The 123,072-nt window shown below is 42.5% G+C and overlaps 2 protein-coding genes across 2 annotated transcripts; both read right to left on the bottom strand.

The window, feature by feature from the left end:
- Positions 1 to 21,492: 21,492 nt before the first annotated feature.
- LOC139648730 (F-actin-capping protein subunit alpha-2) lies at positions 21,493 to 52,456 on the bottom strand. The gene is made up of 10 exons (XM_071524945.1): positions 52,390 to 52,456; positions 36,440 to 36,503; positions 32,475 to 32,526; positions 31,858 to 31,921; positions 29,771 to 29,977; positions 26,708 to 26,787; positions 25,335 to 25,413; positions 24,679 to 24,750; positions 24,106 to 24,168; positions 21,493 to 22,678 (listed from the first exon to the last, which is right to left on the bottom strand). Exons 1-10 carry the CDS (start codon positions 52,426 to 52,428, stop codon positions 22,538 to 22,540), a joined length of 861 nt encoding a protein of 286 aa, XP_071381046.1. The 5' UTR covers positions 52,429 to 52,456; the 3' UTR covers positions 21,493 to 22,537.
- A 16,776-nt stretch (positions 52,457 to 69,232) lies between these two features.
- Positions 69,233 to 120,311, bottom strand: LOC139648731 (hepatocyte growth factor receptor-like). Its single transcript, XM_071524946.1, has 19 exons — positions 120,285 to 120,311; positions 119,628 to 119,756; positions 118,142 to 118,318; positions 114,661 to 114,830; positions 113,704 to 113,818; positions 112,425 to 112,561; positions 111,751 to 111,915; positions 110,651 to 110,750; positions 97,104 to 97,313; positions 90,613 to 90,762; positions 85,618 to 85,771; positions 84,485 to 84,619; positions 82,213 to 82,473; positions 79,350 to 79,430; positions 76,273 to 76,454; positions 75,890 to 75,999; positions 74,411 to 74,576; positions 73,111 to 73,247; positions 69,233 to 70,109 (listed from the first exon to the last, which is right to left on the bottom strand). The coding sequence occupies exons 1-19, from the start codon at positions 120,309 to 120,311 to the stop codon at positions 69,788 to 69,790; spliced, it is 2,928 nt and encodes a 975-aa protein (XP_071381047.1). The 3' UTR covers positions 69,233 to 69,787.
- Positions 120,312 to 123,072: the final 2,761 nt, after the last annotated feature.

Genomic DNA, 123,072 nt, shown 5'->3' on the forward strand with positions numbered 1-123,072 from the left:
CCTCTGAGTCTGTCGACATTTAAAACACTGACAAATGTATTTAAACTGTTTTACTAATTGCGATGCCCTTTTTGTGTTTTGTATTCCCTGTTACCTGATCTTGTTATCCATTAGATCCAAATTATACTGTATCCTGAAAATTGTTTTGAATCTACTCAACCCGGTCAAGGAACAGAACCAGCAGTACAGCTAGCTTTCATCTATAATTTCTCTTGTAGCGCTGGTGGTTGGAGGATAATTGTGGTTACAATGCTAAGACTGACCTTATTTGGACACTCTGTAAGGCAAAAGTGCTAATTATATATACTGCCTTTGTTGTAGTGGAGGGAGGGTTCTTGCTATGGTGACCCAACACTGCTGAATGAACTCATGGGGACATAGTGGTCTATTCCCTCTACTCTGATTAGTGCAGGTGAGTATAATTCCGTATTCACACTTCAAGCAACACAATCTACAAGTCTCCTGAAGTCCATTAATTTCCTATCGAGCTGAGCGACTAGAGAAACTCACCAGCCGTCAACAGCCAATCAGATTTCCGTGCTCCCTTGTTCCCTAATTATGTGATTTTGTTTCTGCCTGACAAGTGCAAAATGGATGAGATGTTGATTAAAGCCATTCAAAGTTTCCCAGTTCCCTCCACCTTTTATTTGAAAGACCAGAGGAGTAAACAAAAATGTTGCTTGAACGATTGCATCTATCGTTAAGCGCTGAAGGAGTTTCATTGACTTTTTTTCTGTTTACCTTCGTTTATTCTGTTTATTTACCCTTCTGGCGGTGTCGTGGGTCTAATTCAACCACATATTTGTGATGAGAGCATTCAGATAAACCCCAGTGACATACCTGCACTCACCAACCCTCCTTTCCTCTAACATCCAGGCCAGGTTTCTGCGTAGGCGCTCATCCTGACTAGCACAAGGGATCGTTACATCAGATCCTGTGAATTGGTTAACACCATGTTTCTTAGTCATTGCCTCACATTCATCGATCTTGAAATACTGCGCAGTTGTGACTGTCTAACATACCTGTACCAAACCAAACTGCAGACAAAATATAATAGGAAAACATATAGTGCCATGCCACTATATGAACAGCAGAATACAGAGGCAGCAGGGTGGCCTAGTGGTTAGAAAAGCCGTCCCATAATCAAAAAGGTCACAGGTTCGATCTCTGCAACAACCATGTGTCCATCGATAACCGTGTGTCCTGCCAAAGAGTCCCTGAGCCAGACACTGAACTCCTACCTGTTCACTCATTGTAAGCTTCTCTGGATAAGAGCGTCAGCTAAACGACTGAAATTTAAAATGTAAATGTACACTTAATGCAGTGCGAAAATCATAATCCAGATACAAAATAAACCAGCTGTTAATCAACAGACTATGACTCTGTTCCATCTGCCATCCTTGTGCCCTCCAAAATTTCTAACCAGCAGCTTTCATTAAGCAAAGAAATAACAGAAACATTAAAACAGAATCTAATGAGCTTCATTCCAAAATGAGATACCTATCCTCAGTTTGAAAAAAAAAAAGACGCCTGTTACAAAACAATTGATTAACTTAGGTTCTTGGTTGACAAAATGACTTTTGACAGACTGGATCTGGGGTTGAATTATGAACATCAAGTAAAGATTTTTTCCAAAATGAACGTAAAGTGATCTGGAAATGAACTTTACATCTACAAACCAGTGTCTAATGTGACCAATTCTTCACTTTGATTACTAATGAATGATACCTAGTAATATAACACAAACCCTATAAATGTAGTATATAAATAGTATAACCTCTATCAAAGTGCTTGATAATCGACAGCAAAACCTTTTTAAAGGCATACTGAGTAAAATTGTGCCGGTAGTGGCTTGTCAAGACAACTTTCAAGGTTGACCCTCCTCCCTAGCCCAACAAGACGCAAAGCGCACACCCCCTGAATACGGTTGCCAGAATGGTAAAAAAACGCAAGTACAACAAGGCAAAAAAGCCAAGCAGTCAAGGCTCGTTCCAAAACAACAGTGAATCTGTGGTTGGCTTTTGTCGAGTACTGAAGGAGAGGATGGGGATGAAGAGCGACGCAGAGTTGGCCTGTTTTCTTTTCCTACTACAACAAAACTATGCTAACAGCGGTAGCTAGCTGCCAGCTCACGACACACACTAGCTCGGTCCAGAACTTCAGTTACTCTGTATTAGAATTTGAGACGGTTACCGTAGCCAGCGTGGCTTTTAGAGATAAAACAATTCAGCAGTGGTTTTGGTTGCAAGCGGAACCACCTGCTGCCAAAAGGTTGATGCCCAGAAAAGCCCTGAACATTCAGAAATATGAAAAATCCAGGCAGAAAGCAGGCTCTCTGCAAACACACACACTGTCACAGACTACCAATGAGCCATAAGCAATGATTGAATAGGATAATTTTTGGATGAATGTATGCTATTTCAAGGGAGAAAATCCTGCTCAGTTTGCCTTTAAAGCTCAAGCAAGCCAGTGAGCTGGGAACACCGAGGACAAGCTACTGTCATACTGGCTTAGTGGAAGCAATAAGTTTGACCCTCAAATGACCTCAAATTTTGGCAAGACTTTAGCATCTCAGAACACAAGGACAAGGCAACCTCAGCCAGGCTTCGGTCAAATGTAAAATGCCATCTGTACCTTCAGAATACGAGACAGCGTCATCCACGTAGCTGTGCATTTCCTAAATGAAGATAATACTCGGGTGTTATGGAGACGGAGAGCTGTCATGCTCCGCTCCTCTGTGGAGCAGCCAAGACGCTAACGAACCAGAGCCTGCGCTGCCGGTGCGCACGCTCGCTCTGATCTGACATCAAAAAAATAAGTTACTTTTGGCTCCGACTGTGCGGCCATGACAGAATCAATTAGATCAGCGCAGACTGATATTCCTTGCGGCATCGAGCCGGTAGTGGAGCGGGGCATCATGGGATTGATCAAAGTGAAAGGTCCTCTTGAGAAGGAGGGGTGGGGGGGAGAAGGGGATTCGCCTGGAGACAGCGGCCCACCTACGGATCAACACCACAACTCCTGTGAGGGAGGTTGGGAGCTGCACAGTGCCCCCAGACACACACACACACACACACACACACACACACACACACACCAGCAGTGTGCTATGTTAGCCTCAGTTGCATCAGAGGCTGGAAACGCTACGCTCACCCCTCTCAAAGTCATCTGACTGAGCCGGAGAAAGAGAGAGAGAGGAGGCTGATGCTGCTGGAAAGGAGGCAACTCCAGTGAAAGCATCCATCTTCTGACATGCTCACACACACACACACACACACACACACACACGCCATGCAAAGACACGCTTTAACTGCATCGAGCGGTACGCCATTCCACTCAGAGGACCAATAATACACACAGCAACAGCGGATGATCTCACACACATATACACACACACACGCATGCAGTGAGGTTGAGAGTGAGAGAATGCAAGGTGGGGGGGGTAAGCACAGCACAACCAGCTAGCTTGTAGCATCGACCCTCCATGCTAAAATGGTAGATCCCAGCTTTCTCACTGTGCAATCTGCTACCAGCAACCATGGAGGCAAAACAGGAAGGACAGAGGAGGAAAGAGGAGGATGGAGGGATGCAGGAAGAGAGGAACCCCCCCCCCCCTGTCCCCCCACCCACCCTTTCCTCCTCCTCCTCTCCCCCAGACAAAACACTCACAGAATAAACATGAAAGCATACACAAATACACACACACGCACACACAGGAGGCCGGAGGATGGTGGTGGTACTTACATGAGGACTCTGTGCCGAACATGGCTGGGCCGGGAGCTGCGATGGAGAGAGAGGAGGAGGAGGAGGAGGAGGAGGAAAGGGAGGAGAGAGAGAGAGGGGGGGAGAGAGAGAGAGAGAGAGAGAGAGAGGGAGGGGGGGAGGTTGATGAGCAGGCAGCTACACAGCGGGGGTCATCAAAGCAACACAATGCAGCCAGCCGGCCGTTGCTGCCTCCCAGACGGCCAGATGCCCCGGCTCCGCTATCCGTCGCTGCTTAACAACCCTCCTCCACATACACACACACGCACACGCTCAGACGGTCCGGCCGCAAAAAAAAAAGGAGGCCTTGTGGAGAGTGAGGATTAAAAAAAAAAAAAAAAAAAAACACCCAACCAAACAGCAATCCTCCACAGCCAAGGCAAAGAAGTGTGGTCAAATCCAGAGATGGAGCTGTAGTGGTGGTGGTGGTGATGGTGGCGGCTAGCTAGCTACCGCTTTCTGCAGTCTATCTCCTCCTTCTCTTCCTCCCCTCTCCGTCTCTCTCGTTTCTCTTCCCGCTGTCGGCTTTACTGATGAAGAGAGAGAGAGAGAGAGAGAGAGAGAGAGAGAGAGAGAGAGGCTTTCCTGGGGAGAGGAGAGAAGAGGAGGGGGAAAAAAAAGACCCAAACTAAAAATCCGGTGAGGAGCTGCTGCTGCTGCTGCTGCAGCCGCTGTAAGACAATAGCTATGCAAACAGAGCGTGACGTCAGCAGAGAGAGAGAGAGAGAGAGAGATGGAGAGATAGAGAGAGGGAGAGAGGGAAAGAGAGAGAGAGAGCTGTAAAGAGACTGACTGACTGACTACTGCTGGATGGACAGAGGGAGGGAGGCAAAGAGGGAGACAAGGAGAAAAGGGAGAGAAACAGGGAAAGGGAGGGGAAGATGGAGAGAGAGAGAGGGAGGGCAAGAGAGAGGGGGAGTAGGGGGAGAGAGGGAGACAAGGAGAGAAAAGAGGTAAAGAGGGTGAGCGAGCGGGAGGGGGAGATGGAGGAGACTGAGATTGGAGAGAGGCAGAAAAAGGGGGGCGGGTGGAGGAAGGGAGAAAAAGAAGAGACAAGGAGGAAAAAGAGGGAGAGGAAGGGGGAGGAAGAAAGAGAGAGCCAAGGTGAAAAAAAGAGGGGAAGAGAGGAAGGAGAGAGAAAGAAAGAGGGGAGGAAGGGGGCAGATAAAGAGGAATGAGAGGAGGGAGGGAGGGAGAGAGGGAGGGAGGGGGGAGATTGAGAGAGAGGGAGGGAGAGCAGCTGAGGGGGGATCAGGAGAAAAGGAGTGGGAAACAGGCCAATCAAAATGGTTTGTCTATTATGGCCCTAAAAAAAACCTAGCCTACCATTACACAAGACACAAACACACACACACACACACACACAGGGGAAGGAGCAATGAGGAGGGGTAGGGGGCTGCGGTCTGTCAGCTCGACAAATTGAAACGAGTATGAAGCAGAGCATTGGAGACCGCTGTGTGTTTACCTGCTGCTAACACAACACTCACACACACACACACACACACACACACACACAGCAATCAGGGAGCCACCCATATGGACAAGTTTTCCTATGTAATCATAACATCAATCAAAGAATGTGGAATCAGTCTGATGTTAAACAAAATATTTAAATGCAATTTTCATGTATCTGTTTTTCAAGAGAAACAAAAAAAAATCATAAAAATGAAAACGAAAATACACAGTACAATTCATTCAGTCAATCGTCTGTTCCCCTTTTGGATAAGCATGCACAGGATATCTGTAGCTTCCAGAAAGCCAGATTTAAGACTTCTTAAGACTTCTTCTACCACCTATAATTTAATTTAAGACCAATTTAAAAATCAAAATAAATAAACAAACTTGCAAAAAATGACTGAACATAGCTGATGAAAGTACTGAAACTATAAATGAGCAGAATAAGAAAAAAGGGACCAACAAATTAAATGTTTAGGGACATGATGTCCAACTGTGATGAAGCAATTAATGAAACAAAAAATGTTTGCCATTTTGTATTAACATTGTTCTGTATTTATCCAAAAATGAACATGCATAGTGTTCAAACATAATACAACCAACTGGAAGTGCAAGTAATGCAATACAACATAAGAAAATTGGTGCCATTCACATCTTTTGGTGAAACTACATAATTCATGGCATTTGGCTTATATCATTTGCCTTACATTCAAACTCTGTGTCGACTTAATATCACCAAATGTAAAAAAAAATCTGCCAATACCAGTATCTAATGTCATACTCACATCAAAATGACACTCAAAAATAAACCTGCAGTGCATGGTGAAAAATAAGACCTCTAATTGCTGCATTTAAGACATTTTAATTCTTTTTAAGGCCTCACATTTAAAAGATGTAAGACTTTCTCAGACTATTTCCGGACCGGTGGATGTGCTGATGTGCTTGTGATGAACCCGCTGTAAGTGATGAGCCTCATTATTGATGCATACTGTAAAACTTTAATGCAGACTGGAGTATGTAGCAAACGTCACATGTAGTTAAGTGCACACACTACGCAGCAGTCGTGCACACCGGGCCGAGGCTACATTAAGTGCATGAACGGGTACAGTAGTGAGTCCCTACAACAGCATGCCAACCTAAATAGATGGGAGGTCAGCCGGACGTCCCGGTGGCCCCGCCGTGAATGGGGTGAAGCTAGCTAGCATGTGGATTAGCTAAGCCATTGAAAAGAGGAGCGTGTACCGACGGAGGCCTCTGTTCTTTTGTGTCTCACACATGGTCGCCCTCCTCCTCCTCCTGCTCCTCTCCCCACGTCTTTGTCCTTCAAGCAGAGGTAGAGGGACCCCCTCCCTCCTCCCCCTCCTCCTACACTGCAAAAAATATCCATCTTATCCAGTCATTTAATCCAGCTGTAACATCTTATTTTTCTTATACCAAGTAAATAAAATCTGCTAGTGGGTTGAGTTTATTTCACTCATTTCCAATGTAAATCAACTTGTTTCACAATTTTTCTTGAATCTTGGGTCCTATTCCAGGATATTGGCAGATTTCCAAAAGCCAAATTTAATATTTTTTAAGACCTTTCAGTGCTACCTAGAATTGAATTTGAGACCAATTTAAAATGCAAAATAATGAAACAAATGAAACTAAACATAGTTGATCAAGGTTGTGCAACTATAAACAGTAAGAATAAGAAAAAGGACAGCAGGAAATTAATTGTCATAGGGAAAAAGTCCAATGGAAAAAAAATGTTTTGCATACTGTACTACTAACCCTGTTCCGTATTAACCCGAGTGGGCAGGCAGCACAAAGAAACCTATAATGGTATAAAAAAAAGACCTCTAGCAACTGTATTTAATAATTTTAATAATTTTTAAAGGCTTAAATTTAGGAAATGTATTCTTATTAAAGACACAGAGACCCTGTTTTCTTGACACCAGTAGAGTGATCCGCCCAATTCTGCCTTTGTTTCAAAATACTGACACTGAAACAAGTGAAATTGAATTAGAGGCAAGTGGTATTATCTCACCCAGTTGGCAGAATTTTAAGATTTTAAGAGTGCATATGGCTTGTTAAAATGGATGTTTTTTGCAGTGCACCACCCCTCCCTCCGTCCCCCCTTGCTGAAGAAGTCTCCTGGGGTCATGTTAATTGCACGAGGGGGCTCTCTCTCAAACACTCCACTGAGAGGAAGAGGAGGAGGAGGAGGAGGAGGAGGAGGAGGAGGAGGAGGTGGTGGTGGAGGAGGAGGAGAAGGTGGTGGTGGTGGTGGTGGAGGAGGTGCACTGGGATCGGCTCAATACAATCCCATCTGTAATCACAGTCGGTCTAATCTGCTCTCATGTCAGCTTTTCACCATTTTTGCCCCTGATCGGCGTCGGTATAATCTGAATGGGGATCAGCAGCTCAGGAGGCAGTGTAATGGCTGCCTTGTGATAATCACCAGGACTGAGCAACGAGTAATCTCTGCCAACGGTTAGCACAACCCGGCTCAAACACCCAGCTGGGCTTTGTTAAGACTGGGCTTAAAACACTGAAAATTGTAATACATTTGGTACTACACATCTGTGTGATTTGGGTGTTATTGAGGATGAATTTCATTTTGTTTTTTATTGTACAAGGTATAATGACCTGAGGAATTCTTTGTCTGAAAAAATGCAAGAGAAAATTTCTCATTTATTCTGGTCTTGTGAAGGGCAATATGTTAAAATTACTTTTCAAAGAAGTAGTTTTCATTTTGGCTAAATGTCTAGAGAGTATTTTGTACCCTAAAGTATGTGTAAATATTGTTATCATATGGATACAGAACTTGGTTTGCTGACTGAATGGGTCGCCATGTTGGACATACAGTATGTATGCGATCTACTGTCGCGTAAGCCCATATGGGCTGGGCACCTAACTGGTGCATGACACTTGAATAAATCAAATCATCATCAAAAATTTTCAGCCAGCATAATAGCCCACACAGCCAACGCTTTGACAGAAGTCGTCTTCAGGGGTATGAAAACTAATTTTGAAATTGAACAAACTAACTGGAATAGTACTCTAGCATTACTGAGTGCGTTTCCTCATTGAGAGCATTTATTGCTACCGTCGGTTTGGGAATGCATCACCACAACACACTTTTGACAGTCCTTTCTTGACAAATGACTCATAATGGCCTGCGTCAATGTCACCAAGACAAACTTCCCTGTATGTTTATTGTACTTGGTGCATAATGTGATTGTGAGATATCGAATGAACTGCTAGAGGACAAAGAGAAAGCACCTTGGCAAAAAAGAAAATCCAGTCTAGACCTTCAGCTGTCTTTAAAAACTTCATACAACTGAACTGAAAGAAAAAGCATTCATCTGTCTCCAAGAAAGTGACAGAGAGAGTTTTTTTTGGCTACAGTGAACTTAAGCCTCTTTCTCTCCAGTCAAAGTGTCTTTGAGTCACACGTGGCCAATGGTTACGCTCCCTGGCACCGCACCCGCTCTCATTGCCACGACGATAATCAAGATACAAACCCATCGCCATAACAACGGTGAAGGCCAGGTGAAGGGGGGCAGGGGGGGTTTGCTAATTGAGTCAGACATTGAGCAATGGAACAATATACTGTCCTTAAACGAGAGCATTACTAAAAACAGCGCTCCTCACAGCCTCTCCTCAGTGAAATCACATTCATGAACCACTTATTCCTGAACAATGCACACCTCACCCCACCCCCGCCTCCATCACAGAACAAGTACCACCCCGAAAAAGCATCTCCTCCTGGTTGCTAGGCAACTGAAAATAAGCGTGAGAGGAGTGTGGCCATCATTCAGCGATGGAGAGAAAGAGGAGAAATGAAGGAGCGGGATAAAGGAGGAGGAGGGAGGGAGGAAGGAGATAGAGACTGTCCGTTAGAAAAGCCAAAGCTGACACACTACAGAAGACTTGATCTGAGTGGGAGGAGGGGCAGAGGACAGGAGGAACGAAGCTGAAAGAAGGCTGCTGGACCTTCATCAAGCAGCAGCACAAGTGTGTTGATAATGACAGATGAAGGTGCAAGGTACAAACCCAGAATTAAATTGAAATTGAATGAAACACCTGGAACACCAAGAACCTGGCAGTTCTTGGTGTTTAGGGCTGCAACTAACGATTATTTTCATTGTCGATTAATCTGTTGATTATTTTCTCGATTAATCGATTAGTTGTTTGGTCTATAAAATGTCAGAAAATGGTGAAAAATGTCAATCAGTGTTTCCCAAAGCCCAAGATGACGTCCTCAAATGTCTTGTTTTGTCCACAACCCAAAGATATTCAGTTTACTGTCATAGAGGAGTAAAGAAACCAGAAAATATTCACATTTAAGAAGCTGGAATCAAAGAATTTTGACTTATTTTTCTTAAAAAATTACTCAAACCGATTAATCGATTATCAAAATAGTTGGCGATTAATTTAATAGTTGACAACTAATCGATTAATCGATTAATCGTTGCAGCTCTATTGGTGTTCCAGGTGTTTCATTCAATTTGATATCTAGTTCATGTGCCATGCCATCATCGACTTAGCTTACCCCTCCCCCCGCACCCCCCCACCCCCCCAACGAAAGATGTGAATTTGGTAAATATCCGCACAGTGATGTGATTTAAGTAACACATTCTGAGTAAGAATCGGGGCAGAAAACCTTTTGTCCTCTAGCCACAGTGATTAGTACATCCCAAAATTCACCAGCCTCTTTCTTTCATTATTTTACCGGCTCAATAGATTTTTAGAATGGAACAGGACCTCCAAATCATGGCTGGTTACCTGCCAAAGTGGCTGCTAGATTAGACAAATATTTAGCTGGTGGTCCGATTTAACATTTAACGGGTGGTCATTTCCCAACATGGTGAGAATGAATTTATAGTACTCAAAGCCAGCTGGTGTGAAAAATGGATTGTGCCAAGCCTGTCCCCCCTCCTGCCATGTAGACAACAGCAGGGATTGGTGGTCCTTTGATAACCACACAATCATCCATCCCCCCCATTTCCCTTTCAGCCACAAGCAGAAGAACCAGACTCTCCCACAAAAGGAAGGTCGGCGAGGCTTTGATTACCTCCACTGGGTCACAATTCAAACGCAGCGGCACCATTCAGCTAACTGGGTCAGTGCCACTGTGACTGTCACTGCTGACACCAGCTGGTCAAAGGGGGGAACTGCGCTTCTCCAGCCTCTGACAGCTGCTTTTGACTGGACCAATGATGCATGAACAGCTGACAAAAACAAGAGAATTTTGTTCTACTGGCCTGATAGTGAACTATTTGAATGGTGTGTGTTGGGCCTCACCACAACATTATTCCCCACTACAGCAATAAATGGCTTCAAAGACACAAACCCACTGGAGTGTAAGCAGAGAGGAAAACAGACTTGATAAGAGACAGGAGCAGTGGGTTGTCGCTTCTTACTCAGCAGCTCCTTTGAATGGCAGTACTAATCTGAATAGGTCCAGACAAGCCAGAGTCAGTCAGGCTTGATGACGCTGAATCCTAATTTTGAATATTTACTTATCCAGGGTAGGTTTGCTGAACACATATGTCTTTTTCAGAAGCCCATTCACACCTGGGAGATGCCCAGTAAAACCAGTCATATACTGTTGTACTGCTGCCACTAAGCAGCTCCACTTGTGTAGCTGGGGTTTTGATACCTTGCTCATTCACTCCTTCACTTTCCCCACCCCGATTTCCCCAGTCAGTATGGGGAATTGAACCGGCCACCTTGCAGTCACAAGCCTGCTTCTCTAACCACCGGGCTGGTCACTCCATTAGAGACCATACTTTGGATGTAACTATCCTGGCACACTTCCCTCCCATTAATTTGTTAAGAGAAGATTAGTTTGAGGCAAGACATATCTGTGTTACTCAGTGTTCATTTTGATTACTGTGTCATATTTTAAAATGTTAACAGGGGCGGGTGATGGAGGGCATGTAATGTTATCTCAACAGCTGAATTTCCCCTTGTGATAAGTATCTATCTGCGTATTCATATTGAGACCACACTTCAGCCGGAAGACTCAAGCCCTGTGACGGCAAACATCCAGCCTGCTGAAGTGTCTTGGAGCAAGACACTGAATCTCTACAAACTCCAGCAGCACTCTTCTGTAGCTGAGCCTGACCTCTGACCTGCCTGTGGAGGCGGGCGAGAGAAAAGAGAATTTCAATAAAGTATCACATTATTATTATCCTAATTATTATTGTGCTGAAACATAACTAGACACGAGGATGTGTTGTAAATGTCATGTCCTTTTCTACAGTGTCAGAGTAAAGCCACTTCCCTACTCTCTTTCCTCTTCACAGTTTGCCTGGCTCAGAGCGCTGTTCCCATTCCAAGGCTGGTCAGGCCGGGTTAGACTGCATATAGCCTGTGGGAAAGTCAAGCTCTCTGGACTGGTAGAGGGGTTGAGTTCCATACAGATGGTTATGAAATCACACACACCAAAAAGACTTCCAATATCTGCTGGGTGTGACTATGGGCTTAAGTGTGACAGAGGATAGGCATGATCCCAGCAGGGGAGAATGAATGTAAACCAGCAGCTACAGCACAGGAAATTGGGCCTATACCGTCAATAAAATCCATAATACTGTAGGTCAATCCTTTGGCAAGAGGATACAATACAATTCAATTCAATTAGGACAGCCTGTTTATTTCTATATCATTGTGATTAAAGTCTAACTGATGAATGCTTCAGGTAGACTTTGTCTTTTGTATTAGGAAGATTGTTGTTCATTTTATCATACAGTTTGCATGGATTCAAATGCGTGCAAGCATTCAAATCTGGAGGATCTAAAGTGCATTCAAATATAGGCCAGTGGCCATATCATTCATCAAACTGTCTCTGTATGCAAAGTAGGAGCTCAGAGTGAAGAACACAGGCCAGGGTGGGGAAATTACCACCAGCCACCAGCCTAATGTTGGTCATTTTTGGCTGTGGCTGGTAGGCTTGTGTAATCAACGAGCCACTTTGGCAGCTAACCAACCATCATGTGGAGGCTGTTTTCCATTTTAAAAGTCGTATTTGTCCTGGAAAATAGGTGTATTTTGGAATCCATCGCTACTGAGGCCAGTGGATAAAGAAGTTCTGTCCTGAATAACACCAGCTGTGGTGGGCTACTCACACAGTTTGACAACGTGACAAGGTTAATTATGCTCTTCAGGATCAAAGCATGCTGCTTTCATTATTTAGCCAACCTAGCTGCAAAAATAGTACATTCCTTATACAGCTTAGAATAGCCTATCCTCAGCACCGTTGCACAAACACCCACAATACCTAATGAGCAGAGAGGGAAAATACCAACCAGCTGTGTGTTTCTGTGAATGTTAAGTTTAACGTGTACGCTGCCAGCCAATCTGGCAAATAACTAGTCATCCTCTGGAGGTCGTTTCTGTTCTAAAGCTCACATAGCTGGTTAACGGTGAAATATCTAGTCATCAGCCACTGTATCCGGTAGACAGGAAGGCTAGTTTCCTGCGCGGCTGATAAGGTCAAGTCTACTGTGACTGAGCAGGGTCGAACACTTGTAAATTGCAGCCATGGTTGATAAATTTGTCTACCAGATGTTCCAGTCTAAAGGTCTTGTTAGTTTCCTTTGTAAGTTAGTTTCCATTTGCCTAAACATTGAGCCTAACCCTTTCCTCTATACACCGAATGTACAAAATATTAGCGACACCTTCCTGATATTGAGTTGCAGCCACTTCATCTCAATTGTCTCTAAAGCTTAAAAATCCTTCTCTAACTCGTCTGCTTCTCTTTATAAACAGCTTCTCCTTTGTGACTGGTATAGATTTTAATAAGCGAAATCAATAAAGCATAATGGCTTTTACCTGGATTCACCTCATCAGTGTAGTACTTCATGAAAAGAGACTGAAAAGAGAGTGAGAAGTGAAAGTGTCACTGATATTTTGTATATTCAGTGTATGTCTGTAACAGCCATGACTTTTTCCCTCACTCGGCCAGAGCCGTCACTGGCATGGTGGGTCATGGTATCAGAGAGCCAGCTGCCAGAGGTTTGAAGTGTTTCCCCTGGATTACCTCTTAGGGTGATTCAAGGTGCAAAAGTCTCAAGAGTGATCCAGGCTTACTGATACCGAGCTTCTCCCTGGGTACAGCTGATTGAAAGCAGACAGGCAGCAGACGGTGTAAGTGGACTTTTCTCCAGGCAGGGCAGGGTAGCCTGCCCTGTCAAAGGTAGGGTAAACATTTCTGCCTGAGATCATGTTACCAAAGCGGTGCACAGGCTCTAAATAAAGGTCCCTGACCAGTCCGATCTGGCTCTGTGGTGCACGTGTGTGTCTGGTGTGTGGATGGATGTCACATCCACCAGCCAACTCAGAGGGTTCCTACACATTCATCAGTTTCAAAAATCCCACACTTTTTTCTGTACCTTAATTTCGTTCAACATGATGTATGCTGAAATTGGCAGTGTAATACAACAATCCACTTGCGACTTGTGCCTCAAGATTTGAGACTGACTTGGGGCTTGAGCAAAGTTGACCTGGTCACATCTCTGCTCTATATCTTAAGATATAAACTGAAAATGCCACAATTTGTTAAATGACAGTGGGTTTACAGTCATAAAATCAAGTGTACAGGCTTATTTGTACATTTTCCATTCTTTTCAAAGACTTGAAAATGATCAAGCTAATTTTCCAGACCTTTCCATGTTTTCCAGTCCTGTGGAGGATCCCTCTTCTTGAGGTTTCACACACACCGAGTTGCCCCAACTCAGGCAGACAATATTGTTTGAATCTTTGCAGTAAGAAAGACAGTTTGTAAGGGGGGGGGGGGAAATCATATCTTCAAAGAGATTTTATTTCTAGTTTATGAATTCATTCTCCGGGGAATATGAATTCTGGGAAGAATGCCCTGCAGAATCTGTCTGAACCCAGATACAAGTTATCATCGGCGGCCTTCAAGTCGCAGCCTGCAGGCATTCTCCACAAAAACAAGTTGCATCCAAAGCTATAAAGACACATCATCTGCCATTTCTACAATTCCAGCACTCCAACGGTCACTGAGGGCTTCTGGCAGTCGGTATGTTACCACAAAATAGTCCATAAATCCCCCTTTATGCTCTGACATTTTGAGTCTTACGGCTGTGCCTCAAAATATGATGCCAATTCCAGAGGCCGGGACCAATCATTTTTGGGTGCTGTGCCACAAAAGGCTTACCGTTGTGCTCAGCAATCTAAACATTCACGGATGGGGTCTGGCTTCTTTAAGCCGTACTCAGATCAACCTCCATCTTGCAGTTTCAGTGTGTTTTTTGAGTGGAATGACTGAAAACAGATGCAAATCCTGCTGTGTGAGAATTTGTTAGATGGATGAATATCAACTACACTGGCACCAGACAAACCCTGTACTGTAAGCATGCAGACTGCAGATACTGTTGAAGTCAATTTACTATATCTAGATTGGTAAATCAATTGTTTAATCTAATCCTCATTGTGATACCCATCAGGAAGATGTCTTAAAGGAAAATCCCACCCTAAAAACACTTTTAACACTGTTGGCAGCTATTGGTGATGTACCTTGCATTTCTGGGGCCATTTTAGTGTTCGGTGGTGTGTTTTGTTTGTTTCTTATTCCCATGGATAACTGGCCAAACACAGACGACCTGGCGTAACATCAAGCAGAACATTTTTCAGCTATCGGAAACATCAACAGTAAACACCAAGTTTTGTTGTCAGTGGCTCAGAATCAAACACCAAAGGCTTCTTTCTAGATCCCACCACCAAACGTTCAACATACAGGAAGAAATGTATCATTGAAGAGGCAGAGATACCAGTTTCACCACCGACCTCAATGGACCAGAATGCAATGCAACCACAAGACATGTTGTGTTTTGTGTAAGGGGGGGCGACTCTCACTTTTTCTCCACTGGAAAACCTTCCGCACTCTCACTCTTACTAGGCTATCACTATGACTGTCGCTCTCTCCACCTACATGAATAGGGCAGCTGAATGCAACAAGTCCCCCCCCCCATTCTCTGGGGGTTGTTGAAAGGCATTCTGGGAAACGTAGGAAATCGCAAAAGTAGACCAGGCACGTTGAGGGAAAGTGGGTTCACCGAAAAACACTTCATCACAACATCCTGGAATGCGTTTAACATCACAGACTGATGATATCTAACAGTGTAAGAGTATCCGAGGGGAATTTTTTCTTTAAGAGCAGTGGTGGGAAATTACCGCCCGCCATAAGACAAATGCTGGTAATTTTTGGCTCTTGCTGAATATGTTTCACTGCTCGACCAGTCATTTTGGCAGATAACCAACCATCCATATTGAGATTCTATTAAGTAAGCTTCCTGCCTTGTCTACATCTGTATGAGAGTTAATCAGTAGACACTAGACAGAAGGCCTAAGGCTAACTGTCACCTCTGAGCTCACCAGAAAGGTTGTCTTTCCCCTCGTCTGTGAGTCACAGTGAGGGACGACAGAAACTATGACGAGGGAAAAGCAGTGGAGAAAAAAAAAAGACCAAATTTATACTACAATTTCTGTTTTCTAAAAGCAGCGTGTCTACAATTAAGCCGATTACATCCAGTTTCAGGGGCTGAACTGTGAGGCTGGATGTTTCTTTTGTTAGCCTGTGGTCCAGTTAAAAGATAAATACACCCTAAAGCACTTTAACACTTAAAAAACAGCAATTGGCGGTGGTGATGTTGCATTACTGGGTCCATTTTGTTGTCGAGTGGTGTATTTTTCTTATTCCTGTGGATAAGTGGCTGAAATTAGATGGCATGACGTCATGTCGAGATATTTCCAGCGCAGCTATAATGGAGTCTGAAAATGTTTCAGCGATCTAAAACATCATCGGTAAACGTCAGGTTTTGGCGTCAGTCCCACAGAAGAGCAAAGGCTTCTTTCTAGATTCACCGTTTTGCGCCGATGGTCAGCAATCATACAGGGAGAAATCCATCGCAGAAGAGGAAGAATAGCAATTTCTCCACCAACAGTAGCCTCAAGACTCCGTAATGCAACTCATGTTGTGTTTTGAGTCAAGGGTGCAACTCTCACTTTTTCCCAACAGGAAACTCTCGCTCTCTTGCCGTTACTAACAATATTCCTATTGCTCTCTCCACCTACACGTAAAACCTACAGCTGGACACAGCAAGCCCAGACAAGTTCTCTGAGGGTTGTCAAAAGTAATTCTGGGAAAGGCAGGAAATCACTAATGGAAATAGAGGGAGACAGGCAGGTTGAGGTAAAGCGTACTGTACTGTAATTAACTGTTGGTCGTCTTGAGGGGGAATCCCACAGTTCATACATTAGTTTTTTGCATGGTAAAGTGGGAAAGGGGAACTAAGAGGAACCAAACGGTCATATACATAGATATTAATGAGGAAGAGGAAGTGTGACAAGATGCGAAGATTGAAACAGATTACTCTGTTTAAATCTGCAGCACAAGGTCAGTCAGAGTACAGAGCAGCAGCGCCGCTTCAGATTTTCCTCCAATATCACACTATGAAGTTGCCTGCAATCAGGTTTGCAGCAGAGAACCATCACCTGCAGGTCATTAGTCAAATCTGATAAGAGGAAGCCATGCTGAAACCATATGTGACCAAGGTCAAAAACTCCACAGTTCACTTGTGGCAGATGTGGCAGCATACAAATAAGGGCTGCGCAGTTAATAGTGAAGCCTATATTTGTCCATCATAGTTTCTGTTTATGCAATTCATAATTGTAGAATATTGGCACATCAGTAATATTAAAACATTTAATTTCACATGCGCTGAATACTTTGTCCAAAATTACCTTTTTGGCTCCCCTGTCAAGAAGTGGTAAACTAACAAGTGGAAACTAGCTTAGTGCTGTTCAATGCTTGCCACCTGTGAGCTTATAGCCAGGTTATGGTTTGTAAATTGAAACATCACATAGCTGATTAAATGAGCACTGTGAGCATTACAGTGTGCAAACTATTTCACTGACTTCATTTGTTTCTGATGTGCGTGTCTAGTACTGACGCATTCACACAGAGGCTCAATTCAGTTATTAAAGAAATAGCGTAACTGCAAACAGTTGACCATGCATCATGTCCATGTTGCTATTCCTGATTAAATATAGATGTATGGTAAGCTGTTGTAGACATGAAACACTTAGACAGCTGATTTTCATTTAAGTTTCATGTGTGACAGCAGAGTGAAGTTATTTTGTGATAGTATTGAAGTGTGACTAGACCGCAGAGTTTGACACCAAGGAATAATTCCTGATGACAGATCTACTGTCAGCACTACTGATTGACCACATCAAAGAACATGCTGGGAGCCAGCTAACCAGTTAGACTGGCTGGTTGGTTACGCACTAGGCCTGATTATTATTAATTATGAGGTAAATAGAAAATCCATGCATATCTGTGGCAGTGACATCTGGAGATTTGCTGATTTGTCTTTGTGCTGTTGGAGTTAAATTAATTATTTAACATTCAGTGACAATAGCATGGCAAGAGATAAGCTACAGTTAAAGGACAATTCCACTGTGACTGGAGTTTTTTACTCATTTGTATGTTTTCTATGCCTTCAGTGTTGATTACCACCGCCAAGGAGGTAGGCTAATGTTTTCACCTGCGTCTGTGTGTTTGTCCGTCCGTCCATCCGTCCATCCGTCCATCCGTCTGTCTGTTAGCAGGATATCTCAAACAGTTGGGCACGGATTTGCACAAAACTTGGTATGAAGGTTGGTTATGGGCCAAGGAAGAACCGATTAACTTTTCATGTCGATTGGCCAAAATGGGGCGTGGTGGTGGACATGGCATATCACCACAAGGTGCATAACTTCCTTGGAGTGTGTCAAACATGGAGTTCTGTGCTCTACTGAGTACTGAGAACTCTAGTTTCTAGTTTTTCTAGTTCTGACTGTTTCTACATACATGCGCCACAATTAAAGATGTTTTTAAATCAGTTTTGCCATACCTCTCAGGCTCATTCACTCCCATTCAATTGCAAACGGCATAGAAAACAATTCGGGAGATTCAGTCAGTAAAAAGTAATTCAGTCAGTAAAGGTAATCCATCAGTGTGAATGATAAGCTGACAATATCACTTTTACATTTTGAAAGAATGCGCGCATAGGGAACAGAGAAAAACCCAAGCAAAAGACTGCAATGAAAGTGTGTAAAACAGTAACTATGAAAGGTCATATATTTCCCTCCTCTTTTTCAAAAAAACAACACGTGGGAAGAGATGCAGGCAAACGTAAGTAAGTAGGAACAATAATCACAACAAAATATTTGATGTATGCCCTTATAGTTTCCCCTCAACTTGGACTCCAATATGAACCAAGAATCTTTGGGGAAATCAGCACATTAGGGGACCACTCTATATCTAGGATGCTCACCACATTAGGGGACCACTCTATATCTAGGATGCTCACCACCTAGTGGCAAGTCCAGCAGATCTTATAAGAAAAGAGGTTACTATGGACTACTACATACTTTCCATTTAGAAATCCCATGCTTTTCCTTCCAGACCTTAATCTTTTGCCTGGATCTGGTCAATATTCATAATGATGTTTGCTGATAAATAGTAGGCAATATGACTGATTAGCCCTAGGGAAATTATTCTTCAAAACAGCAGTATTTTAAATAACATTGGGTTTACAGCTATGTAATTTGTATGTTTACGGGAAAGGAAAGGGAAAGCCTAATATTTCCATAATTTTCCTGGTTTTGGTGCAATTCCCGATAACTTCTTAAGACCTGGAAATTATCAAAATCATTTTCCATAGTTTTCCAGACCTATGTGGGAAGCCTGCCAACTAAGAAGGCACAAACAACATACATGAACACCTTTCTCTGCAGGGTGAGAGTCAGCCGCACCAGTATGCCACAATGTGCCACATTAAACCTGACACACTTAAGTCCAATGACCATGCTTTGGGTATGACTGTTCCAACACACACACACACACACACACACACACACACACACACGCACACTCTCTCTCTCTCTCTCTCTCTCTCTCTCTCTCTCTATTAGGCTAAATCTCCTCCTCAACCAGTCTCTGTGTGCCTAAAGGCTCTCTTGCCCTCTCTAGTTCCAGCCAGCTGGCTTTCTGAAAGAACACATTCTTCCATCTGCTGCTCAGCACACAGTCACAGGAGACTCATCACTTGCTGCTATGAGCAAAGAGCCACAATGCCAACTATACCACTGAACTGACTACATCACATTGCACACCCAACACAGGCAAACACTTAGGTTCAAAAGACTAATAGCAGTGGTAAGCTGGAGATCTAGGGATTTGTGCCTTTACATTTCTTTAGAACAGCTAAGGCTACCTTTCAGGTCTTTAGAAGCATCCCTAACAGAGAGTCACTGAGATATCCCGCAGTTAACAGAAATGAAACTTGTCAAAAGATACCATGACGTAGAAATACCGATACACAACAGTAAACTCTAGAGTACCAGATAAGGGGTTTACATGGCAGTGAGTCTCTTCTGGGAAAGTTGCCCTGGACCTCTATAAACACAATACAATGCTCTGCTCTGGCTTGCAATGGGTTACGTTGCTTGGTAAGGCAAAGTAATTAAATGTCAGCTTGAAGAATGTTATTGATGCTCACGCATGCATGTAACATTAGCTAAGCACGTTTCCAAGCATGAGGATTTCCATTTAAACTTGGCTACGGGTTAGCCACTCAGCCTGTTAGCTAAGTGCTAACGTGAGCTGGCTAACGTTGCAAAAACATAAAAACTTTAAAAAAGTGTGAGCACGGTTAATGGCAACGTTCATGGAATCGTTAAAACGTTGTGTTGTATGAACTTACCTTAATTTGTGTCTGTGTGGAAGCCAGTTAAATCCTCATTTGTAGCTAGCATTTCTTCCACTAGCAGTCCAACATATGTCTATCTAGCACCACCGGACTGTAGACGTGTCTGCAAACTGGGCTGCTAACGTTAGCTCCCAGTTAGCCAGATCGCTAATCTGGACAGTTAGTCCCAACGGCCTCAAGATGCCGCTGTCATTCATTTACATTTACTCAAGTCCTAACGCGGACGTTGTGGCTAAAATCTTGGAGGAAATCTTCTAACATGATGTCCTCCTCCTTCAGTATATATAAAATATACAGTATATATATTTTAAAACATTACAAAGCCAGTTTCCTTGTCAAAATCTCCGTTGTGCGTCTATCTAACAACCAACATTCAGAAGTCCAACAGTCATCCTACTGTGCAGGTGTCGTTCTCCTGCCTCCAGCACGCGCAGACCAAATTTCAAAATAAGAGTATGCTGCATTCAAATTAGTAGTTGTACACCTCTATTTGTGCTGCTTAGCTGTACTTCTAATAGTAATAGAGTGACTTTTAACTTTACATGTAAAACATATTTTAAGAACAAGAAGTGCAAGTCTTGCCACAGGTACATTCTTCAGATTCATCCCGGGTTTTATATGGTATATAAGTAAATGCAAATGACCAACAGCGCAGTCAGTCACACCAATATTGGGCTTGCTACTAAAAAAAACCCCAAAAAAACAGACTATTGCTATTAATCTATTACTCATTTCAAACACAATGTTAGTACTTTACGTATTACTCCCTGGGAGCAGTACTTTGTTAGTAACTGGGTAAAGTAATAATTTTACCACCCAACTCTGAGCCATATTATAAAAGGTGTATGATGATAGCATGATGGTAGCTAACCTTCCAAGTTTTTACAAAGTATTTCATCAGTGTTGGGCTTGTTACTCAAGAAGTACTATCATTGTTACACTACTCCATATATTACTTTTCCTTTTTTTCACCTTGAAAAAATGGGATTGTTATCAGTCACTTTGATGTCCAGTGTCCTTGTCATCCTTTTACTCAATAAAATCAAAGTAATGGGAGTACTTCCACCCACAGAAAGTCATTTCACATCTATGTTAGATTAGTTTGTGCTAAGCTAATTGCTAATTATGATAAAAATGAAACAGGGGAAAGGGATGACATATAGTTTTTAGATAATCTCCAATCTGATATTTGGAAGGTCTGTTTGACTGGTAACTGAAATAATATTACTGAAACTTAAAAAGTAATTTCTGAGATGTAACACACATGCACTTGTGTTGTATATAAATATATTGAAACCTCATTAATTCTTGCCATTTTGCAATATTTTGGGGTTTATAAAGGTTTTGTCCATGAAATTATTCAGACTAGAGACACGTAATGTTCAGCACTAGAGTTCAAAAGCAAAGCCACATATTATACCTTGTGTTTAATGTTAATTCTTCTATCTCTTTATGTCACCATAGTATAGACAAGAGTGGTAGAAATTATGAGTGAGTCAGCAAATAGAAAATTTGTCATTTAATGCAACATAATTGTGACTGAATTACAATTAATCTCATGGAAATAAATCACCAAACTGACAGACAGGATGTTTCATACAGGTATATATTACAATGTGCCTTGTTATATAATACAGTCAGGTTCCGTTTTAATAAAAATAAGCACTGGAGGGGAGAGTGATACTTTTTTTTAAATTTTATTGTAAATTGGACATTATGCACATTACTTAGCGATTAATGACTTGTTAATTAAGCTTGTTATGTTGTCACAGAACTCCCTGCGCTGAGTGAGAGTTCAGACGATGTCAAGTCAAAAGGCAATTTAGCCAGGAGAGTTGCAAGCTTGAGATTTTACATACGGGGCAAACCGTGAGGGAAGTACCAAAACGAGGGAACAAGAACATTGAGTGGTTGACAACGGTGACTGCTTGTGCCAAAGATACCAGTCAATGAACACAAAGAACTTCTTTTTTTTTTTTTGTTGTTGTTGTTGACCGTATGGGACAGTAACCGTGTTGTGAAAGGAGTCTTCCGTTTTAGCCAAAATATCTGAGCTCTTTTGTTAAATGCGGACAGAATTCTCCCATAAAATGATTTGTTTCACCATCATCGCAAATTCAACAGTTTTTCAGCAGGTCAAACAAAAGGTGTGGTCTCACCGACACAATAAATATTGCACACGTGATATTGTATAAGGGTGTTTTTGCATACGAGTGTCCGCCCCCTCTCCTATGTCTTGTAATATTTCCTCAAGTTATACTTTCGCAGATACGATTATCATCACCACTTTATATTCAATATACAGAGGATTTAACAGTGTCTGTATAAAAAAAATAACATCAGTAAAAGTAGACATCTGAAGTGTAACGTGACATCTTGCTGTGAGACCAAACCTTTCTTTGTCCCCGTTTCTCTAATTTTTGTACAAAGACGATACAACTATCCAGTCATGCAATGTTGTTTGGGGGGAGGAGGGTTGGGGGGTTTGGGGTTTGGGGTTTGGGGGGGAGGGGGGGGGGGGGGGTTGTCTGTTTTGTTCTCCTTTGTTTTTAAGCGTTCTGCATCTCCTTGCCGATCTTGTAGCTCAGGATCTTGTTCCAATCGATCTTGGTGCGCGTCACGGGAAGCTGGCGGCGTAAGGCTTTGAAGGTAGTGTCCGACATGGTCTGGTAATTCTCGTTGATGGCGGTCTGGAAGGAAAGGAAGGAAAGGGACAGAAGGACAGAGAGAGAGAGATAGAAAGAGAGAAATTAGTTAAGCACCATAATCAGGACAAATGTATGGAGAAGTGTCTTCCATTTCCACATCTTCAAATGATTTCCAGGTCTTGAAAAGTTCGGGCATTGCACGAAAAGTATGAAAAAATTGCCATTGTTGCAAACTTGCACGTGCATGATGGTGAACTAAGACACTAAACAATTTCAAATTACTCTTTTCAGGCATTTTTGCTTGATTAATTATTTTATTAAATGACGCATAGAGGCGACAAGTATCCATTAGTTCTCATGAAAAGGGCATTCATCACAGAGATAAAAAAAAAATAGTAACACATTTTTATTCTGGAAATATATATATTTTCTTCATAAAATAATTTTTCAACCCAACCCACATGTCAACCCCTCATGTTGCCCGGCAACAATCGGCCTACATCATACTGAACACCAACCAAAATCTTCAAATCCAGTCAAAAAGTTTAGATCTGAGAAAAGTCTGGAACTTTGAATGGAACATGTGTAGGAACTCTGAGACAGGAACAGGGATACACATGAGAACACTGGTTTGTGTACATAAAATATCATATTTTTTGAGGAATGTTTTGATAGGTGAGTGTTTTCCTGGTTACATCATAACCCATTTCCTTTCCGTATTCCATGGCACTCTCTCAGAGCAGAGAGGTGGGCAAACATGCAGCCAAGGAAACTGAGCTGAACATGGGTCAAAATGATATGAAGGAGATGGAGCATGAGAAGATCAATTCATGCATTTTTTTTTTTATTGCAAGACAGAAGACAGAACATTGACAGGAAAAACAAAACAATAAATACAGGACAGGACAATTAATAAAAGTCTAGCCAGAAAACAAGAGAGCAAAGTGACATTAGTTGTCGGGTATTGCGTTGATCTGATGTGTGTGTGTGTGTGTGTGTGTGTGTGTGTGTGTGTGTGTGTGTGTGTGTGTGTGTGTGTGTGTGTGTGTGCGCACGCCTGCCTGTGTCCCACATTGTCAGACTAGAAAAAGGTCTATAAGATGGATGGGAGATAGAGTAATAATAATAATAATAATAATAAAAAAAAAAAAATCAATTCATGCATTTAAAGTAAATTGGTGCAAAAGTAGTATGGCTCTTACAAGATTATTTCAGATATCTTAATTTGCATGAATTGGCTTTAGGCTGAAGGAGTTACCACGGCTTTGCCTTTTGGGTTCTGCATACACAGCTGTCTCAAATACAGTTTTCTACAGTTTAATCTATAGGAGTCGAGGAATTGATTCCAGCAAGTCAAGAGTCAGAATCGACTCATCAGGGAGCGGCTGAGAAAGAGCATGTGTGCTGAATGATGCCCTTCCCCGGATAAATAAAGGTTAAGAAATGATCCAGTTGAGATGGTTGCATACCTGGTAGTCATTCTCTGCAGCCTCCATGATCTTGATGAACTCCTTTGCAGTTGAAGCCTCGTTCTGAAAGGAGGCAGAGAGGTAGAGGATAGAGAGCGAGATGGGTCATTTAGTTTCTTACACTATAGACAGGGTGGTACTGAACACTAAAGTTTTGATGAGGCACACATAACACAGTGTCCACACAGCTATCTCTGGTAGTGCCAGCTCATTTGTGGAAGGAAATAAAAAAACAGGATTGTGGAAGGTTGAATGTCAGATGTATGATGACTGGCACAAAAAGAATCATCATGAATAAATATTACAAATGGAGAGCATCTATTTTTAACCAGAGAGATGTTATATATCAGATATCTGAGGGGGCATGTTCGATTGGAGATGATGCCAGTATACGGACACATTTCTAAAGTATTTCCAAAGCATTTCTAAAGACTGCCAGGAGGCAATGGAGTGGAATTTGCTGAATGAAATACTGTAGTTTAACATGTAATTGCTTCATCAATCTGTGCATGCGTGTACAGAACATGCTGTGTAACACAACTTCAGTTACATCGATGGTCATGATGTACTCACAGAAATTGACATGGACTCCTGGACCTCTTTGTGGCTCACCAGCTGAACGTTGCCGTCTTCATAGTAATGGACCTGGAAATGTTTAGGTTTAGGTTTAGTTCATCTGCACATCCAACTGACAAAAACTGAAAAAAACTGAAGAAAAGCAGAAATACAAGCTGTGTGGGTGACACAAATAAACCCTCCTGGGGGTTATTTATGCTTGTTTGTTATAAAAACACCCCAAAAGAAAAAGAGGAAAGAGCATATCAGGATGACAAACAAACCCAGGTGAATTGGGAACCAGAAACCAAAAGACAGTATGACTCAACACAGGAGAACTGTGCGACAACAACAAGATGCAGAAATATCAAGTACGGGAAATAAAATAACAAAATAGTCCTGATGTCGGGAAAGTGAAGTGTGCTAAAACTGAAAATAACAAACCTTCAGACTAGGTGTGTGTTCAAAATGTGGAACAGTTAAAAAACAAAAACAACACAGTAAAAGACGAGACACTTAGTGTGTGCGCAGTCTGCATACGCTCACACACACACAAACAAACGTGTCTGCCTCTTCACTGCACTGAGAACTCCTCTTTACACACTGACTGGATGATTTAAACATCTTAAACAGGTACCACACACACACACACACACACACACACACACACACACCTGGATTTTCATGATGCCTGCCACTTGAGTGGTGGAGGGGGAGATGGTAAATTTCCATTCTGACCTCCAGCGTCCATTCCTGTTAGAGAGGCAGAGGCAGTCACTCATTAGTTGTCTTCCCACCATGACTGAGGATAATGTCAGACCAAAAGCAGGACAGCCGCTGGCATGAAACTCATTGGGGGCTCAGTGTTGTTTACTGGGAGATGTGAGGTCCTTCAAACTAGACTGAGTTGAACAGTGTGCCTCGCTAAAAAGCCCCAGGTCTGCTTCAGGAAATTCAGTTTTTCAAAGATCCGAAGGGAGCCAATAAGCACTTTAGGGTTCCTCACTTGAAACAAGAGGCACTCGAGCTGCCTAATGTCCTGCCATTATCATCATGATATAGTTAAGATAATCATATATGCTAATTAGGTCATTAATTATGCTAATTAATGATTACTTAGCAAATATTTCTATGTCTTCACATAACACATGGGTGCCATTAATATGAACTCAGAATCTTAAAGAACTACACCAACATTTTGGGACATTGGTTTGTTGGTCAACTTACCTTTTACATGTTATGATAGGAGTTTAAAGCAATAAGGAGTTACAGTAGTTTCAAGAAAATGTGTTTTTCCTCATTAATATGCTCCAAATCTAATCAGGTCATCCAAACAGTTAAATAAAAGTGTCATAAAGACAATTCCAGCTGTTTAGTGTTGCTTTTTATGTGCATGCTGAATAGCTTGGATAAAAAAAATGGGACGGCCAGGGCCACGATCTGGCCCTGACCGCCACAATCTGGCCCTGACCGTAAAGTAATTGAAATAGCCCTGCTCTCAAGGTTCCTCATTTACTTTTTGGATTGTAGCTGAAAACAGTGGCAGTCACATACAGGAGCCATGGGATCATTAACAAGCCATAAGCTCAGTAAAACCCACCAGCAAAGAGGATTGGCGCAGTCCTTATCCAATTAAATTAACCCGATCAGGGACGGCTCAACAACGCTTATGAGGCCTAACAATCTAAGGCTCTCAGAGTAAAGTGACAATGAAAGTAACGCCTTTGAAGAGTCTTGTACACATCAGACAACATTTGAGGCTTTTTAAATTATGCAAGTGTTTCAAAATCTTCAAAATGCATTTTGATTTAGGCACCATCTCTGAAAGCCCCGATAGACCTTTATAAAAAAAATTATGGCTTGTCATCTTTATTCCATTCAAAAATCGGGGTGTCTCATCTGGAATCAAACAGTGAGCTGCTTTGTAAATTTTTCACCTCTCAGCAAAGGCAAAGCATCAGTTGTCTCCACTCCCAGCGGTGTAAAATGGAAAAAGAGAGAGAATTAAGTATCACATGCAATATAAATAACTCCATCTCAAACATACCAGAAGTTTTTTGGTTGAAACTGATGGCACTCGATGCACACGATGATGGTTTGATGTCCGTCGATGGTTTTCCCGTAAATCTGAGGGGGGAGAAGCAAAACAGTGTCAAAGCCAACATCACAAAATTATCCCCAGACCTGTCAAACGTTATGTATGAGCAAATGTGCACAGTAGTTGTTAAGGGAGGGAAGAGCCTTTCCCCTTCACATTTACCCGGTCGGAGGCCCTTTCTCTAGCCTCTGAATGACTGCTGTACATGCACCAACTGAAGAAAGAGGTGGTTTGTGGCTAAACATCCTGTGTAGACAGCTAGAAATGAAAGCTTATGGCGGCCTGAAACTACAGGTTGTAATATATAAAGTGTTTAGAGGCTATTCGGCCGACCACATGCTACAAATTCACAGTACAGACTCTTGTATTTGCAACAGAACAGTACTGCTCACTTTGCATTAATAAATAAGTACCAAAACAGGAGCTATATAAGCAAGACTGCAATGATTGCCAAACACCGTTAAACCACTACTGGGTCGGTTGAAATAATTATTACTCAATGTATTCTTGTATTCCTTCCTCATTGTGCTTGTAAGCACAGTGGATTTATAAATGGAGATAGAAGAAGAGATAGTCGCTACACTAAAAGACTCAGAATGCAAATAGATTAATACATAAAAATCCAACGTTTCAACAAAACACGTCCCAGTAATAATAATGTCATACTTTCTTTATCCCTAGAGGTCAGAGGTCAGAGCTGGTAGGGATTCACTGTCTTGCTCCAAGACACTTCAGTAGGCCTGATACTTGCCAACATGGGGGCTTGAACCTTGGTCCTGTAGTTAAAGGACGTTTTTAAGCAACTTACTGCACCACCCTGCTGTCTTTATAGGCGTACGAGAACCAAACGGTATTCTGTCTGTGAATCATGAGACTCTGACATGTTTTTCTGAAATGTTTTTAACGCATTAAATGAGGTATTCGCATCAAAGCTCTGACTGTTCAGTGACACCTTATGATTCAAGGACTTATACACAAGTCAGCGCAGTAAAATATAGCTTGAGCTAAACTTAGTTCACCTTGGTTTTTGGAGTAGAAAACTGTCCTCAAGTGGCCTTTCTGTGACTGAGAAGTTAGTCTAGTCTTAAGCTGCCATGGGCTCAGACACACTGCACAGCTCAGATGTGCATAGTTAAATGTAGGGTTTGTTAAAGTTCTTGATCTTTAAAAATCGATCAATGACTCATTCAATACACAGGAATCTATTTAAAACTGGTGTTGGCTGGTTGTGGGGTGTGAGTAATGAAAAACTGTGGTTCTATACTGCTTTACAAGGGAAGTAAGTGTGTGGGTAGTGAAACTGAGAAATTATGCAAGTATATCTCCTGCTTAGACAAAAGAATTGTTGGTACAGAAGTGGACTGTATGTCATTCAGCGGCATTTATGGGTTTCATTTTCCTTGATATGAAATCTAAATCCTACTTGTGACCTTTGACACACACAAATAGTTACTGCTGTTTTCCTTTGTGGTGCAGTATTGAGGTGAATGTTTTGTCCAAAATTTGAATTTCAATAAACATGAAAATAATGTCACCGCAAAGGCAAACATCTCTTCTTTCCAATCAAACAGCATTTACATGCCACTTACTTTTCCTGCAATTTCCACACTGTTTTATTGTGTTTTAGTGCGATTCTGTGGGTACAAAACACTTGGATTCTGCTGTGAGAGCTGTTTAGAGAAATGTGATGGTCACTTTATGCCATTTTAGGAACTCTAAACAACCAAACCCCATTCATTCCAACTGTTTGGGAGAAAGCTACAATGGAGCAGCGGTAGTTAACTCGCTGTGTGTTTGGTGGATGTACGACCTGAAAGGGAAAAAAAAAAAAAAATCAGCTTCTCTTGGAGGCAGACGGATTCTCTTCATAAAAACTTTTATTGATGCAGTAAAAACCAACGTGTTTCGGCAGCATGCCTTCATCGGGGTTATGCTGCCGAAACACGGCATCAATAAAGGTTTTTTTTGAAGAGCATCCATCTGCCTCCAAGAGTAGCTGAGTTTTTTTTCCCTTTCTAGTCATTTCTTGTTCATGCATCTTTGTTTAAAGACGAAGTTGCAACAGTTTTTTTCTCTTGTACTAATGGTTGTACGACCTTCAATACTGTTTGACAGAGGTGAGTAGACACTGATGTTGGGGTAAACTGTTCCTTTAAGTCAGTTGCATAAAGATAGACCTAGTCTTAGACTTAAATGTGACCTTAAGTCAAACTTACTATAGACACTGTTCCTCTAACTTCTTGATTGTTGTAGATCTCTAATGGGTTGTTTCTTTCTCTAAAGACTCACTCTCTTCTTCAGGCTCTTTCCAAAAACCAAGGATTTGCCATCTTGTATGAAATATAGGGCTGCAACTAATGATTATTTTCATTGTTGATTAATCTGTCGATTATTCGATCTGTCGATTATTCGATTACTCTGTCGATTAATCAAATTAGTTGTTTGGTCTATAAAATGTCAGAAAATGGTGAAAAATGTGGATCAGTGTTTCCCAAAGCCCAAGATGACGTCCTCAAATGTCTTGTTTTGTCCACAACCCAAAGATATTCAGTTTACTGTCATAGAGGAGTAAAGAAAATATTCACATTTAAGAAGCTGGAATCAGAGAATTTTGACTTATTTTGCTTAAAAAATTACTCAAACCGATTAATTGATTATCAAAATAGTTGGCGATTAATTTAATAGTTGACAACTAATCGATTAATCGATTAATCGTTGCAGCTCTAATGAAATAGCTTCTGTATTTAAACCTGACATTCTGACAGTTAGGCCGACTCATTGCCATAGCAACAAAGTTCTTAACTCAAGATTAGCCGGGGGGAAGGTGGCTAACTTTCCTACCTCAAAATAAGTCAGTCGTAATATTTAATTAACCGACGGTCTTAATTAGCCTAGTCCAACCTGAGAATCTAAGACCAGTCTAAGGCTTAGACTAGTCTTAAACTAGCTTTATGCAACTGGCCCAGGTACATCATTGGGGTTATGGGTCGGGCGGGGCAGGGCGGGACGTACGGTGCAGACTCCGTTGGGGTAGTGCTCCTTGACGTAGGCCCGCACGGCCGAGTCCACGGCGCTCCTCCAGCCCTCCAGGGAGCCGTCGACGTCGTGGGGCCGCGGGTCGCTCGCCTCCTTCCTCAGGTGGTCGAACTTGAAGGAGATCTTGTTCTTGGGGTCCAGGACCCGGCCGTTCCCCAGGTCACCATGCTCTGTGATTAAGACCTGGAGAGGAGGAGAGGAGGAGGGAGGAGAAGAAGAAGAAGAAGAGGGAGAAAGAAAGAAGGAAGAAGGAGAGATAAAGTGGGACAGAAAGAGGAGAGAGGTAGGGTGGGAGGGAAAGAGCAAGAAGGAGAAGGAGAGGGAGAAATAGAGAAAAAGAAAGGAAAGAAAAAGAAATTAAACAGAGAAAAAAAGCACGAAAGAAAAGGGAGAGAAACAATGAATGAAAGAACAAAAGAGAACAAAAAGGCAGCCAGAAAGGAAAGAAAGAAAAATTAAAGTGGCAGAAAGTACGAGACAGATGGAAAAGAAACACAGCAAGAAGAAGAAAGAAGAAAATAACAGAGGAGCAAACAGTGAGAGAGAGATATTGACAAAGTGGGGGGAGAGAAAGGATAGGAGGAGAGAAAGGGAAACGAACAGAGACAGCGAGCACAGATGGAAAGAGGTTTTACGGGAGCGGGAAGAAAAAGAACGCGATCGAGAGAAAGAGCAACAAAGAAAGACAAAATGAAAGGAAGGAGACAAAGAAAGAGAGGCGCACAGACGTCAGCCTCAACTTTCCATCGACCGCGCTCCGTCTCGACAGGCAGCGCGGCCTGCTGGGTAACAGACGGGGGAATTTCAGCCGGGAACGCGGGGACCATGATGACATCTTTACATAAGACACTGCAATAATTACTTAAGCTACCACACCATTCAGCCCCGCGCTGTGCCTTCGCAGAAACTCACGGCATGTCGTTGTATAAAGATACAGAAGTGTCGGTGTGGAGAAACACTAGTCATTTTGTTTCCTGAGGAAGCAAAAGGAGAATACTGGGCCTTATTCAGAATAACCGTTTCTTCTTCTGTCCTTTAACTCAATTTCCCTCTTCTCCCCCAAAGACCCTACGTATGATGATATGAATGTTGCAATAACGAACATTGAATAAACCGTTTTTTGTAGTTTACCGGGGCACGTTTTAACGTCACTTTCCCTGTTTTTGTGTCCCATTATGATGCTAGTTATCTCGTTTCTGTTATTAACCGTCTTTTTCATGACCCTGAACTGTTTTTAACTGTGTTTGTAAAGCGTTTAGGGTTCAGTTTTTGTATGAAATGTGCTATATAAATACAATATGATTTGATTTGATAGTAATAACGGGACGTTATATTGCTCTCTGTAGGGAAATTCTCTTATCTCTTGATCGTGAGTTGAAATCGAGCGAAACTGCAATGCTTTCTGTGATTTCCCACTTTTCTCTAGCAGTGGTGGCAGTTTTCTTGTTGTGGTGTAACGCTGCTGAATGAGTCCAGAGGAAACGCTGTAGTTCTCCATTTGACTCTGGTTTCACATTTCTGCCATGTAATACATGTTCCTGCTAAGCCCATATGGATATGAGCTTAGTGCGTGTTTATCTCATCTGCTGTAACAGATAGCAGTTCATCTGATAACTAGAAACAGTGTCCTCTTGTGCAGTAGTTGTAGGGCTAAAATGATGATTCTGATTGGATATTGTTGGATATCGTGATCACTGTAAATTAATCACAATTATTACTGCACCTTTTACATATTATATCAATATCTAATTTTCAACTACAGCGGGAATTCTAAATAAAATTTTATAATATTTCTAGTACGCCAATATTTCACAACTATAAAACTCTGAATACTAACCTCAAAATATACAATGCAATGTATATGACGCAGCAACAATGGATACTCTCATTTGAAAAGAATGAACCTCCATCAGAGAGCAACACATCAGACACAAGTGTGATGGAGCGGTTTGACGGTGTGAAGTGACAGGAAACATGACAGAGGCTGAACAGCATGAAACAGGTCATGAGGCGGACTCAGACCCACCGTGTCTCCACCAGGTCAGGCTGAACCGCAAACTCACCTGTTCTTCGTAGCCATCGACTTTCACCGGGGTAAACTGGTCCACATTGTACTGTGCAAATGCACTGCAGAGAGAGAACACACACACACGAGTCTGGTTAGTCCCGACACAACTTCTGTTTTAAATTCCATACTCTGTCCAGACCTTAATTTTTTGACTGCGTTTTAAGGATTTTGTCCATATGATGTATGCTGACAGTGGCTGGGTGATATGACCAGGCCATAACAACTCTACAGCTATAGATTATTCTTCAATACAACAATAGGGTACCTGCAGGTTTCAGAAAGCCAAATTGAAGATTTTTGAAGACATTTTTAAGACCAATTTGAAAATGAAAATCAAAACAAAGCTGGCAAAAATAGCCAGTTATGGGACATGAAGTCCAGCTGTGTTTAGTAAAGCAGCTAAGAGTTTTTAAGCACTTAAAACTTTTTCAGACTTTTTAAAGATCAGGATACCCTGATCACAATATGTAGAATCACAGTGGGCTTGCTACCTTAAATAGTATTATAGTTATACATCAGCACTATTTTTTTCCTTTCTTTCAAAGACTTTTGTGCAATTCCCAAACTTTCCAAAAGCTGGAATTTCTCATTAGCTGAAGAGAGGAGACTTACTGCGCTGCACCTTCCCTGAGAAGATTGTCATTGTTGAGCAGCAATCGCACATCTGAGGAGAGGAAAAGAGAAATATTAGAGGAGAGGAGAGGAGGAGAAAGGAACAGGTGAGGAGATGAGAATAAAGGAGGAGAGGAGGACAAAAGAAAGAGGAGAGAGAGGTGAGGAGAGAAGAGGACAGGAGAAGAGGGAGGGGAGAAGAAGAGAAGAAAGGAGCAGAAGAGAGGAGAAGAATGGAAAGAAAGGAGGGGAGAGGAAGATTAAAGAAAGAAGAGAGGTGAGGACAAGAAAGGGGGAGATGAGAGGAGACAAGAGGAGGAGACAAGGGGGAAGGGGAAAGGAAAGGAGGTGAGGGGAAGAGAGTAGAAAGGAGCACAGGAGGGTGGAGGAGACGAAGGGAGGGGACAGAAGAGGAGACGAGACAAGGAGAGGAAAAGGACGAGGAGACGAGAAGAGGGAGGAGAGGGTTGAGGAGGAAAGAAGAGAGGAAAGATGACGAAAGAGGAGGGAAAGGAGAGAACGAAGAGAGGGCAGAGCAGAACGGTACCTCCTTGACACACACACACACACACAAACACACACACACACACACACACACACACACACACACGACAAAGCTGCCCCAGTCCCAGTCCATCAGTGCAGCAGTCGTGCCAGGGGAGTGAAGCAGACATGGTGAATTAGTGGAAAAGGCTGTAAAATCACACAGAGACGAAAGGGGACAAGGTGGCAATAGGGGACTGTTTCTGCGTGTGTGTGTGTGTGTGTGTGTGTGTGTGTGTGTGTGTGTGTGTGTGTGTGGGAGTGTGTGTGTGTGTGTGGGTGTGCACGTATGTGTGGGACTGTCAGGCTGTGATAAGAGGCAAACAGTCAGCCCCCCGGCACTCCTCCGAGGTGACGACATTTACCGAAGCAGGAGGACGCTTTAACTATGCCAAAACACAAACACACACACACACACACACACACACACACACACAAGGGGCACTACTTTGACAGTGTGGTGTCAACACTGCTGCGTGAGCTACAATTTTGCCAAAACGTCATAGTCTCATTTCGACAAGTGAACACACATTTTCCCCAACAACAGTTCTTGCTCAGCGCTCAACATTTTTTGAGAAGAAAAACAAATTATGCAAATTTTTAAGATTTGCTCAATTCGAAGATAATGAAAAATGATCTCTGATATGCAACTTTGAACAACAAAAACACGAATATATCTCAATTTGTTCTTGAATATAGCAGTATGAATTGTAATTTTACATAGTTTGTTAATCAGTGTTTATAAAACGATTTGGAAAATTGTTTGGGGAAGAGAATGAGATGCTATTGCTTAGCATTTGGTCACTTTGAATAAAATCATTTTCGCTGATGTGCAACTTAGTTTGTAGGCCAGTGATTCTCCTCAGTACCAGGATACAGGTTCCCTCTGTGGCCCTGTTAAGAAATTCAATGACTTTTCCGCGACTTTCCATTACCTAGTAGGAGCGCTTCCACGACCTAAACATGTTATTACTTCCTGGTTTGTTAACGTTGCTTTTCAGCTCAGAAAAGTTCTTCTTAAAAGGAGGTGTACAGTCTGGTTTCTACTACATTCAATACTTCTATTTCAATAGTCCTCCAGTGTCCAAAGTTAACTTTCTGGCTCACCTGCCAACAGCTGGTCTGCTAAAATAAAATTACCTCTCAAGAATGATATCAAGATGAACCGGACGAAATTATTAATAGGTATTTTCCATAGAAATATGTCACCCTACCCATTTTAAATGCTACTTCATGTATAGAATCAGGCACCATGTGTTCATTTAAAACTTGCTCACTCACTTCTACAATGGATTAAGTTTGTGATTCATGTGGACGGCATGAATCATCTCAAATGCAGAGGACAAATTTCCCCACGGGGATAATAAAGTATACAAATACAAAATCATGAAGTCCAACAGAACTCAATATAACTGGGAGGCATTCAAATGTTATTGTCTGTAAAAGTTACTGGCCAGTGTCAGTAAGCCATGCACAGAAATAGTAGGGCTATACGATTCATTTAAATGAATATCCAAAGACAAATTTTGCCGCCATTTGGTGCTTGGCGGGTGGTAATTTCACACCCTGTTTCTCTGATAAACTGTGCAACACTAGTGTCATATCGTGTCATATCTTGGTCAAATAAAGTCCTGATGTTTGTTTTACCAGACTTGGTGTGCCAGATGGGTGGGGTTTATCACATCAGGATGATTCAGATTGTGTCAAGTAAACCGTCATAGAGGAGTGTGTGTGTGTGAGTTGATATCATAATTTCATTCGTTTTCTGCATTTCAAGGCCCAAACCTGATTCCAGTCTGGCGCCCCCAACTGAAACAGTGTTACCCCACTGCTGACTTTGTGAACATAATATCATGTGACAGTTAAACAGGAGTTTTACATAGATTCTGTGGCTGTAAACTGTTTGTTTACATTTGTATTGTCTGTAAACACTAGACTAAAACAGAACTGTATTTTGAGTTATGATGGGTTAAGAAAGCTCCAAAATGTTTATCTTCCATCTACTAGTCAAACTCTTCAAGAACATATATGAATATAACCGCTTTTCTAAACTGCTGACTGTATTGTTAAAGAGGAAGTCTATGACAAGGCCTGGACTCTAAATCTGTGTGAACAGATCTGGATGATGTGCAAACTCCAAAAATTAATCCAAAAAAATCAAAATATCACAATTCTGACTAGTGCAGTTTTGAAACTGATGGGAAGTGATTGCATTTTTTCCTCTCAGAGTAAAAAGGAGATTAATGTAACTTCCTAAACAAGCAGTTCTGGTGTTGTGGAGAATCCCTCGACTGCACATCAGGTTGCAGAAAGTAAGAGAAAGTTTTATTTAATTCAAACTGACCAAAATCCTAAGCATTAGCACCTCATTCTCTCCCCAACATATTCTTTGTAGACTCGTGTAGAAAGGCACATGATGCAGAAACATGGAATTGGCTATACGATTAATACAACAATAAAATAAAATCAAAATAGCAATATTCCACTGCATTTTCCAGATCACAATGTTTTCTCGTGCTGCCGCTGGTTTACAAGTTGCATGTCGTGGAAAATCTTTGCTTTCATTTCATTTGCTCTGGCAAATCTAATTATTAACATCACATCTTCCACCCCAGAAAGTGGCGCAAAAATACAATATATGATAGAAACAGCAGTTCCCACACATACCACATCATATAATTCACATAATACATAATTCATCATATTGAATTACTGTATTTCCTCCAATATTGGCCCAGGCCTTTATTTACCTCAACTGCAGAGGGTACCAGGCCTTTATTGGAAGCAGGCTTATATTAGAGACAGGCCTTTATTTCTAATTCCCTCTGTTTGAGAAGTATATTTGCTCATATTTTAGTACGAAGCCTCTGCTTTCTGATCTGCTTCTGTTGGGGTTCGTTAGGTAGCCGTTTTTTGTTACTGCGACGCATTACCGATAATTACGGTAATGGACGACGGCACGCTCCAGAGACTTCCGCCAGCCGAGCCGTCTTGTGGCATACTGCCATCTTGTGGCACTTGTACTTTACTACAAACTACAGTTACATTATATAACAGGCACCAGGAGTTTACCGGTATCCACCGTTGTTTTTTCCTTTGTTTTTTTCCCTGGCCTGTATTTGGGGCCGGCCTTTATTTGTTTGTGTCGACCACGGCCCCGGACATTATAGGAGGCCCGGCTTTTAATTGACTACCAGCCACTATTAGAGGAAATACGGTATGATTTATTTTTGTCAATATCGTGCAGCTCTGTTGTTGTGTATTTATTTGCTTTGGTGATTGTTGTGTGTTCTTATGTAGTTTATTGCCTTGTCAAATAACAAAAATCAATAAATATAATTTCAAAAAAAATAAAATAAAAAATATCGTGCAGTTCTACCACGTACAGACACACACACACATACACACACACATATGCTCACCATTGAAAACTTCGTTGAACTCTCCCGGTGGGGCGTGGATGACGAAGTTAGCTGCTATGCGTACCTGCACACAGAAAAAAAGGACATAGACACATTTTAGACACAGTGGGCCAAGGTAAGTCTAGAGGTACGAGTCAGACACACAACCACTGTAATAAATCTTCATCCAAATTCTGTGACTCCACCTCAACGTTTATATTTACATCTTAAGGGTTTCGCTCAGACTCAGTAGAATAAGGTTCAATTTCTAGATCACAAACATTACAAGTAACTGAAAGTAAGGAGGTCAGAGGTCAGAGCCATAGTGCCCTGATTCTAACAGATGTAAAAAAAATATTCCTGTGTCCCTACAATGATCATGAATGACAGAGAAGTGCTAGGAGGAACAAGGCAGAGAAAAGGCAGAGGTTTTTCTCTTAAGTACATGGGGGGGGGGGGTCCATCTGGTCTTGATCAGTTTACAGTTATTCAATTCAGGATGATGAAAAGAGGAAGTCTGGGGGAGCGGTTAAGTCAGCATAACGCTCACAGAGCTTTGATAACATGGACAACATTTCGATTTTGTAACCCAACTGTCAGATTGGAGGAAGCCTTGTGACTCAAAGGTTGCTGGATTGCACCCCTGGGTGGCTGGGAAAGGTTGAAATAATTGTTGTTGTTTTGTATTGAAACTTCAATGATTAGTTCTCTGGTATACAAACCATTAATCAGTCGGCTTCTGAAAATCATTACAACTGTATAGAAATGTCTTCAGTGACTGAAATAATGTCAAGATCTCTTATGTGCTCCACCACACAGCTAGACACAGAATTAGGCTGGGAGTGATGGTAAATCCCAAAATCCACCAGCCACTTCCACTATTTTTCCCAACAACGAGATTTTTAGAACAGAATAAGACCTCCAAATGATGTTTGCTTACCTGCCAAAGCAGATACAGCCAAAATTTACCAGCATTTGGCTGGTGGCTGATGTTAGCTCAAGTTCTAGTTCGAGTTCCAGAAAATAGTTGATAATATGTTGACTAAAGTGTATTTTCACAGAAAATAACAACCACAGCACCCGTGTCCTTCCTCCTTTTTAAAGTCTGCTAAAATTTTTGCTTACCCTAGTGATGCACTTACAGTAAGTCACTCTGCATAAGAGCATCAGCTTAATGCCTAAAATGCAAAATGTAAATGTTTTGGCCAACAGAGGGTGTCATGTTACCATGTCACTGATATAGGGGAGGAGGGGGGGTGTGTGGAGGTTAGGCTATACTTGACTTCCCTCCACTTCATTAAAAACAGCATTTCTCTCTCTGTCCACAGTATATCTGAGCAGTCATTTTTTTTCCTCTTCCCCTTCTCTTCTGCTGCTACACCACAACACTTCCTGTTTCCAGGTCACATGTCAAACTGACAGCGAGACGACGGCCCCTCCCTCCCCTGCATGGCTCACGACCATATAAGGACATGAAAATGTGCTGAGGACTCTAGTAGTCTCTCTCTCTCTCTCTCTCTACCTCTATATCTCTCTACCTCTCTCTCCCTGCCAGGGCACGGTGGCACGGCCAGGTTCCCCCTCGTCTCACAAGCTGGTTTTCATGTTCCCCTCTCAGTCTGAGTGTGAGTGTGAGTGTGAGTGTGTGTGTGTGTGTGTGTGTGTGTGTGTGTGTGTATCCCATGGGCCCTTATTAGCGGTGTGTGTATACAAGTGCTCTGGATGCTCAGCGCTGAGCTGCAGATTGATTCTCACTAATGAGGGATGTTGAGAGGAAGAAAGGCGCTCAGGGAGGAACACGTGTGTGTTTGTGTGTGTGCGCTCGTCTGTGTGTGTGATGTTGAGATGAAAGTTTGTGTGTGCAAGCCTAAGCCTCTGTCATGAGATCATGACCCACTTATGTTGCGTGATCTGAAAATGCAGAACATGATGGCGGTGTATGTGTGTGTGTGTGTGTGTGTGTGTGTGTGTGTGGAGGGTTGAAATCCCTCTGGGGGAAGCCATTTGCACTGGGCCTCCCTCATTACGCCGGACGACAGTGTAAACAGACTTTCCATGAACAGACAGCCTCTCCCAGACGCTCCAGACGACTGGAGTTGGACACAAACCCTCCAAAAATAACAACAAAAGACACCGTCTCTGTCAGCAGCTCATGCAAACTCCAGGGATGTGATCAAAGGCACAAAAATGTTGCCTGCAATTAGATCTTGCTGTTTTTAAATGCAACAGTAAACTAGAAAAATTATATTTATTGAGGTCAGGTCTGAATATATGCCTTCATCAAGTTTAGGAGCGCTGCCATTCCCATGATTTGAACTGGCTTGATTCAGATTGGGAGGCTAAATACATTCACTACAGCTGCCAAACAAATCGTCCAGCAACAGCATGGCCTAATATAATGACAGCTTGTAGTTTGGTGTGAACTAATAAGGCTACGTGGCCAACGAACGACAAAACATTCTGAATATTACTGTGAAATATCTACTGATATAATGGTGTGAATTAGCCAATTTATCAGAGTATTGCTTCTGTAGTTATTCATTTATTTTTTGGATATTCACTATTAGGGCTGAACAATTAATAAAAATTTTATCGAAATCGCAATATGGCCTACTGCAATTTTCAAATCGCAGGAGGCGCAATATTTGTTAAAGACGAAATGTGTGTCAAAATACCATTTTAAATTAAATATTGTGGTGCTGCAGAGATGTCCTGGCCTACACATCATATTCTACAGACTTAAGAAAACATCTTTGTTTGGTACAGATCCCAGCAAAAATCACACCATAATCATTTTAATACGTTTTTCAATGAAAATGAGAATAATGATGTAAAAATGATCATTCCCTCTAATATCGCAAATCATATCGCAATTGCACTATCAGTCAAAATAATCGCAATTAGATATTTTTTTCAAAATCGTTCAGCCCTATTCACTATGCTGCATCTCCTGCTGCTGTTGCATTTCTATCTAACCACCTCCTACCCGATATCCTACCAACTATCTTCTTATGCATCTACAGTATATCCATCATTATCTACCTAGATATCTACCCATCCATCACAATCAACCTGCCTATATATCCCAACTATCCATCTGCCTACCTGTTTGCCTGTGTATCTTATTCAGAACTTAATCAACTCACAGTTAAATACATTTTGGATCGTTAAAAACCATAAAGAGCATTTAACTTGCTTTATTTTGTGACTGATGTGTCCATTTATGAGGCTGTGTAAATGACAAATCGAGTTCACCTCAACTAGTTCAAAATATCTGACACCTTATTCAACTCTCTATGCCCAGGTCTGGTTTCAATAAAGTCTATTAATAGACTTAAACTTTTGCAGCATCACTGTAATTATTTCTGGGCTCTGGATGTACTGTATGCTCATTGGAAATCACAACATAACACTATGCTATTCCTGTCCTGTAAACTTTAATGGTTAATATTTGACAGCAATAATGATGTACTACTGTATGTTCACTGTGGCACTGCAGTTTGTTTTGTTTTTGTTTTTGATCTGTACTGAAATTAATTATACCGGAATTTATTTCCAAAACTTGAACTCAGCCACAAGGCTCTGCAGGTCATGTCACAGCAGCAGCTCAGTGTGTGTGTGTGTGAGTGTGTGTGTGTCTATCACACACACAGTACTTGTTGCAGACTCCCCTGATTCAGTCTCAGTCATTCACAGCTTCAGTGAAGTGACAGTGATTGAATGAAGCCAAACCCGGAGCCAGGAAGAGGGTTTACACTTCCTGGACAAGCCACAAATTCTAAAAATCAGTCTTCAAAAATCATTTAGAGTAAGGATAGGTGTAAGGCCTCCAGTGAGGTTAAGGCTAGGTTTAAAGCTGAGGTTTAGGGTTATCATCAACTTTTTAGGTGATAATTCTGATGTGGCTTGGTCAGGAAGACTAGAAGGAAGGAAATATTGTTGTTTAACTGCAGTGTGGGTGTTACAGTGTTGAAAGGATGTGTTTTACCATAATCGATTTTTGGGTTCAACTGTTGACTCAGTATTCGTGTATTTGACACCAGTGAACTGAAGCTACGTCAAACTCTACAGTGAAGTAAGTAAATTTGAACACAACCGATTGTCATGACGACAAAAACTAGGAAAATAATGCACAGGCTGAAAATAACCAGAATTTTCCATTAATGGCCACGTCCCATTTCATCCCCCTGGGACCTTTTTCTGTCAGTTAAGGCCGATTATGACTAAAATAATAATCCTGATTATTTTACTATATATTGTGATCACGATTATCAATCATGACTATTGGACACGATGAGGAACAAAACTATTTTACTGCACTGTTTTTCATCTTGCATCAACAGCTTGACAATTATAAACCACACTGGACTTCCTTATTGAAATGAAATGTTTCAGTATTACTGATATGCCAGCATTGCATTATTAATAATTAGGGTTGCATCAATATATATTGGTTTTTCACAGCTTTTGCCAATATATTGAGCAGATATTGGACTTTTATTAAAAAATGGTCAGTGTCGTCCACTTCTGATATGAGGGTTATGATACGGTGCGTTTAATTACATATATATTGTAGAATTGATCAATACTAGAAGTTCTTAACCTGAACTGATTCTATTGTAACATTTTGTCTGGCAGTATTATTATTATCATTATTATTAGAGATACTAGTTGTACTATCTCTTCTAGTAGTTCTAGTGTTTTAGAGTTTTAGTGTTCAAAGCCCTACAGCGAGGGAGAGGCCAGTAAAGGCTGGATAGGAATGGACAGGGATGCTATTACAACCAAACCTGACAGCAAAACCATCCTAACTGTTTTAAGGTGTCTGGAGAGCGGAGGAGATGATGGTGACGGTGGAGTGGTGGGATGTGGTCTAAAATGCATCTCCCTCTGACAGAATGAGGAGGAGAGTGATACTCCATTAGAGGATGGTAGCAGAGTACAAGGAGAAGAAAGCTCTCTGAGATAATAAAGGCATTCAGCCTTGACTGTTAAAAGCTGTGGAAAAAAAAAAAGGGGGTAACACTTCCTCTTCCTAAGTACCTCATAGCACTTCCTATAATGCAGTGAGACAACAGCCTACATCCTCCTTTGCAAACACCGGGGTGAAACATAACAAACTGAATAAAAACACTTTCTTTCCCTGGCTCTTACTTATTTTCCCGTTTCTTTACCATACAAGGTCACTCTGGGGTCACAGGGATATTTGGTGATGCTCTGTTTGGCTATACTTTGGCAGCAAGGTGGTACAGCGAGTAGGGAGACCGTGCTTCAACTGCAACATCCAGGTTCAAGCCCCAGTGAGCATCTACGCTGCTGAAGTGTTCTTGAGCAAAACGCTGAATCCCTACCGGCGTCAGACTGTTGTACAGCTGACTTCTTGGCAAGCAAAAAGAGTTTTGCTTCAGGCATCAGTCAAGTATCGCAAACGCCTAAGATGTAAATGCAAAATGTAAATGGGCAGTTTGACAACAGAGGCAGTGGTGGTCCCCAGCTGCTTCTTCATGAATAGCAACTAGCTTCACAGAAATCTGAAAACTCCACACAGTCCAATTTCCACTACAGCAGCCTGCCTTCCAAACTGAAATAGTGATGAGGAGCATTGTAACAGAGACTCACGGTGTGGCAAACATTACATGAGGAAGTAGCCCGTTTCATGCATGGCTTTAACAGCTTTCTGCTGCAGTGTTTGGATTCGTCTTTGCGGTTGCTGAAGGATTCTCCAGAGAGCCTTCCCAGAGACAAAAATGGCTTTGATTGATGTAATTTGGACCCAGTTTTTCAGAAATACTCTTCACTCCTTGTGGTGAGAATACTGTCTTACCCCACTGTGTTGTGAACATGATTTCAATCAGATGGGACCAGCTGCTCAAACACAGGAGCAGTCTTGGAAAACATATCAAATTCAACATTTCCCTGTTTATTTCACTTGCTACCATTTCACTTCACTAAATCTATTAATTTTAAGTAACAACACATTAGAAAAGTATTGTGTTGTTTTAAGAAGTAACTTACAAATAGATGTATTTATATTTAATAGATTTGTTTTTACCACAGTTAACGTCTGCCTACTCCATAGCCTCCCCACTCACCATAGTTTGACAACCACAGCAGAAACCCATTAGCCTACCTGTCAAATTGCACCGAGGCAGACAGAGTGGATGTCTGGTGAAATGGTTTTATGGAAAGGGAGGAAACTGAACTTGACACACAGACTGGCTAAGGATAAGCAATTTTTACCTGCCACCAAAGTAAAAGCATTTGTGACACCGTGAGGAGGTTGGGTGTTTGTATGCATGGTGAGTCTATTTTACTGCTGGGACACTGAGCTTTGAGACCTGGGCTTAGCCCCGAGCATCGGCCTGCCACCATGAACCACGCAGGGCCCGGCCTGAGGCAAAGAGGCTCCGCAGGGAATTTTATTAACTAGCTGATCGTCTTCACTGCTGGGACGCTGTCAAATAAAACTCAGCATGTATGTTTGCCTAGATAATGCATTTTAACAATATCTAGGGCCTGTTGGGGGGATTCTGGACATTTTTCAATAAGATTTAATTGAAGTGTTCCCCATCTTGCCAAGTCATTATCATCATTATCATCACCACTAACAATAAAAATCACTAGGCTAGGACAGACAGACTGTTGTTGGACACAGTGGCTGTTGTGGGGATCGGACATGTGACCCTTTAATTATGTGATGGTCTCTCTAACTGGTTAAAATGGTTCACACTGCAACCCTACTGTCCATACATACAGTTACTCTCCAAGTCGTTAATATGTCCCTACACCAATGCCATACACCAATGCCATCAAGACAAATTCCTGTACATGAATTATACTTTGTGAATAAATTGAATCTAAATAAACATCTAAATGACATAAACTGATACTACTGTCAAAAAAAGCCACCTTGAATTATCAGTCAATGCCAAACTAGTGATGCTGCGCTGTGGAGCACAGCTGCACCATATTCACAGCACGATATTTTTGCTCAATATTGCGATATGAACTGTAATACACATGAATGTAGCTTTTTCAACATAATATATTTTTCGGCGTCCAAAATCTGTTCCAAAAATGGGGTGACAAGATGACGGCTGATGTTTGGGATTTGTACAGTTTGAATAAAATGATGTTTGGGATTTATTCAGTTTGAATAAAATGAGATTTGTGACATTACGCCGCTTCATTTCTAGGCCTGAGGTTCTCGACAACACCACATGGCATACCACATTTGTTTCTGAAGCTCCTGTGGGGCTCAAACCTGCGACCTTTTAGTTACGGGACCGGTTCTCTGACCGCTAGATGTCCACATCTCGTCTGTCTGAGACAACTTTCAGCCTGTTTCAATTTGGAAACTCCAGTCGTCAATACTGTGATTTCAGTTTTCCACTGAGTTGTGCAGGCTTGCTGTGTGGGAGAGAGGCAGTGTGACAGGCGCGTGCATGCACACACACACACACACACACACACACACACACAGTCCTGGGCTGCAGGGGGAACAGAAGGACTGGTCATTTCACAGGAACAGAGAGAGCAGAGAGGCTGACAGTAGCTGGTGTGGGTGGGTGTGTATGTGCATGTGTATGTGTATGTGTGTGTGTGTGTGTGTGTGTGTGTGTGTGTGTGTGTGTGTGTGTGTGTGTGTGTGTGTGTTATCTAAATCTGACACTCAATCACCATCATCATCTTGGACAGAGCCTTTCTTCAGATCCAAACAACGGCTTTTCATCTGCCATTCTGCTTTCATTGTGCTCACACAACACAGACAATTCCCTAATCTTCTGGAGGATTCTTGGGGGATTGGGGGTGGGTGGGAGAGAGGGGGGGGGGGGGGGGCTGAGGAGTTGGCACGTAGGCATGGACTAACCAAGGAGCTGGAATAGCAGGCCTAATACTGGGGCTAATACACACTCACACACAAACACCAACAAAGAGAACGTGAGACATGGAGACCCCCTGCAGTGTGGGATCCTCATGTCTTTGTGCTCTCTTGGCCTAGACACCAGCTGGTCCCTCTTTTTTCAACTTAGTCACTGTATATTCATTCCCATATTAACCCCCCCCCGGCGCCAACACACACACACTCCCACCACACCATCCCAACACCAACCCCACCCACCCTACACCCTCTTAGGGAGCACCCTTTATCCCAAACGACACCCACCGATGTTAAAACAACGCCAGCCCTAATCCTGGCATCAGAATCATCTTATCAGACCAATCCAGATCCATTGAAGAAAGAAAAAAAACGTAGGTGGAAGAAAGGGAGGCAATATTTACTAGCCTGCGGGCGTTTTTAGGCTGCATCATCCCCTAGAGTTTGATCCTCTCTCCTGGCATGCCTCCATTTCAATATCCAGGATAGCTGGGATAAAGAGGGCCTTGGCGCCTCGAGATGCAATGGCAGACAGTGCCAAGTTTAAAAGCAATACGGAGTCTGATGTCAATGAATATTAGGGATGGGGGGAAATAATATACCAATAACTCCTCCTCTCTCTGCATGAAGGCAGAGAGAAGAGGTGGGTTGTCAGCTAGCCGTAGGCTAACTAGAAGTGTTCCTCTGTTGGTCAAAATGAGGAGGCGGCGGCGGGTCTGCTCAAGATTAAATTGAAGAAATAATAATGTCCCGGCACCTATTGCACGTTCAGACGTCCCAGTGGGGGATCCCTCTTTGACTTGGCCCGCCCGAGGTTTCTTCCATTTTTTTTCCTAATGCAGTTTTCCTAATGGAGTTTTTCCTTGTATGCTTCAAGGCTGGTGCTGCCAGGTAGGTTAGGCTATGTAGGATAGGTAGACTTGCTATGTCTTGCTAATACTTGCTATTGTGTAGAGCTGCAACAATTAATCAATTAGTTGTCAACTATTAAATTAATCGCCAACTATTTTGATAATCAATTAATCAGTTTGAGTAATTTTTTTTAAGAAAAAAAAAAGGTTTTTAAGAAAAATAAGTCAAAATTCTCTGATTCCAGCTTCTTAAATGTGAATATTTTCTGGTTTCTGTACTCCTCTATGACAGAAAACTGAATATCTTTGGGTTGTGGACAAAACAAGACATTTGAGGACGTCATCTTGGGCTTTGGGAAACACTGATTGACATTTTTCACCATTTTATAGACCAAACAACTAATCGATTAATCGAGAAAATAATTGACAGATTAATTGACAATGAAAATAATCATTAGTTTCAGCAGTTTAGTTTGTTTTGCTTCCTTAAGTTTGCGTTACATATAAAGTCCTTTGAGACATGCAGGTGATGAAGGCCTATAGAAATAAATGAACTTCAACTTGAAGGGCCATTGTCTAATGTTAAATAGGAAAATACTCTCAGCAGCAGAGGCTTGTTGTTTCATTGAGGTGGATTTTCATATCAGCAAAGATCATTACATTTTTAGAGCAATTGTGTCACCATATTACACAGTGCGTGTACTTTCCAGAGCACCACGCTAATTTCCCACACTGCCCTGCTTCACATTCATACAGGCTGACACATTCCCACCTGGGAGCTTCCCAGTACAGCACCAGTCTTCTACTGTTGGTCACTGAGCGGCTTCACTGGCTTAGTCCGTGATTAGGGCTTTAGTACACTTCGATTAAGGCTGGGTATTGGCAAGGACCTCACGATACAATACGTATCACGATACATTGCAATACGATACATATTGCGATACATTGCAATACTCTACATAATTTACTGAAAATTTAAAAATAGAGCTGAAAATACAACTTGCTGTGTACCACCTGGGTAGTCTAATATGTACATCACATTATATTGATAACTCAGCAGACAAATTGAGTCAAAACGAATTGAATTCAAAGGGATTTGAGGGAAATTTATGGACATTTTAAATCCGTTTAAAACATTAATAATTTTTTTTAATGTATCGATACAGGGCTGGAAAATCTATACAGTATCATGGAAAAAATATTGCAATACTCAGCTGTAGTGATTTTTTTGCACAGCCCTAACTTCGATAGTTATTCTTGAAGGGGGGGGAAGAACATTTCTCATTCACTTTCTCTGCCCCAATTTTCCCGGCAGGTTCAAGGATTCAAACTGGCAACCTACCGGTCCAAAACACTCTGTAACCTCTAGGCTGCCACCGCCCCACATATCCCTCAGACACACAAAAAACTCACATGCTGGACACCTTGGGCTGTGGCAGGGATCAAACTTGTGACCGTGTGGATACTGGACAGGCTGCCCTGCCACTTAGATGCCGAGCCTGAATGATGCCACCTTGCCCGCCTCAGATTTGTTCATCTGTCACCTTCAGCCTACAGCCCAGCCATTCGTCCTTACAACATGCCTGTTCAGTACAGTGTCATTTTACCCTTAGCAGCCTGCTATACAGCGTATGGAATATCGCCGTTTTGCATTACCACCTCCTGCATGCAGCGTAAAGCCACTGGTCTTTTCAAATCAACACTAGGCTTTTAAAGAAAGCTCCTGGGTCAAGCAGGGTAAGAAATTGTTCTTAAAAAGCCCTATCATATTCGAGTGTAGTCGGCTTGTAGGTTCCCACCATAGCCCTGTTGTAAAATTGCAAGACTTTTCCATGCCTTTCCATAACTACATCAGATAAGAGTGCTTCCAGGACCTAAAAATGTTATTCCTTCCTGGCTTGTTCCATGTTGTTCTTCCGCTCAGAAAATCTCTAAAGGGGTGAAAAGTCAAGTTTCCTCTGCAGTTGGGTTTGCTGTGGAGAAAAACCATCCAACGCAATAAATGTGTGAAAAACAAGTTGTACAATCCTGTGTTTGGTAAATTTCGAGTAGAGGCGTTAACTGGTTGTAAGTGACACTAAAACGGGGCAGCAGTTTGGGTCCCACAGGGTTTGGTACTCTGAGTGCCAGGGTGTTTAGACTGAAAGGCACACAGTGTTCATCCCTCATCTGCAGATCTCTGACATTGCAGCAGGCACGTACAGACAGCACTCCTCTGGCCTCGCATTCTTCACTTAAAGGGAAATACCACTAAATTTCAGCATTCTACTCTGTTAGCCTTATGGTCTAAGACAGCAGTCCCCAAGCTGGGCTCCAGGGATGCCCAGGGCATCCCACGGGGTTTCCACCATTCCCCAGCAAAATGAGAAATACTTTAGTTTCACTATTATTTCATTCACTAGAGGTTAGCACTATGATAAAATTTAAGGAAATGAATCTGTGTAGGTTTTGCCGTTTTTGCTGTTATCTCCCTACATACTGCAAACTCTAAAAACTAAAACTCTTTTCCGGTGGAGGTCCGTGGGAAAAAAGCCTTTATCAAATGAGGTTCTGTGGTCTAAATGCAGATCTATTTCAGGGTCCCTAACATGAACAAGTTTGGGACCCATAGCCTCAAACAGTTTGGTCTATATTACTGAATATCTCTTGCTGTCTCATATAACAAGAAACAAGATAAAAGTGTTTGTCTGGCCTCATATTCTATGTATGGATCCAGCTGGAGGTGTAGCCACAATGTCTAGACAGGCTTTATTTTATACACACCATTTAGTGGAGGCTTTTATCCAAAGTGCCTTACTGTACCATGAGTGCATACATTTTGAGTGCATACATTTTTAGCATGGGTGGCCAAAGTGGGAATCAAACCCTTAACCCTGGCAGTGTTGACAGACCACACTGTATTCATTCATTCATCACTGTCAATACAAAACAGCACCTATAATTGGGCATATTGTATAGGCTTGTCTTGTTTAATCAGGCTCTGCCGTTCTCTTTCTGTGGCAATTGGGTTTTACTAACAGACTGTTAAAGCAGAGACATCGATCAAAGCCTTTTACACGACCACACTGACGACATCAAAAGCAATGAAAACTGTCTCTAACTGCAAATTACAACCTCCACACAGCGGAGATTGCAATATATGCTGACCCACACAATTTCTAAATGTCGCTGAGAGGTTCAATATGAAACGATTAATCCAAGCTAACTGTGAAATGATATCTGAATACAAAGTTACAGTGCTGCCACAGGTAACAATCACTTTTATTGGCAAGTGCAATAAATGTAGGGGAATTTGTCTTGGTGGCATTAGTGCAGATAAATATTGACAGGACTAGACAGTACATATCAGCGTGCATGGTACAAGGGACAGTACAGGACATACTATGGACAGTAGCCTATAAAAAAAAAGCACTTATTGCATTGATGTGCCCCTCACAACGGCTCTCTGTATTTCCAATATGCCTGAGCAAATTACCACAGTTGTGACATTGATTATCTCATATCACATAGTAACTAAAAGTGAGGGTGGAGCCCCTTGAAGCTGTATGGCCGGTTCACACAAAAACAGCTTCAGGCCGAGGGCAAGACGAGGCCACAGCACCAGCTGACACCCTATGACAGCACTACACTTCAGTCCCTTACATACCAAGGGTATAACCAGGTTAGTGCCCTACCTAGTTTGTACGCACACACAGACAAACTTATATCTACTACTTTTAGTGCAATAAACTGAAACATGGAAAGATCTTTGGGTGAGCCACAAAGTTTATTAATACACAAAATGTTGTAGAAAGCACTGAGTCATGTGGCTGGAGAATCCTACATCCTGGTGTGGTGCGCCTGACAGCTGATAAACTATTCCAGTCCCTTGCAAAAAGTCATTATGTACAATCCAAGTATTTTTAGTTAATAATGTCTCCCCAACCAGCCATTCCATTACCACAAGTAGTCCAGCCTACCATGTGAAACTCAGCGTACTTAACCTTTAACAAAGCCAAATGGGCATCAACTCACTGCATCTGTAGACAAAGCTGTCTCTCGCCAACAAACTAAGCCTAACACCCGAGTTATAACCAAATGGTGCAACACCGCCGCTGCACCACTCAGTTAATTTGCTGCATCACTATACTGAATTTCCAATCATCCAATTTACAACTGATCAGATCAACATGAGTATGAATGGATATCATTAACAGCGCCTCAGCACCACCATGTCTGTAAACCTTGCGGAGAACTATGTCTATAAATATAACATCCTACTTCCCCTCTAGACTAAAAGCCTTTTCATGCGATTAAGTCTTCTTACCAAACCACCCGTCACATTACTAACAGAAATGTCTGGTCCTCTCTAAAACAGGAACCATAGCACATACTCTCCGGCTCCTTTACAGATGTCAGATTTTTGACATATTCAAACCTCAAATGGCTAGAGAAAACTCAACCTCTGGTGCAAAGGCTTAACATAGACTCAACCAAGAAGTGCAAGGTAGTGCTAAACAGGGTGGGAAATTGCCACCAACCAAATGCTTTTAAATTTAGGCTGTGGCTGGTGAGTTTGTCTACTTTGCCAGCCACTTTTTCATGTACCCAAGCAATATTTGCAGGTCCTGTTCTAATGCATCCATCTGGATGGTAAAATAGTCAAAGTGGTTGGTGAACTTTGGCTTTCCGGTGGACGAAAAAGTTAAGTTTTCTGCCTGGGTGCTAAACTACAGAGTTAGGGCCAGATACAAGATCTTTCAAGCTGACAGCAAACAGACTGGGTAATGCCAGTCTCCTGTGATCCCCATGTGTGGTTGCTTTACCGTAACCAAGAAGCTGGCAGGCCCGCACCCAAAGGACACTCGGAGGGGGAAAAAAAGAACGCTACTTGGCATCTGTGGCAGAGAGGAGACTCTTCTAGCTGTTAAATCATTTACAAATGGAAGAGACTGTCCGTTTACCAATTCCCCATCAGGGAGCTTTCAGGTCTTTTTTTGGAATTACAGGGTGACACTGATGCTCACAAAAGCTACAAGACAGAAATCTGTCATTCCCATGGGACAAAGACAGAGTGTATTCAACTAAGATGCAGGCTTGCCATCAAGCTCAAATGGCTTGACTGAAAACAGCTCTGATGATGTGTCCCATGAAAGCAAGTTTGGAGATATGTCGTCCAGGGTGGGAAAAAGCCACCAGTTGAATGCTGGGTCATTCTGGCTGTGGCTGACTAGTTTATCCACTTTACCAGTCACTGGCAGCTCACCAATCATCATTTAGAGTTTCTTTTTTAATCCTACAAATCATATTTGGCTGCTGCAAGTGTCAAAATAAGTGGTGAATTTTGGAAACCAACCAAGCACCAACCATCATATCAGGCAGATGAAAATGTTTGTTTCCTCCCTTGGCATCTTCTGAGCTGCATGAACAGGCTGAGGGACCGGAACAGATGGTTGATTGCTCTGAGCTAATGCACTGGAGAGACGGCCTTCAAAGTGCAAAACGCAACTGCAGTATTTGCACGGAAATGCTGCACTTTTTTACAGCACAACATGGGTAGATGTGTAATCTGTGTAGCCTACTTGGACCCACAGCATTTACATTCAGGGGCAGGAAAGTAACACCACTATCTAAATACTAAATACACCCCCCTCAAAAAAAAAAAACATAAATCAAACTGTCTGGTCAAATAGTGAAAGCTACTTGTGAATTTTGGAAATCACTGTGGTTGGTGGATGAAAAAAAACGTTTCCTGCCCTCTTCATAGCAATAACAGTAAGAGCTGAGCTATCAAACAGCTTCAGGTGGAAAACACATCTGACAACATTATTCATGGTGAAGCGAGTACATCACAACATCACACAGTGGCCGCAGTCACCTACACACCCGAGCCCTCTAATTAACTGGTTAGGTAATAGCCGATGCATGTGTGATGATGAGGATGAAGGAGCCACACCCACTGGCTACTGTGCTTCCAAACCCCTAATAAACCTCTGACTCAGGCTGATGTGGAGCAAAACAAAATTAAACCATGGCTAGTTGTCTGTCTGAACTGTGTGATAAGTAACTTATTGGATGACAAATCAATCAGGCAAGGCCAGTTAACAAACCTAGGGAAGTGCAAGGAATATTAAGTTAAATAAAATCACTGTTAGTTAATAAATAATCAAAATCAGTAGGCTATATTAAGATGAAGTGGTAGTAGCTTCAAGAGACCAGATCCATCCAGTTTAACACTAATACCGTCTCAGGGCAGGTGCTGTGTGCTCTTTTCAGGAAATGAAAAATGTACAGCCATGCGTTACTAATACTGTCCAACACCAGGGATGTAGGGGGGTAAACTCAGCCTAGCTAGGTTTGCCCACTTTTATATTTCCAGAATAGAGTTTACCTATATTTTTAGCCAGGCATGAAAGTTTATAAGATACATTACAGTATACGTTATGGTATACATCATAGTAAATAGTATCAAACTGATGTAAGGTAGTTGATGATAGGGTCTTTTAAGGGAAAGAGCATACATTAATGCTTTTCTGAAACTTTCATCTATTTGTTTATGTCTGTGGTTGTTTGGCTCATGATGTTCACCAACTGGAGCACATAGTTCACCACCTTTTTATTCACCACCACACCACTGCCTGTCAAACACTATGGACGAGAGAGCTAGTTAACTAGCTTGTGGTAGGTGCTTGTTGTCATACAGCTTGGCAAATTCTGCTTTGCACACAACGATCACATAACCCACCATCTGCGATAATGTGTGTGTGTTTAACAGCAGAACAAGCGGCTAACACAGCAGATTTCCAAGCAGCGAAAAGGGCGTGTTAGTAAGCCAGCTATCTGTTAGCAGGCTACGGCTAAGCTAACCAACAAGCTAGCAAGCGATTTCTGTGCATGAAAACTTCCCTAACACAAGCAACCAGGGGCACCGGGGAGAACCGACAGGTCCACTCAACGGGGGGTGCCCTCGGTGGAAAGGGTGGGAGGTAAGCTTAGGTTAATTTATAATATGTACACGGTTCCTATTTTGAGTCAGGACCGTACAAGGAGCCTCCGTTTGAGATTCGCAAATGAGCGGAAGTTGAGCTAAAAATAATAAGAGCAGCAGCAGCAGCAGCGGTAGAGCCGAGGCCTGGCGTTTCGCTTTTAACGGCGCCGTCGACGCCAAACTGCACGGGCAGACGGACACATGTGCAAGTCAAAATTCACACCCGAGCGTCCCCCCACCTGGGTTCGTCTAATGATAAAAATCGGCATCTTACCTTTTCCTCGTCGGATAGCTGCTCCTCATGATCCGCCATCTTTTCTTCCGGCACCACCAGCTTGTCAGAGCCCCGTGACGTCATGGCATGGGTGGATTCCCAGCTCGAGCTGCTGGGTTTGGTTCAGTATTCATAGCTCTGATTGATCCTCACTGGTTCTCTAGTAGTAGTAGCAGTCATGTCAAGTCAAATTTATTTATAAAGCCCTTCATCACAAAGCATGGACTTTGCAGAGATCAAGCTTACCTAGATCTAACTAATCAGCAATCAATCAAAAAATATATAAATAAAAGGATGTAATACAGTGTGCAAACAAAATAAAACATACAGAAACAAAACAAAGCACTAGTATTAGTAGTAGTAGAACTCAGCGGTGGAAGAAGTACTCAGATCATTTACTTAAGTAAAAGTAGAAATACCACAGTATAAAAATACTCTGTTACAAGTAAAAGTCCTGCATTCAAAATGTTACTTAAGTAAAAGTACAAAAGTTTTAGCATCAAAATGTACTTAAAGCAACAAAAGTAAAAGTATTCATTGTGCAGAATGGCCCATTTCAGAATAATACAGTATATATTATATTATTGAATTATAATTATTGATGCATTAATGTGTAAGCATCACTTTAATGTTGCAGCTGGTAAAGGTGGGGCTGATTTCCACTACTTTATACACTGCTGGGTAGTTTACAGTAATCTATAATAATACATCACAATTTATTAGTTGATTATATTTTGTATTAATAATGTGAATCTGCAAAGTAACTAGTAACTTAAGTTATCAAATAAAGGTAGTGGAGTAAAAAGTACAATATTTCCCTCTGAAATGTAGTGGAGTAGAAGTATAAAGTAGCATAAAATGGTAATACTCAAGTAAAGTACAAGTACCTCAAAATTGTACTTAAGTACAGTATTCAAGTAAATGTACTTAGTTACTTTCCACCTCTGGTAGTACTAGTATTAGTAGCAGTAGCAGTAACAGTATTAGTGATAGTAGTCACAGTAGCAGCAATAGTAGTTGTATTAACAGTAGTAGTAGGCTAATGCTATTTGCACCGTTTCTTTCAAAATTAATGTTGGACAGTGAATAGTGATGTCAGAGTCAAATTGTTAACACTGTTACAGGATGAATTCAGCTTATTAACCTTTCAAGCTGAAACAAGCATTTCCCACTGCTTTCAGTGAGCTCATCCAGATATTACATTTCTGATATCTCTCAGAAATAAAATAATAAACATTTTATTTTAGTTTTCATGATTCTTATGGTGTCCTAGAGCGTGGATTCCCAAACCTTTTCTCGTCAAGGAACCCAAGATAGATCCGTTTCAGACCACCGACCCCCATCTGATAGATTCAGTCCCAGCGACCCCCCTCTGGAATGACATTTGTTGTAGGTGGGGAGATAACAGTGGGGAGAGTGAAACCACTGATCAGTATAGTCATTTTTACACATTTTCTTCCAATCCTAACTTCTAGTGAAGGACGTAACAGTGAAATTGGACCATTCCTCATTTTGCTGGGGACCACTGGACCACTCCTGCCTCACTATCACCAAGCTGTCCCTTTCATCTATGGTTTTATTATTGATACTCTCTATTGGGATGATATGCTTCTCTCATACATACATTAAGCAATATGAGGTTCACGTTTCGATACAACCACGATACGATGTAATAAATAAAAGTTCAATGACAACAAACTCTGACTGTGCAGAATTATGTTTATTTCTGAACCACAGTTCTTTCTAGCGATGGCATTGGCTTGCTAGAATGTAAACAACAATTTAAAAATGTCATTAGAAAGTGAAAATAATATAATTTTGATAGAGAGCTTGTGAAATTGTGATGGTCAAGCCATCTAATATCACGATTCATTTTTCTGCCCCACAATACGTATTGTCACATTTTTGCATTGCGATATATTGAATCTAGGTACACTACACCTACCATCTATTATTATCACAGCAAAAATGTGAACATTTAAGATCTATATAGTGAAATATACATTTAGAGTAAGTGGAACCTATATTGATGTTTCTATTTTTCCTGAAGTGCATCTATTGGGGGGGTCTTCAACATGAAAAATTCCCCCTTGTTAAACCACTAACATCATGTCTTTTTTCCCCACTAGATGGCGCACTAGCACTGTGTTATGAAGACTGCCTCGTCTCCTTAAGAGAGGAGTGAGATCAGTTTCAGTGTCTGACTCATTCCCATTCATTCTGCCAGCAAAACAGATAACATGTAACTTAATATTTACTAAAACCCCACGGCAACAGAGAGAGAGAGGGAGGGAGGGAGAGAGAGAGAGAGAGAGAGAGAGACAGACAGACAGATAGAGAGACAGAGAGAGAGAGAGAGAGAGAGAGAGAGACGGACAGACAGACAGACAAACAGACAGACAGGGAGAGAGAGAGAGAGAGAGAGAGAGAGAGATTGGTTAAATATTATCACAGATGGAATGACTGTTAGCTTTAGGAGGTTCAAAGTATTCAGTTTGAGTACTGAGGAGAAGGAAGAATCACAAACATGCCCAATAGGATTCTTATATTCAATAAAGTTATATTTCATTATGTCCTGCTGGGACCCTCTGCATGGGAATCATACATGTGCAGAGACACACAAACACACACACATGCACACACACACACTCATGCTGTCTCATGTTGTCTCTGTAGCCTGTAGCAGTCTGTGACATTAAACTGTGTGGAGCTCTTTGTAGCTATTATACATGCCCTTTCCATCTCTCTCTCATGGTTGGCCCCCGTGGGAATCGAACCCCTAACTTTGGTTTGCACCATGCTCTACCATAACACACCCTCTGGCAGCCATGTTGGAGGTCCTCAGCTCTTGGGCAACAGTGGCTGTGAATAGTTGCGTTTCTAAACGTACAACTTGGTCATCTTAACAGAACTGAGCAGATATGGTTAATTTCTGTGCTGTTTTTGTGGGGGAACTAATAATTTCCCCATTGATTCATCTGATCGATTTTGTTTTAAGAGAATGTCAGCTTGTTAGCTAGCAGCTAACTGTCTTTTTAAGGTGCCATGCCATTGTTCCGACAGCCCGTTATTCTGAAACCCCAATAGTCCGAAAACTCCACGCCTGGCTCCATCCACAACCGTGGCTTCTGACAGCCTTGACCGTAAGCTTGCTCTAACCCTAACCTCAGCAACCCCATGCCTCGACCCAACCACCTCCGGGATAACGGGCTGTCGGACAAATGGGCTTTCGGTCCAATGGGTGGACATTTTTCGGACTATTGGGGTTTCGGAATAATGGGCTGTTGGAACAATGGGCAGTCCCCTTTTTTTAAACCATCTGATTTGTGCACTAGCTCAGCTTTTTAAGCATTTTAACCTTAACCTAGTAGAAGAAACTTTAGCCCAGTGGCTAGTAGTCACATACACATAATATCAGTTGATTTACTGAATTAGCTTACTCCTGTTACTGCCAGCTACCAAAGCCATAAACCAAGAGTTTGTTCAGGTTAACTGAGCTGACTCTTCTCCAGCTACAACTCTGAGTGTTTTGGAGTAGAGACTATAGACAGTTTACTGTGTCACAGTAACCTACATTTGGAAACAAAGCCACCTTATTGGACCATTCACTTCATTCACTGAATTGAACTAGAGCCACATCACAACAATATTTTTCAAGTATCTCTGATTTTCAAGCCTGGTTGTTATTATATATTTAGCCCTGACAGGAAATCCTCCAATGGACCTCCAAGATGGCGCCAAGCGTGGTTGCTATAAGATTTGTAGAGATTTCTACTGAGCTACAAAATGAGAACACTGATCTAAACTGAACTGTTAAATTGTATGGGATTTACCATTTCACCTGTTTTTAGTCATTGTCATATTGTTAAGAAAAGATGTATATGTCACCTCAGGAAGTTAATTACCATGTTACCCTTTAAGCCAATCACCTGCCAACTCCTGTATATAAATGACATGACTTCCATTTTCCTCCATGCTCTGATGAAGGCCACTAGGCTGAAACGTTAGCATGTTTGTTGACATGGCCAGAATAAATTGGTGAAATTGAGATGAGTCAACTTTTTCCTGAAGATCTGTGTGTGTGCTACCTTTTTACCTTTGGGTATTCAACGTTGGAACTTATATGACTTTGGTTTAGCACCAGAAACAAAATACTGGGAAGGTGCATCCTTTCAAAGATCTAACTAACTCTGATCTAAACTGTTGCCTGCCGGCTGAGTTCTTCCTCAATGCCTTGCCCTTTCAAATTCCCTCCAAGACTGTAATTTATCCCTCCTTTGAAAAGACTGAGTTCATGTCATGCCAACGCCGCAGCTCTGTTTGTTTAGGTGGGGTCATCTGAGTGCTCATTTTGCCACTGCATTATTCTGCTATTACAGGGCCGCGGCGGTGAGGGAAGCGATGATAGTAATCCATGTCTCATCACAAGGCTGAGGCTGTTCGTCTGTCCTCCACCTTCTGTTTCATCCATGACCCTTCTTTGGATGGAGGATAGGGAAAAGAGAGAGAGGGAGAAAGAGAGAGAGAGAGAGAGAGAGTCGTGGTCTTCTAATCCACACTATCATTATCTATCAGTTTCTATGGGCATTCAGTTTGACTCCATTATATTTTCCACCTCAAACTAAAATATCAGATTTTTCTATCACATTTTCAATGTTTTCAGTGCCATTGCTGCTTTGTTTATTGCATCTGTTTTCCACTGATGTCTCTTTCAACCATTTCAGACAAAATGTGATTCCTATTAAATCCAGGTCTCATGGTAATTTCGACACATTTTGTTGAAATTTTGACATGCTTTATATGGCCTGTATTGTTCAAAATCGTGACTTTCTTCCCTAATGAAAGCCATGTAAGCCAAAATGCATTGGTTAATCAATTACAGTTTCACTGAGCGCAAACTTTCACCTAGTGGAGCTGGATTTTTTTTTCTTTTGTCCAGTTCACTTGTTAGCACCTTGGAAGAACTAGGAGGTTGTGAAAGACTTTGTTTATCTTTTTGCTGGTTGCTTTGGCCCAGTTTGTCTTTTTTCAGCTCGTTCAGGCAGATGTCTTGGCAGCCATGCTTTGGTTACTGAATGCTGCTGGTGCAAAACAGTAACATAAGCACACCGGCAGCCATCAGCACTGTTCTTTATCTCCACCTTAGTGAGGCCCACCCTCAGCCCAAGTGGGTGAATAATTGTGCCGTTTCAGATTGGGGATGAGGCATGTCGGAGGATCAAAACGGGGGATTGTAAAGCCCTGTAATCTGCCCAGAAGTTGAAAGTATTCTGCCATTGTGTCGACACTGGAGCTACTCATCACCTCTGGGGACCAAGGAGTCCATTCAGAATTCAGTTTCTCTGCATGTGAAAAGGGTCCGCTGTGTGACTCACCCCCAGCCACTGGTTAGTCACCTCAGATACTCATTACACTGCCCCCATTTATAGACAATAATCACCCAGGAGACTCAAAAGACACTAAAACGTTGAGATATTAAAGATACAGCATGATAAAGTGTTCAGATAAAAAAAAAGGAGCACATTCTTTGTGTTGAAGTATCATTTTGGTTATGCCATGCTGAGCGATTGTGTCTCTATCTGATCTCCACCCATCGGAGTATCAGTGTGAGAAATGCCTCCTTGGCAGTGTATCAAAGTCTACAGAGGCAGCGCCATGAGGACGACTGAGACTGTGTTTCCACACCTCATGACAGTATCTGCTGCGGTCTGCTTTGTGCCAGCTCAATAGCTGCTGTGTTGAAATGTGGGAAGCTGCAGCAGAGATAGATGGAGGTTTGTTCTGTTCTGTAGATCTAGAGCAATGTAGGGCTGCAACTAACGATTATTTTCATTGTCGATTAATCTGTTGATTATTTTCTCGATTAATCGATTCATTGTTTGGTCTATAAAATGTCAGAAAATGGTGAAAAATGTCGATCAGTATTTCCCAAAGCCCAAGATGACGTCCTCAAATGTCTTGTTTTGTCCACAACCCAAAGATATTCAGTTTACTGTCACAGAGGAGTAAAGAAATCAGAAAATATTCACATTTAAGAAGCTGGAATCAGAGAATTTTGACTTATTTTTCTTAAAAAATTACTCAAACCGATTAATCGATTATCAAAATAGTTGGCGATTAATTTAATAGTTGACAACTGATCGATTAATTGATTAATCGATTAATCGTTGCAGCTCTAAAGCAATGGTTCTCAACCTGGGGGTAGGAACCCCTGGGTGGGGTCAGGAGATGATTTTGGCAGGTTGTGAGATGATTAATGGAATCATAAAAAATATGTTTCCCATATTTTTTATGCTGCTGTTGGGAAATTGTTGTTGTTGTTGAAAATGTATGATCATGTTTTTAATTGTTGTGATAAATAATACATTTTTTCATGTGAAATAATGAATACCAACAGCCTCATAGCATTTCCCCAATGAGTAATAAAGTAAAATAGCTTGCAAAGGGAAAATTAAAAAAAATCTTACTTGGTTCACCATGCCACAAGTTTCTACAACAAGGTATAAAAAAGGTGCAAATAGGCATGGATTCATTTCTGCCTCATGCAATTAGACTCTACAGTAAGTGTTTGAGAAATTAAATGCACTTTTCAGCACTTTAACTGTAAACTGAGTAGTGTTGGTGGTAGGTGGGGGTTCTCTTTGGTTCGTGACCTTTAGGAGTTTTAGTTCTTTATTTATTGTCTTTCTCTCTGTGTGTAATTTTATTGTGTCTATAAAACCGTGGATGCTGCTGTCACCCTTTCTTCTAAAAAAACACTTGAACTTGAACTTGTTTTTGGGGGTCATGAGCTGAAAAGGTTGAGACCCACTGGTCTAAGGAAGCCCCTCCCCCAGCCCCCCCCAGCCCCATGGCCTTCTGGGACCTTGGTGCCCCCACCAGCCACAGATATGGGCTTTCATCACCAGCCTGGCTGTGACCGCACTCCCATGGAATTCCTCGGTACACCAACCCTCCCTGCGCTGATTATTGGACCTTTCACAGCGATTAGATTCTTGTGTGAGAGATTGCGGAGTTATTCTGGCGAGGAAGGGTCAAACCACACTACTAAATCGACTAGAGCAGTGGTTCTCAACGTGGGGTCCGGGGACCACCAGGGGTCCTTGAGGGGGTTCCAGGGGGTCCCCAGCAAATTCATGAATTATTAAACTTCACCATTATTTCATTTACAAGAACACAGTTAGAGAATGTAGAAGAATGACTGTTTTGATCATAGTTTCTCTGTTATCTCTCTACTTACGATACAGATAGTCATGGAATTCCCTTGTTACCAACAAACATTAATTCCTTCACATAGTTTACTGACCCTCACTCTGTGATGGAGGCTCTGGGTACGGGAGCTGAACACGCAGCAACCCAGTTCCTCTGTCCAGGCACTGACTCACACACACACACACACACACACACACCTAGACTGATATTCATCTTGATGCTTTGGCAATATTGTCTGTGAACTTTCATGCCAATAAAGCACATTGAATTGAATTGAATTGAATTGAATTCTGGACAAAATCATATCTAGCAATAAAAATATTCTCAGATTTGGGTCCGAGAGACAAAATCTCATCGACTGGGGGTCCGTGGCCCTAATGTGGACTACATTAGGGGTCCTTGATATGAAAAAGGTTGAGAATCACTGGACTAGAGATTCGGTTTTTAGCTGATTAGTTAAAACTTTTCAGCATCTTAGAAGCAGTGATGCAGTTGATGCTCCTAAACGCCGCCTGAGTTGAAAAATGTATTAGGTTTCACTTGGAAATAAAACCCTTTTATGTGGTGTTTTTTATTTTTTTATTTTCAACGTCTCTCCTCGGCTGTAACTGAGTAAGTAGCTTCCCACCCTCAGAGTTCAAAATGGCCACCATGGGAATAAGGTCAATAGACTCGACTCTTGACAGATTGGAGCGGATCTCTTCTGCCCTACAGCCAGTGTTCCTGGTCTGACAAAGGGATATTCTCTTTATTTGTGCCAGACTGTTGCATTCAGATGTGTGTGTGTGTGTGTGTGTTTGTGTGTGTGTGTGCATGTGTGTGCCAGTTTGAGCCCTTGAATAGAGCTGTTCCCAGATGCATGGTCAACAGAGGCCCATACCGAGTGTTTATGGCAGGGGATGGAGGGGGGTGGGGTGTGTGTGGGGCGGGGGGTACAGGAGTGTAAATGGCAGCCAGACTTCTGCCGTCACAGCAGATGGAAAAACAAACTTTATTCAACTCGTGTTCGGGGTTCTACTGTACTTCTGGCTGACCTTGGAGGAGATTGGGTGCTGGAATGAACATCCTTGGCCAAAAGCCTGCAGGTCTGAATTTAAGATGCGCTCCCCGAAAAGTACCTGGACCACATGTTGAATTATGGATTTAGGCCTCGCTCATACATCTCGCATCTCCCTGCCAAATGTGGAAAATGTGAGAAGTAGATCTGAGTTGTTGCAGACAGGTCGGCCTTTGAAAAATAGTATCTAACAAGGTATGAAGAGTTTTGTTCCAAAGTGAAATTTGCACCATTTGGAACGGCTGCGATACCTCCACTTACAAAATGATTCATAGCAAAAGGAGAGAAACAAATCGTGGGTTGATTTAAAAGAGAGTGGTGAACTCAAGTCCCACATTATAACACTGGAAAAGCCTGGATCTTCTTCAATTTAGAGATATTGAACGATGAAGTCCATGTGGAATAAGTAAAATGCACCACCAAACAGAAATGCAGTACATCATCAGCTTTTTAACAGTGCAGTGTTTTAGGGTGAATTTCTCCTGGAACAGCGATAGATAGACAATCACATTCATACTTATGAGTAATGCAGACTAGAGCTGAGCAATTGAAATCGCAATATGAACTTCTGCAATTTCCAAATCGCAAAGGCTGCAATCAATTGCTTAAGAGAGAGAGTTTCGTCCAAACTGGATTTCTGAACAAGGTGTTTCAGAGCTGCAGGTGATCTTTGGTTCATGAATCAAGTACAATATTGATGAAAACAAAATCACTTTTCTTTAAACAACTTCAAAGTTCTAAAAAAATGCACGACAAGAAAAACTTGAGAAATGTTGCATTTGCATTATTCTGTCAAATCATCGCAATTCGATTTTTTTTGTCAATATCTCTCAGCCCTAATTTAGCATCTCAATCCACCTGCCTTGCATGTCCTTTGCAATGTGGGATGAAAACAGAGGAAACAGAGGAAGGACCAGGGATTGAACCTGGCTGGGTGCTTCTGGCTGTGAGGTGACAGAGCTGCTCACTGTGCCTCCCTGATGCCTTATACAGCCAGCCAGTTTTTATAAGTGGGCCTATAGCTGCAGAAACAATGCAGTATCAACAGGGGGCATCAACAGCCAAAAAAACACACAAGCTCCTCAGCACCGGTGTTAAAGTTTCATCCGTATCCAGATTCAGCAGCCACCCAACCATGATCATATCTGATTAGGTTCCAAATGGAAGCAGCCAAGGTATTCCAGCTATGTGTGTGTGTGTGTGTGTGTGTGTGTGTGTGTGTGTTGGGGGGGGGGTTAATGGGCATGGAGGGTTTCTTTACTGTCCGGTGCCATCTCCCTCCCTGGTTTCTCTCTGCCCAAAACTCATCTCATTGGAGGCTTAATGAGTTGACTCAGCGGGTCAGAATGCTACTGACTGGTTTTGGTCGGGTTTCTTTATCATGATAAATGTGTGAGTTTGTGTGTGTGTGTGTGTGTGTGTGTGTGTGTGTGTGTGTTTGTGTGCACTTGCATGTGTTTGTGTGTGTGCTTGTACAGTATATGTGTGTGTATGTGTGATGTGTGTGTATCCACATCTCTGTCTGTTTGTGTGTGTGTTTGCATGTGTGTGTGCTTGAGAATGTACGACTGTGTGTGTGTGTGTCAGTGTGCATGTGTGTGCCCATGGGCATCCGTGTGTGTGTGTGTGTGTGTGTGTGTGTGTGTGTGTGTGTGTGTGTGTGTGTGTGTGTGTGTGTGTGTGTGTGTGTGTGTTTGTTAGGGTCCAGCAGTTTGACATGCATACTGATGCTGCTGACTCACCTGGTGACTCCCGTAGGAAAACCTGCTGCTCATCTGTGAGTTTTACTCAGTGCCCACCAAAACTCACACCTGTTTCTTTGAACATGTGTGTGGTCATGTTTTCAGGTGTGTATCGAGAGAGAGAGAGAGAGAGAGAGAGAGAGAGAGAGAAGAATAAAAGCATGTTGGCTTTAGAGGTGATTAGGGACAGGGAGTGGAGATGATGACTCAGTGTTGGGGGTAATGTGTTACTTCATAACATGTTACAGTACTCAGATTAGATTACTTTTTGTGACAACTAGTAACTTATGCATTCGTTTTTCAATTCACATTATCCGATATTAGTTACTTTTTCAAATTTGAATGTCGTTACTTGTATTTTTCTTTCATATTGTTTCATTTGTTGTTAGCACAAATTTTAAATAAAAATAGAAAAAAGTAAAAAAAATCCTGTGGAATTTTGAGCAGACAGCATATTGAAAAAAAAAAAGATATAAATGAGACTGGTTTATGGTTTTAGATGCATTTTAAAGGTCCCATATTATTACATTTAACCACTCAAGCAAAATCTAATTCTTACAATGTCTTTGAACATCTTTGATCATGTGTAAGACGATATATGTGTATACTGAGGAAAATATAAATTCCACTAACACACTTGGCAGTACATAGCCACATACCCACATACCATAGCATATTGCTATGGCATGTGGGTATGTGGTATGTGGGTAACACAAAAGTATTCTCACCAGTTATTTTTACAAAAGAGTAATTTTGTAAAGTAACTAGTTAAATGTAACTTACCCCAATACTGTTTGCTTTGCAACCATAGTGCACATTACATACACACTTAAGCCTTCTCTGTGGCCAAACACTATTTGAGACTCATTATAAATAGTGACCAACGCTGAGATTCCCAGCAGTAAAGGAGGCAGCAGAGAGACAGAGTGAGAGTGAAGGAGATGAAAGACAAAACAAGCCTGGCCTGGCAGAGGAGAGAGAGAGTGAGGCACAAAGACAGACATGCCTCAGTCTCATTGAGGCTTAGAATGGATTTCACTGGACTCATTTGAGTCTTCATCCTGTGTAAACAGCAGAAGTTTGCCCAGAGGTGGTGTAGTGGTTTAGATCCCCGTATCCCTGCTGGCCTGGGGTCAAATCCCCCACAGCCTTCTCTCCTGTATCTCCACATCACTCTGTTTCAGCCTTCCTGCCGTCTCAGTCACAGGGAATCTGTAGTTTTCAGAAAGCCAAATGTAAGATTTTTGAAGATCTTTTTAATGCTACCTGGAATTGAATTAAAATCAAAATAAAGAAACAGAGCTGGCAACATCAGCCAATTTCTGATTCAACACAGCTACTGAAAGTTCTAAAACAATAAATGGTCAGAATAATAAAATGGAAATTAATTATCATGAAGTCCAGTTGGGTTTAGTAAAGGATAAGATGCATATTTTACTACTAAGCCTGTTCTGTATTCATCTAAGTCAAAGATCATCCCATCATTGCATGGTGGAAAAAATAAGACCTGCAATGATTGTATTTAAGACGCGTTAATACTAGAAATATATTTTTAAGACTTGTCGAGGCCCTGCGGTTACTATGAAGAAAGATAAAATACTTAAGGGAGTGGAATGCCCTCTTTCTCTTTATTAAAAAACGCAAAAAATACCACAGCAGATTCCTTGACTCACCTTATCACAGGAGCCACAGTAGGACACACCTTTTATATCGCTGCAGGCGGTGAAAAGTCACATATCGGCAAAAAGTATATTATTTCTCAGGAATGAAGATTTTGTTTTCTGTTTGGCTTTACTGAAGAGGATCAACATGTTGGAATTGATTTTTCCATCGGCCTTTCAATCCTTCCACCACCTGCTGTTTTCCTCTGAAAGCTTTAGCTCCGTTTGCTCTGGAAGAACAGAAGCTCTTCCTGTTTTGTGCCGTAAAGCAGTGGCTCTCAACGTGGGGTCCGGGGACCACCAGGGGTCCTTGAAGGGGTTCCGGGGGTCCCCAGGAAATTGATGAATTGTTAAACATCACCATTATTCCATTTTCGATAAGTTAACACAGTTAGAGAATGTAGAAGAATGATTAATTTGATCATAGTTTCACAGATAGTCATGGGATTCCGGACAAAATCATATCTAACAATAAAAATACTCTTAGATTTGGGTCCGAGAGACAAAATCTCATCAAATGGGGGTCTGTGGCCCTACTGTGGACTAAATTAGGGGTCCTTGATATGAAAAAGGTTGAGAATCACTGCCATAAAGCGATCCAGCAGATTTCCCTCCAAGTCCCAACAGGTAGAGAAACAACGGAAAATACAGAGTAGAGGTTGACAGGCTTCTCAGCAATGGTTTTGTTTGTTTACAGTAATTATACTAATGTCTCAAAAGTAATGTTATAATGATTCATTGGTGTTAAAATGCAACGCAAAGCACTTTTAAAATCGCTTTCACAACAGTTGCAGAGGGACAATGAAAACAGGGCCACCCAGGCAGAGAGTAACTGTTTATTAACACAGTTTAAAAGCCTGAGCGCTCTGCTGTCCATCTACATCAGTGGTGGTTCTCAACGAGGGGTCCGGGGACCACCAGGGGTCCTTGATGGGGTTCCAGGGGGTCCCCAGCAAATTGATGAATTGTTAAACTTCACCATTATTTCATTTAAGTAGAAATAATGGTGAAGTTATGTAGAAGAATGACTGTTTTGATCATAGTTTCTCTGTTATCTCTCTACCTACAATACAGATAGTCATGGAATTCTGGACAAAATCATATCTAGCAATAAAAGATATCGTCAGATTTGGGTCCGAGAGACAAAATCTCAACAAATGGGGGTCCGCGGCCCTAATGTGGACTAAATTAGGGGTCTTTCATATCAAAAAGGTTGAGAATCACTGATCTACATGAGACTCTTCAGCTTGTGTAAGTGAGGCCCTGTGTAGTATGGTAGCAAAAACCTCCCGGGTCGCCAAGCAACTCTGCGAGGACAACATGTGCTGAAAGCCACGGTCACAGCTCCGCCAGCCAGCCAGGCAGAGGGAGGGAGGGAGAAAGTCTAGACGACAAAACCTCGGGGTCGAAAGAGGAGAGGGGAACGCGAGGTGAGGGGTCGGAGGTCAGCGCCCGCCCCCCCGACGGGAACAAAGAGGGGTGAAGCGGCGCGAACAAACACAAAAGGCGAGGTCTGTGTACTCCAAATGTTGTGCAAACACGGAGCGTGTCGGCCTTAGTCAAACACTACTGACCTTTCTTTATCTAAATAATGATTGTTCTTTACCGCATAATGACCTTTCACGTCTCGTACTGAATATTCAAACTAGGGCTGCAACTAACGATTATTTTCATTGTCGATTAATCTGTCGATTATTTTCTCGATTAATCGATTAGTTGTTTGGTCTATAAAATGTCAGAAAATGGTGAAAAATGTTGATCAGTGTTTCCCAAAGCCCAAGATGACGTCCTCAAATGTCTTGTTTTGTCCACAACCCAAAGATATTCAGTTTACTGTCATAGAGGAGTAAAGAAACCAGAAAATATTCACATTTAAGAAGCTGGAATCAGAGAATTTTGACTTATTTTTCTTAAAAAATTACTCAAACCGATTAATCGATGATCAAAATAGTTGGCGACTAATTTAATAGTTGACAACTAATCGATTAATCGATTAATCGTTGCAGCTCTAATTCAAACTTATTTATAGATTTGCATCTCTTTTAGCTAGACGACTTATACTGCTTAAATGGAAGGACAAATTCTCTTTAAGCTATGGATTAAAGACCTTATGCATCATTTGAGATTGGATAAAATTTGCTACTCTACAAGAGGGTGTGTTCAGAAGTTTTATGCTATATGGCAACCATTTTTAACCTATATAGAAAAAACAGACACCACTGATATTGCAGTTTTGTAATACTGACCCCATATTATATATAGTTTACTTGTTTATTATTTGTAACTTTTAAATTTTATTTTATTTTTGTTATGTTTTTCTTACCACTCATTATTTATTATTTATTTATTTATTTTTATCGTTTATTGTATCTTTTAATTTTATTTAATTTTTTGTATCTCACCTACGATTCTTGTCACATTGACTTTATTTATATGTACATGTCATTGTTTGTGAAATATATTCTATTTGATTACTAAATGGTACAATAGGGATGGGGCTCTGTTGGAGCAGAAACATGGGGGGGGGGGGATATATTGTGTTTATCCAGCTGTATCTGTGATTTATTGCATTTTGTATGACTTTAAATACCAATAAAAAGACCTTGAGCAAAAAAAAAAAAAAGAATATCCAAACATTCAACAGTTTTCCAAAACTTACTCCAGTGTGTCGTTACACCTCAATTCTGAAACTCAGGCCTGGCAGCTACACATCAGTTGCACAATCCCTCTCCCTCACCATATGGAAACTATGAGACGGGAATAAACCCGGCCTATTCAAGCAGGTAGTAATTTCAACAATGGGTACTTGTAATTACAATTCTATACAACCCTGTTTTATCTCTGCCTCACGGACAGGTTTGTCCAATAAAACACATTAACATCCATTATTACGGGTGTTTGCCTTGTAAAACAAAGGATCTGTAAAAACAGGAATGAACTGTGCGGAGATACTCTGATAGTATAGCTTTATTACACTGAGAAAGTCAATCTGACATTACATAGGAACATGTACCTTCAGGATTTTTTTTTATATAGACAACAAAATTGTAGATACACACACACACACACACACATACACACACACACACACACACAGAACAGACAGTGATAAGCACAGGCGAAGTGGTGGAGTTTACATTTAGAGAATCACACGGTGAAAACGGCAAACGGTCTTTTGGAGTTGGGGGGGTGGTGAGGCGGCGTCAGCTCCAGTTTGTTCAACTCTACGTTATTTAATGTTTTGTACTATGATGTACCAGCAACAATCATAAGGTATATGAGCACACACACATTTATCAGTGAAACGCACGGCATCGCTCGCCGCAGACAGACCCACAGAGATGCAATCCCTTATCCTTATTTACAAAATGGCAGTGGTTCGAGTCGGAAACAAAGGATCGATTAAGTGGCTTTGTTCGTGGTACGTGGCACTATTTGCTCGGCTATTGGTCTTTCCATTGGACCAGTTTTAACCAGAGGCTCATCGTCAATACAAAAATATAGTACAGCAATTTTCTTGTCATAGCAAACATTCATACCTGTCCGTCAATGGCCCGGGCGCATCAGCAGCCATTCAAAACACAAAAAACAAAAGAATCTGCTACACAGAGCAAAGGCAAAACAGGGCATTGTTTTAACATTGAAATGTTTCTTCATAATGACTACACAGCGTCATAAAACATACAGTGATATATAGCTGTCACTGACAGTCACCATAATAACATGTTGAGGGTTTGGAGCCAGATGGGTATAAGAGACCTTTTGGGCAAACATGAGCTGTATAGATCATTTTAAAGGAATAGTTCACCCAAACATGAAAATTCTGTCATCATCTCCTCCCCCTCATGCCAGTTGAAACACAGGTGAAGTTTGTCCATATAACACACAGGGAGGCTGCAGCACAACTCCATAGCAGCCTTCTCCAAAACAACTGAAGTCAGTGGGGACCAGTTCTTCAGAGTTCCAAAAAGACCTACAGTATATTTACACCATCATTTAGTGCAAATCTGAACTACAGCTGATTGATTTGCAACAAATAATGGTGTATAGGTCTTTCTATTCACAGTGTGATTGTTTGGCTGTTTTTGTTTTGGAGCTCTAAAGAACAGGTCCCCATTGACTTCAGTTGTTTTGGAGAAGGCTGCTACCAAGATGTGCTGCAGCCTCCCTGTGTGTTATATGGACTAACAAATTTCACCTGTGTTTCATTTGGCATGAGGGTGAGTAGATGATGACAGGATTTTCATTTTTGGGTGAACTATTCCTTTAATGAAATCTGTCTGGGACAACAAGCTCTTTGCTGATATCTTGACTGAAAATGATTTAATCAACAAAGTTTTGACCAACTAAACTGGACAATAATGAGATGAGAATATGTGTGTTTGCCCTCCAGTTAAATCAAAGCCTACTTAAACCCCTCAGGCTGCAAGCTTTGTGTACTTTTACCAGGTAAGACAAGTACAGCATGTTCTTTTTTTTAATAAAATGCGAGTTATGCAAAACTGACAAAGATCTGACATAAGCAACTTGGACCAGTCATCAACCCACAAAAATCCAAGACATGGTTCCCATTTGTTCCCCTTCTTCTTTCCAAACAGCTTTCAAGTGTATGCATGTTGTCAGACTTGTACTGTTTTGACATGCACTATGTCGACATTATGACGGGACGTTTCAGGCTAAAGTGTTCCCAAAAAAAAAAAACAAAAAAAAACGAAAAGAAAAGAAAGAAAAAAAAGAAAAGACGCTCCTAACCCTTTTCACTGGGAAACATCTGGGGATTCCACACAGGTGAGTCACGGCGAGGCAGCGGGACGTTTTTTTTTTTTTTTTTTTTTTTCAAAGCACATCAAAAGCTAATCGTCGAAAGATAATTATACACATAAAGTATCCAGTGAACTGCACGCAGGCAGCGGGTCTTTTCACCCCCCCCCATCACCTGCCAGCGAGGAACCCCCCCCCCCCCCCCCTACCGTGCCTCGGCTTACTCACCTGGGGCCATCGAAATCTAGCTTAATAACAAAAGCAGGCTTCATTCAGTCTGTGAGTGCAGGGGCGGGACATGCGAGGGTGGCATTCAGCGGCGGGTCGGGTGCGGAGGTGTGACTTGTGTGATTTTTGTTTCCGCTCTTCACACAATACACGGCCATTTTGTCGATCCACACATTCACATTAACGTCGCCGGATCCGCGTTGTCGAAGCACACGCCACCCAGAAGAAGAGCGGAAATGTGAAACATAAATCTCCGCTGCAAAAAAAAAAAAAAACACGATGTGGGTGCAGCGGTCTTTTGAGATGTCGGGGTGTCGGATGAGCCGCATTGTGCTTCTGAGACGGAAATCTTTTTTTTGAGGAGGCGTTCCCTGTGCCTTGTAATTGTCTTGTAGGAGACACAGGAGGGGGGTCGATGAGAGGTCAAAGGTCGGCGGTGCGTCTCTTTTTCGAAGCGGAGGGTGAAGTCGATAAGGTCGGCCCCTATAGTTTCACGGAGGCCCCCGGTCATTCGGTGATGCTCGAGAAGGTCAAAAGGTCGGTCTATGTACATTGAGTCGACAGTTAGTGTTCCCAAAACGGTCTCGTTTTTCCTCAGCATACAACGTCCAGTGTTTGGCAAGTACATACAGTAGTCCCCCCCCCCCCCGCCCGCCGAGTCTTCATCACCTCACCTTCATCTTCTCTCTCTCTGAGTCTTTTTTCCTCCTCCTCCTCCCCTTTTTGGTTTTGCCCTCTCAGGTGCAGCAGTCTAGCTCCAGGCGGCCGATGTGCGAGGGGGAGGGCAGGGAGGTGGAGGTGGAGGGGACCGAGGAGGAGGAGGAGGAGGAGGAGGAAGAGGAGGAGGAGGAGGTGGAGGTGGAGGTGAGGAGGGGGGAGTAGGGGCTCATCTTGTCGATGTTGACGTAGGTGGTGTTGAGCAGGACGTAGTGCGTGTTGAGCAGGACGTAGTGCTCGCCGCTGAAGCTGGAGAAGATGGCGGAGATGCGTGACACCAGCTCCGAGAAGGAGGGCCGCCGCTCCGGCTTGGGATGCCAGCACTCCACCATCACCGTGTAGCTGGAGGAGGAGGAGGAGGAGGAGGAGAAGAGAGGAGTCAGGACAGAGACAGACATCACCACTTAGACCCATATATCATCTATATATCATCCACTTCTGTACCAAGAATACTTCAGTCAGGACAGGAGATAATGAAGATGAAGATAATGTTAAGATAAATCATTTTTCTCAGTTTCACTCTGTCTTGCTCTTATGCAGTTACTGCCCTCTGACTTAGATAATAATAATTACATATAGATTGCTGCTTCGGCAATAATGTTTCAGTCACACCAACTTGCATGTAGGCAAAATTAGCTTGAACGGATTACTATGAATCACATATTAAGTCTTTCATTACAAAATTAGATTTCTAAAATTTATCATGTGACAAAATGAATGCTGGCATGAAATTCACAAACTATCATTGAAAATACTTACTGACTTACACCTTTGCTTAGCAAATAGTAAATATTGAAATAATGAGTAATGTCGTGATAGTTTATTGTTTTAAAAATGGATATGGAATGAAATCCTTCAGGAATATTAAAACGTCACAAAACAAAACATTCACCAATTACCTTTTCAATAAACTGTGGTATGCAAACTGAAAAAGACTGAAAAAAATAAGTCTATTTTCAATTTTAAACGGCGGATGTTTTGAAAACTAATTTTCTAAAAACTCTGTGTTGAAGGTTTGTGGTTTTTCGTTGAGGGTGTTGTGTACTTTCTGGTGGAGCACAACACACTCTACTCATCTCATCTCAACCCATATATTTATATTTTATAGCCTGGCTGATCCCAGGGATACAGATTGGCTGTTGGCTCAATAATGTTCCAAATGAGCTTGTATGATCCTTTGTCTGGAAGCTGGGATAAATAGCTTGAGTTCATTTTCTGTGTTAGGTCCATTTTCATTTATTTCCTTTAATTTTATGTAATGCGTTTAGTTTTTGTTTTGCTGTTTTCTTCCTTGTAGAGTTCCATTGTCATTTAGTTTCTGTTGTTCTGAATTCCTCAATTCTGCTGTCAAATTTCTGTTCAGTTCAGAGGTGAGATGGTTGGGTTTTTTTAAAAACATTTTTCTTCTCTGCTCTTTCTGTGTTTTAGTGTTTTATTTGTGAAAAAAAAACGACCTGTAAACTCTTAACCGCCCCTTGAACCTGACAACCTGTCTGAACTGATTGGAGTGGAGCGATAGTAGAGACAACTTGAGGTTTTCAACTTTATCAGAATGCTACACATCCATTTTTAGAAAAACAATATTACTTAACTATTGAAATTGATCACTCAGTAGGTCAAAATATAGATGATTCTATTCTCATTCAAGATGAGTTTCATGTCAGCAATCATTCTGTTAACAGCAGGCATCATCTGTTCTCATTTTGCAGCAAAACTCTTTGCTTTGCCTTGTCAGAGTTTGACTTCTCTAATATTGCCTTAACAGCCCATATCAGTGTTTAAATGAAGAAGAATTCCCCAGTAGGCTACCACACGTTCAAGGTGTCTGCAATCACCGAAAAACCCTGTGAATGATCAGGAGTGAAGAATTAAGGGAATGTTTGCCGAGGTGAATCACCTCCGCTCGCCCTGTTGTCTGTTTAATTTACAGTTTGGGAAGCAGGGCCTCAGCTTCCTGCTCCCTCTGACTCAGATACTACAGAGATGCACTATAATACTGCATGATAGCATGAGCTCAGACCTGCCGTTTGTTTTGAACTTGGAGTGCCAGTTGGGCGGGGTTTACTGCATCAGGACAGTCAGATAGTGCGTGTGTGTGTGTACTACACTGACTTTGAAATACTTTCCTATGGTTATCTTAAAAGAGATAATCCACAACATTTCCATATAAATAAACGCCCATTGTGCTACTCTTAGTTACCGACTGATATAACACAAAAGTGATTTGTTCAGCTTTGAATTTGCTTGACTCACTGATGCCCAATCAATATGAGAGGAGTGGGCGGTGTCAGCTTATCACAGTATTTTATCAACAGGATAACCAAAGCTTTCTTTTGGTTGTGACTCAAGTTAAACATGGCTAGTTAGTAATGAATGCAGGTCAAAAGTAAGCCACTAGCATAATGTACGCTCAAATCATTACATCATTTCCGGTTTCCATAGAGTGTAAAGTGATTTTTCTTGGCCAATCCTGGTGTGACCAGGCCCAAATAAAAAAGCGTCACTTACAGAAACTCGCTAACAGAAAATCCAAGCTCCGCCCACACTGTTTGATTGACAGGTGATCTCTTGGAAGTGCAGTGCAGAAACACCACAGCAATGAGTGCTGAGCACCAAAAATGTCACCAAAAAAACACAAAAAACCCAACAACAAACAAACAAAAAAAACCCCAAAACACTAGGAATTTTGATTCAGATTCAGATTACCACTTTAACATTGCAACACTTGTTGTCCTGTGTGGTAAACTCCACCCACCTGGCACCGAGGCAGGCTAAAACAAACTGCTTGACCCAGATCTGTATGAGATGTCAGGCTGGACTGAAGAGCTGTGAGTGTGTTCAGGATGCACGGCTCTGACAGAGGATTTGGAGCTTATAGTGGATGAAGGATTTTTATTTATGCTCTCCACTGCTAATACAGCTCTTCCTCACTGCTCTCTCCTGGTTTCAGCCCCACAAGCTGGAAGAGAGAGACTCCTTCTCCATGGCTTAATGGGTCTCTCTCTCTCTCTCTCTCTTTTTTTTTTTCTGTTTCTCCTAGTGTCAGTCGACCATTGAGGGCCTCTCTCTCTCTCTCTCCCTCTCTCTCTCTCCATACTGTATTTAAGTGTAGCTCTATCAACAGTACCAAGTGTTCATGCCAAGTAGACTCAGTGAGCCGTGGCTCTCTGCTAGACAAGGTGAAGGACAGGGGAAAAGGTGTGTGTGTGTGTGTGTGTGTGTGTGTGTGTGTGTAAATGAAACCTCCTGTCCTCACACTGAATCAAGGAGGTTTGGTTTGATCTCAAGTGTGTCTTTGTGTGTGTGTGTGTGTGTGTGTGTGTGTGTGTGTGTGTGTGCTCACAGTGCGTCGGGGCAGAACTCGGGCTGCAGCAGCCTCCTCCCCTGCAGCAGGAACACAGTGATGTCGAAGGAGTTCACGTCGGAGTAGGGCGGGGCTCCGCGGGTCATCAGTTCCCATAGCAACACGCCAAACGACCACTTGGAGAACACAGAGGGAACACAAACGGTCCAATCAAAAAAAATAATTCTGCCAGTGGTGGTGAGATAATTTTGACTATTTCCCATTACAAATGAACTTGTTTCAGAAAGTCTCTTAAATTGAGTGACACTATTGGGGCATGGTTTGCCCTGTTCTGACTTGTTTCAAGGCATTAACACTTCTTTAATATTCCTAAAATAACAATGTACTTGTTTGGATGGACATTTTTGCAGTGTGAGCATATTTCCCACTGTCCTCCAGTCAGAAGGAGTGTGAAAGTATTGAGTATTTATCCTCTCAGAGATAAGAGAATGATTTATAGACAGTCAGGCCTAAAAGAGGGTCTGAAAGAACATGGGCACTGCAAAAATGTTGATCTTAAGTTATCTAGTCTAGGATTGAGTCTTAAAATCTAGTTTTCTTTCAAAAACGTGAAAATCTGCCATGCCACTTGTTTCCGATGCAGTTTCACCTGTTTCAAGAATTTTCCGGAAACAAATCTACACTCACCGGCCACTATATTAGGTACACCTATCTAGTACCAGCTGGTCATCTGTTGCTATAGCCCATTTATCATAAGGGCCAACAACCTGTGTGTTCAGAGATGCCTTTCTGCACACCACTGTTGTAAAGAGCTGTTATTTGACTATTTGTGGCCTTTCTGTTAGCTTGAACAAGTCTGCCCATTCTCTGCCATCTTCTGACCTCTCTCATTAACAAGATGTTTTTGATTACTGGATGTTTTTTGTTTTTCGCACCATTCTCTGTAAACTCTAGAGACTGTAGTGCGTGAAAATCCCAGGAGGGCAGCAGCTGTTTCTGAGATGCTGGAACCACCATGTTTGGCACCAACAATCAGACCACAGACAAAGTCGCTTAGATCACACATTTTGCCCATTCTAATGTTTGGTCGAACAAAAAAATAAACTCCTTCACCATGTCTGCAAGCTTTATGCATTGAGTTGCTGCCACATGATTCACTATTTGGACTAGCAGGCTATTTGCATTCACAAGCAGGTGTACCTAATAAAGTGGCCGATGAGTGTATATCTAGTCAATATCTTGAAAAAAAGGCAGAAAACACCAGATCCTTCCCTTAGCGTCAGTGTTTGTGTTAGTGGACACGTGTGTGTAAGTGTGTATGTGTGAGCGATCCCCTCACCACGTCCGACTTGGGTGTGAACTTGTGTGTCTGCAGACTCTCCAGAGCCATCCACTTGACCGGCAGCTTGACTCCGCTCTTGTTGTGGACGCTGTAGTATTCTTTATCGTAGACGTCCCGGGCCAGGCCGAAGTCCGCCACCTTCACCGTGTAGCTCTCATCCAGCCTGCCGGGGAGAGGCGGGTTCATTCACAAAGATCTCTTAAAGGAGTGCAGTGAGTTTACAGGGGGGACTGGCCTGCTGGGTCAGTTTGTTTGCTCCAGCTCCCCACTTAACAGGTCAGTTAGTAAGGTAAGACCGACAGGCCAGTCCTCCAAACACATGGTGGATTCCTCTAGCTCAGTGATTCTCAATCTTTTTCATGTCATGGACCCCTAGTTTAGTCCACATTAGAGCCACGGACCCCCATTTGATGAGATACATATCATGGACCCCTAGTTTAGTCCACATTAGAGCCTTGGACCTCCATTTGATGAGATTTTGTCTCTCGGACCCAAATCTGAGAATATTTTTTTTATTATTAGATTTGATTTTGTCGAGAATTCCATGACTATCTGTATTGCAGGTAGAGAGATAACAGGGAAACTATTGTTGTTAACTTCTTGTAAATGAAATAATGGGGACCCCCTGAAATCTCCTCAAGGACCCCTGGTGGTCCCCAGACCCCACGTTGAGAACCACTGCTCTAGCTTCAGCTTTGTCAATACATGCTTTATGGAGAGCAAAACACAAAAACAAAAAAGAAAAAATCTTCTCTATTCTATTCTATTCTATTCCAGTCTTCTCTACTTAACTCTGTTTTACTCTATCCTATTCAACTCTACTCTGTTTAACTCACACTGAATCAAGGAGGTTTGCTTTGATCTTCTACTTGACTCTATTCTACTTACCTGGACTGTACTCTCCTCTACCCTAGTCTCTTGTATCCTATTCCATTCTATTCTACTTCAGTCTACTCTATTCTGCTCTATTCCACCCTACTCTGCCCTTATCTATTGTATTGTACTGTACTGTACTGTACTGTATTGTATTGTATTGTATTGTATTCTAATTAACTCTAGTTTACTCTGATCTACTGCACTTTTCTCTCTCTATAATACATCTACAGAGAGAACACTGTGAACTAGGGCCGAACAATTAATCAAAATTTTATCGAAATCGCAATATGGCCTACTGCAATTTTCAAATCGCAGGAGGCGCAATATTTGATAAAGGCGAAATGTGTGTCAAAATACCATTTTAAATTAAATATTGTTGTGCTGCAGAGATGTCCTGGCCTACACATCATATTCCACAGACTTAAGAAAACATCTTTGTTTGGTACAGATCCCCGCAAAAATCACACCATAATCATTTTAATACGTTTTTTCAATTATCATTCCCTCTAATATCGCAAATCAAATCGCAATTGCAATATCAGTCAAAATAATCGCAATTAGATATTTTTTCAAAATCGCTCAGCCCTACTGTGAACTCACATGCAGTTCCTGGCAGCCAGGTCTCGGTGGACAAACTTCTTGCTGGCCAGATACTCCATTCCTCGGGCCACCTGGAGCCCGAAGCCCATCAGGTCCTTCACCGTCGGGTTCTGCAGGACACACAGCTGTCAGAGGACTGGCACACAAAATCTTCCTATTTTGACTTATTTTCCTTTTGGACTCCCAATAAAAAGACTAGATTATTATTATTATTATCAAAATGAACCAATTCAGCCACCGGGATGCAACCATGGTATTTTCTGTTTTTCTTGCTGTATCCTATTACTAGTTGCAGCCATAACAACCCAAATTTCCCCACTGGGATCATAAAAAATATAATCTTATTGTGCATGCATGTGTCTGGTGTGTGTGTGTTGCCTTACGTGTCCCTCGTCACGGATGAAGTTGCGCAGGTCGCCGTGCTTCATGTAGGGCAGAACGACCAGCGGCGAGCCCTCCGGCGGCAGGCAGATCCCCAGCAGGGAGAGAACGTTGGGGTGGCTGAAGTCCTTCATGATGATCCCCTCCTTCAGGAACTGGGACACCTCCTCCAGGTCTGTGATGCCTGGGAGAGGGGGGGGGAAGAGGGAGGAGAAGGAGGAAGGAAGGGAGGAAGGGAGGGAGAGGATGGGAAAGGAAGGGCAAGGGAGTTAGGGAGGGAAGAGGGATGCAGGTAGAAAATGGAGGTGGAAAGGAGGGAGGATAGAGAGTGTAGAGGAGGGAGGAGGGGGGGAAACTGACTGTTATTACAAACCACACCACTGAACATGTAGAGAATCTCACTAATATTTGACTTGTGACTTTCACAATTTCCTCACAGGGATCATTTAAAGTCAAATTATAGAAGTAGATCGGATTTTTATAGTTTAGACAAGAGCATATTGTTGTTCAGATGAAAAACTGAACAATTTTAGTAATTTTCATTTTTTCACTTCAATTGAAGGATTCTCTATATAGAAGGCTCTCTATAAATTAAGAAAATTCTCCAACCTCTTGGTCTTATGAAACTCTTTCAAAACCCATGGGATGAATTAAAAAATGCTTGTATGCGATGATATTAGAGCAAGTAGAGGAGGAAGATGGAGCAGAGGAGGAAGATGGAGCAGAGGGGGGTGTGAGGTATTTCTTGGAAAGTAGATATTTCAGACTATGATGGAAGACGGGGAGTGACTTTGCTGTCCTGACCAGAGCAGAGCGGGAAGGTCATTCCATCTTTGGGGAATCAGGAGGTGACGGGATGTGAGGCTGGGTGCAGCCGGTGTGGATCACTAGCACCACCCCCCACCACCCCCCACCCCCACCCAGACCTGACCTACACCACATTCCCATTTGCCAATTGCATCACTGCCTCTGGTGTCGCCGCTCTTTAGCCCCGCTGGCTCTGCTGTAATCTGGTTAGACCTGGAGGCTCTTCAGGCCTGGAGCAAACAGCTGATTAGCCTTTCACTGAGGTTAGACCCCAAAGACTGAGGGAAATGACATTTGGTTTCAGTGCTTTGATTTGGAAAGTTAGGGAAGAGAATTACGTCATAGGACAAAAGCTAATAAGAGTAATATCTCTTTTGTTTTAGCCAAGTTGGAGGCTAGTGCTGAAAGGATTAGTTGATTAATCCATTTGTCAGTTGTCAGAAAATTAATCATTTTAGACATTTATTTAAAATTAAGAAGCATTTGGTTCCAGTTAACCCTAACCCTTTGTTTTTTTTGGTTGCTGGTCAGACTAGTAAGACATTTAAGAATCACTTTGGGCTCTGGTGGCATTGTCATTATTTTGACATTTATAGACTAAATGCAGCCCCACTGGAGTTGACTCTTGTTTCTGTATTTTCTCTATCATACATGATCAATCATAGGAGACAAAGGGATATTTGTTATATCTATTGACTGGACACTGGGGCTCTGACCTTTGATCTACAAATTGAAGCTTATTCTACTGTTGCATTACAGGTTGCACTGGAGAAGAGCATCAGCTAAAGATTTTGCAAATTGTAAAAAAAAAGGAGCTGAAAACAAACACAAAGACACTGACAGGCAGTCTTGGGGAAATCACTAAACTCAATAACGGGTTGAAATCCCGGGGGGGCCGGCACCCCCAGCGGGCCGGGCGCCTCCCGTCCCGCTGAGGACGGGGGGTTCCTCGGGGTTGTGTGGTGTGGAGCTTCCCCGCACGTCTCTCCAGCATCAATCTCCCCGGTCAAAGTGACAGGTTACACGATTAGGGAGCACCCTAATGCCATCCTCGCCATCGGACGCTCATTCATCACCATCATCCCCAGCGCTCGGCCGCAGAGCGTTCTGATGAGATGAGCTCCGTAATGCTATTGCGGCGTTGTGATATCATACAATAACTATGTGATTTAAACAGATGTAGGATGACAGTGGCTGGAATAATTACGGCTGGATGTGAATATGTTTGGACAAGAAGTAGGTTGAGTTATCCGTGACTGGGAGTGTGTGTTGAGAGCTGAGTGTGTGTTCTGAAGGACTAGCACTCTCCTCTCCATCGAACTACCATCAAAATGCCATTGAGCAAGGCACTTTAAGCTCATTTTATAGTCGAACTTAATGTAAACATAATGTAAAGCGCAAATGTGAAGTACGCAGTGGTGCTTATATTTATATTTGGTAACACTTTACAATAAGGGTCACTAAGTTAAGGGTTAGTTAATGCTTAAAGGGTTAGTTAATGCTTAGTTAATTAACAGTTAACTAATGTGTAATTTACTAATGGTGTTCATGTTAACTAAGGTATTAATTTATACATTATTTAATAGTTTATAAAGATGACTATTAAATAATGTATAAATTAATACCTTAGTTAACATGAACACCATTAGTAAACGATTACCAGACACATTAGTTAACTGTTAATTAAGGGTTAGTTCATGCTTATTAAGCATGAACTAACCCTTAACTTAGTGACCCTTATTGTAAAGTGTTACCTTATATTTTTATACTTCGCCTAGCATGTTGTTGGAATCCCGTACACAGGGTGCCAGTGTTTAAAAAAACATCATATCGCACCAAAACGAAACGTAGAAGAAGAGAGGAACAGGTAAAAACAAACATGGATGCGACTAAAGCAATGCAGCTGGAGGAATGGGGTGTGTCAGAGCAGGTGGGGCTTGAAGAGGTGGATGCCGTCATGATCGACTATGATCAGCCAATCAGAGTGCTCTGCGTTGACTCAATGTGAAGTTGAGATTCTTGTGAAGGTACGCAACACCTACGCAGAAACCCTTTTCAACCCCAAATATGTCTTAGACAGCGTCATATATGAATGTGAAGCGGGACGTTGCTGGAAAAGTGGAAAAGAGAGTGCATGAAAACCTTCCCAGGATCAATAAAGCTTAAAAAAATCTGTTTAATTTCAGACATAAAATGAAACTAATTTCTAAAGTTTTTTTTTTCCTGAGGAACCATGACGTGTCATCCCTCCATAAAGGGCGTTTCTACTTACGGTTAAGGGACTTGACGGCACAGTGTTGCTTCTGGCCGTCCGGCTCCAGCAGAGTTCCATGGAAAACGCAGCCGAAGTGACCTGCAGGTAACAACACGATGCATTAGTCAGTATGAGTCAGTATTAGTGAGTTAAAAAACTCATGTTCAAACCTGTAAAGGCCTCCTCCAATTGTCTCATATCCTTATTTTCAAATTTCTAAGCTTCTCTGAAAACAGTCCATTTCAGAAAGTGGTATAGATGATGCACCAATCCCAATCCAGTCCCAGCAGTCCCTGTCCCTACTTTAGCATGTAAACCAATGATTTAATTGCAAGGCTTGTTTGAAAGTGTTAGGGAGATTAGGTTAGGTTAATGGATTGCCACTATTAAAACCCTTCTACAATCGCTCATTCAGACCCTTAAGACTTAACACTTTGCGTGTGATCGTTGACGTCTCATTTGCCGCTCCAAATCTGATTCTTTTTTGGCGACGGCACCTTAACTTCACCTCTGCCAAGAAGAAAGTTACTAGATTATAGCTTCTGCTCCACGGCATATTCTACAGTCGCTTCATGTACTTGGAGACCTCAAGGAAACCCGCTAGACCACACAGTTTTCACATCTAGTCCATAAATGGGAACGACTGTATGCTACTAACTAAATTACCTGTTTAGTTTGGAGTCAGATATTATGGGCCATTTTTGGATTTTGTATAATTAGCGTTCCCTCATCTATGTCTGGGCCTGCTTCTTGACAAAGAACACCCTGATTAAGGACATGCATCATGCCCATTCTCTCGACATCGGTCCACGATCACTGTGGTTCCAGAAACCTCATGAAAACAGTCATTTTGCTCCTCTGTTTACACTCCAAAATGAACCCAAGTTTGGAGCAGAGGCATCAAGGTGCTTTCATGTGGCAGCCGAAGCTTTTTTTGCACATTGGTCCATGGAAAACAGTTGGCCAGTTTGAAAACAAGCAAGTCTGCCTCTTCCATGTGAGTTTCTTCCTTTATTCACACCCTTAAGAGCTAATTAAATTTCGCTTCAGTTACTCTCACCCTCACACTTAAATCCCCCAACACAAGAAACCCAGTACGAAGGTTTATTCATTAATACCCCAAACCGAGCTAATAGCCTCCGCCAACCCGCCTGAGTTATTGCGCCTTTTATTGACTTATATCTCCTCTTTAAGACACGAGGGCTCGCCCCAGCCTGGGAGGGGTGTAGGAAGAAATGAGCGCGGCGTTCTCCTATCACGTCCTTGCAGATGGCCGAGGGTGTTGGATTACGACTCCCAACAATGGACCCTGGGAATACTAGCTGTGAACAAATCATCCTACGCCACTTTAAAAATCCTGCCTCGAAATCCAGGCTCTTTTCTTGGGGGGGATAATTCAGCAGAGGGGGGGGAGGGGGAGGCGTTTTTGTGACATTGTGGGGTTGTGGGTCTTTTTCCTCTCGGGCTCTGTGTTGAATTTGATCTGAGCGGCCGACTTAAACCGCACAATATAAGGTGATTTTATGTCTGGATGTCAAACTTGCGGTTTGATAATGCAGGCAATTAAGCTCTCAGTGGGTGACTTTAGCTTTTGTATAGTTTTACATTAGTCCCATTTTTTACTGCATGCTTGGTGGACTACATTGTTGCTCCACTTTGACTCCATCCCCAAGAGGAACTTTTTGGAAAAATAATAATTTTCCTTTACTTACAGCGGTCAAAAGTTACAAAGAATGGTCTGCTAACTTACAATTTACAATTTCCCATTTGGCAGACGCTTTTATCCAAAGCGACGTACACATGAGATTTTAATACAACACAAGCAAAGTTCTAGTCTAGAACAACGAGAGTAAAAGCCATAAGGCTAAGTTCTGGTCCAACAGGACATAGGTGCTACGAGGCAGTGCATAGAGGCAATGCATAGAGTGCATAGAGGCAGATAAAGAATTTTTATTTTATTTATTTATTTTATTACACAGTCCATCAGGTGAGAAGGTGTTCACTAAAGAGCTGGGTCTTTAGCCTTTTCTTAAAGATTGAGAGGGACTCTGCGGATCGGATGTTTGGTAACTCGTTCCACCACCGAGGAACTAGGGCTGAACGATTTTGAAAAAATATCTAATTGTGATTATTTTTATTTTTTATTTTATTTTATTATTTTTACGTCATTATTCTCATTTTCATTGAAAAACTTATTAAAATGATTATGGTGTGATTTTTGCGGGGATCTGTACCAAACAAAGATGTTTTCTTAAGTCTGTAGAATATGATGTGTAGGCCAGGACATCTCTGCAGCACCACAATATTTAATTTAAAATGGTATTTTGACACACATTTCGCCTTTAACAAATGCGCCTCCTGCGATTTGAAAATTGCAGTAGGTCATATTGCGATTTCGATAAAATTTTGATTAATTGTTCAGCCCTACGAGGAACCACAGAAGAAGAGTCTGGCTAGAGACTTTGGTTGCCGCTTTGTAGGCGAGCATCAAGGATTTGAACTTGATGCGAGCAGCAACTGGGAGCCAGTGGAGGGAGATGAACAACTTGTTGGTTGAGAGACAGAGTTTTGTTTTGCAGTATACTAATTTGGCCCTACTATGTAACATTGAATAAGGAAGCGTCTGTGGTACTAATGCAGGATAGATGGAGTACAAACACATGAAGGAGAACTACAAAGGCTTCCACTGTATGCTTTGTGTCTGAATATGTGAAAAAGTCGTCAAATACTGGGCACACTGTTTGATTGACAGGTGATCTGTGGGAAATGCAGTGCAAAAACACCATAGCAATGAGTGCTGAGCAACAAAGATTTCCAGGATTACCACTTAAAGAGAGATTCGGTGATATGTAATATTTTGGAAGCCCCTCCTGTGACTGACCTCTGCCGATGACCTGGTTGAGGTGGAGCAGCAGCTGCTCCCTGGCGATCACCACGTGCTGCACCTCCTTCAGCAGGTCTGGGTGGAGGCAGGACGGGTCGATGTGGACCGGGGCCATCAGCAGGGGCGACACCAGCTCCCCCTCCGCCCCCAGACCCATCCCGGCACCCAGCGCCCCCAGCCTGGGGGACAGCAGCTCCCCGTTGCCCCCGTAGATGGGAGGAGCCCCGCGGCACGTCTCGGGCCTGTCGCCGCCCTGGTCTGGAGGGGCGAAAGAGACGGAGGGGGGTCAAAGGTCAGCGACTGTAACGGCGGGCCTCCAGAGGTCAAGGTGTGTTACATGATCAGAGAAGGGGAGCTACAAAGGCAGAGAGCAACCTGACACTGTCATGGAGGCTAGGAGAGCTGCAGAAACAAAAAAATAAAGTCTGTTTTCTGTTGATGTTTTAAATGCACGGAAGGAAAATAGAAGGGAACCTGCATGTAAAATGATGTAAATGTTATCTAAAACAGAGCAGAGAGGAAAGAGAGGATGTACAGACATGAATGAATAACTCAAATTTGGACTTTCTATGGAGTTTCAGGGCCAGAAATCAAATCTTTGATCCTGCAACCCCTCCCCCTGAGGACATGCATTAGTTCATTGGTAAGTCTCCCCTCTCAGATCTTAAGCCTTACAGCTAGCATGTTAGTGGAGGAAAATTGCTTTAGCCATCAGGATCAGGTAATGTAAGGAACCCCCCCTCACACCCTCAGGACCCGAGCTTAGGGAAACAAAACCACAGATGACTTTAAAGGAATACACAACGTTTTTGGGTGATCAGCCTTTTGGTCAACTCGCCTGTTAAGTGATGAGAACATAGACACCAAAATCATCCATGTGTCCCTGGTAGATCGTTCGCTGTGGTGCTCCATGCTAACACTTTCGCATCCACTATGTTGAGTGATAGTAGGCGACTAGCATTATCTCAAAAGTGAGAAAATGAGAACTTGTAGCAACTCTATAGCTAAATGCTCAGTAATTTTAAATGATATGCAGTTTTGTGTCGGGGATTGGTAAAATTTACATGAAGGATGATACAAAAATATCATACTGATTTGAACTAGCAGCGACTACTTTCCCTGTTTCCATAGGAAGTGAAGGCAATGAGCGATGGGAGACTGTGAGCAGCTAAAAATCACGGCGCGGCGGATGAATACGCGTTTTTTTTCACCTGAAATAGTTCAAAAATAAATCTGGCTACATCAGCTATATTGAGTTTAATAGCTAAAATTTATAAATCTACAGACCATAAAAAACGAACAACTTTTTTCTTACTAAAAGGTCAGTCATCTTACTTTGGTTAATGCTAGTCGCCCACTATCTCTCAACATGGTGAATGCTAAAGTGTTAGCATGGAGCGCCAGAGCTAATGATCTACCGGGGACACATGAATGAATCTGCTGTCTATGTTCTCATCACTTATAATGATGTGATAATGTAATTTGACCAACGGGCCAATTTCCCCAAAACTCACTGTACTCCTTTCAGGCTTGGGGTGTTAGAACATGTAAGGCATGCACTGCTAGTAAAGCGTTTAGCCCCATAGGGAGGGAGGCTGGCAGGTAGATGGGATGGAGGCAGTGTTGCCAGATCTCACAAGAGAAAACAAGCAGCCAGGTCTATGGAAACAAGCCCAAAAGAAGTCTGCAGCAATAAAGTGGCTCCTCCTTTCAAAGAAAAGAAGTTTCTAAAGAAAAAATGTGTCTAAAGTTTCTAAAGAAACTCTCCATAATCGCGCGATTTTGTCATTTTGACTGAAATTGAAACGTCTGCCTCACTCATTTTTTTCCCCACCCGGATTCTGCGAAGACCCGCTCTACTCTGCCTCTGATTGGCTAGTACTCGTTGCCATCAGGGTCAGAGCCAATCAGAGGCAGAGTAGAGCGGGTCTTCGCAGAATGCGGGTGGGAAAAAATATAACGCCTCACTGACTGTCACCTGTGTGTATGGGGGAAGGGGAGGGGCGGAGGGAATGGGGTTGTGGACGGATCCTGCAACAGGACAAACTATCGAAAACTTCTGCTTGACAACAAGGGAGCAAGCCCAAATAAGCAACTACACTTTAGAAACAAGCCCAAAAAAAAACGCAACCCGTGACTAACAATATTTGTAAGTGACTTTACAGAAAAACTTATAATAAGCGGACTTGGCAACTGTGGATGGAGGGGGGGTGGATGGTTGATGGGGTACAGGGGGGTTGGGGGGGGGGGGGGTATCTGGGTGACGTACCCTCCAGCAGGGTGGTTCTATAGTCGACGGACTCGTGGGAAACCATTTCGTTAGTGGGGCTGACGCTCCTCGCGTTAGCCAGCCTGTCCAGATGCTGGATGTGAGCCCGGCCATCATACCACACCTCAGACAGATCTAGAGACGGAGGGGGGGATGGAGGGAGGGAGGGATGGAGAGAGGGAGGGGTGGACGGAGGGGAGGATGAGGAGGGAAAAGGGAGAGAAAGAGAGGGAGGTAGAGAGGCATAATTTGATAGGGAGGGTGAGGGGGAGAGGCAGGGAGGAGAGGAAGGGATGGAGGGGGGAGAGGAAAGAGAAAGAGAGAGTGAGGGATGGGGTGGAGAGAAAAGGAGAGGGAGAGAGGGGGAGAAAGAGACAGGGAGGGAGAGAGGTGGAGACAGGGAGGGAAGGAGGCAAAAAGGAGGGAGAGATAGAGAAAGAGGTGAGAGAGAAGAGAGAGAGGGAGGTGAGATGAAAAGAGGAAGAGAGAGAGGGAGAGAGACAATTGCTTAGAAAGGGAAAGCGATCCACCAGTGCACCCATCATCCAGAATGCATAATATGACCATCAGCCCCCCCCCCACACACACACACACCTACTGTAAACACACCAGGCAACCCCCCATACAAGAGCCTTGCATAGCAGAATTAACACACACACACACACACACACATGCACACACAGGTTAGGAAAAACACTTCCACTTCCAATTCCAACGCACACACACACACACACACACACATACATAAAGAGACCCCAGAGTTATAGTCAATTCACAATTTTTATTCAACAAATTTGTAAAAAACTTGAAATTACAACCCACCAATGATAGAGCATTCTTTCTTATTAATTGTGCACTACAATGAGATATACTTGTACTATATACACTAAATGCACACACACACATATATCTATATATTTATATTATGTCTATGTAATATTTGAATATGAGCACATTTTTGCACATCCAATATATTCAATTTCAATATCATTCAACTTCATATATTGTTTTTTTGCTCATATTCTCATATATACTGTATGTGCTGACAACAGACGTCATGCTGAAGTGAAGTGACCTCTGACCCCGACACACACACACACACACACACACACACACACACTCTCTGCTCTTACCGTCAATGTGTTTGTTCCTCCTCCACATGAGCAGCGATCCCAGCAGCAGCAGCAGCAGGCTGACACACACACAGCCCACGATCAGACCCGTGAAGTCCTGCTCCTGGGCCAGCGTCACCTTGCCCAGGTGCCTGATGGAGTCCGCCTGCCGCCACTGCAGAGGGGGGACAGAGAGAGAGGGAGCTGAGTATTAATATTAACTTAATTAATGTATTATTATTATAGTAACAAACTCTCTGAAACAAGTACTTAATAGATAATTTCTTGTGTGTTCAAACAGCTGAAAAGAGAGAAAAACTTGATTTCTCCAAACAAGTCCTCTTGGGAGGCGGAGCTCAGCAAGCATGTAGTAAAACTGAGTAACATTCAATAAAGCAGCGCTAACAGGAGAGACGCAATATGGAGGACTTCTACTGCAGTGGTTCTCAACGTGGGGTCTGGGGACCACCAGGGGTCCTTGATATGAAAAAGGTTGAGCATCACTGTTCTACTGTACAGTGGCTGACACTGTGTGTATGTTACATGTGTCACGCATGGCACACATGCTGCACACACAAACAAGCATTTTACAGGCATGAAACTGGAATTCAGACATACAGTATGCAATATCATCACCTACACACACACACACACACGCACGGACGCACACACACACACACACACACACACACACACGCGCACACAGTCGGGGGCAGATTACATCAGTGATATTGCCTCAGCCGTTATTAGGTTTGGTGGAAATGAGGTTTCTTCTGCTGTCTGCTGTCTGCTGCTGCAGATGGGACAGTGTGTGTGCGTGTGTGTGTGTGTGTGTGTGTGTGTAGGTTTGTGGAGCCAGGGGATATTAGCTGACCCCTCCCCCAGAGATAAAGGCTTTCCCCTGAAGGCCAGTTCACAAGTCAACAGCGATGAGGCAGATAGCGTCTGGTCTGGTCACAGCGCTGGATCGTATCTTTAAGGACAGCGTGAGGACGTCTGATATTAGTTTGCATCATCAAGGTTCTAAGAAGCTTGACATTTCCCTTTCTAACCCCCTTATAACCTATTAGGATGTTTTTAGGGTTGTTTGTTGCAAGCAGGCATGCTAAAGATGAGGAGCCCCCAGGAGAGTGAAGCCTTTAATCCAAAATACAGTGGTGGAAGAAGTATTCAGATCTTTAAAAGTAGCAATACCACAGTGTAAAAACACTTTGTTACAAGTAAAAGTCCTGCATTCAAAATCTTACTTAAGTCAAAGTACAAAAGTATTAGCATCAAAATGTACTTAAAGTAGCAAAAGTAAAAGTAGTCATTATGCAGAATGGCCCATTTCAGAATCATATATATCATGTTATTGGAGGTGGAGGTGGAGCTAAATTTAATTACTTTATATACTGCTGGGTAGCTTAACCTATAAAAATATATAATAATTTATTAATTAATTTATAATAATCTAAATCTGCAAAGTAACTAGTATCTAAAACTGTCAAATAAATGTAGTGGAGTAAAAAGTACAATATTTCCCTCTGAAATGTAGTGGAGTAGAAGTATAAAGTAGCATGAAATGGAAATACTCAAATAAAGTACAAGTACCTCTAAATTGTACTTAAGTACAGTACTTGAGTAGATGTACTTAATTACATTCCACCACTGCCAAAATATATATTTTATTAAATGGTTCAAAGGAAACAAAATCCCCTCAGATCCTCTGTCAGATCTCATGTCTGGTAGATCTCATCAATCTGTGATGATCAATACATTCCAGGAGTTCTTTAGTGATGAAGTGTTGTCATTGCCTTTTTTGGTGAACCCACTTTCTCTCTCAACCTGCCTCGTCTACTTCTACTTCAGTTAGTGAATTCCTACGTTTCCCAGAATGCCTTTTGACAACCTCCAGAGGGGGTGTGAACGTGTTGCATTCAGCATGGCTTTTTCCTTTACGTTTTATGTGTTTACTGGCTGAAATAAAGGTTATAATATGTTTGATGGTCCTCTTGCACATTTAGATTTTAGTTTGCTAACTCTATAAATCATTAATGAAAAGCAAAAGTTAATGAACAATATTATTTTTTTAATAATATTGTATTTATGAGTTTACTTTTTTCATATTTAGTATCCTATAGTTGGTATCAGGCATGTACTGCAGGAGACTAAGTAGCCGACAAAATGTGCAAAGAAAAAAATGATTTCATACACAACATTTTGGCGTTGTGACTGTCCTGTCTGAGGAAGCTGTTTTATTAGTGAGTAAGAGACAGTGAGCGGGAGTTTCATCTTCCATCGCTCCACTTCTCACGAGTCGATGACACTCGACTTGTCTTCAGACAGCCGGTGCAGAGCGGAGTCTCCTCACTCATCACACTGTGTGATGAACTCTGCCTGAGCCGGTTTATAAGGCCGGGACAGAGACTGCATCAGGACAGAATTATTGAAGTTTCCTGTAAATTATCTGGAACGATGGAGGAATGTGGTGTTTTCCATGAGTGGAGAATGAAGAGCTCAATATGGCCGACGGCAGAATGATCCTACTGTGAATTTTGACTTTGCTCTCTTTTTTTAAGTATTTTATTTTTTATTTACATTGATTTTTTTTTTTTAAAACTTATGCACATTGTTGCATGTTGTTTGTCTGCAACTTTGATGCTGACTGCTTTCTTGGCTAGGTTTCTCTTGAAAAAACAAAATTTTGATTTCAGTGGGATTACCTAAATATACCTAAATATAGGATTAATAATAAAAAAATAAATATAAATGTACACATAAAATATATACAATTTACACATAAAATATATAAAATGTACACATAAAATATATAAAATTTACACATAAAATAAATTAAATATATAAATAAAATCAAACTAATTCTGATAATAAAAATAAAGTAATGTTGGGCAATGGAATGAACAGTGGAAACAGAAGCTCTACTTTCTCTCTCTCACTCTCTCTCTCTCTCACACACACACACACACACACGCACACACACACATTTCATAACTACATTCTGCACATTCTTTGTCCATCTATCATCACTCAGTCCCGTGGCAGGGCGGTGAGTCAGCCTCTCCTCTCCTCAGCAGCAGGTGCCGCGATACAAAACCATATGAAACCTTTTATTGGTGAAATTCCTTCAGTGAGGCTGGCAATGCAAACAAAGGGACTTTCCATATGAACTGATGATAAGTGATATTATTATGTGGAGTTCTGCTGTGTCGGATCCAGTTGTTGGACTGCGTGTCTGCCTGGAAACAGACACTGTGACTTTGATTTCTCTTCTCTTCTCTTCTCTTCTCTTCTCTTCTCTTCTCTTCTCTTCTCTTCTCTTCTCTTCTCTTCTCTTCTCTTTCATACATAATTTTCAGGTCACAGTATTTGATTTGTTAAATCTATTGGAAGCAGTGCTGTACTGTACTTAAGTACAATTTTGAGGTACTTGTATTTTACTTGAGTATTTCCATTTTATGCTACTTTGTACTTATACTCCACTACATTTTAGAGGGAAATATTGTACTTTTTACTCCATTACATTTATTTCACAGCTATAGTTACTAGTTACTTTTCAGATCAATATTTTATATTTAAAACATTTGATCATCTTTATGAAATAACTATAAAATAGCATTGTTATAGATTAGACTACCCAAAAGTATAGCTAAATTGTTAAGATTAGCTTCACGTTGACAACTTTAAAATGCTGCTTACATGTACATGTATGTCAATAAATCAGTATTAATATTCCAATAATTTATGAAAAATATAACTCTCTAAATGGGGACAGTTTGCATAATGAGTATGTTTACTTTGATACTCTAAGTACATTTTGCTGCCAATACTTATGTACTTTTACTTAAGTAAGATTTTGAATGCAGGACTTTTACTTGTAATGGAGTATCTTTACATTGTTGTATTGCTACTTTTACTTAAGTAAAAGATCTCAGTACTTCTTCCACCACTGTTAAAAAGTAGTTACATTACAAGGTTACTCTTAATTTAGAGTAACTTGTTACAGTACTTTTGTCTTACCCATGGCTTGAGCTGCTTCTGTTGCCCACCACTGGTTTACAGTAAAATGCAAAGAAAGACTGTTGCTCTGTTTCTAAAACAGTAAGCCAGTCTCATTCATATGAAGCAGAGCTTTACTGTGTCGGCAGCATGTCGTCTGCAAGAGAAGCTGCAGGTGTTTCACCTTTTCTGCTTTTGTTTAAATTTGTGCTAACAACAAATGACACAATATGAAAGAAAAAGGAAAGTACCGGTATTAAAAGTAACTAATAAAGGATTACAAGAACTACTTCAGAAGGGGATGAAATACTTCAAAGCCTGAGTACTTTAACCCCATCACTGACTGTAAGAATGCTGTGGCCTTTGACTTCCATACGTTTGGTAATAAACTGCAGTGGTGTTAGGAAATAAGTTCTCTATTTTTTCCTACCTCTATCTCTCTCTCTCTCTCTCTCTCTCTCTCTCTGTCTCTCTCTCTCTCTGTCTTCCACACACTGACACACACTCTGCTCTGCCATCCAAACACCACTTCAAACACACACACAAGCTTTTCTTTGCTGTCAAGATGCAGGGATGTTGGAACAAGACATCCATTGAGTGGAGTGGAGTGGAGTGGATGTGTGCGTGTGCATGTGTGTGTGTGTGTGTGTGTGTGTGTGTGTGTGTGTGCATGTGTGTGTGTGTGTGTGTGTGTGTGTGGGTGATCAGGGTGTCTCTATAGACAAGAGCCTGTCTGGATTGGAGTGTTCTCGTTGACTGATTGTTGCAAGGGGTAAGAAGAGGTGGTGTGTGTGTGTGTGTGTGTGTGTGTGTGTGTGTATAGATGACACTGCATATTTGTGTGTGTCTGACTGAATGCATATATGCAAGTGTGTGTACATATGTGTCTGAGTCTGCACGCATGGGTTTGTGTGGTCTGTATGTGAAAATGTGTTTGTGTGTGTGTCTCTGTGTGTGTCTGTGTGTGTCTCGGTGTGTGTGTGTGTGTGTGTGTGTGTGTGTGTGTGCGGGCCTCACCTCCACCTGCAGCTCCTTGGAGGAGGCGGTCTGCAGCTCGGTGGGGACGGTGCACTCCAGAGTGTCTCCCACCAGGATGAGACTCTCACAGCTGTGGTTGGAAACAGTCAGAACCTGACACTTCATCGCCTCCCGGTCCATCCGGTCACCCTGAGGGAGGAGAGAGAGAGAGAGAGAGAGAGAGAGAGAAGGAGGATGGGAGGGGAGAGTGACAGGAAAAAGACAAGGAAGAAGACAGGGAGGAAGGGAGAGAAACCGAAAGAAGAAGCAGGGAAAGAGACAGGGAGAGGGGTGGGGGGTGGGGGGTGGGGGAGAGAGAGAAGGAGGAAGGGAGGAAAGAGAGAATAAAGGAGAGAGAGGGAGGGGGGAGAGATGAGGAGGGAAGGAGGGAGGAAGGAGAGGGAAAAGAGAGGGAGATGGGGAGAATGGGGGGGAAGGGAAGGAGGTAACAAAACAAAAAGGGAGGAAAGGAGTGAAGGAAGGGAAGGAAGAAAGAGTGATGGGGTGAGGGAGAGATGGAGGTTGGGAAGAGGGAGGAGAGAGAAAGAGAGATTTACAGTGAGGTCAACAGCAGAAAAGGCTTCAATTTCTGGATCACCAACATTACAACATTACAGTTGGCAAGAGGGTCAAAGGTCAGAGGTCACAGCAGCATCCTGACGATAGATGGAACAGAGGAGGAGTTTCATTCTAAAATAAGACGTCAGCAGTGGTGGAGTAAGAAGTACTGAGATCTTTTACTTAAGTAAAAGTAGCAATACAACAATGTAAAGATACTCCATTACAAGTAAAAGTCCTGCATTCAAAATCTTACTTAAGTAAAAGTACATAAGTATTGGCAGCAAAATGTACTTAGAGTATCAAAGTAAACGTACTCATTATGCAAACTGTCCCCATTTAGAGAGTTATATTTTTCATAAATTATTGGAATATTAATACTGATTTATTGACATACATATACATGTAAGCAGCATTTTAAAGTTGTCAACGTGAAGCTAATCTTAACAATTTAGCTATACTTTTGGGGAGTCTAATCTATAACAATACTATTTTATAGTTATTTTATAAAGATGATCAAATGTTTTAAATATAAAATATTGATCTGAAAAGTAACTAGCAACTATAGCTGTGAAATAAATGCAATGGAGTAAAAAGTACAATATTTCCCTCTAAAATGTAGTGGAGTATAAGTACAAAGTAGCATAAAATGGAAATACTCAAGTAAAGTAAAAGTACCTCAAAATTGTACTTAAGTACAGTACTTGAGTAAATGTACTTAGTTACTTTCCACCACTGGACGACAGCCAGATGAAAACAGTGACACCAGAAAACAAAGACTCAGCATGAAGCGCCTACTGCAGCTTTAAAACACACTGAGGGACTTTTAAAAGGCTGGTGAGTAACCTGGTTGAAGTGATATCAGTTTTATAGACTGGAAACATATTTTAGCGATACTGAATAGTAAACTTGAGACTTGTTATTAAGCGTATATTGACATTTTGTAACAGAGCGTTTCAAATCCTTCAGAGAGGTGAGGTAATACTGTGCTACATGAGATGTATCGGAGCAGAGCGGCCGTCTGTCATCCTGTCAGAGTTTACAGTGATTCATAGAGATGGAGAGGAGGGAACATAAACTGACTCTGAAGCTGCTGATCCCACTGCTATGACTGGAGAGCAGTTTGTGTGTCCGAGAGGAGAGGAGGAGAGGAGACAAGGAGAGGAGAGGAGAGGAGAGGAGAGGAGAAGAGGAGAGGAGAGGAGAGGAGAGGAGAGGAGAGGAGAGGAGAGGAGAGGAGAGGAGAGGAGAGGAGAGGAGGAGAGGAGACAAGGAGAGGAGAGAAGAGGAGAGGAGACAAGGAGAGGAGAGGAGAGGAGGAGAGGAGAGGAGAGGAGGAGAGGAGACAAGGAGAGGAGAGAAGAGGAGAGGAGAGGAGAGGAGAGGAGACAAGAAGAGGAGAGGAGAGCAGGAGAGGAGAGAGGAGAGGAGAGGAGGATAGGATGAGAGGAGACAAGGAGAGGAGACAAGGAGAGGAGACAAGGAGAGGAGATGAGGAGAGGAGGATAGGATGAGAGGAGACAAGGAGAGGAGACAAGGAGAGGAGGAGAGAAGAGGAGGAGACGAAAGGAGAGGAGAGAGGAGAGGAGACAAGGAGAGGAGAGGAGAGGAGAGGAGAGGAGAGGAGACAAGGAGAGGAGAGGAGAGCAGGAGAGGAGAGAGGAAAGGAGAGGAGAGGAGAGAGGAGAGGAGAGGAGAGGAGAGGAGAGGAGAGGAGAGGAGAGGAGGAGGGGGGGGAGGATAGGATGAGAGGAGAGGAGAGGAGAGGAGAGGAGAGGAGAGGAGAGGAGAGGAGAGGAGAGGAGAGAAGAGAAGAGGAGAGGAGAGGGAGAGGAGAGGAGGAGAGGAGGAGAGGGGAGGAGGATAGGATGAGAGGAGACAAGGAGAGGAGATGAGGAGAGGAGACAAGGAGAGGAGAGAAGAGGAGAGGAGAGGAGAGGAGAGGAGACAAGAAGAGGAGAGGAGAGCAGGAGAGGAGAGAGGAGAGGAGAGGAGGATAGGATGAGAGGAGACAAGGAGAGGAGACAAGGAGAGGAGACAAGGAGAGGAGATGAGGAGAGGAGGATAGGATGAGAGGAGACAAGGAGAGGAGACAAGGAGAGGAGGAGAGAAGAGGAGGAGACGAAAGGAGAGGAGAGAGGAGAGGAGACAAGGAGAGGAGAGGAGAGGAGAGGAGAGGAGAGAGGAAAGGAGAGGAGAGGAGAGGAGAGAGGAGAGGAGAGGAGAGGAGAGGAGAGGAGAGGAGAGGAGAGGAGAGGAGAGGAGAGGAGAGGAGGAGAGGGGGGGAGGATAGGATGAGAGGAGACAAGGAGAGGAGAGGAGAGGAGAGGAGAGGAGAGGAGAGAAGAGAAGAGGAGAGGAGAGGAGAGGAGGAGAGGAGGAGAGGGAGGAGGATAGGATGAGAGGAGACAAGGAGAGGAGACAAGGAGAGGAGATGAGGAGAGGAGGAGAGGGGAGGAGGATAGGATGAGAGGAGACAAGTAGAGGAGACAAGGAGAGGAGATGAGGAGAGGAGGAGAGGAGGAGAGGAAAGGAGAGGAGGAGAGGAGAAGAGGAGGAGATGAAAGGAGAGGAGAGGAGGAGAGGAGACAAGGAGAGTAGAGGAGAGGAGAGGAGAGGAGAGGAGAGGAGAGAGGAGAGGAGACAAGGAGAGGAGAGGAGAGCAGGAGAGGAGACAAGGAGAGGAGAGGAGAGGAGAGAGGAGAGGAGACAAGGAGATGAGAGGAGAGCAGGAGAGGAGAGGAGAGGAGAGGAGGAGACGAAAGGAGAGGAGAGGAGGAGAGGAGACGAAAGGAGAGGAGAGGAGGAGAGGGGAGAAGGATAGGAGGAGAAGAGACAAAGAGAGAAGACAAGGAGAGGAGATGAGGAGAGGGAAGGAGGAGAGGAAAGGAGAGGAGAGGAGACAAGGAGAGGATAGGAGAGCAGGAGAGGAGACAAGGAGAGGAGAGGAGGAGAGGAGACAAGGAGAGGAGGAGGTTATAAATTCTAGTATGAGTAAGAGAGTCACTCAGGTCATGTGACCCCCCACAACAAACGCCCCCTCTGAGATCTGACTGGAAGCAGAGAGACATGTGAGTGTGTGTGTGTGTGTGTGTGTGTGTGTGTGTGTGTGTGTAATTGAGTTAGTGAGTGTGTGTTGTTTGATGGGAAACTGTGGGACAAATCACACTCCAGCAACTCAGACTAACTTGCTCACTCTCTCTCTCCCTTTGTTTCACACTCTCTCACTCTTTCTTGTTCTCTCTCTTTCTCTTCTGTTTTGTTTTTCTTCCTCTTATTCTCTCGCTCTCTCTATCTCACACACACACACACACACACACACACACACACACACACACTTGTTTGAGTGCGGCAGAAGGCAATAAAGAGAATGATCACATTCCTCGCGTGACAGCTTGGGATTTTCCAATTTGACACAGAGTGGAGGCCCGCACCTGTTCCTGCTCTCTGCACACACACACACACACACACACACACACACACACACACACACACACACACACACACTGCAGTCCACAAACTCATCAGTCCACAAACACAGCAAGACAAACCACTAATTCACCCACTTGTGTGCAATTAGGACGCACACAAAGTCAACACCGCGAGCTCGTCCAACAAAACCCTTACTTAGCGTGTTCCTCGGCTTCATACGTGACAACACACGCCACGGAGAAGAGTTATTAAAAAGCCTCCATAATAATATAATAGCAGTCACTCTAAATCAAGTGTAATGATGATAATGGGAGCTGAGATGCTTCCCACTCTCCCATGCAGCGATCAGCAGCGATAAGAGCGCCGGCCGCCAGCCAAAACAAACAGCCTGGACGCTTTATCTGCGGCCATGTTGGTGCGGAGCTGTCAGTCAGGGCTAAACATCCCCAGTATTTCTCCTTTATTGGCAGCCATTTTGGGGCCCGGAGTTATCAGATGGCGCTAAACGAACCCAGCGTCTGCCCTTTGCTGGAGGCCATTTCGGGCCAGAGTTATCAGATGGCGTTAAATGCGGCGTGTTTCGGTGCGATGGCGGGTGGCGGCCCCCCTGGGTATAAACTGGGGGTTTGTTTCGGGTGAAGGGAGGGATGAAGGGATGGAGGAGGGGAAGGGGGGGCGGTTGGTTGGTGGATTTAGCGTCGGGGGCCAAGGTCACGTCTGGGAAAAAGAAAGAAAAAAAAAAGAGCCAGGATCCCGTGCGACCCGTTTTCAGCACAGCTGCCACTAACCGTCGAGCTGCAGTCGACAAAAAAAAAAAAAAAAAATGAAAGAAAGAAAAGGAGTAAAATATGTTTTTCATTGTTTTCTTAAAACAGACCTCGGGGACTGCGGTGGCCGGTTTGAAAGGTAGCGTTAATATGTCAAGGGCTTTGACCTCGGCAGGCAGAACAATACAAGCCGATAGAGAGAATACATGGAGAGGTAGAGGAGGGGGGGGGGGGGAGGTTAAACGAAACGATGGGAAACAGACTCCACTTCCTGTTTTTCTTTCAGTATTGTTTCCTTCCCAGCTCGGCCTGGACCATGGCTGTGTGTGTGTGAGTGTGTGTGTGTGTGTGTGTGTGTATAGACTGGGAAGCAAAGTGCAGTGACAGAATTAACTTCAACCCAGTGCCAAAATGTCAATTCATCCCACTCAGTCCAGTCCATTAAAGCACAACTCAGAATTTGGAATAACACAGTTTCAAAGAGTAAGAAATCTGTTAATGACTTCAGTTATTTAGGTGATGCACAGCAGTCTTCATACAGACAATATTCAATCAAATTCAAGGACTTTCAATGACTTTTTCCAGCACTGTTTTTCTGTTCATAAGGACTCCACACAAAAGCAAGAAACATTTCCGTGAAACCTCACTGCGTTTTAACAGCCATGTTTCGACTTGCATTCTGTCAAAGCGCTGCAAGCATCTTATTTATTTATTTCAAGGTCTTTTGAAGCACTCACTCACTAGGGTTGGGCAACTGGCTGAGTCCATCGCCGGTTGATTTTTTTGGGCGATGTTTTGGCCGATTTTTGTCATTTTATTTTGCTAATTTAATGGTCTAATTTAATGGTAAATAATTAACCTGTAAAGCACAATTCAAAGCGTGTGCGAAGAGGAACTGGCAGTTGGAGTCGGGCCATATTTTGCACGTTCTTGTTGCACTGATTTCCAGCGAGTCTTTCACAAAACACTGCAGTGAGCGACTAAATGACAATTAAGCCTCTTTAGTGGTTGCTGTCCGATCGGTTGGTGCTGAAAAGCTGTATGTGCAGTTGTGCACCCTGATCATTTAATAGCATCATATGTTATCCCCACCTGTTTGTTCATTTTGGAGGCTGCAAGCGGAGGGAGGCGTCCTTCATCTGACGCCATCTGACTCTTTTTCAAATCGTGTCGGACAGCTGTTCAGCCTGTCTGGACTCGTTTGCAAAGACAGCAAATTACTTCATTTAGGTCTTTCGGCTTGCCAGTTTCGTCTGGTTTAAAGCCAAAATAATCCCAAATAGGGGATTTTGTATTCTTTTTGGCAACGAGCTCTTCCATGATTGTTTGCTGAAGATGGCGTGTGGCGAGTGGGGGACACACACCTGCGCGAATATATCGGCAATCGCTGGTTGATGGGCTGACGGTGGCCGGTTGGAAAATTTTAACATATCGCCCAACCCTATTACTCACATGACAGGCTTATTGTGCAGGTATTCCAGAACTTACATTTTGAAAAGTTAAATTCAAGGACTTTAAGGACCTTGTGCGAACCCTGGCACACACACTGGCTGTTGATGGACACATTGGCTGTAGTGGGATCAAACCTGTAACGCTGCTGTTTTGTATTTCAAAGCTTTATTATATGTGTGAAAGTGAATGAGTGACGCTCTCCTCTCCTTCAACAACTACTGAGCCTGTAATGCAGTGGAAGACTGTGGTTGTACTACTGGTTTACTGGACCAACTCTCTCACCTTGAGCTCCACGATGCTCTTGTTGTCCTTGGAGGTGAGTTTCGGGTCCTGGAAGAGCGGGTCCTCCACGTAGATCAGGTCCCACTGCGCCGTGGAGAAGCCGTCCAGGACGAAGGCCACCTTGGTGACCACCGGCGGCAGCAGGGCCAGTTTGGCCAGCGAGGGCGTGGTGCACTGGACCGACGTCCGGTTCTCCCCGTACACACAGCTCTGCAGAGGACAGGAGAGGTGGGCGGGAAACGCAAACACACAGGTTAGAAAAATATTGTTTCGTAGCACACCCAGGCGGTGTGTACACACACACTCACACACAGGTGCGTACACACATACACCTGCAAACACAGCTTAAAAGAAAGGACACATTCATTGAAATCCAAAGTGCACACACAAAGATTAGAATTATATAAAGTAAACACAAACACACACACACACACACACACGTTTCTATTCCTAGACCTTGCATTGACTAACCCCTAACCCTCACCTTAACCCTCACCACTACAAACCTAACCTGAAACTAGGGCTGTACGATAATTCAATATTATCATTTATCGTCTTTCAGTGGGATTATATATTATATTGTGATGATATGGTGATTTTGGGATATCGAGACGCACAATTCTGCTGTCTGAACTGATGAGAACAAGCTAATTTTATTTAGAAACTCAGACAAAATGAAGTATGGTACCATTCGGTTCAATATGATGAACATTAATTTTATTATTTAATGTGATTTCGCTTATGTGAGCCATATCGTCATATATATCGATATCGAAAAAAATCCTTATGATTATCGTGATATTGATTTCAACCACATCGTCCAGCCCTACCTTAAACCTTAGCCTAAACTAAACCTAATCCTAATTCTAATCTTAACCCTAAACCTAAAATAGCCCCTTGAAGAAGTGAAAAGCAAGAATCTTCCTCATCTTTCTATCCGTTTAGTCCTTACGAGGATAGAAATACAAGAACACACACACACACACACACACACACACAGAGAGATATAAACCCCTCCCCAGCACCCAAAGTTAAGACAGCGCACTGCGGCTCCCTCCAGCTCTTCACTCATACAGTCATACAGTATAATAATGAGTGTGCGGTAATCCTCATCTTGGCAGCTCCTTTTACACTCGTCACATTACAGGAGACGCCGCCCGTTTACAGCCACCGCCGCCGTGGCGTTTAATGCCTGGCCCGAGGGCACAACAACACGGCTTCATCCCACCTTGGATCCGGCCCAGCGAGGCCTCACAGCTTTTTGTGTTCGTTAAGCCCCACAGAAAGAGAGACAGAAGGCACGGAAAATAAAAAAACACCTTAAGTCCTTTTTTATTGAGGTGTGGCGGCGCTTCGTCTCGTTTCCAGCGAACTTCAGTTTAAGATTATCTAGCGGGGATGGAGACTTGTCGTTGTGTTGTGTTTATATGGCAAAGATTAAAACCTCATGTGTTCGCACTATAGGGTTGGTATTGGCCTTTTATTAGATGCCCAGGAGGAGACTTGGGCTCTGTGTGTGTGGTCGTTCATGCGTTTGTTCGTGTATAACGCCTTTTGCCATGCACACTGCTTTAGGGGAATTATGGTATGCACTGTTTAGGCTTTACAGAGCTCCAGAGTCCCGCATAAGGGAAATCCAGTGTGCTCTCATACACCAGGCAGTACGGTAGAAGTCAAACAAGCATCAACCAACTGGACATCCACCTACCAAGACATGGCTCGGTGATTTTCTACTTGGAAAATGTAGTGGCAAGGTAATTTCACTCAATCCAATCATGCATACTCCCCACCCAAGCGTCTAAAAAGCACAAGCGACCTTGTTACATAGATACATGTCATCCATCCCCAATATGATAGAGCTTCAATCCAAAAATATTGATATCGGCCTTTAAAAACCCATATTGGTCGAACCCTAGTTTGCACAATGAAAGCTGTGTGTTGCTTTCAAAGGGAAACGTCATTTGAATTGCTCCATTCAAAAGCCATGGATCATGCATAGCAATGAAGTGTTGTGGTAACGTTATCACAACATTATCATTGTGTCTTTGTATGGGCAGCACACAAACACACACTCATTTGAAACCAATGTGTGTGCATTTACACACCGACGAATGCTCATGTACAAAGATACACACATGCACTCAGAGATATATAGGGGAGAACGGGGTAAGCTGAGCCTGTGGGTAAGACGAGCCACCCCTTGTTTTAAGGAAACCATATACAGCATTAATTATGTGATCACAGACTTAGGAAGTGCAATTAATTTGCCTGATGGAGGAGGGGGAGAGGAGAAAGAGGTAAGAGAGACAGGTAAAAAAATATATAATTTTTGCGATGTCAAGTGTCAAATTTCATGATTTTTGTATCTAATAGAAGTATATACTTTGATGCTTTATTATATATTAGATTAAGGCTTTATAAGGTACAATATTAGATAATAAACTTAACCTATCTGTGGTCATGTTTTGCTGAGTGAAGCAGTTTTGTCAAAATGGTGGTAGTGGGGTAAATATGTGTCATTAACCCTGGTGCAAGATGAACCAAACATTTTTTTTTTTTATGTGTCGTACTTCTAAAAATACAATTCTACATGCTGTACTTCTAAAAGCTACAATAAATGTTGTAATTACCATGGATGGCCAACAATCCTGAGTATACATAGCAATTATTGTTTGAAATAAAAACATTTATTTTTAGCCGCAGTAGCACAAAATGTAAAAAAGTGGCTCATCTTGCCCCTTTCTCCCCTACACATTCAGACACATATTGTTGCATTTCACACCCTCAACAACTCACTATACCAAAGGTAAAGTGGTGGAAAAGTGAAACCCACACGCAGCGCAGTAAACAGTACAATCACAGCCATCCACAGCTTTACAAACAGTGAGTGGGTGGAGGTTTTGGGAGGCGAGCTGTCTTAAAAGGGAACAGCGTCCAACTGGAGGTGTTGCTGGGATCGGGATCTGGGGCAACAGTCCCAGAAAAGAGGAATAAAAGGAACCGAATGGGGGAAAAAAAAAGAAAGAATATGAAAAACAAATGGGCGCGCTAATCTGAAAGTTGCTGCTGATACGACTTGACAAGCAACAGTAGTAGCAGCAGTAAAGAGGCCAACTGTGATTATCTCCTTCTCTGCCTGTCAGCATGTCATATTTCTTCCTTAGATCACAACAAACACAAAGCTCACACTTGCCATTTTCATTTTACGCCCAGACCCCAGAGCTGTGGTTCAATATTTCTGCGGTAAGCTGAAGGCGAGGATGAACTGTGTTTTTTTTGCGATGATGGAGATTGCGGTCTACTCGTTAATCAAAACACACATCAATCCATGATGTGTGTGTGTGAGCCTAAAAAAAAGTGTGAAGGCAGCAGATTCCGCTAAAAACGCTCCTCACAAAGGCCTCGCACACTCTGAACTAACCAAACTAGTTCGGGTCTGCGCTGGAAGATAAATGTTGATATTTGCGGTGTGGTAAGAGCCTTAGATAGTGTGTGTTTATCTTTTGGGCTACAAAGGTAAACGCGTCCTTGAGTCGATAGCCCACGCGGACAGGAGGCAGGAAAAGGTCCGCAGGTCAACACACGCTTCTCTCTAATCTCTCAGCACAACAAACACCACCGTTACACTCATGTTTAGAGAGTGGGAGCTTGCAGTTTGGACATTTAGCTCACACTCTTATCCAGACTGACTTACAATGAGTGAGTGTTTTGGATCATTTTTGGGACACGGATCCAACCTGTGACTTCTCAGTTACGGGACGGTCTGTCTTACCCGGTGGCCACCCTGCTCTGTTGCATTTCAAAGTTGAGTTGATATCACAGCCAGGCAGTGGTGGAAGAAGTATTCAGATCTTTGACTTAAGTAAAAGTAGCAATACCACAGTGTAAAAATACTTTGTTACAAGTAAAAGTCCCGCATTCAAAATGTTACTTAAGTCAAAGTACAAAAGTATTAGCATCAAAATATACTTAAAGTAGCAAAAGTAAAAGTACTCATTATGCAGAATGGCCCATTTCAGAATCATAGATATCATGTTATTGGACTATAATTATTGATGCATTAATGTGTTCATCACTTTAATGTTGCAGCTGGTAAAGTGGAGCTAATTTTAATGACTTTATATACTGCTGGGTAGGTTAACCTATAAAAATATATCATAATGTATTAGTTGATTTATAATTTATATTAATAATCTAAATCTGCAAAGTAACTAGTAACTAAAGCTGTCAAATAAATGTAGTGGAGTAAAAAGTACAATATTTCCCTCTGAAATGTAGTGGAGTAGAAGTATAAAGTAGCATGAAATGGAAATACAAGTACCTCTAAAGTGTACTTAAGTACAGTACTTGAGTAAATGCACTTAGTTACATTCCACCACTGCAGCTAGGCTCACTATAACACTATAATCCCCGTCTGTAAGTCCTGGCTTTATGCCATATGTTGTGAAGTACATCAAAGTGAATGGGAGTGAATGGGTAAAGCTCTCCTCTCCCTCAGTAATGCTGCCAAGGTGCCATTGAGCAAGTGGAGCCGCTCAGTTGCGGTTTTAATGGGCAGCTGCCAGGTGTGAAAGTGTCGTGGGGTTTTGAAAGGTGCGGCACTTGCCATACCTTATATTAAATTAATCAGATTTGATTTTGCAAATTTTATTATTATAACAGAGAGCAAAGATCAAGCAAAGATTGCCATGAATATATTTATAATCACATCAGGGGAGCTTTGAAGACCAATGTTCCCTCTAAGCTGATAGTTTGGTGACTTGCGGCTAATAACTGATAACACTGATCAAATAATATTATCTTGTCAGTCATCCATCCTTTACGTGTCTCCAGCATTTTAGTTGATACAAGCAGGTTTGGAAGGTTTGGTAGCAAATTATATTAGATGCAGGGACTTTCCCATACTCTGTGGCTTAGTGAACAGACGCTCCTGTGTGCAGCTGTGAGAATGTAAAGCAGAGCGATGATGGAAAAACAGCATGCTGGTAAAAGGTTAAGAAAAACATCTGAATCATGTATTTTATGATCCTTTATGAGCCTGTAAAGTTTATTCTACTCCAGAAAAGGTTGTCAAACTGGTCAATATCTGGTCAATATCTGACTTCCGACACTCTGATTGATCTGCAGCTCCAGCTGATCTGTGATTGATCTCCTGAGTGTTGCTGAGCGCAGTAGCTGCAGCTCTGCTGAAGTGTTGCTGAAACTTCCTGTTAGCGGCTTCATACACTTCCAAACCTGGCTCCCCAGAGAGCTGTAGCAGCCCAGATGGAGAGAACACACACACACACACACACACACACACACACACACACACACACACAATGTGTATATGCATGCACAAACTCATGAACACACACATAAAGACACAAACACATACTTGCAAACGCAGACGTGCACACACACATTCTCTCTCTCTCTCTCTCTCTCTCACACACACACACACAAATGCACAATTGTAAAACATACACACACACACACACTCAAATGCAGATGAATGCACACACACATGCACAGACCCAGACGTGCACATAATCACACACATGTACTGGCGCAAACACACGTGCATGCATGCAGACACACACACACACACACCGAATACAGACACAAAGGCAGACATGCACACATTCAAATACATCAGACACACACACACACACATGCACACTTGCACACACACAAAGATAGACAGGCACACACACTCAAATGAAGACAAATACACACACAACCAGGCTTAATTCACTCCAAACAACTGCAGTCATGGCTGGGGGGAGGGGGGTGCAGGGGGGGTTAGGGGGGTCATCCAACAAAAGCAATCCAATGACACACACACACACACACACACACACACACACACACAGTGGGACTGGAGAGTTAAATCTCCCCCCTGGGGCAGCAAGGAAAAATATCCTGTGAATTAGTGGAAACCTCAGTCAGTTTCATTGTTTGGCCGATGCCTCCGCTTATTTGCGCGGAGGAGGGCGAGCGGCCCGTGGGACGGGTCGGGACGGGACGGGTCGGGACGGGACGGGACGGGACGGGACGGGACGGGTCGGGACGGGACGGGACGGGACGGGACGGGACGGGACGGGACGGGACGGGAGCAGCTGTAAATACAATCGGCCCGGCGTGTCGGGGGTTTGCTGCTGCGGGGCGATGAGAGAAGCATGTGATCCAGAAAGCTCTGCGGTCCCAGCAGGGTCGTTACGGTAACGGCCTGCGAAAAAGCCAAAGTCATAACGGAGCGCCCACGCACAAGACCGCCTGTCAAATCTAGAGTGATTTATGCCCAGAGAGTTTTCCCCTCTGCTTCCCACCATGCTGTGCTGCCTTGTCATTTACAGTTAGATTCTGTTTTTTTCCACTTCGGCTGAACCTTTGCTTGTCATCTTAACTTGTTTTTTGTTGTGAATTTCTTTTGTTTCTTTTTTTTTTTTTGGGGTCTGTTTTGGGGTAAGATGCTTTTTTTTTTCTTCCCTGCACATAATGGTTATTTTCACCTTTTTTTATTTGCATCTTTCTGTGTTTTATCTTTTTTTTCTTTACACTTTTATATTTTAGCACTATGCAAATGAACTAAACTCAGGGTTCCTACACATTTTCAATAAAAAAATTCCATACTTTTTCCAGACCTTGATTTGTTTTGAAGATTTTGTCTGGTGTTCAATATGATTTACGCAGATAGACATCTTGCCCCTGCTAACTAGGTCATATCACTGTATAGATGAAGATTGTTCTATGTGAGATGATTGGCAGGGTTCCTACACAGTTTCCATTTTAAAATTCCATATTTTTCCCAGACCCTATGTTCTTGACTGGATTTGATTTTGGTGGGTATTTGATATAATGCATGCTGACAGCGGCTGGGTAATAAGAGCGTCCCTCTATCTGAACATTATTCTTCACATCAACAAAAACTGTGGACTCAAAGTGGGTCTACAACAACATAAAAGCTAGAATTATGTGTGTATCGGACCTGAGCCGCAACATTTTCCATACTTCTCCAGACATTTTTTCAAATTCCCAAACTATTCAAGACGTGGAAATGATCAAATTCATTTTTTATACTTTTCCAGACTTTCCAGACCTGCGTAGGAACCCTGTAAACTAAACTAAGAGTAGTTTGATGGTATTTTGTGTGTCACAGATTATAGCTAAAAAAAAAAAAAAATTATTAAGAATTAAATGATTAATTCTTGATTCATTCATTTTATTTTACTTTTATGTATCCATGGAAGGTTGACTGAGCAGATATAGCTGCTGTCCGGTGAAAACTTAATTTCCAAAATCTCAACTTTTCAAGAACTAAGAAAAACAACCTTGTTTTCAGCTTGACTACCGTGCATTTTTGAGCTTCATCCAGTGGGTTTGGCGTTACGAGGTTTTCACATGACAACAGTGATGTGCTCTTTTCCACCAATGTCCTGCTTAACATTCATGCAGCTGCACACATTCACACCAGTACAACCACAGCCTTCTCCTGTTGGCCAATGAGCAGCTCTGCTGGAGCAGTTGGCGGTTTCAGCACCTTGCTCACAGGAGAGAGGCGAGGGGCGAGCGTCACTAATTCACTTTCACTCACTTCTCCCTACCAGATTTCGCCAGGAGGGGGGGAGGAGGGGGGAGTGGGCGGCATGGGAAAGGGAAGAGGCTTCATGAAGCGTTCAGGTGTCAGCTGGGGGATTTCGCCCACCGCTGTGAGATGGGAAGAGGAGTTTGATGTGGAACAAGCCAAATCCTGAACTCAGACGACAGGTGTCTGGCTGCGGTGAAGTGAAGCCTCCAGTTGAACCAAACTCTCTGCGGTGGTGAAGCCCAGCAGAGCGCCGCTGGCAGGCAGGCAGGCCGCCGCTCCCTGGCTCTTGTGGTAATGTGGCGTTGTAGTAAATGTGAAAATTCACAGTTTTTTTTTTTTTCGTTGATGTTTTTTTGTGTGTGCAGCCCCCTCTGGCTTTGTGACCATGCCAGCTTTTCACGACGGATCGTAAAAAAAATAACGTCTCTTTCATGTTTGTGGGAAAGCTGAGATTGGCTGAGACCGGGCTTTACTGGAGATCTGAGAGCCAGATATCAAGTCAAAGCTGGGTGGGTGGTGGGGTTTTTTTTTTTTTTTGCCCCGGCTTTGGCCGAGACCCCGGGTCTCTGTTGTTGTTGTTAGCGAGACTTGTTTTTCTTCTCTCTGCAACCTGCTTTGGTGTGAAGCCAGCGAGGTGCTTGAGATGAGCATCTTTGTATGTGTGTGTATGTGTAAGTGTGTGTGTGTGTGTGTGTGTGTTTGTGATTGCATCTCACAGATTCTCTCTCTTCCGACTGGAGAAACAGATTTCGCTGAATGAACTGAACGCCAGCGAAGGGAATCTGCGGCTCGGCTTCCCAGCGGAGATGAAACCGATCGCCGTTCAGTTTTATGAACGCAGCTCTAGAGGGATGACAGGCCGGCTCGTATTACCCATAGGGCCGTTCTGCTGGCGTTGCAAAACCTCAGGGACGTCCGTTTGTGGAGGATCCTTGCCTCTATTCCGAGGGGTTAAGACAATAAGACACTTATACTGTCCCTTCCCAGGCCGAGCCTTAACTCATCCCGCTTACTGGAAGGAATTTAACAGGCGACAGCTGGGCCGGCGGGGCATGATCCCGTCCTAAATCATTAGCACTGATGGTCTTATTCAATACAGGCCTCCCGCTCCTCGCTCCCTCCCTGGAAGACCTCTCTGTTTACTCTTTTCTGGTCCGTTATTCCAATTTAGAAGATAAATCAATATCTTAAATGGAACAATAAACTCTCATCGTGCCAGACTGCGCTTCAACACATTTTTTCTTTCAACCATTCTGGAGGGTTTTGCATACTCAGGTGTTTCGTTCCAGAGATCCAGAGCCAGTGATGATCTACATTTTAACTGAGGAACTCTAAGTCAAGCTATTGGAAAGGATTGGGGAAATGAGGAGACCAAACCATAACTCATCCACTAATGACAAACCATTCACTCTTGGCAATTTCTCTCTAGAGAGGATATAATAAAGTTTTGATACTGAAAGATTCCCAGTTTGCAAGTTTTGAAGAGAATCACAGCCTGTATTGATCGACGTGAAAGTGAACTGATCCCTGCTCTGGTGTAAACTCTCACCCCTGCAGCACCATAGCTGCCACATTAAGGACATTAATACCCTGAATGACCCTAAGCCTGCGAAGAACTTGAGTACTGATCCAGGATCACTGGTCAAATTACACCCATTAAACATTCCAGAATATATGTGAATGTCTAAATCTCAGAAGGGTCCAACTTGGCAATGGAAAATGCGATTTTTGTAATTTTCTCATTAACCCATCCGAATCAGAATACAAGTCTGTTTTACTCCAGTGTTTACAGATATTGCAAATGTAAAAACTAACCTTTAACAGCCTTAAAATCCATGTAAAGCCCATGTTCAGTTGTCATGTTCTGTCAGTCTTTGTATCTATAAATTTCAAAGTGGGAAAAAAGTCTACAATCCAGTAAATCACCATGTAAACAAAGCCTGGAAAGGGTTTCAACAGGGTTTCCGTACTGTAATTTCCCCTCAGGAGGTAAACGGGTCTCAGATTAGCATTTTATTCTATAAAACTGTGAATCCTGTTTTGACCTGTTTTTCCACTGTTTTTTTTTTTTTTTACTTTTATCCATCCAGGGAAAGTTGACTGAGCATGTATGATTTTCCCAGCAACATCGTGCTTCACATTCACACAGTTAAACACATTCACATCTGGAAACCTCCCAGTACAATCACAGTCTTCTACTGCAGTCTTCTACAGTTGGGGGTTAAGTGCCTTGCTCAAACATGGCTTGATGGTCTGGGGATTTGAACCAGCAACCTTTCAGTCATGAGCCTGCCTCTCCGGCCCTCAGGCTTCATGTTGTCTCTGTGTAACGAAGCCTGAGCTCCCCAGAGAGCCATCAACCACTGACCTGAACACAGGTCAATGACCAGGGAAAGGGAAACTGAAAGACGAGACACTGCCGGGTGTGAGTATGTGTGAGTGTGAGTGTGTGTGTGTGTGAGAGAGAGAGAGAGAGAGAGAGAGAGAGAGAGAGAAAATGACAGAGAGAGAAGGGAGAGGAGAGAGAAACACTTTTGAAATAGAATATTCTTTCACCAAGATTTAAGAGTTCATGTGGTGTAAGAGTGTCTGTAATTGTGTGTGTGTGTGCACACGTGTCAGTGTGTGTGTGTGTGTGTGTGTGTGTGTGAGAGAGAGAGAGAGAGAGAGAGAGAGAGAGAGAGAGAGCAAGAGGGTAAGAGTGAGGTTAGAGACACCATAATACCATATCCTTTGAAAGAGATTTGAGATTGAAAGTTGTTGTGCCATGAGAGTGAAAGAGGGAGACTGCGTGTGTGTGAGAGAGAGAGAGAGAGACAGAGAGAGAGAGAGAGAGAGAGAGAGAGAGGGAGAGAGAGAGAGAGAGAGTGAGAGAGGGAGAGAGAGAGAACACAAAAGAGTACGACAAAAGAGAAAGAGAGGTTAGAGATAGACGGATATTCTGTGAGTATGATTTGAGATAGAGGTCTTGTGCCATCAGTGTCTGTGCGGGTATGTGTGTGTGTGTGTGTGTGTGTGTGTGTGTGTGTGTGTTTGCTGAGTGTATTATCTCCTCAGGGTGTCCTGACTGAACCTGCAGCAGCGTGTGCCTCAGGATGAGAGATAACATCATTACAAAGCACTGCCTGTCCTCGACCGCCTCCCCAAGCCAAACATTACACACACACACACACACACACACACACACACACCTCACTGTGTGTAAAGGACTGTTTGTTGTGACTCACTTAGGAACGCGTCGCCTTCGCCCAGAAAACAATCTCCATTTTAGCCTTAATCGAGTCTTAAAATTTAGGTCAAGAAACTTCCAAGAAAAAGTGTCAGTATCTTCAAACCAGTGGAAAGAGCTGCCGTATTTTAAGAATTTGCCGCATGTTTCTCGAAAAAATCTCAAAATAAACTGAATTACATTAAAGAAAGTGACATTACTTCTGCTAGATATTCTCATTAGCAGGGCTTTAAGACTCGATGCGAGCTTAAACTACTTGCCAAGACGGAGATTTTCTTGAAGTGCGACCAAACTAAAGAAGGTGCTCCGTCTCTTTCTTTTTTCTTTCAAAGGGATGCGGTGCCATTTCAGCAGCGACTGCGATGAAACCCAAGCTGTGAGATTGTTATCCAAGAGCTCTATAAGAGTGGAGTGGAGTGGAGGGTTAGGGTTAGGGTTAGGGTTAGGGTTAGGAGGTTTGCGAAGAGGGGAGCTGAAATAGTGGCTTGTTGTGGCGGTCGCTCTTATTGCTTAAGACAGGACCCACTTTTTTTTTCTGGCTGCATCGTGAAAACCTCGGTGAGGCTGCACAATACTGGCCAGAGAAATCACTCTCTCTGGCTTTTTTTCCCCCCCCTTGAATATTGTGTCTGTGTTATGGATTGTGGATGCAGATTTTCACATATAATTTCCTCTTCAGTAGTTTAAAAAAAAGGGCAGAGGGAAGAAGCACTGTTTGTTTGGGTCTGATATGAACAGACAGGTGCTGTTTGGAGGGACCGGTAGATTCAAACTGATAACTAGAAAACTTAGATCCTTGCTGGTAAGACAACAAAGAAACAAAGGCACTCTGTCTCAAGCGAAAAAAGACAGAAAGCCTTAATTACATGAGCTGCAAGACAATTAAAAATGTTCTTTGATCAGTGTCATGCGATGATTTTCTTTCTGGGTTTTTTTGCATTTGCTTTTTTCAAGTTTTTACCAGCAAGTGAACGATCGATAAGTTTTCTGTTATCAATGTGCCAGAAGGATTCTGGAGCCAGGAGGAAATAAGATGCAAATGATTTTGGATTTGCTCTGTTTGTATACAGTGAGAGGCTTGATCTGCAGGACTCACAGCATCTGAGACACCTTTCCCTCAAGGCACAGCAGCCTTAATATTACAATTTTGACATTATTTCAATTAACTGTGCAGCCCTGGCCCTCAGGTAATATATCAGCTGTAGATGTCGTCATTTGCTCTGGTCCTGAGTCCATGCCTTTGCAGAATACGAGGAATTTGTCAACAAGATATGCTGTGACAGCAATTTCTGCAGCATTTGACGTCAACCTGTGCTGTTAAACTGCTTACTTATGTGTGCCAGCCCTAACAACATAATGTGAAGTTACATTTTTCCCCTAACCTTATATTCCTGTTTTTGATAGTCACAAGCCACTTGCATGTGAAACAGGATGTTTGCAGGTTTTTATCTAGTTAAGTTTAAGATATTTATAATACCAGTTACACGAAGGTTTGAGACCAATTTCACCGCAAGAACAATCCTGAAAGGTAAAAAAAATTGTAGACCTATCAGAATATAGTTCATCGTGACCGGATTCATTTCTCGTTAAGAGCAGCACACCAAGAGAATACAACCTTTTTAAGACCTCTGAAACGGTCTTAAAGACTTGAAGGACATATTTTATCTATATTAAACACCTTTTTAAGGCAATTTAAGACATTTTAAGGGCCTTCAGACAGCGTGGTGAAAGCCTGGTGAGTCTCAGGGTCAGGTAGTTTAGTCAAGGCCAGACAGCCTCAGGCGTTGACGACTTCCTTCATGCGTGTGTGTGTCTGTGTATATCGTCTTCCTGCAGTAAGTAGAATAAAGGCTGACGGAGGCGAGGAGAGCCAGAACATCCTAAAGGCCTCGCTCTGCTACTGTGTGTGAGTCAGAGGTGACGGCTCCGTCCTCCTGACTGTGGATTTTCCATTTCCTTTCTTCTCCTGCTTGTCTAACACTTAAGCTCATTTCCATTGTCAAACCCTCTTTCTTCAGATGGGTTTCGGGGGCGTTAATACGTATAATGACAAAACCACGCGTGTGACAGAGGCCTGGAGGTATGTGAAGAGTTCATTTCCAAAATGCTCTACATCCATCTTGGGAAAAAAATATCATCACCTGCAGTTCATCATTTGAAATGTATAAATCCCAGAGGATCCAGGCTGTAAAACAGTAACTTAACTTAACTTACCAGCCACTGATTGACTGATCGTTTTAATTTTGTGTTACAAATCATTTTGTCAGCATACACTGCAAAAAATGTCCATCTTAACAGGTCATTGTCAGGTCTATTATTGAGTCCTAAAGTTGTAAGTTTCTTAAAATCAGTGAAAAAATCTGCCAGTGGGGTTCGATAATTTAACTTTTTTCGTATGCAAATCAACTTATTTTAAGAATTTTGTACAATCATGTGTCATTTTCTTGATAGTAGTGCAGTGATCTAGTTTTTGTAACTTGTTTCAAGGCCTCGCTGGTGATTAATTTCTAGAAAATTCCTGAAACAAAGAAACTGCATTGGAAACAAATGGAGTTATCTCACCTAAATGGCGGAATTTTTCTCTTGGAAAGAAAACTAAGATTTGAAGACTCAATATGAGACTAAATGGACGGTTTTTGCAGTGTAGGTGCCACTTTTTTCCGAATGATGGATCTCTCATTTTGGAACGAGACTCTTCTTCTTCTACTTGCAGATCTTTTCTCTCCGGCATATTTCCGGCGGACTCACCACATGGAAGACCTCGGCGTCGCGCGCGGTGGTGAGGACCATCTGGGGCTGGAGGCCAGACTGGAGGAAGAAGCCGTGAGCCGACACTGTGCAGCCTCCGCTAGAAGGAGGGGGAAGAGAACGGATGTTGGCTCGGTTAGCGTTAGCATCAGACAGAGATACAGTAGATTCCCAGTGGGAGGGACCTGCTGTTAGCGTTAGCAGTTTAGCCACTCGTCACCTCCCACTCGTTTCCTCCTGCCATAAAACAAGAGCACTAATCTGTCTCCGCTCATCCACGGACATTCTCAGTCAAAGTCGCCCTCACTTTCTCTCTCACTCTCTTACCTCCTCTGAGGTGCGGCAGCATGAAGAACTCACATTTAAAGGAAATTAGTCTTGGTGACATGCAGCACTGTATTAACTACTTGCATAGTAACACAGTGCAGTGGTAGAAATAAAAGTCCCCCCTTCTTGCATTCATCCTGCATCTATCCTGTATCTGTCCTGAATCCTCAAAATGTTGCTGCAATTCATTTGCATTTACTTGCATCAAAATAAGAGTGATATGTGAACAAATAATGTAAATGAAGGCCATAATGCTGTACCATAAAATGCTATTTATTGGGTTTGCAGGGGTTGTTTGATTCACAAATCACTAGAGGCAGCGCTGGCCGCCACAGGGACATGAAGAACGGCACTTGGTGGACTTGGAGTCGTTCAAAGTGAGTTTAAACAACTAAATCAAACTTTTGAGTGTCTGTTTTTCATATAAATCTTTTTTTTGTATGTTCTCACGGAGGAAGGCATTGCATCAGAACCTGTTTTTGGCCAGCCACATTTCACAGTATGTGGCCAAGATTTGCTCCGAGGTTTTTGAACGAGTCGTGTTCGGACTCAAGATGCAAGTAAATGCAAATGAATGAAAGTGACCTAGAGGCTGTTTGGGGTGCATTGCTCGCAATGTCACTTTTGGCTGCAGTTGTAGTATTTAGCATTTCTTTGGTCTCAGTGAAAATAAAATATAATTTTTTAGGATTTCCCAGTCAAAATTCTGGTGTTCTTTTGTTCAGTGCTGCTAGAAACCCTGCTCTGTACAGAAATCACTCAGAACCCCTCACCTGATGAAGGAGCGCGAGGGCTGGATGCTGTTGATGATGGGGTCTTCGTTGTAGGTGAAGTTGACGGGGGCGCGGCGCTCCACCGAATCGATCGTCAGCTTCACCACCTGCTGGGAGGGGTCGGGGTGAGGGGGGGTCTTACAGGTCAGCATGCTGGACGACACGCTGGTGGTGGAGGGGAGGGAGAGAGGGAGAATACAAAGGAGATACTGTCGTCATGGTAGTATGTACACTGGTAGCCATTGTTGAAGTCCCCCTCCATGTGTTTGTTCTGCATTAGCCCTGCAAAGAAATCCTTCTTGAGTGTTACACAGCAAGACCAAATTCATATATTTTAAAACAAAACTCTTAATCAACTTGTTAACAGATAACTACATAATATAAGATGGCTGAAAAGTGAGGAAAAACTTGATTTTTCTAAATAATTCCTTGTAGTAATGGAGCCAAAGTGCAATATAGTTCAGCAAGCATACAAAGCTACATCTGCATGTGATCTATATGGAGAGGGAGAGATATATTGAGAAAGAGAGAGAGAAAGAGAGAGAGAAAGAAAGGGGGGAAAGAGACAGACAGAATGGGGAAGAGAGTTAGAACGAAAAAGAGAGGCAAAGAAAGAAAGAAAGAAAGAAACACATAAAGAAAGAGATAAGAGAAAAAAAGAGGTGAAGACTGACCTCTGGATCTTGCAGACCGCCTTCCCCACAGTCACCTCCCTCCTGTTCCCACTGTCCAGGAAGGCTCCTCTGATGGTCAGCATGGTGCCTCCGGACTTTGGCCCGAACTCTGGGAAGATCTCCTGGATCACCGGGTCCTGGACAGCGAGAACACCACACACTGACACTGACTGTCTGATGCTTATAGACACTGGTTCTTTATTTGAATGGATTGATCTTTTTGTTAAGTCTGAATCCCAACCCTATCCATGGCATTATCATATAGAAGGCTTTCAGGTAACGCACCCTTTGGCGGCCATATTGGAGGTCCTCAGTACTTGTGCAACAGTGGCTGTGAACAGCTGATTGTGTTTCTAAATGTACAACTTGCCTGTCTCAAAATACTGAATAGGAATGGATCGTTTCTGTGATGTTTGTGTTTTCTGTGATCATTTCATCACAATGATTTTGTGTTTGTGATTAGCACACTAGCTAACGTATCTAGTAGCAGCTAGCGTTAGCATGTTCACATTAACATCAGTGTGTTTGCTGGCTAGTTGGCTAGCTAACAGTTTGTTCAGGTTAACTGAGCTGACTCTTCTCAAGATACAACTCTTCATGTTTTGGAGTAGAGACTAGGGCTAAAGACAAGACAGTTTACTGTGTCACAGTAACCTACATTTGGAAACAAATCCACCTTATCACACTATTCACTTTGAGAACATTACTGAATGGATCTACAGCCACACCACAACAAGCTTTTTCAGATATGATATCTTTATTTTTCTAGCCTGGTTGGTATATATTTAGACATAATGGCGCCAGCAGTGGTTGCTAGGAGATTTTGTGATGCAATTGCAAAGCCTCTAAATAAATGTGTTTTGCTACTCTCTATCACTTGTTATGACCCTTAGAATATGACACAATAGTGATTCAACACAAAAGTGCGTTGTCCCAAAGAACACACACAGATGTCAAAAGTGTCAAACAGTCAGTGACATCCTCTTTAAGGGTGTGTAGTGCAGGATCAAAACTGTTGTGAAAAAGACCTTTGACCTGAGCGCCACCAAGTAAACATGCAGAGAAGTCAACATGAGTGTGCGTGTGTGTGTTTCCGTTTGGCGTGTGTGTATTTGTTCTTTATGTTCCTTTTTTACATAATGTCAGTTCAAATCTATTCATAAACCGCTTGCAACAAAACAGGTTCGTCACAAAGTGCACTGCTGAGCAACAAAGTGCATAAATACAGCCAAAAAAACAAAAAACCCAACCCAAAAATACAGAAAAACCCAGTTCTTACCACAAAGGAGAAGCCCTCCATCTTGGCTACCTTGTGGCCACTGGTGACCTTGACTGTGCGTCCTGATGGAGTGAAGTTCCCATTGGATATGGGGGAACACTGCAGCTCAGTCCAGCTAAACACAAAACCCCCCAAACAACACACAGACCAGGCATTATACTATACTGCCGTAGCCAGCCAGCATTTATCCTAATTCAATGATCATGTACTATGCTGTGGGAACGCACAAAGAGGCAATCTTCAACTGGGATGGAGTGGGTGCTGTTTTTTTTTTTGTTTTTTTTTCAAATGTGTAATGAGGTTGTTTAGGGCGAAAAGGGGCTTTTGAATTGGGTATGGCCCCAGTGGACTTGGGAGAGTGGAAAGTCTGGATGCAGCGATTTTTTCCAGCAATTTATCAGTTAAGGGAGTCATGTGTTGAATGTCTGGAGGAGAGAAGGGGGGTCTTCACATTCCTCCTTCAACACAATCGCCCCTATTAAACCAGTTTGCCCCTATAGGACGCCAACTTACAGGTCTAAAAGTCCCTTTATCTCGTAAACACCCACCACCCACCACTAAACACACACACACACACACACACACACACACACACACGGGTGCACACATACAAGCACCCACAGATAGATACATAGACACAGTCGCTTTCACAAAGACATATTCAAACTAAGGCACATACGCACACAAACAAACACAAATGCATGGACAAACAAAAACAAATACTCTCTCTTTCTCTCTCTCTCTCTCTCAGCTGTGGTTTCTCAGATATTGTGCAGGAACAATATTCTGTTTTGGCACACACACACACACACACACACACACACAAAAACACACAAAAACGACAGCTGCCCACAAAACACATACTGCATATGAATGCAACTGTGCGTATTTAGTGAGATCTAGAAGCTGTATGCTCACACACACACACACACACACACACACACACCCTCCCCTCACCTGTTGCGTGGAGGGTGTGCAGGGTCTTGTCTGGCCAGTTTGCAGGTAGCTCCGCCCACCTCCACCGTCACCAGCGAGGACTTGAAGCTCTCCGTCTTGTCGAAGCCGAAGTTTTTCCCGCAGAGCGTCACCGTTGTTGAGCCTCGCAGCGGTCCAGAGGTCGGCCAGACCTGACACACACACACACACACACACACACACACACACACACACACACACACACACACACACACACAACAGTTACCTTTACACTATAAGCTTTTAGTGATCAATGGGAGACGGTAATGCTAATGCTAAGGATCGGTGCTAAGTCTCCTCCATTTACATGTGTTTCTTTACTCAACGTTGCTACTGTACATCTAGCATTTTTAAACATCAATATATCATTGTCAAATTAATTGTGATACAAACTAAGTCTTGAGTATTGCTAAATGTCTTAAGAAAATACTTCAGTGTCTCTAGTGGTGTGTAGTGTTTCTAGTGTTACTCTATTTGTCTTCATTGAAGAGGATCAAATATGTTGGAAGTGTCTTTCACTCTTATCCATCTGCCATTGACCATATTCACATGGCGGCCATTTTGAACACTCAGGGTGGGAAACGCTACCTGGAAGAGCGAGTCCAGCTCTGTGCTTCTGTTGTGAACCAAGACAGATCATACAAACATTTATCATTTCACAGATTCTCCACTGAAAAACATATTTGAAACGAATGGAATTCAAGAATCCAGAGGGATGTTTACATTTTAATATATTTAGTCCATTATCACTAGCTGCTAGAGTCTAGCCTAGGTAGCTAGCTAGTAGCTTACTAACTAATTAGTAAACTAACTAGCTTCCCTGCCAAATTCAAAAAGTCGCTGTGGTTGTTCTCAAAATTGCTAGCTAATTTGGTAACTGTTAGGTTTATCTGTATTTTGTCCTCACATGTGTTTAAGTAAAGTTACTTTTATCCAGGCAATGTGCCAATCTTCCAGGTAAGTTTCCGACCCCAAGTGTTCAAAATGGCCGCCGTGTGAATAAGTTCCATTGCCAGAAACTCTGAAAGTTTTAGCTCCGTTTGCTCTGGAAGAACTGAACCTCTTCCTGTTTTGTGCCGTAAAGCGATCCAGCAGATTTCCCTCCAAATTCAGTACAGCAGAACCTCCTTGATAGAGGCCGGTAGATGCTGACAGGCTTCTCTGCAATTATCTCATTTGTTTACGATAATTATACTAACGTCTCAAAATGAATGTGGTAGGCTAATGGTTTATTAGTATTGAAATACTACATGTAGCTCCTTTAAATGCATATGTAGCACTGCATGGCGGCATCTGACGACTCAACTTTCAGATTGGAGCTTCTGAAAAACGTTCTTGCTCCAAAATAACGTCTCGATTGAGTAATAAGAAGACTTGTGCTGCTTGTTAGTGCCCACTGTCATCTGTTATTTAGTTTATTTCTAATGTCTACCCATATAAAGACATTCGGGTTACACTACTATTTCCATTTGAGGCATTTTAGCTGAGGCTCTTATCCAGACTGACGTACAGTGAATGCAGCAGTAAAACACTCTTAAATTCACAAATCAACAACATTGCAAGTAACTGATGTCAAGGAGTGTAAGGGTCAGAGCCACAGCAGCCTGACACTCCATGTAACAAAAATAAACTGTGGCACTAAACGGATCATGTACGATAGAGAAGTGTTGGGTAAGAAACCTCCAGAGAACCTTTCTGCAGCGAGGCAGAGCTCTTTTCAACAGTCTTCCCATAAAAACAGGCCCAAAGGAGGAGGCGTTTACAGGGTCTTGTCCTGTTTTAGTGCGGTGCAGAATGCATGGGGTGGGGGTGGGGGGGGGCTTGAGTTTAAGCTCACTATATTATTCTATTATTCCATTCTGTTGGGGATATGGTGGCGGAGGTGGCTCGCTGGTGGGTTTTGTGAAATGGAGACAGTGTAACAACATGGGGTGAAGCAGTAAAGTCAAGAAGAATGAACACCACCAGCAACCGAGCTGAAGTCTCACAGCGTCAGAGGGACAGTGAATGGGACAGTGCTGCTGCTGCTGCTGTAAAAGATCTGCTATTTCAGGAAGGACTGTGACCTTCAGTGTAGGAGGCAAACTCTCCACAAAAACACTGTGGCAGAGACAGTGTGAGCACATACTGATAACAGGTAAAAGAGACAGAGGTATACTCTTTATTACAGACAAGTTACTTAAACCAGTGATTCTCAACCTTTTTCAAGGACCCCAAATTCAGTCCACATTAGAGCCACAGACCCCCATTTGATGAGATTTTGTCTCTCGGACCCAAACCTGAGAATATTTTTATTGTCAGATATGATTTTGTCCAGAACTCCATGACTGTCTGTATTGTAGGTAGAGAGATAACAGAGAAACTATGATCAGAACAGTCATTCCTTTACACTCTAACTGTGTTTCTAACTGTGTTAACTTCTTGTAAATGAAATAAAGCTGAAGTTTAATAATTCATCAGTTTGCTGGGGACCCACTGGAACCCCTCTCAAGGACCCCTGGTGGTCCCTGGACCCCACGTTGAGAACCACTGACTTAAACCAACTGAGCCACCAGGAAGCTCCCAGATTACTTAAAGTCACAATGAAAATAAAAATGATTTTTTTATCCTTGTTAGCAAATCTTCCGTGTAGGCTAGTTTAGCAGTAGAGCGCACACGCATAAAAAGGTGCAAACAAACCAAAGGCAGAGTAAGTAATTATGAAGGTTGCACACTGCACACTTCTTTCCATACGAAAATATTTCTTTTAGATCACCAACATGTTTCGGCAGTGTGCCTTCTTCAGGGTGTCATAGAAATCTTCCACGCCATAATATTCACCTACAGTATTTACCAATAAATGCCAAAATTTTCTTGTATTTTTATACCAAAATCCCATTACTTTTACTTCCTGGAAAACAGTGCATGTTTAATGGTTACTTCATTGTGTACCAGTAAGCGTAAATTAAAATTACAACCAATAAAACATGACAGCTACCATCAAATAAAACTGCCTTTCTCTCCCTGATATCCCATTGGTTTACACTTTTGAATGATCCTGTTCCATCCGGTTTCAATAGGAAATACATCAGATTAAGAAAGTATGATGCTCTCAAAATGCAGTTTCATTGTGACTTAAAGTTTGGTTAAGTTTAGTGTGTTGAAGCATAAGTGAACTGATGACTAAAAACAGTGATAAAATTCAATGTTAAAAACACAGGAAGAAAAGGTGAAAGTACTAATTTGAGTAGGTGAAATAAAAAGCCCAAGAGGCTTGAAAAATATCTCACCTTGAAATAAACAAAAGAAAGAAAGAAACAAAACAAAGCTTTTCTTTCAAACACTCATCCTCACACATCTTCATTATCATCCTCCTCCATATTCCCCAAAAAATATTTGGCTGGTGAAATAGTCAAAGCTAGTGAATTCTGTCAATAAAGTCACTTTCCTGATCATCACCATGGTGACAGGTCGCCGTGGTTACCTTAGTGATGACGGGGGTGCAGTAGTCCTGGGTCCAGGCGGAGGAGGAGGGACAGCGGTTCGCTCTGGTGCAGCGTCCGTCACACCAGCCGCACCCCGTCACCCCCGACGACAGCAGACAGGAAGTGCAGGTGGTCAGCTGATCACAGCCGGGGCCAATCAGAGGGACCTTAGTGATCTAGGATGGAGGACGGGACAGCCAATCGGAATTGGGGACAAGAAGTAAGAAGGATGAAAAGAATTAAGAAAGTAAACTGTATTCAAAAAACTTGTACTGCTTTACATTATATTAGATTAAACTTTAATGGAGGTGAAGCTGGGAAACAAGGTATCGTATCACGTAAATCACAAAGAAATTTCACTGAAACTTATTACAAAATAATCGATAAATCATTTAGATGTTGTGTCACCATATATAAATGTAGAATTTAATTTCAAGATTAGATATCCACAAATTGAAACATGTATTCTAAAATGGATTAGTATTATTATTAACTATCTTTAGACCTTGACTTACAAAATAGTAAGATGAGGATTCACTCATTTGTATTTCTAAAATATTGATCATTGAACATCTGTAACGTTTTCCCCCCCAAAAAAGTTTAATATGGTGTTTTGGAATGAAATCCTTTTGTGGAAATCAGAAATATAGCAGTTGCATAATGTCTTCCTCTGTGTGTTTCCACTGAAACAGAAAGGACTGAAGGAACCAGAAGGAACCTGAACTTTCTGCACGATTGTTTCCCAAACTCTGACGTGAATCCGTTGGCTCTGCTCCATGTTTACTATTGTGACTTGGTGCCAGTGGGAGAGTGTTTTTGTAATCATCTCATTAATGTGAGGAATGCCAGAATTACACTCTGTTTGTGTGTGTGTGTGTGTGTGTTTGTGTGTTTGTGTGTGTGTGAGTGGAGAGAGAGAGAGAGAGAGAGAGAGTGTGTGTGTGTGTGTGTGGGGGCATGCACACATATTATGGCCCCTTTGTTCATTCACAGTTGGCTAATCTGTATAGCACACACTGATGCATCTCTCTATATGTGAGAAGGTGTAACTCACTGACCTATGTGCTATATTTGGATGCATGTTCATGTTTTCGTGTCTGTATGAGTGTGTGTGTGTGTACGTGTGTGTGTGAGTATGTACTATGTGCATGTTTATTTGTATGTGTATTATGTGTGTGGACACTAAGATGTCTGCATGTTTGTTTGTGGTTTTCGAACGCTGTCATGCCACAAACCCCAAAACAGACACACATTAAGCCACTGACCCCCATTAATAAGATTTGGAAACCATATGGAAAGATTTTAGCTGTTGTTGATTTAGTATTGAGTGTTGAGGGAGACAACAGAGAGAGTGAAGCCTACTGGATGCTTAAGACAGTCATTCTTATCCATTCTCTAACTGGGATCATTTCTTTTAAATTGAACTATTTCTGATTTTGCTGGAGCCTCCATTAAGAACTGCTGGTATATCCACATTAGTATTACCTTGTTTCCTGTGGCCAATAGCAGGGCTCCGTCTGGGCTGTGGGGGTCCAGCAGTGCCACGCTGGGCGAGACCGGCCTGGTGTCCAGACGGACGTCCACATGGGGGGCGGCGGTCCGGGAGAACAGCACCTGGAGCGGGAGAGACAGGCCATAGCCATGTTTAAAGGGGCATTTCGTAATTTAGGAATTTTATCGCCCTCTGACAACATGGAGAGGTCTCTGATACAGCTTACGGTGCCCTGTAACTGACATAAATAATAAAGCAATAGAAACAAAAAAAATGCCAAATGCGGGTCAGGTGGTTTGTTCCAAAATGAGAGAACGGGCTGGAAAGTGAGTTTTGAAAGCCAGAGATCTCCTGGCCAAGTAATTGTTGAGTCATTGGCATTAATCCCAACCCTATCCAGCATATATTATTCTCATTTTGTGTTATGGGACAGTAAAAATCGTACTTATTGTAGCCTCAATCTCTGAAACATCTCCACATAGAGCGGTAGCCAATGTGGAAACCTCCTTTCATGCATTCATCCTGCACCTATCCTGCATTCAGACAGTACATAGTGGCAGCCATTGTAGAAGTCCTCCTTCGTGCAATTATCCTGTATCCATCCTGTGTTAGAATTGTATACAGTGGCACCACTTTGTCTCTCAACCCGCCAGATTGAGAGTGGTGCGGTAGACCATTCCTTGTGCTTTCTCACGGCTAAACAGAGACCAAAAATTGAATTTCCCAAACAATTCCTCTTGGGGATTCAGCCAAACCTCAGCAAGTTCCCCAAGTGTGGAGAGTGAAGAGTGGGACTTCTACAATGGCTTCATCTGTTGCTCAGGTTATAATTAAATCAAGACAAAAAGACATTAGCAACGAGGTGCCGGGGAAGGTATTTGTTTGGTGTTTGTTTCTTATGAAAAGAGGCATTTTTTTTTGACAGCAAGCGGCACACAGGTCGGCTGAGGACACCTGGTTAGGAGGTTGTTTTTTTTTACTCGGCATCACTGTTTTTCATTGTTGCTACGTCTCCCTGGAACGCTTTACAATGCTGTACACTGATCCCCACCGCAGGTTAAATAAGAGGGAAAGATTATACCGGTTACTGAGGCTGGAATATACAACAGTAGATCCACAACATCCCTTGAACACAAACCAAGCCCTGAGGCTGAGAAGAAGAAGAAGACGTCACCGAGTCTTGACGCCGCGCCAACACACCGTGACTGGGAGGAAGTTAGTGATCCAGACAGTCAGTTATCTTTTCCCAGGTAAAGCCTCCACTGAGACATGCCTCCTTTTAGTAGGGGTGTTGAGTAAAGTTCCTTCTAAACCAGTGGTTCTCAAACTTTTTGGCTCGTGACCCCTTAAACCGAAGTGACAACGCTCATCACAGGCTGCATATGCAGAGTGGTGAACAGTACACTCAAAAAAATATTTTCCCTTTTCAGGTCTTTTCATTTGAGTATCAGATTTGATTTGATTGTCAGAGGCTTAGAGGCTGAAAACTATTCAATATTTCACAAGAGAAAAAGCTAAAATCTTAGAGAAATCAGAAAAATTACACCCGATAATAAATTTGTATGGCAGAAATATGTTTCTTTCCTTTCCCATAAATTATCTCGCGACCCTCTGGGGGGTCCCGACCCCCAGTTTGAGAACCATTGCTCTGATGCTCAGTCCTGCTCCACAGCAGAGTCTGCAGGTTTCCATTCCAACCAAACGATACAGCTGCTGATTTCTCTGATCACTTCTAAGATAAGATAAGATAAGATAAGATAAGATAAGATAAGATAAGATAAGATAAGATAAGATAATCCTTTATTTATCCCACAACGGGGAAATTTATAGTGTTACAGCAGCAAAGGGGGTAGTGCAAAAGCAAGTAAAAAAGGCATCAGTAAAAACCAATATATAATAAATAAATAAGTAAACAGTAAACAGTTACAGTAAACGGTTGAATTCACATTCTTCCTCTGTGCTGATCAGCTGCTGTGTTGTTGAACTGGACACCGTTGGCTTTGACTAAATGTTATTAAACTAGTACTTTCACTACATTTTGCAGTAGCTTGGCAGTAGTTCAACTAAATTCAGATCTGGATAGTGCTTTTAGTAGTTTATTACTTTTTTGTCATCTGGAGGCGTAGTGGACTGCTGCAGCAACCCACTGTGTTTGGCTGTAATAAATGTAATCACTGGCTCATGTTTTAATTCGACATCCTTTCACCTGCCTGAACTCCCACTGTACACAGCCAGCTGCCAACCGCCACTATATCTTATTGTCCTGCATTATAAATACAGTGAATTTTCATTGCATTTTGTTTAAAATAAAACACAATTTCTATCCATATCAGTGGTATTTTTTCACAGTTATGTGATGTTGTATGATGTAGATATTTACAGATATGATAGATGATAGAATTACTATTTCTATGCAACTTTCTATGCAAACTGTATTATAGTTCAGCTTCTTCCAGTGTGAAGTAACTGGCGGCTTGGAAAAGAGGCATTCAATGTTGCTTTGACTGTCAATGGTGTGAAGCATCGCCCTCCCCTGTTCCCCCCCTTACAACAGTGGGGTATTCTGGGTAATCAGTGATGATGATGGTGGTGGTGGTGGTGGTGGTGGTGGTGGTGGTGGTGGGGGGGGGGGGGAAGGAGAGACAGAAGGGGGGGCGAGATGACAGACTGGTTTTGGATGCGGGACAAAAGGATGTAGCCACCGGCGGAAAGCGCCGTGTACTCTGACATGTTGGGAGGCGTTTCAGACACACAAGCATGCACACATACACACTCACTGTCTCTGTCACACACGCACACACACACACGCACACGCTCACACACACACACACACACACACACACACACACACTTACATGCACATACACAAACAAGCACTCTCTCACACACATGCATTCTCTTGCTGTCTCTTTCTCACACACATCGTTTCTAAAACACACACGCACATACATACACACTTGCACACACACATACACAGATATCCATGCATGCACACACAGGCACACATACACATACATGCACACACTCTTTCTCATACACTCTTTCTCTCACACACACATTCTAAAACACACCTGCACACACACACACACACACCTGTAAATGCATACACTCTTTCTCTCTCATACTCACTCTCTCATACACATACTCTGTCTCTCTCTGTCTCTCTCTCTCGCACACATGCACGTGCACACACACACACACACACACACACACACACACACACACAGTACAGTCGACACACCTGGAACAGCATTTATCATTCGTGGTTATGCTGCAATTACAGGCCCGGGAGCGAACAGAACAGAACAGGGTTTCTAATGGAGTGTGTGGTTGCTCCGGTTACATGAATCCTCCTAAATTATACAGTTCCTCCTACTACACACACACACACACACACACACACAGGCATAGACATACACACAGGAACACACAAACATA

Source organism: Centroberyx affinis, unplaced genomic scaffold (genome assembly GCF_046629955.1).
Source record: "Centroberyx affinis isolate AG114_WGS23_722 - 3 ecotype Tasmania unplaced genomic scaffold, CSIRO-AGI_Caff_v1 ptg001251l_1, whole genome shotgun sequence".
Lineage (NCBI taxonomy): Eukaryota > Metazoa > Chordata > Actinopteri > Beryciformes > Berycidae > Centroberyx > Centroberyx affinis.

What these genes read in the sequence shown, in the direction of transcription:
- LOC139648730 (XM_071524945.1), bottom strand. Translation starts at nt 52,428, where the DNA reads ATGGCGGATCATGAGGAGCAGCTATCCGACGAGGAAAAG. An exon ending in CTCAGGGAAGGTGCAGCGCA is followed by an intron (nt 31,922 to 32,474) that starts GTAAGTCTCCTC and finishes CTCTCTCTGCAG; the next exon opens with TGCATTTGCACAGTACAATG. An exon ending in TTTCAACCAAAAAACTTCTG is followed by an intron (nt 25,414 to 26,707) that starts GTATGTTTGAGA and finishes CCTCTCTAACAG; the next exon opens with GAATGGACGCTGGAGGTCAG.
- LOC139648731 (XM_071524946.1), bottom strand. Translation starts at nt 120,311, where the DNA reads ATGGTCTACCGCACCACTCTCAATCTG. An exon ending in ACCGCACCACTCTCAATCTG is followed by an intron (nt 119,757 to 120,284) that starts GCGGGTTGAGAG and finishes CTCCCGCTCCAG; the next exon opens with GTGCTGTTCTCCCGGACCGC. An exon ending in GCACCCCCGTCATCACTAAG is followed by an intron (nt 114,831 to 118,141) that starts GTAACCACGGCG and finishes TGTGTGTGTCAG; the next exon opens with GTCTGGCCGACCTCTGGACC.